At 41.5% G+C, this 101,885-nt stretch overlaps 11 protein-coding genes and 2 long non-coding RNA genes across 23 annotated transcripts; 4 read left to right on the forward strand and 9 right to left on the reverse strand.

Moving 5' to 3' along the window:
• Positions 1 to 1,591: 1,591 nt before the first annotated feature.
• On the reverse strand, positions 1,592 to 2,795 carry LOC130138873 (uncharacterized). Of its 2 annotated transcripts, none has more exons than XR_008817145.1 (2): positions 2,119 to 2,795; positions 1,592 to 2,005 (listed from the first exon to the last, which is right to left on the reverse strand). It is a non-coding gene; the product is annotated as an uncharacterized LOC130138873 (long non-coding RNA). The 2 variants fall into 2 exon arrangements; XR_008817146.1 differs by having other exon boundaries at positions 2,086 to 2,795.
• A 2,968-nt stretch (positions 2,796 to 5,763) lies between these two features.
• On the reverse strand, positions 5,764 to 21,427 carry LOC115663611 (uncharacterized). Of its 3 annotated transcripts, none has more exons than XM_056314301.1 (15): positions 21,170 to 21,427; positions 20,774 to 20,846; positions 20,621 to 20,642; positions 20,448 to 20,526; positions 20,288 to 20,320; positions 19,857 to 20,005; positions 19,544 to 19,700; positions 8,887 to 9,127; positions 8,499 to 8,740; positions 7,622 to 7,885; positions 7,312 to 7,422; positions 6,836 to 7,060; positions 6,535 to 6,738; positions 6,266 to 6,442; positions 5,764 to 6,183 (listed from the first exon to the last, which is right to left on the reverse strand). In XM_056314301.1, the coding sequence occupies exons 1-15, from the start codon at positions 21,416 to 21,418 to the stop codon at positions 5,974 to 5,976; spliced, it is 2,436 nt and encodes an 811-aa protein (XP_056170276.1). In that variant the 5' UTR covers positions 21,419 to 21,427; the 3' UTR covers positions 5,764 to 5,973. The 3 variants fall into 3 exon arrangements, with proteins under 3 accessions (XP_056170276.1, XP_056170275.1, XP_056170277.1); XM_056314300.1 differs by lacking the exons at positions 5,764 to 6,183; positions 6,266 to 6,442; positions 6,535 to 6,738; ... (3 more) ...; positions 8,499 to 8,740; positions 8,887 to 9,127 and adding exons at positions 15,817 to 16,236; positions 16,319 to 16,495; positions 16,588 to 16,791; ... (3 more) ...; positions 18,541 to 18,782; positions 18,929 to 19,169; XM_056314302.1 differs by lacking the exons at positions 5,764 to 6,183; positions 6,266 to 6,442; positions 6,535 to 6,738; ... (3 more) ...; positions 8,499 to 8,740; positions 8,887 to 9,127 and adding exons at positions 15,817 to 16,236; positions 16,319 to 16,495; positions 16,588 to 16,791; ... (3 more) ...; positions 18,541 to 18,782; positions 18,929 to 19,169 and having other exon boundaries at positions 20,621 to 20,632; positions 21,170 to 21,194.
• On the reverse strand, positions 9,351 to 13,108 carry LOC130138872 (cysteine-tryptophan domain-containing zinc finger protein 7-like). Of its 2 annotated transcripts, XM_056314304.1 has the most exons (6): positions 12,735 to 13,108; positions 11,943 to 12,015; positions 11,721 to 11,851; positions 11,242 to 11,625; positions 9,802 to 11,149; positions 9,351 to 9,606 (listed from the first exon to the last, which is right to left on the reverse strand). In XM_056314304.1, the coding sequence occupies exons 5-6, from the start codon at positions 11,007 to 11,009 to the stop codon at positions 9,366 to 9,368; spliced, it is 1,449 nt and encodes a 482-aa protein (XP_056170279.1). In that variant the 5' UTR covers positions 11,010 to 11,149; positions 11,242 to 11,625; positions 11,721 to 11,851; positions 11,943 to 12,015; positions 12,735 to 13,108; the 3' UTR covers positions 9,351 to 9,365. The 2 variants fall into 2 exon arrangements, with proteins under 2 accessions (XP_056170279.1, XP_056170280.1); XM_056314305.1 differs by lacking the exon at positions 9,351 to 9,606 and having other exon boundaries at positions 10,051 to 11,149; positions 12,735 to 13,107.
• A 7,589-nt stretch (positions 21,428 to 29,016) lies between the features above and the next one.
• LOC115673522 (BTB/POZ domain-containing protein At1g03010) lies at positions 29,017 to 33,035 on the forward strand. Of its 2 annotated transcripts, none has more exons than XM_030595717.2 (4): positions 29,017 to 29,751; positions 30,687 to 30,753; positions 31,104 to 32,294; positions 32,386 to 33,035. In XM_030595717.2, the coding sequence occupies exons 1-4, from the start codon at positions 29,660 to 29,662 to the stop codon at positions 32,923 to 32,925; spliced, it is 1,890 nt and encodes a 629-aa protein (XP_030451577.1). In that variant the 5' UTR covers positions 29,017 to 29,659; the 3' UTR covers positions 32,926 to 33,035. The 2 variants fall into 2 exon arrangements, with proteins under 2 accessions (XP_030451577.1, XP_030451578.1); XM_030595718.2 differs by lacking the exon at positions 29,017 to 29,751 and adding an exon at positions 30,357 to 30,615.
• LOC130138946 (uncharacterized) lies at positions 30,929 to 31,881 on the reverse strand. Its single transcript, XR_008817201.1, has 2 exons — positions 31,744 to 31,881; positions 30,929 to 31,643 (listed from the first exon to the last, which is right to left on the reverse strand). It is a non-coding gene; the product is annotated as an uncharacterized LOC130138946 (long non-coding RNA).
• A 781-nt stretch (positions 33,036 to 33,816) lies between the features above and the next one.
• On the reverse strand, positions 33,817 to 36,855 carry LOC115673668 (OVARIAN TUMOR DOMAIN-containing deubiquitinating enzyme 5). Of its 3 annotated transcripts, XM_056314597.1 has the most exons (4): positions 36,703 to 36,793; positions 36,419 to 36,543; positions 35,982 to 36,102; positions 33,817 to 34,873 (listed from the first exon to the last, which is right to left on the reverse strand). In XM_056314597.1, exons 3-4 carry the CDS (start codon positions 36,083 to 36,085, stop codon positions 34,006 to 34,008), a joined length of 972 nt encoding a protein of 323 aa, XP_056170572.1. In that variant the 5' UTR covers positions 36,086 to 36,102; positions 36,419 to 36,543; positions 36,703 to 36,793; the 3' UTR covers positions 33,817 to 34,005. The 3 variants fall into 3 exon arrangements, with proteins under 3 accessions (XP_056170572.1, XP_030451762.1, XP_056170571.1); XM_030595902.2 differs by lacking the exon at positions 36,419 to 36,543 and having other exon boundaries at positions 36,703 to 36,855; XM_056314596.1 differs by lacking the exon at positions 36,419 to 36,543 and having other exon boundaries at positions 36,600 to 36,740.
• Positions 36,856 to 37,324: 469 nt separating this feature from the next.
• On the forward strand, positions 37,325 to 38,191 carry LOC115673582 (F-box/kelch-repeat protein At3g18720-like). The gene has a single exon (XM_030595793.2). The coding sequence runs from the start codon at positions 37,325 to 37,327 to the stop codon at positions 38,189 to 38,191; it is 867 nt and encodes a 288-aa protein (XP_030451653.1).
• A 516-nt stretch (positions 38,192 to 38,707) lies between these two features.
• On the reverse strand, positions 38,708 to 47,231 carry LOC115673647 (uncharacterized). 4 transcript variants are annotated; one of them, XM_030595871.2, is made up of 5 exons: positions 46,423 to 47,231; positions 45,807 to 46,264; positions 39,048 to 39,241; positions 38,810 to 38,876; positions 38,708 to 38,743 (listed from the first exon to the last, which is right to left on the reverse strand). In XM_030595871.2, the coding sequence occupies exons 1-5, from the start codon at positions 47,159 to 47,161 to the stop codon at positions 38,723 to 38,725; spliced, it is 1,479 nt and encodes a 492-aa protein (XP_030451731.2). In that variant the 5' UTR covers positions 47,162 to 47,231; the 3' UTR covers positions 38,708 to 38,722. The 4 variants fall into 4 exon arrangements, with proteins under 4 accessions (XP_030451731.2, XP_030451730.2, XP_056170835.1 ...); XM_056314860.1 differs by lacking the exons at positions 38,708 to 38,743; positions 38,810 to 38,876; positions 39,048 to 39,241 and adding exons at positions 43,142 to 43,512; positions 43,579 to 43,645; positions 43,817 to 43,942; XM_030595867.2 differs by lacking the exons at positions 38,708 to 38,743; positions 38,810 to 38,876; positions 39,048 to 39,241 and adding exons at positions 43,142 to 43,512; positions 43,579 to 43,645; positions 43,817 to 44,010.
• A 2,964-nt stretch (positions 47,232 to 50,195) lies between these two features.
• LOC115673583 (cytochrome P450 716A1-like) lies at positions 50,196 to 62,098 on the reverse strand. The gene is made up of 6 exons (XM_056314516.1): positions 62,008 to 62,098; positions 58,629 to 58,850; positions 51,960 to 52,290; positions 51,117 to 51,685; positions 50,673 to 50,860; positions 50,196 to 50,504 (listed from the first exon to the last, which is right to left on the reverse strand). Exons 1-6 carry the CDS (start codon positions 62,096 to 62,098, stop codon positions 50,196 to 50,198), a joined length of 1,710 nt encoding a protein of 569 aa, XP_056170491.1.
• A 1,473-nt stretch (positions 62,099 to 63,571) lies between these two features.
• LOC115673584 (taxane 13-alpha-hydroxylase-like) lies at positions 63,572 to 65,686 on the reverse strand. Its single transcript, XM_030595796.2, has 4 exons — positions 65,316 to 65,686; positions 64,496 to 65,064; positions 64,041 to 64,228; positions 63,572 to 63,880 (listed from the first exon to the last, which is right to left on the reverse strand). The coding sequence occupies exons 1-4, from the start codon at positions 65,684 to 65,686 to the stop codon at positions 63,572 to 63,574; spliced, it is 1,437 nt and encodes a 478-aa protein (XP_030451656.2).
• A 13,564-nt stretch (positions 65,687 to 79,250) lies between these two features.
• Positions 79,251 to 79,971, forward strand: LOC115673616 (glutaredoxin-C11). The gene has a single exon (XM_030595825.2). The coding sequence runs from the start codon at positions 79,536 to 79,538 to the stop codon at positions 79,842 to 79,844; it is 309 nt and encodes a 102-aa protein (XP_030451685.1). The 5' UTR covers positions 79,251 to 79,535; the 3' UTR covers positions 79,845 to 79,971.
• Positions 79,972 to 86,570: 6,599 nt separating this feature from the next.
• On the forward strand, positions 86,571 to 87,397 carry LOC115673474 (monothiol glutaredoxin-S11-like). Its single transcript, XM_030595658.2, has one exon. It carries the CDS (start codon positions 86,697 to 86,699, stop codon positions 87,015 to 87,017), a length of 321 nt encoding a protein of 106 aa, XP_030451518.1. The 5' UTR covers positions 86,571 to 86,696; the 3' UTR covers positions 87,018 to 87,397.
• Positions 87,398 to 92,468: 5,071 nt separating this feature from the next.
• LOC115673473 (protein TRANSPORT INHIBITOR RESPONSE 1-like) lies at positions 92,469 to 96,390 on the reverse strand. Its single transcript, XM_030595657.2, has 3 exons — positions 95,687 to 96,390; positions 94,044 to 94,536; positions 92,469 to 93,702 (listed from the first exon to the last, which is right to left on the reverse strand). Exons 1-3 carry the CDS (start codon positions 96,139 to 96,141, stop codon positions 92,905 to 92,907), a joined length of 1,746 nt encoding a protein of 581 aa, XP_030451517.1. The 5' UTR covers positions 96,142 to 96,390; the 3' UTR covers positions 92,469 to 92,904.
• Positions 96,391 to 101,885: the final 5,495 nt, after the last annotated feature.

Below are 101,885 nucleotides of genomic sequence, written 5' to 3' on the forward strand. Positions count from 1 at the left end.
TCTGCGAACTCGGCGATTATCGAGAAAAGGGAAAAGTTAAAATAAAATAGAAACTATACTTACTTTGTAATTTACCCCGATACTCTTATTAATATTTGTTTCGACGCGCCTTATGTGAAAAAAAAGAAAAGAAATTCAAGAGCATATTGTTATTACACTAGAAAATATTCGCGTGCAAGCTTTTTACCTCTCGAAAGTAGGCTGTGGATCGTGACTCCAGTACAATCACAGAACATCCCAATGATTAATCCGATGGACGGACGATCCTTTCGTAATATGGGTCGACGACAATATGATGTCATTAATTAGCAAATTAATTTTCACAGTAATGACAAAAAATAATACAGTAAATTGACGGTGATTGACTTGACTCCTCTTGCTCCTTCAGAAATTGAAAGATCCAATTCACCGTAAAGAAAAAAAAAGCAGGCCATTTCGACGTCATCGCGTTCCTTTCAGGCCCGTCTGGCAGTCACCGAACTGAAAATGAACGTGTTCTTGCTTCGCTTGTGTTTCAAGCAAGTTTATAACATCATCAACATGTGTGCATATATGTACTAAACTATACATGGAATTTTTGTAAAAGAAAAATTCGGCGAAAGGTCTGTAAAATTGATTAAGATGGTCATAACGGGGAGTGTAAATATCCCGGGTGATGTATCGCGTGAGAATGGCACACGGACGTCGATAAAAACGAGAATTTATAGATTCAAAGTAAAGGAATCGCGAGATATATATCACATGAGCGATATGATTGGTCAGTTATGCCATATCGACTGTTTGTCGCTTCATGGGCTCCTGCTTAGAGGTAATTGACGCAAGAATAATGCAGATTCTGATAGGCTTATGGTCTAAAATCAAGAAAGCTCCTGACAAGGAAATAAGAAGCGAATATTCTTGGGAGTTATGCCACTCGGCCATATTCTAATTTCTGTATTCCTTGGAACCGTCCATTGACTGCCTTGGAAACCTGTTTTAGCTCCCCAGCTTTCAGGGACTTGGAAACGCTTCCTTGGAATTACAGCAGCGATGCTGTAAAAACCATAGCAGGAGAAGAAAGTAATGGAAAGAGAAGCGGGGCGGAAAAGGATTACGGGATCCCGGAGTTGTCGAAACCATAAAGATAAGAATCAGTTCTCTACCGGGCAATGTCGCGCCAAGCAACTTTTAATTGATTTTATGGCGCTTTGCACCTCGTAAAACAGTCGCATTTTCTACCGTGCAACGTCGCACCGTTAGAAAAAATCTCGAATTTATGAAATGTTTGGAACCTCACCAACATAAAACAACTTGCGGACTTTACCAGCCGGTCAACTGATAAAACTCTAGAGAGTAGAAAGAACAGTTGAAAAGGTCACCAAACCCGGGAGAAAAAAAGAGCTGTTAGTCAAAAAAGCTCAAGAACTGATCAAGAAGCTCCGGAGTAGCTGAACAAACAACTGACCCTACTGTAACAAGCAACATCGGGGTCTGCAAAGGAGACTCCTCTGTTGAATTCGGCTGCACAAGACAATCGAAAAGACGAAACAATCTCGCGGCCAAGAAGAAGACATTGAGAGTTGGAGCAAGTGAAACAATACGTAAAACCTCAGATCACAAGCTCGGCCTTTCAAAATGGCCTTTGCCATTACTGTGATACCACTTCCAGGGTACATGAACAGAGTCATCTCAATAGACCACCAGCTAACGTGACTCGAGTATGTTAGGTTTTTACTATGAATGCTAGCAACCCACATAGCCCCATGAACCTTCCACACCTCGTGTTTCTGCACTCCGCTCCATGAGGATGCGCAATTCGGAGGGATGATCTAGGGTGGCGTCTTCGCTTGAACAGAGCTTGCGCTGGTGATCGAGGTGCTGCAAGTGATGTCGTCTTCAGCAGCTTTTGGGACCGTCAAGTCAGAAGTAAGAGGAGCGCTTTTTTGAGCATCAGGATGATGAAGCATTTGGATATCGCTTTTGTAGTTTCCTCCTTGCTTACACTACATCAGTTCATGCCATATGCCTAAACAAGTAGATCGAGCAAATGAGTTGGAAGTCGACTCAAATTGGACAGATCATGGGAGCGACGTACACCTTCATTACCTCATTTATCGCGAATTAAGCAAATGTCATTACCTCGAATCAACATGTCAAGCACCTTCTTCTTCCATAACTACTGGTTTAAATCACAAGAGGAAAGATGCCACGTCCAGCATGCTACAGACCCACTTCTCAGGCAGGTTATCGGGATTTCTACCAGATGGTAGAAGCCTAAATCTGCTCCCTGGCGCAGACGCCATGTTGGTTCTCCTGCTACTCAAGAACCTAAAGCTCTCTCTCCACAGCACCAAGAACCACCCTCCGGAATTTCTCAGCTTCCATCAATATCGAACCTGATCAAGAAACGGCCCAAGAAAAAAAGGAAATCCAATTTGCTTCAATCACAAGAAACCTCCAACTGAAGTTCCACACTAATCGACCAACCGACCCGTTCGAAAAGATGCTCTTCAGCTCCACTGGGCAGCTCGCCATGGCGTGATCCACACAATTCTCCATGTAGGTAAGAACAGAATGAGCGCTGAGAGAGATTTGATGGTGACTGACTTGACTCCTGTAACTCCTGAAAAACGGACTTTGCTTTTGCTTTTGCTTTCGGGCTCGTCTAGCTGCTCACCAAACTGCAAAACAGACTTTGCTTTTGCTTACATTTCAAGCAAGCATTCGATATGTGTTTTATATATGTTAAGCTATACCAGAATCGTTAGATCTGAAAAGTCCCGCAACATTTAACGATCGAAAAACAATCCATCACATATATATACACACCACAATTACCATTTCTCTCGTATTTGCTCCCATCGCGTGCCATGATTGGTTACGATATAGTCAATCCTGAGGTAAAACCTACTTTTATAAGAAGAAAAATTGCCCGAAAGTTCATGTAAGGGATGGATACATTTATAAGAAGTGATATCATGGTATAAGATGCATTATATTATAGGGCGCGACAGCGATATGCGCATATCAATAAAGACTAGATTTCAAGATTAAAAAAAAACAGGTGATTGAGACATACCTCACGTGAACGACGTGATTAAACCAATCACATCGCATCGACCATACAAACAAATGCATCAAAACACTATATACTGTTCCGTGGCTCCCGCTTAGAATTAAACATGGGAAAAATTAGTAGATATTGATCCAAGAAAAAGGAAGGTTTTGATTAGTTGATACTTAGCAGACTGCTTTGGTCAAAATTCAAGAAAGCTCATTACAGGGAATTATGAAGCGAATATTCTTAGGAGTTGTGCCACTCGGTTATATTCCATTGTTTTTGTAATTCCATGGTTCAAAGCTTAATGGATGAATTGAATAACTATTAAAAAATGTTGTCATGAAACTCTCCACCCCCGGGCCAGAACTTCTTGTTTTCGAAGGCGAATCTATCAAAGATCAGGCTCTACCCGACTTTTTCTGGTTCACCTCAACATTTCCCACTTGTCCGGTTGAATACTTTCCATTTTGGATTATTCTCAAAGGAGAAATATGGCCATCCTTACCCCCTCACGTCAATCCCATGATTGAAAAGGGGAAATTTTCCAAAAAGTCCTAAACTTATTGTATTGTCAGCTATTAAATCATAATCTTGTCAATTGTACCAATTTAGTTCTTCCGATTAATTTTGGTAAAAAATTGCTGATGTGGAGATTAATTTTCCTACGTGACATGATTGACGCTAACGTGGACAATTTTTACAAATTTTAAAAGATGTTTCGAATTTTTTTATTAATTTTCTTTTTTTTTAACTGCCACTAGCCTTGTCATAAAGCCCTTGGCCAAGTGCTCATGGCTGTGGGCAAGGGTCACAACCCTCGTCGCCCACAACGAGGGTGCGCGAGGGTAGTGACGCCATTGCCGTGGCCCACGACACCCTTGTTGTGGCCCACAAGGGCTTGGGCTTGGGCGAGGTCTCCACAGCCCTTGGTGCAACCGCCACTCCAATGGAAAAAAAAGAAGAAAAAAATTAATAAAAAATTCAGAAATTTTTTAAAAATTTTACAAAAACTATTTACGTCGACGACTCCGGCTATCCTATATAGGACGGTCGGACATTTACATGAGCAATTTCCAATCAAAATAGGCCTGAATGACAAAATTACAAATCATCAAAAAGTTGACTAAATTTGTATAACTAAAAGGTTTAAAACTTAATTGACCATTGTACAATAAATATAGGACTCTTTGGATAATTATTTCACCCATCGCCCTGTAAAACCTCTTTAGCTCTTCAGCTTTCAGGGGACTCGGTAGTCGTGATAATATGATAAGATGTCTAACTTAAAAACTTAAATCTATAAAAAAGACCCCATATGTATTAATGTATGTAAATCCTGTAAAGAAACGATCAAGAATACTTTAGAGAAAAATTAATGGGAAGGGGAAGCTCAGTGGAGAAGATAAATATTCTACACGCCAATCACGGGCTGTGTCCCCATTTCTGTCCAATCACCTTTACGGGATCTTCGAGACGTCGAAACCGTAAAGGCAAGAATCAGTCCTCGACCGTGAAATGTCGTGCCATGCAACTTGTTCGATTTTCAAGCGCTTTGCGCTTCGCAAAACAATCACATTCTCTACCGTACATTGTTGTACCATTAGAAAAAAAATCTACGGACTATTTTGAACCTCGCCAACATAAAACAACTTGCGACTTTTTACCAGTCGGTCAAATGACAAACTCCAGAAGGAAAAGTTGTAAAGGTCACCAAACCCGGGAGATCATAAAGCCTCTGTTCAAAAACTCAAAAGAAACTGATCAAGAAGGTCCGTATTAGCTGACCAAACAATTGGAACTGTAAACAAGCAACCAGGCCCGGCAAAGAAACTAGGGGTGTAAACGGTTCAGTTCGGTTCGGTTTTCTTGAAAAACCGAACCGAACCGAACCGTTAAGGGTGCCTCCTTGAACCGAACCAAATAGGAACCGAACCGAATTGGAACCGAACCGATAAACCGATTTGGTTCGGTTTGGTTCGGTTTGGTTTCGGTTTGGTTTTCGGTTTCTTCTTCTTTTATCTTTTTTCACACTTCTTCCCTTCCCCCTCCTCGTCTTCTTCTTCCGCTCTCTCTCTTCCCTTCTCTGCGAGACTGCTTCTTACTTCCGGCGACTGAACCCGCTCTAACAACAAAAAAGCGAGGACCGGGACTCGGACGACCCGTTTGGTTAATGGCGGCCACCTGGCCCAACTTCAAGAAGCCAGAGAGAAAAATGTGTTTCGTCACTTTTTGGGAGATGATAATGATGTGAGGGAAGAGAGAGAATAAAGCAGGAAAGAGAGAGAGAGAGAGAGAGAGAGGAGAGCAGTGAGAGTGCGAAGACAGAGGAAGAGAGAGAATAAAGTAAAAAAGTGAGAGAGAGAAAAGTCAGTGAGAGGTGAGCAGTAATGAACAGTGAGATTGAGGAGAGAGAGCGCGCGCGAAGGGAAGAAAACCACATTAAAAAAACCGAAATCCGAACCGATTTGAACCGAACCGAACCAAACCATCATGTTAACCAAATTCATTTATTTATTATCCGAACCGAAACCGAACTGAACCGAAAATGCATGAATTTTCGGTTCGGTTCGGTTCGGTTCGTATCTCGGTTCGGTTTTTCGGTTCGGTTCTGACACCCCTAAAAGAAACTACTCATTCGAATTTGTCTATATAGAATTGGAAAAGGGGAAACAATCTTTCGGCCAAGAAGAGGACAATGAGAATTGGGGCACGCAAACAATTCATATCACAAAGCTAAGCCTTCAAAATGGCCTTTTTATTACTGTGACTACCACTACCAGGGTAGACGAACAAGTCTCATCTCTGTACACCACCAGCTAAAATTATTTACCGATCAGAGCTAAACATGGCTCGAGTATGTTATTTACTATAAGTACTCGCAAAGCGCGTAGCTGCATAACCTTTCGCACCTCGTGTTTCTGCACTCCGCTCCATTAGGATGCAGTTCGGACGGATGATTTAGGCGACAGCTTTGCTTGCAGAGAGCTTGCGCTGGTGATCGCGGGGCTGCAAGTGAAGTTCTGGCACACAAGCGCCACCACTCTGTCTTCAGCAGCATTGTTTTTGGCCATCAGCGCGATGTTACTGTTATTCTCTTCCCAGAACTGTACCTCCTCTGAGTTGGTGGGATCGATGTGAATCACCTGTCATCAATTGCATTTAGGAGCTATAAACACAAGATGACACTAAAAGAAAAGCCCTTTCCATTCTGATACAGTTACATACTGTTTTGTTCGGTTCATGTTCAGCATGAGCAGTGACAAGCATCTTCTCAAACTCTTGAGAATCTTTCCGACCAACCACAACAATTTGCTTCCGAGAAGGGACCGAGAATATATCAGCCGCACAACACATCAACGGCACGGCCATAGGCAATTCCTTTAATCTCGACTCGAAAACGGCCTACATCACCGTAGTGGCAGCATTGAAGCAACTTATTTTCTCTCAAGTGAGAAAGAAAAGCAAAGAGAGATTCTGACGAAGTGAATATTTACCAAAAGATGCTCCGCATTCTGCCTGTACCCGGCAGCCCTACTTCCTGAGACTAAAGATGCCAATCTGACGAGATTTATTGCTGACACTGAATTTCCTGATGGCTCGGCCCCATCGTGATCTTCCTTAACGCGGAGGAGGACGGAAGGATCTTCCCCTGGGGTGTTGAAATAGGCCCCTCCCTCTTTGTCAAGGAAGAGTTCATCCTGAAAAATCGCAACACAAGAAAGAATTCAAAACAGATAAATAACGCAATAAATTTAATTGCAGTTTGCAAAATAAACTCTGGCTGATGGCTCTTGCCTGTTTGTCCTGTAACTGAATTGCCCATTTTAGCCACTGCACAGAACTGCCAAACTCATACAAATCAAGGAGCCCTGCTATTAGAAAAGCATAATCGTCCAAAAATCCTGGAGCTTTGGATGGGCCTTTGCGGAAGCTATGTTGAAGTCTCCGTGTCTGCTCATCATAAAGTTGCCTCTTTATAAAAGAGGCTGCCTTCTCCGCTGCCTCCAAGTACTCGTTGGGCTGCAAATGGAAAATAATAAAGTGTGTTCATGACTACATGCTATAAGCTTTACCCATAAGCATGTTAGGTAGTCAACGAAAACACCATTAACAGTACCCATAATTATCAATAGATGAAGAAAATAGCAGTACATACAGAACAATATCTTACCCACTAGTCACAAGCAGAATGCATGCGATTAAGAACAATCACTAGGATAAATGCATAGCAGACAAAAGCATTAAGTAATTCAAAAGGCTGCATAGCTTACGTCAGAACCGACAACAGGAAAATGGAACTTGGTTCCTTCAGCTTCAGTTCTGAGAATTCTAGACGCTCTTGCAAAAGATGATATCACAAGCCCATTCCATGAAACAATGACCTGGCAAGCACCTCCAATTAAATTATACAAGACAGTAAAAGACACGGTGCATGTTTTGCTTCGGTTTGAAGAAAAGCAGAGGATGGTTCCGGGATAAATTTTCGTCACAGAGAAGAATTACATTAGTCTTTTTCTTCATTACATGGAGAGTTTTCGCAATTGAGCTCTTACAAGAATCAAACTACTGTCCTGAAATTACCTTATCATCCAAATGTGGTCGAGGACGCCTTACTCTTACATCAAAAAGCTTTTGTCTACATTCTCCCAAAATGTCAAGATATTTGCTTATAGGCATGCCATGCTTTGACGCCTGGGCTGAAGGATCACTTCTCTCGATAAGCACATTTTTCCCCTTAAATTCATTGTGTGGAGCACTTGCTATAGAGAGGTCGCAGTTGCCAGAGGGTTTTATGTAATAGTGGTCCTTGAAAAGTTCCGAGTGCTCTCCAAGTACATCGTCAACCTTCAGAGAAGAAAACCAACATTTTCAATTTAGACAAGCAAACTAGTTATTGAGCAATAGCTCAATTCTTCATTCCAGAGATTAGTCAGAGAAGCCAAATGAAGAAGCTACAAACAGAAAGGAAAGGAAAATGTTTAATCGCATTCTTTCCTCCTTATCAGGGTAATAACTTAACAAGCGGTACGCATAATAGCATCATAGCCAGTCAAGTTTATGGACGTATTTGTAGGTCAGGGAGAGTTACTTGAAGCAAGTGTGAAGATTCTATCTCTGTAAATTATACGTTTTGTTGGTCCCAAACAGTCATTGGAACAGTCAACAGAGCAAAACAGAAAAGTTGAAGCCAAACAAGGATAGCCCATATCTATAAGCTAATCAAAAGAATTTTCAGAGTAGGGATGATACGAATAAAAGAGAAGCCTAGCAAGTAGTCCATTTCATATCACATGTATATCCCGTAAATGACAAGAGAAGAGGCGCACAACCAAAAAGGACACTGAAAACAAATTCAAAACATATTGATAATTCGACTATCCAGATTACAGAGTAAATACAAAACGTGCATGTCTAAATAAATCGCTTGGAAATGAGGTCAGATGCCCTGTGAACTCACCTCTTTGCTAGTCCATACATAAAAAGCACCTTCCTTTTTCCTGGGGGCTCCTTCATATTCTGCGCTATCTGCATCCTCTGCTGAAAATATTTCACCTTCAGACCCAGTCATCTCTCTTCTCAAATAGTCCAGAATATCACGGGAAACACACGAATAAAACACATCTTTCGTGATTGTAAAGGAATCCAGATATACATTGGTAAGCTGTCCATGATCATACAACATCTTCTCAAAATGTGGAACTGCAAAGAGAACAGAACTTCAGTTATTTCTATCAGATTCACATCTCACAGAAAACCCTAACACGAAATATCCGTCCCCACGGAGGGAAAAAAAAACCCAAAAAAAGGAGGAAAAAGACAAATTCTTCCCCTTGGAAGGCACTCACCGTGCCAGCATTCATCCACACTGTATCTGTGAAAACCACCTCCAATGTGATCATGGATGCCTCCTCTCGCCATGCACTTCAAGCTAAAGAAAACCATACCCGAAGCCTTATCTGCCTGACTTGATTTTCCTGCCTCCTCCAGCTTTTTGGCATGATGAAGCATTAACTGCACTTCTACAGGTCTCGGAAACTTCGGGGCTGATCCAAATCCACCATATTTTGGATCGTAACTTGCCGAAAGCTATAACAAAGAAGTATATCCCATTAACAACGGAACTCACAACATACAAGTAACAAATTTTTTTATTTGAAGCCAAGCCTCTAACTGTTTGGTTAGTGAAAGGAAGGTCAAGGTGACAAGTAAATTGAACAACTATGCATCATTGTAGCAAAGTATTTGAAGGGCACTTCTTCGTGAAGCCACTGCTCAACCATGATGCAGCAAATATGTACATTTACCAGAATAATCACCAGATCATCTACATATTTATTGGATTAATTAAAACCTTTAGCTCAAAGAAACAATTGGCTACAAGATGAGCTTGAGGACTACGACTTCCCAAATTCTTATTCGAATCCTGGTAGGAAGCAAAGTTCATGCCCATCACGTCAGAAGTAAGAGGTGCGCTTTTTTGAGCATCAGGAACGGGAACATGGAACATTTCATATATTGCTCTTGTAGTTTCCTCCTCGCTTACACTACATCGGTTCATGCCAGACCTAAACAAGTAGAACGAGCAAGTTAGTTGTGGAAGTAGATCAAGATTGTATAGATAGTGGAAGCAATGTACACCTTAACTACCTCATTTGTTACAAATTAAGCAAAAGTCATTAGCTCACATATCAAGCACCTTCTTTCTCTATAACTACTGGTTTAAATCACAAGAAGAAAGATTCCACTTGAAAGGGACTTACAGCCAATCAAGCATGCTACAGACCCACTTCTCAGGCAGGTCATGGGGATTTTTTCCGAATGGTAGAAGCCGCCATTTTCGGCACTCATCGCAACCCACCCAGTTTTCTTCTATTAGGACAGGAGCTGCAGTAGAAGGAGCCGCATCAACAGTAAGGTTATTTCCGGAGCCAGACCCTAAATGTGAAGCTGTATTATAATCTGCTTCTGATGTGGACGCCATGTCAGTTCTCTTGCTACTTAATCTCTCCTTTTTCACGTCATATTCTGATATGCCTTTCTCAACCGCACTAGAGTCCTTCCGCCTTTCTTCAGGGACCATTTTCATCAGCTGATTTTGACTTTCTTCTTCTCCATCTATATCCCCAAAGAATTCTTTGTATCTCTCCCTTCCTTTTCCGGGTTTTTTGGCCAATTTAGCGTCCTCACGACCACTTCTAGACTTAGAATTGCCTGTACTATGGCTCTTGTTATTCTTGGTCACAGAAGTTGAACCACTCAAGCTCTCTTTGGATGCATCAGCAACTGCTGCACCTTCATTTTTAACTTTCACTTTTTCTTTCCCGTTAGAAGGTGGATTATCCTTTCCAGAAGGCAAAGTCAACCCATCTTTGTCCATATAAGAACCTTTTTTAGCAGTAATTTCGCAAAGACTATCCGTCTGAACCACTCGTTCAGCTGAACCATTCTTTCCCCTCAGAATACATAAGTCAGGTTTTGATTCCCGAAAATTTTCTTCTGCACTAATGCCTTCTTTCCTGGAGTGAACGGCAATATCATCAATGGCAGTTCCTCTTTTATCTCTAGCAAGTTTCCCAGCACCACGGGCCTTGGGCTTGTCAAGCGAACCCAGTTCTTGACTAAACGGTGGTTCTGTAGTTTCTTCTGCAGCTTGATCGGAAAGGATATTGTCCAATGCTACAGTGCTGGCTTCATGGGCACCATAAGATTCCCCCCATGTGCTTTTCACCATGTCACCCGGAGTGCCTATGTTAGATAAGATTGGAAGCTTCAAAGTCTTCGAAACTAGCTCCTCACATACCAGCATGTCAATGTCCAATTCCTTCTTCGGTGCAGTATCAGCACTGCTCCGAGAGTCCTTACCGCCTTTTGCCTCCTTCAAATCCTCAGTATTTCTTAATGACTCCAATTTCTTTTTGCCGATCACCTTTTTCCGATCCTTCAGACAATTAATTCCATTTGCCCGCATGCCAGAGCTTGCTGGATCAGCACTCAAAGCAGCCCCAGTCCTATGATCAGATAGATGCTTCTCTTTAATGGTTAAAAAACAAGATCGTCCGCAAGTGGCGACAGCAGCAAATTTCCATGCACCGGATACGAAGTCATCATCTGATCCACAGAATCAATAAAGATATTACAACTAACCTCAAAACGGCAATTGAAAAACTGATACATTCAAAAAATGGTCAAAAATTATTCACCCTTAAAATACTGGTGGGAGACTCAAATGACGTGTCATGGGGTCCATGACTCATTCCCTCACTTTCAGAGGGGCTGTCCTCCAATGATGAGGTCGGTGAGACATCAAGGCCAAGACCACTGTAAATCGCAGCCCTTTTCTGTGTCGACAAGTTATCCGCACCCTCTTTGATTCTAACCTTCAGCGTTTTCTGATCAGACAAATTGGCAGACTTACTGTCAGTATACTCTACAGCCTGGAGAGGTGGCATGCACCCATCTTGCTTAACTGAATTTTCCACATTCGTTTTCTTCCTTGAAGGGTGTGATATGGTAACAGCAGAAACAGATCGATCTCTATTCGTATGGGTGGTGGGCAAGGAAACTGAAGAATCATGGTGCAAATCCTGAGTAAAAGCAGAATTCTTTAAGTGCTAAATCCAGTAATAAAAGTAAAACCAAATTGAAATACAGGTATCCCTCTAAGGAAAACACTCTCTACCTCCACATTCGATGCACACGTCGACCGTGGTGTACCATAATTCTGACCTCTTGGTGGAGATTTTGAATGGGACCAAACAGGAGACCGCCGGTCAGCTGGTAAAAACGAACCGTAACCACCAAATTTTGCCCCTGTGGAATACATATTCCCAAAAACTTAAGGTTATACACATCCGTCATTCTTGGATCACAAATAAGCATCATCTTTAACTGTTTCAGTTACCCAAGTTCTCAGCTGATACCCCTCCTTCAAAATCTTTACGGAAGTGTCCAAGCACATGCTGAAGTTTCTCCCCCTTCAAAATTAAAACAGTAACATCAACCACTTCCCTATAATTACACGACAAAGGGGACAGGGATGTATAGGAATCCAATCCTGAAGACACTTTAGACAAATGACCAAAAGAATGAAGGAGACAAAGAGTATCGGTTTATACAGAGATATAGCCGCTACTGTACCAAAAAGTTACGTGACGAAGAAAAAGATTACTTCCTAATCCTATCCACCATTCTTCCTCTCTTCATACTAAGAATTTTTCTAAGATCGGAAACGTAGACAAAAGTAAAAGCCCCTTTCCAGCTAAATACCTTTCCCTGCATACATAAAACTGCTGGGAATGAAAAACGGAACGCCGACAACAGCTAGACAATATACCGTGCCAACATTTCTTTCTCCTTTTCAAATTAGATGATTGCATCAACCTGTTCTTCTTTACCTCCAGATTCTCGAGACTTAGCCTCGCATAGAACGCTTAGAACAGGTTTTGTGAACAAGAAACTCAGTCCAATAGCATCCAAACCCCGTAGCAAAAACAAATCTCTGTGCCGTACAGAGACATTTAAACATATCCACCTATATAGTGTCTACAGCCCACGAATGGGAGGTAAAGTGGACCAAATATGGCAAGTCAAATCCTTAAAATCCAGCACTTGTTAAGCGCAAGAAACACACGAGAACGAACGAACTAGTTCGGAGAACGTAACCAAAACAAACACAAATAAAAGAAGACCTTACAATGTAAGATAGAGAAACATCAGGGTCCGTGCCGTCATCAAAACCACGATCGTTGTCATGGTAAGAATAAGCCTCGCCCTCCTCGAGCTCTGTATCCTCCATCTTTCTGTCTCCTCCAAAAGATCCTAGAGCTAAACTTTTTCTTGCATCTCTGTTTCTCGCGGTAATAATCAGGGGGCCCAAAAAAAAAAAAGGCAAAAAAGAAAAAAAAAACTAAACAAAAAAGAAAATCAAAGAAGCTGCTCAAGAACCGAAAGCTCTCTCTCCTGAACAACAAGAACACTTCGACCCATTATCCAGCTCGGAGAAACAAGCGAAACCCAGCTGGGGATTTCTCGGCCTCGATCAATTACCCGAACCCGATCGAGAACGCCAACCCGCCCACCCCCTCCCTCCCCTCCCCCCAAAACAGAGAGAGAGAGAGAGAAGAAAGGAAAAAACTCCAATTGCTTCAATCAGAAGAACCCCCACAACCGAAACTCCGCACTAATTGACCAATTGACCGCTCGAGAAGATGCTCCCCAGCTCCACTGTGCAGATCGCTATGGCGTGATCTACAATCCTCAACGCGGGTAAGAATCGAATTAGCTCACAGAGAGAGAGAGAGAAAATAAGATGCTCTTCAGCTCCACTGGGCATCTCGCCATGGCGTGATCCACACAATTCTCCGTGTGGGTAAGAATAGAATGAGCGCTGAGAGAGACTTGATAGTGATTGACTTGACTCCTGTAACTCCTGAAAAACGGACTTTGCTTTTGCTTTTGCTTTCCGGCTCGTCTAGCTCCTCACCAAACTGCAAAACAGACTTTGCTTTTGCTTACATTTCAAGCAACCATTCGATATGTGTTTTATATACGGTAAGCTATACCAGAATCGTTAGATCTGAAAAGCCCCGCAACATTTAACGATCGAAAAACAATCCATAACATATATATATACACACACCACAATTACCGTTTCTCTCGTATTTGCTCCCATCGCGTGCTATGATTGGTTACGATGTAGTCAATCCAGAGGTAAAACCTAAAAAATTGCCCGCAAGTTCATGTAAGGGATGGATACATTTATAAGAAGTCATATCATGGTATAAGATGCATTATATTATAGGGCGCGACAGCGACATGCGCACATCAATAAAGACTAGATTTTAAGATTAAAAAAAAACAGGTGATTGAGACGTGCCTCACGTGAACGACGTGATTAACCAATGACACCACATCGACCATACAAACAAATGCATCAAAACACTATATACTGTTCCGTGGCTCCTGCTTAGAATTAAACATGGGAAAAATTAGTAGATATTGACCCAAGATAAAGGAAGGTTTTGATTAGTTGATACTTAGCAGACTGCTTTGGTCAAAATTCAAGAAAGCTCATTACAGGGAATTATGAAGCGAATATTCTTAGGAGTTGTGCCACTCGGTTATATTCCATTGTTTTTGTAATTCCAGGGTTCAAAGCTTAATGGATGAATTGAATAACTATTAAAAAATGTTGTCATGAAACTCTCCACCCCCAGGCCAGAACTTCTTGTTTCCGAAGGCGAATCTATCAAAGATCAGGCTCTATCCAACTTTTTCTGGTTCACCTCAACATTTCCTACTTGTCCGATTGAATACTTTCCATTTTGGATTATTCTCAAAGGAGAAATATGGCCATCCTTACCCCCTCACGTCAATCCCATGATTGCAAAGGGGAAATTTTCCAAAAACGTCCTAAACTTATTATATTGTCAGCTATTAAATCATAATCTTGTCAATTGTACCAATTTAGTTCTTCCGATTAATTTTGGTCAAAAATTGCTGATGTGGAGATTAATTTTCCTACGTGACATGATTGACGCTAACGTGGACAATTTTTACAAATTTTAAAAGATGTTTCGAATTTTTTTATTAATTTTCTTTTTTTTTTAACTGCCACTAGCCTTGTCATAAAGCCCTTGGCCAAGTGCTCATGGCTGTGGGCAAGGGTCACAACCCTCGTCGCCCACAACGAGGGTGCGCGAGGGTAGTGACGCCATTGCCGTGGCCCACGACACCCTTGTTGTGACTCACAAGGGCTTGGGCTTGGGCGAGGTCTCCACAGCCCTTGGTGCAACCGCCAGTCCAATGGAAAAACAAAGAAGAAAAAAATTAATAAAAAATTCAGAAAATTTTAAAAATTTTGCAAAAACTATTTACGTTGACGACTCCAACTATCCTATATAAAACAGTCGGACGTTTACATGAGCAATTTCCAATCAAAATAAGCCTGAATGACTAAATTACAAATCATCAAAAAGTTGACTAAATTTGTATAACTAAAAGGTTTAAAACTTAATTGATCATTGTACAATAAATCTAGGACTCTTTGGATAATTATTTCACCCATCGCCCTGTAAAACCTCTTTAGCTCTTCAGCTTTCAAGGGACTCGGTAGTCGTGATAATATGATAAGATGTCTAACTTAAAAACTTAAATCTATAAAAAAGACCCCATATGTATTAATGTATGTAATGTAAAGAAACGATCTAGAATACTTTAGAGAAAAATTAATGGGAAGGGGAAGCTCAGTGGAAAAGAAAAATATTCTACACGCCAATCACGGGCTGTGTCCCCATTTCTGTCCAATCACCTTTACGGGATCTTCGAGACGTCGAAACCGTAAAGGTAAGAATCAGCCCTCTGTCGTGAAGTGTCGTGCCATGCAACTTGTTCGATTTTCAAGCGCTTTGCGCTTCGCAAAACAATCACATTCTCTACCGTACATTGTTGTACCATTAGAAAAAAAATCGACCTTTTGAACCTCGCCAACATAAAACAACTTGCGACTTTTTACCAGTCGGTCAAATGACAAACTCCAGAAGGAAAAGTTGTAAAGGTCACCAAACCCAGGAGATCATAAAGCCTCTGTTCAAAAACTCAAAAGAAACTGATCAAGAAGGTCCGTATTAGCTGACCAAACAATTGGAACTGTAAACAAGCAACCAGGCCCGGCAAAGAAACTACTCATTCGAATTTGTCTATATAGAATTGGAAAAGGGGAAACAATCTTTCGGCCAAGAAGAGGACAATGAGAATTGGGGCACGCAAACAATTCATATCACAAAGCTAAGCCTTCAAAATGGCCTTTTTATTACTGTGACTACCACTACCAGGGTATACGAACAAGTCTCATCTCTGTACACCACCAGCTAAAATTATTTACCGATCAGAGCTAAACATGGCTCGAGTATGTTATTTACTATAAGTACTCGCAAAGCGCGTAGCTGCATAACCTTTCGCATCTCGTGTTTCTGCACTCCGCTCCATTAGGATGCAGTTCGGACGGATGATTTAGGCGACAGCTTTGCTTGCAGAGAGCTTGCGCTGGTGATCGCGGGGCTGCAAGTGAAGTTCTGGCACACAAGCGCCACCACTCTGTCTTCAGCAGCATTGTTTTTGGCCATCAGCGCGATGTTACTGTTATTCTCTTCCCAGAACTGTACCTCCTCTGAGTTGGTGGGATCGATGTGAATCACCTGTCATCAATTGCATTTAGGAGCTATAAACACAAGATGACACTAAAAGAAAAGCCCTTTCCATTCTGATACAGTTACATACTGTTTTGTTCGGTTCATATTCAGCATGAGCAGCGACAAGCATCTTCTCAAACTCTTGAGAATCTTTCCGACCAACCACAACAATTTGCTTCCGAGAAGGGACCGAGAATATATCAGCCGCACAACACATCAACGGCACAGCCATAGGCACTTCCTTTAATCTCGACTCGAAAACGGCCTACATCACCGTAGCGGCAGCATTGAAGCAACTTATTTTCTCTCAAGTGAGAAAGAAAAGCAAAGAGAGATTCTGACGAAGTGAATATTTACCAAAAGATGCTCCGCATTCTGCCTGTACCCGGCAGCCCTACTTCCTGAGACTAAAGATGCCAATCTGACGAGATTTATTGCTGACACTGAATTTCCTGATGGCTCGGCCCCATCGTGATCTTCCTTAACGCGGAGGAGGACGGAAGGATCTTCCCCTGGGGTGTTGAAATAGGCCCCTCCCTCTTTGTCAAGGAAGAGTTCATCCTGAAAAATCGCAACACAAGAAAGAATTCAAAACAGATAAATAACGCAATAAATTTAATTGCAGTTTGCAAAATAAACTCTGGCTGATGGCTCTTGCCTGTTTGTCCTGTAACTGAATTGCCCATTTTAGCCACTGCACAGAACTGCCAAACTCATACAAATCAAGGAGCCCTGCGATTAGAAAAGCATAATCGTCCAAAAATCCTGGAGCTTTGGATGGGCCTTTGCGGAAGCTATGTTGAAGTCTCTGTGTCTGCTCATCATAAAGTTGCCTCTTTATAAAAGAGGCTGCCTTCTCCGCTGCCTCCAAGTACTCGTTGGGCTGCAAATGAAAAATAATAAAGTGTGTTCATGACTACATGCTATAAGCTTTACCCATAAGCATGTTAGGTAGTCAACGAAAACACCATTAACAGTACCCATAATTATCAATAGATGAAGAAAATAGCAGTACATACAGAACAATATCTTACCCACTAGTCACAAGCAGAATGCATGCGATTAAGAACAATCACTAGGATAAATGCATAGCAGTCAAAAGCATTAAGTAATTCAAAAGGCAGCATAGCTTACCTCAGAGCCGACAACAGGAAAATGGAACTTGGTTCCTTCCGCTTCAGTTCTGAGAATTCTAGACGCTCTCGCAAAAGATGATATCACAAGCCCATTCCATGAAACAATGACCTGGCAAGCACCTCCAATTAAATTATACAAGACAGTAAAAGACACGGTGCATGTTTTGCTTCGGTTTGAAGAAAAGCAGAGGATGGTTCCGGGATAAATTTTCGTCACAGAGAAGAATTACATTAGTCTTTTTCTTCATTACATGGAGAGTTTTCGCAATTGAGCTCTTACAAGAATCAAACTACTGTCCTGAAATTACCTTATCATCCAAATGTGGTCGAGGACGCCTTACTCTAACATCAAAAAGCTTTTGTCTACATTCTCCCAAAATGTCAAGATATTTGCTTATAGGCATGCCATGCTTTGATGCCTGGGCTGAAGGATCACTTCTCTCGATAAGCACATTTTTCCCCTCAAATTCATTGTGTGGATCACTCGCTCTAGAGAGGTCGCAGTTGCCAGAGGGTTTTATGTAATAGTGGTCCTTGAAAAGTTCCGAGTGCTCTCCAAGTACATCGTCAACCTTCAGAGAAGCAAACCAACATTTTCAACAAGCAAACTAGTTATTGAGCAATAGCTCAATTCTTCATTCCAGAGATTAGTCAGAGAAGCCAAATGAAGAAGCTACAAACAGAAAGGAAAGGAAAATGTTTAATCGCATTCTTTCCTCCTTATCAGGGTAATAACTTAACAAGCGGTATGCATAATAGCATCATAGCCAGTCAAGTTTATGGACGTATTTGTAGGTCAGGGAGAGTTACTTGAAGCAAGTGTGAAGATTCTATCTCTGTAAATTATACGTTTTGTTGGTCCCAAACAGTCATTGGAACAGTCAACAGAGCAAAACAGAAAAGTTGAAGCCAAACAAGGATAGCCCATATCTATAATCAAAAGAATTTTCAGAGTAGGGATGATACAAATAAAAGAGAAGCCTAGCAAGTAGTCCATTTCATATCACATGTATATCCCGTAAATGACAAGAGAAGAGGAGCACGACCAAAAAGGACACTGAAAACAAATTCAAAACATATTGATAATTCGACTATCCAGATTACAGAGTAAATACAAAACGTACATGTCTAAATAAATCACTTGGAAATGAGGTCAGATGCCCTGTGAACTCACCTCTTTGCTAGTCCATACATAAAAGGCACCTTCCTTTTTCCTGGGGGCTCCTTCATATTCTGCGCTATCTGCATCCTCTGCTGAAAATATTTCACCTTCAGACCCGGTCATCTCTCTTCTCAAATAGTCCAGAATATCACGGGAAACACACGAATAAAACACATCTTTCGTGATTGTAAAGGAATCCAGATATACATTGGTAAGCTGTCCCTGATCATACAACATCTTCTCAAAATGTGGAACTGCAAAGAGAACAGAACTTCAGTTATTTCTATCAGATTCACATCTCACAGAAAACCCTAACACGAAATATCCGTCCCCACGGAGGGAAAAAAAAACCCAAAAAAAGGAGGAAAAAGACAAATTCTTCCCCTTGGAAGGCACTCACCGTGCCAGCATTCATCCACACTGTATCTGTGAAAACCACCTCCAATGTGATCATGGATGCCTCCTCTCGCCATGCACTTCAAGCTAAAGAAAACCATACCCGAAGCCTTATCTGCCTGACTTGATTTTCCTGCCTCCTCCAGCTTTTTGGCATAATGAAGCATTAACTGCACTTCTACAGGTCTCGGAAACTTCGGGGCTGATCCAAATCCACCATATTTTGGATCATAACTTGCCGAAAGCTATAACAACGAAGTATATCCCATTAACAACGGAACTAACAACATACAAGTAACAAATTTTTTTATTTGAAGCCAAGGCTCTAACTGTTTGGTTAGTGAAAGGAAGGTCAAGGTGACAAGTAAATTGAACAACTATGCATCATTGTAGCAAAGTATTTGAAGGGCACTTCTTCGTGAAGCCACTGCTCAACCATGATGCAGCAAATATGTACATTTACGAGAATAATCACCAGATCATCTACATATTTATTGGATTAATTAAAACCTTTAGCTCAAAGAAACAATTGGCTACAAGATGAGCTTTGTTTAGCTTGGAAATAGGAATTACAGCAAATATTATAACAATTTAAAAAGGTCAAACACAAAATCATCACCTGGTCTGCACATTTTTGCGCTGCAGTTTGGGGAAGTCCATCTGACAATTTATTCGATTCTGCACTCACTGATAATGCTTCTGAGAGCTGTTCAATGGCAAATGTTCCACCTTTAACAAGCATATCCCTCCTATTGTCCCATGCATCTTTCACCTTCCTATAACAATATGATTGCAGACAAAGATCAGATCATCAATTAAGCATACAACTACATAGCATTTGCATGGACAATCAACACTCCTCCTAGAATTGAAATGTTCAGGAAATACAAACCGCTAGCATTGCAAATACACGAATGGGTACATTTTCTCACCTGAGAACAGTCTTAAAGCCCGGTCTTCCTAATTTATCATCGGGAGGGAAGTAAGTCCCACCCATTAGAGGTTTCAGGTCAGGTGAAAGAAAGACACTCAGAGGCCAACCTCCGCCACCATACAATGCCTGCACGTATGTCATGTATACCTGGAAAATGGGGAAAAAACAAATCATTAGGGGTTCAAGCAATAATCTACATAAATTAATGGTACATTAGCTTCACCTAATTTCTATATGCGGCTCCATATTACCAAAGTATATCTGATATATTCTAATCATTGCCAATATACCGCCCAGACATCTTCCATTTTCATTTAAGTTGAAGACATAATCAAACACAACACTGACAAAAACATCGCTAGTAAATGAATGATGACAATTATAAAACCCAAATTATCAGGAACATCCCCTGATTAAGAAATAACATACCTTGTCAACATCTGGTCGTTCCTCTCGATCCACCTGTAGCACAAATGTTTTAAATTATTCAGAGCCAAATAACTAAAATAGCTACGAAACTAGCAAACAACACCGAGTAGCAACCAATGCGGTAAAGAAAAGAAGGCTATATCCACCGGTATGTCCTTACCTTGACACTGACAAACCAATCATTAAGTAACTTTGCCACTCCCTCATCTTCAAAGGATTCCACCTCCATGACATGACACCTACTCATGAGGAAAAGTTCACTGTACCATTAAAAACCATCCACCCAAGATCTTGCATAAAGCACAAGTGCGTTTAGATTAGAATAAGTCTCACCAGTGGCACGTGCTGTAGCCGACTTCGAATGAAAGAACAAAACGATGCCAACGAGAGATGCCCAAAAAATAGTATGTAAGCTCGCAATGCACGACGTTATCAAAGAATCAGACCCGCAAACCACAAAGAGAGCAAAAATGAATTTCATATTACTTGATAGGAAGATGGGCACATCCCTCTTTCTTGCTTCGGCGAAAGCCTCTTCACCCCACGGATACCAGTTGACCTTCAATCGCCAAAAATCGAAACTTTAATCAATCTCGACTATCTCACGAGACGCGACGAGAACGCAGAAATTCCTCCCCACCATATTCCCCTCGTTCAAGTCACTCCAAGATTACGGGGGATTCAACAGTGTCTATTCAAGAAATCAATTCAAACACTCGAGAAATCCAGACGCGCAAGCTAAGCAAGCGACGACCCGAGTTCTACGGAACGAAACCTCGAGATCAAACCGTCGAAAGTAGAAACATTTTTGCTCCTAAACAGTTCACACCCGGAGAACAAACTCATGCGGGAAAGAAGCAGAGAGAACCGTTTCGCACGCACGGGATTGTGGGCGTGCTGGAGGAGATAAGGGCTATGCTCGGAGGCGAGACGGTTGGCGCGCCCCCGGGGCAGCGACGTCGAGGCGTCCGCGTGCCGGGCCATGGCGAACCCACTGCGAGCGCGAAAGGGTCGAGGGGAAACCGCGGGGAGAGGCCGAGGGAGGGAAGGGAAGGGGAAGCGGGTCGCTCGGGAGGTACCTGCGGGGAGGGAACGCAGGGAGGAAGAGAGCAGAAGCAGCCTGGGAAGCATAGAAGGAAGTGGGGAGTGACTCGGGACCGATAAGATGGAGAGAGTCGTCGTTCGGTTTAGGGGGAGAGGGGAATAGAGAGGCTGCCATGTGTGCCGGAGTGTCGGACGATATGGCGAATCGCCATGGTGGAAGGGAAAGGGAAAGGGTGGATCGCTGGCGCACCCCCCACGGCTGTTGGAGCTTTCGCCTGCGTGTGGGACGATAGAGCTCGAACCTTATAAAACCATAATATGGTATTAAGGCTGCGCATGACAACTTGTCAAATCGTGTTTGATTTTATTCTTTCGTTTCCAGAATCAGTTTGGAAACAGAAATGCGTTTGTTTAATTTTTTGATTCTGGGCACAATTTTGTCAAAAATTGTTCCCATAATCAGTTTTCAAGAAAAAAAAAAAAAGTAGCTTTTTGATTCTGGGAACAATTTTGAGAATCAATTTTTTTTTCTTCTTCCTTTTCTTGGTTTTTAATGTAGCTTCTAATGTCCGGCCCGAGGACCGCCCTCGCCGGATCTGAAGAGAATAAAATTATTTTAATAAAAAATATTATTAAAATAAAAAATATTTTACCGGCCATGGCCAAAAAAAAGAAAAATATATATTTTAAATAAAAATATTTTAATAAAAAATATTATTAATAAAAAAAAATATTTTACCTGCCATGGCCGGTGACCAGGCCATGGCAAAAAAAAAATATTTTTAATAAAAATATTATTAATAAAAAAAAATATTTTACCGGCCATGGCCAGCGACCAGGCCATGGCAAAAAAAAAAAAAAAATGTATATTTTTAATAAAAATATTTGGGAAATTATCAAATAAGGACCCAAAGTGGGTGCCTTTTTTCAAAAGAGGACCTCAAGTGAACAAGGTATCAATTAAGGACCCAAAGTGCCAAACTAGTATCAAATAAGGACCTGAGCTCGCCGGCCGGCCAAATGTTCTCCGGCCGGCGACCGGCCGACATTTCCGGCACCGGAATAGGGGCAATTTTTGACCGGCGACCAAGCCATGGCAAAAAAAAATAAAAATATATATTTTTAATAAAAATATTATTAATAAAAAAAATATTTTACCTGCCATGACCGGCGACCAGGCCATGGCCCAAAAAAATAAAAATGTATATTTTTAATAAATATATTTTAATAAAAAATATTATTATTAAAAAAAATATTTTACCTGCCATGGCCGGCAACCAGGCCATGGCAAAAAAAAAATAAAAAAATATATATTTTTAATAAAAAATATTATTAATAAAAAAAATATTTTACTGGTCATGGCCAGCGACCAGGCCATGGCAAAAAAAAAGACAATATATTTTTAATAAAAATATTATTAATAAAAAAATATTTTACCGGTCATGGCAGGTGAACAGGCCATGGCCAAGAAGGAGGAAAAGAAAAAAAGAAAAGAAAAAAAGAAAGAAATATTAAAATATTTAAAAATATTATTAATAAAAAGAAATTTTGTGGCGTTACCAAACGCATTTTTGTTCTTTTTCTATTCCAGGGATGGAATTTTGGGCCGTTAACAAACGCCTTAAAATGCTGAGAATCAATTCCGGGCACAGAATAAAAAAGAATCATTTCTGAGCAGAATTTGTTCCCGGGCACAGAATCATTGTCATGCGCCTAAATAAGACCTTAAATTGCTTCGTCCGAGGTTTTGTGGAGATCCCGACATCTCTCGTACGTTAAACATATAGGCTGCATTTGGTCGACCGGATAAAAGCCAGGATATTATATGTTTTATCCTATTCTGTATTTGGTGGTGGTCCATGATAGGATAAGGTCGGATATAGACCGGATATAGCCCGGATAAAAAAATCCAAGGGGGGTTGGGATAGACCTGGATAGGATTTCTAATGCCTATTTTTCCAGAAACCCTACGCTCCACTCGCCGTCATCTTCATTCCCACACCTTGTGCGCTTTCACCAAAAAAATTTCTCAGCTTTTTTTCCTTCACCGACTCCTCCGGACCCGTGAATAGCAAAAAAAAAAAAAATTATCCTATCCGACTTTAAATCCGTAGTCCACCAAACAGTGGATAGGATATAAAGGAATCTCAGGATTTCTTATCCTATCCTATCCAGTCCTATCCTGTTTAGAAATCCGGACAACCAAACGCAGCCAATTAGGAAAATTAGGCATGCAAGCTCCAGCACGTTAAATAAGGAATACGATCATAACAGCCCACCATGTATATACATCTGAACAGGGGGCGGCCCCAGTCGAAAGGTTTCAGCTTCCCTTTGCTTAGGTGAGGTACATTTCAGTAACACCAAAAATCCAAGGCAGGCCCTCGATTTTCGACGCTAAGATTGTTCGTACGTGAAGTTTAATAACTGTGATTTAAAAGAATTGATAAATATATATACATAAGTATTAAAAATATTAATTGTATATTCTTTTTGTTTTTTTATTTTACATTATAAAGGGAAATTTGGAAAAATAATTAAAAATGAGACGAAATTTACTTTTTGGTTAGCTTGCGTATAAGATAGGAGAGAAAATATAACATTCGCATATGTTTGAACTTTTTGCCCCGACGAAACTCTTTATGTTATTTTCTACTCAATGTATAATGGCTTTTCCCATTTTTCTTTGTTGAACTTTTTAAATTTTTTTCTCCTCCTCCTTTGGTTTGCATTAGCACTTCTATCCAAAAATTTACCATAAAATTCATAAATCTATTGATGTTAATCAATCATAACCTTTTCAATTTGACCAATTTAATTATTAACTTTTTTGACAATTAGTCAATGTAGTCATTACAGCCAACTCTCTCTCTCTCTCTACTTGGTTATCAATGCCATGTATGTATGTATCTCGCTTTTGATCAGTCGTTTACACTGCCTGCTACTATCACCCACTGCATCCGTCACATAAAATTCCGTTTACACCTAAGTTTCTGCTGCTCTTAACTATGGTGCTGAATACAACTTTTGGGCTTTTTCAAGTGGGCTTATATGCTTCGCGCTCTTGTCATGTCATCTTGTCTGTCCATGGAAAAGTGGGCTTTACCTTGTGTCAGCGTAAGACCATTGACTTTTCTGGGTTTTGACTTAATGCACAACTTATGGCCCAACTCAAAGAAATTGCTGAACATTCTCTTTCGCTAATTGCAATTTAAGAGTTTCGATCAAAAAAAAAAATTGCAATTTAAGAGGATCAACCAATTCTTTGCTTCCCGTCATAACTAGGCTAATGGTCACTCAATTCTGAAAATGCTGAAGAAGCCTGTAGCCCAAACAAGGTTCTGTTCAATTAAAAAAAAAAGTTATGAATTTCCATTTAATGCGTGCAAAAAATCGAAAATAATTGCTTGTACGTACCGGTGTATCTTCTAAATTATTACGGAGACCGGATTGAATTGTGCCATGTTCTAATTAAATCGATAAAAAACGAATCGAGCCGAACATGATCGATCAAAAGTCACAGCGAGGGCAGGACCGATACTCGATTGAATCGGCCGGCCCATTACGATTTTTGAAAAAGCTAATGCGTGGCGAAGTTCTGTCCGCACGAAGTTTCGAATCTCTCCCAATCGATCGAAACTAATGTTTTCCTTTTTTTTCAAAATCCTCCATTGCATTCTTCTGCTAGGGACATGTCAAGACCAACAATTCGAGCAAGACTAATTCAAGGTAATCATGGTCTAGCTCATGATGATCCACGGGTTTTATATCCCTTAGCATATTAAAATAAAAAGCATCTCCAAATTCTTGTGTTGGATTTATCTTATGTTATCCTAAGCTAAAAATCATGATTCCTATGTCTTCATGCAATGCATTTCGTCGATGAGGTACAAAGGGGTAAAAGTGAAAACTGGAAAATTCACCACGCATCAATCATTTTTCTTTCTTTCGTTTTTTGCAAATGAAAAGAAATAAAGGGGGAGGGGACTCCATAAACCCCACTTTACATTACTTTAGGTGGTAAATGTGGGAAAAACAGTTCGATTTTGACCCGATCTGCAATACGATTGGGCATCATCAATCAAATTTCTTGACCTTAAGACGTAAAACTTCAGAGACATTCCAAGAGAATTGTACCCAAGAATGCTAACCCCAAAATCTTGTTGGCAGGTCGGGCCATGAGCTGTACCAAAAAAAAAAACTGGCATAGAATTCCAAATGGTGGGCTCAAAGTGTCTCCTGTACTCCACCATCATGACCACCGGCTTTGGTCACCTGCCGTAATCATTCAGTCCCAGTCTGCTTTTCACCTTCCTGGGAAAATTCCCCTTTTTTTCTGTCCTTTATATCTTCTTTTGGCTTTCGCAGGAGGAGAACAGGCTTTGGATATGATGTCACAGGATGTGGTCTCAACAGGAGGAGATTTGGAATAGGAAAAAAAAAGAGAAATTTCTTGGGAGAGATGTGTTTGACATGGCTGAGACAGAAGTTTACATGCACATTTAAGGCATGGATAACCAAATTCTGATTTCGCCATGTTAATTTGATTCGTACAGTGGGAATACTTAAAAGGTTCGCATGTAGATGATTTCTAAATGATGACGGTCCGTATTTTCTGCAATGACTGAGGTTTCAATAACCGTTCTACTATTATGTTGCTCAATCCAAAGAAGGATCATTAGAATTTCAAGTTTTATTTTCTATTACAAACGAATACAACGGAAAGAATCGAAAGCTGTTTTAGTGGTTTATCTTCTAGCTCTTTGCTTTTGATCTAATAGGGCGGTAAAATAACATTTGAAATTGGTGAGAAGAAGGAAGAATTACACCAGAAAACCCTCTTCGTTCCTTCCTTTATTTCTTGTTTGGGGGATGGTAAAATAACATTTGAAATTGGTGAGAAGAAGGAAGAATTACACCAGAAAGCCCTCTTCGTTCCTTCCTTTATTTCTTGTTTGGGGGATGGGTGCGAGGGGGGGGGGGGGGGGGATCTTGTGCTTCTGCAAAAAGCTAATGACACCTATAATAACATGATTGGGATTGCTTAATTGACGTGATTAAGAAGACAGATGATGACTGATAACTTGTTTAAGAACCCTTAAAGCACCAAAAGCATATGGTCCTAAGTACTTTCAAGTGAATATATGAGAAAGAATTTGCAGGTCAGGTTGAGAAATGTTTTTCTAGCGAAGAGCCACACAACTTATTTCTTTTTATGTCACCTTTGCTGAAGCAAGCCTCTCGTCATTGATTCTGCCGGTTGTGGCCTCATTATAACTTCTTGGAATTTTCTTATATTTACAAAAAGATAAAAAAAAGAAAAAGGAAAAAGAAAAAGGAAAAGGAACAAAATCCATTTTTATACTGTTTACTGCCCTCCATGGCCTGAACTATTTATGATAGTAGGCCAAAACTTTGGTAGGATGTTGTTAACGCTTAGCAGATGGCCTAGGATCCATCGATCTGTACCAGGACAAACTAAGTTTTAATGATTAGAACTCTTGATTAATCTGGAATGCTGTTCGTTAGTACCATGGTGAGAGCAAATCAAGGAGATTTAGAAGGCATAATCGTCATGAGAATAATGCAACGAACTGTAACTAGCCTTTTAAAGAAGTGCGCCCTCTTGTATACCCAGATAATATCATAACAATCTGTGTTGCAGTTTGTAAACTAATCTCGATTTACCTTTTGTCGCAATTCTATCAGAATGACTTGGGTATTATATAGAGATATGACTTGAGTATTATATCGTGCTAAGAGATGTTAGAGAGCTGACAATTGTGAGTGGATATTAACTTTTTTCCTTTCCTTGTGAATTCGTAAACTCTCTAAATTCGCTTGCCAATTATCTTAATGCTAGAGAGAATGAAAGGAAGATTGCCATAAAGTTAGATCAGATGGTTAAAGATCAAAATTATTGCTCACTGGCACTTTCGGTCGTGGAACGATAAATATAAACAGCAGCTGTCCACATAATGACTATATTCCTCAACTTTTCATAAAGTGATGGTAAGAGATCCTAGACAAAGTCGGCCTAATTAGCTCCTAATTTATAGGCTTAGCTAGTAGACCTTTTTCTTAAAAATATACGTATGAAAATTTTAAAATAAATGAAAAGGAAGGTTCTTCCAAAAGTTCCATGGACAGTTAATATAATAGGACAATATAATTGTACAGATGTGGCTCACATAAGCTATGGAGGGGTCATGTACACCACACACTTTGTCAAATGAATATTGGAAAGATTAAAAGAAGAGCATGCGGTTTCTTCACGAAGCTGCAATGTAGATGCAGAGAGCATAAACTATAGTTTAAAGAGAAAAGAGAGATTAGTTAAAGGTGGTGGTGATCAGGGGGAAAATATACTAAGGGGCTAGGGCCAATTTCAATGATCCTAGCCATTTGCTTGGCATAACTCTTTTTTGTTAGTACATGATATGATATGCTGTTGCAGGTGGAAAACCCTCCGGCCAAAAGCGAGACTCCATGATGTGATCATCATTGCCACAGGGTCGGTCGTGATCATATGTCATGATGGTTATAGCTATATGCACCTGAGAAATTATGGCGTGGAATTTGGACCGTTGAAAATGGCGGATCCCATTCGGTCACACTGGATCCGACGATTCAGATTCACTTCGGTACATGTATCGGGTTCAATGAATAATTACACACGTACTACACTATGGAGGAACATTTTATGCTATTACTCTCAAAAGGGTAAATTTACTTTACCCCAAAATTTGAAGAATCCCAATTTTTGAAAATAGGCTAAATCGCAATAAGAATTCTAACCCTTTCATCACTTCTTAAATTTCTCTCCATCTTTTTAGGTTATCAAATAAGTGGTTCCCTTTTGAAATCATATGAAATATATCCCCAATCTAGAGTCCCTCCAAAAACTAAAAGTTAATTACCCTTTTGCCTTGTTTAGCATAAGGTATTTGCAAAATATCCATTAAGGCCAAAATTTCTTTATACAAAAACCTAACTAATTATTTTTTTTACAAATATAACTAGAAAACTATAAAAATAAAGACAGGCCGGTATAAAGCCGTGTACATATTTTCCAACTTAAAAGATAAAAGCGAAGAAGGGGTGGAAGAAAATCGCACGAAAAACAAAAAAATAAAAGTAGGAGCATAATTAAAATTCAGAAAGCAATCTAAAGAAACATTCCCTCTCAGAAAATCGTGTTAAAGGACCCGGATAGATTGGAAATGGAATTGAGAAGTGAGAAGTTGACTATTGTCTTGACGGGATTAAAATGTGGCGGGACAAAATCGAAACCCCTTTAAAAAAAAGTTGAGATTTATTTTCTTATCTGGCCAAGTTTCAACTAAAAAAAAAAAAGAGACAATCCAAAGGGGAAAAGAAGAAAGAAAAAAAAGAATAATCAACTCTAGCAAAAAAACCAGAAAGTAAAGAGAAAAGGTGACCCTTTCTTTTTATCTGCCTCTGAAAGCGACGAGGGCGAACACTGCACTTGACACGCGTGTATCATCCAGCTCTAGCCAGACGTGTAGCAATCACAAGTCCAGCTCACGTTCTTGTTCTTGATGATATAGTCCGTCGCTTGTGCGAGTGATCGAGTTCGTGCGTACAAATGATTTGGTCTTATCACAGAAAAAACCGATCGTTTTTTTGTGTAGCTTAGCCCTTAGGCATCATCATCATTGGAGTTAAAGCACAGCCCACAGGGAGACAGACAGGCCTTCAGGATTCCTGCGATTTTGCTCCAGGAAAAGGACTCCCTTTTCGCAATCTTTCACCGAAAAGCGCTTGAAAAATGCATGCACACACGCACAATCCCCCCCTCCCTCCTGTTTTCCTTGACTTTTCTCTTTCTGGGGACCAAGATTGAGAAATGAAGCACATTCTCATTATAAAAAAAAAAGAGAGTAAAAAGATTCCCATTAAAGTCTGAACAGAGGGGACTCCAAAGTCATCACCACCTGCCTTTAATTCCTCCTGCATGGCTTCGTGTGACTCCTCTCCACACTCCTCCTCCACCTTTCTCTTCACTTCTCCACAAACACACTCACAGAGAGAGAGAGAGAGAGAGAGAGAGAGAGAGAGAGAGTTAAAGCTGAGTAGTCAATCAATGAAGGAAACATGAGCTTTGGTGGATCAAGGCCAAAAGGGTCCGCTTCTTGAAAGAACAGCATTAGATTCTTGTTTGTTGGTCGACCCAGAATTTGTGGAGGAGAATTTCATCTCGTCGGTGGAGTATTGTGAAGAAGAGTCGAGGTTATCGTTTTTGTTGCCATTATCGCTTCTCTTTCTGTTAGAACTTTCTTTGTAAAAAGTTGGGGAAGAGAAGAGATGGGCGTCGTGACAGTGGGTGAACTGAAGCCCAGCATTTCGGGGAAGAGGTCGTTTCGTCCAAGTTCCAGCGTGCGCCATGCTTCTGAATGGTATAACTCCTTTTGTTTTCCCTCCTTCCTCAACTATCGTGTCGTCTAGCAATTCCTGGGGCGTTTTAAGATTATCTTTTTGATGGAGTTGCCTCTGGAGTCTGCTTTTTATCTGCAGTACATAAATGCTTCGAGTGCATAAGATTGAGGAAAGATTTTGTGCACTTCCAAGTTGATTCACAAAACCGGGTTCTTGTAAGAATACAGAACAGTTAAGGCCGCAGAACAAGGCAGACCGAATTTCCAGCATCGTGGAAAATTATCAACTGTTCTTTTCTCTCTTCTTTTGTTTTTTTTTTTGCGCGCGACAGCATCACGAGATTCGGTTGATAAAACGTCCATGTCTTGTCCCTGTCTATTCCCATGTTGTGAACTGTGATTGTCAACATTTTGTAGACCAATTAACTTATTCGAGGACCGACTCTCCCCATGCCCTCGAGCTTAGTACGGACTCCGACTTCGTTGTACAAGTACTGTTTGCTTGAACATGACGAAGCTCCTGGATTCACACACTTGCACATCCGATTTATCGGAACGAAATCCACAAGGGACCCACGTCTGGATCATATCTAAATCTGTTTTAAGTTTGATTCCATTTTTACCATCACTATTTGCTTTCGTCTTGCCTCCCTTGTTGTCTCATGTCGATCAATTATAGGGTCGGTCATTCACTGACCTGACCGATTCAGGTCGAATCATCGGTTCATGGTGGACCCTGATTTTTAAAGATTCAATGAGTTAATTCTGTATAAGTTGAGTTCTTGTCGAAATAATACTAACATGAACGGCCGATAAAATGGCAATACAGGCTTATAACAGCAGAAGTTGCTGCATGGCTTTTGAATTATTGGCCCTCCCAGAAATGTATGCAAAAAATTGAGCCTGCAATAGATTCACACTTCTGGGCTTCTATCTCACCTAATGTTTACTTGCAGGCCGATATCCGATGTTTCTAGCGATCTCACTGTGGAAGTAGGAACATCGAACTTTGCTCTCCACAAGGTATGGAAAGCCTATTTCGGTGTAAAAGAATTTCCTTTATTGTATTTTTTGTCTTTTCACTTTCTCTCTTTCCATTTAGAGAGAAAAGGGCGCTTATTGTTTGAATTTGATCCTTTAAACGCCTAGCTGTTGCAGCTTGTCTGCAATCAAGTAAGTATCAATCCGTATCGGCTGGTTAACCAAGAAAATTCTGTATTACCATCACTCGTTAATCACACGATTATGCATAACAATTCCAGAGAAGAAAGATGTTAACTACTATGCCTGAGCACATTCAGTTCAAACTCCATGTGGCTTTAATTCCTTTTCTTGTTTAAATTTGCCTACTCACAGATTTGACTCTTTTGCAGTTTCCTCTCGTTTCTCGTAGTGGACGAATCCGGAAAATATTGTTGGAAGCGAAGGACCCCAAAATCTGCAGGATAAATCTCACCGCTGTCCCGGGAGGTGCAGAGGCGTTTGAGCTCGCTGCAAAGTTCTGTTACGGCATAAACGTCGACATTGCATTAGCAAACATTGCTTCGCTGCGATGCATTGCTCACTACCTGGAAATGACCGAGGAATTCGCCGATAAGAACCTAGAATCTCGAGCAGAAGCATATATCAAGGACACCGTGCTTCCCAACATATCCCACTCGATCTCGGTGCTCCATCAGTGTGGGACGCTCTTGCCAGTAGCAGAGGACATAAACCTCGTCTCACGCCTCATAAATGCAATCGCGAGTAATGCCTGCAAAGAGCAGCTCACCTCCGGCCTCTCCAAGCTCGACCACAACTTCCAGGGAAAAGTGATGGAGCCAGAAACGCCTACCGATTGGTGGGGCAAATCGCTCGTTGTGCTTAATCTGGATTTCTTCCAGCGTGTCCTATCCGCAGTCAAGTCAAAGGGGCTGAAACAGGACATGATCAGCAAAATTCTGATCAACTACGCACAAACTTCTCTTCAAGGCCTTTTGGCTAGAGATCCGAACGTGATGAAAGGAAGCCTACCGGATTTAGACTTGATAAAGAAGCAAAAAGTCATGGTGGAAGCAATTGTTAGTTTGCTTCCTACGCAGTCGAGGAAGAGTCCCGTTCCAATGGGGTTCTTGTCGAGCTTGCTAAAAGCTGCGATTGGATCATCGGCCTCTATTTCGTGCAGATCCGATCTGGAGAGGAGAATTGGCCTTCAACTCGACCAGGCAATTCTGGAAGACATCCTCATTCCCGCCACTTCACATGGGAACAGCCACAGCATCACTATGTACGACACTGACTTGGTCTTGAGGATTTTCGCAATCTTTCTGAACTTAGATGAGGACGAGGATGAGGACAATCATTTGAGAGATGAAAGCGAAATGGTTTACGACTTTGACAGCCCCGGATCTCCTAAACAGAGTTCGATTCTTAAGGTGTCCAAGCTGTTGGACAACTATCTCACTGAAGTAGCGGTGGACTCAAACTTGTCGCCGTCCAAGTTCATAGCTTTGACAGAGTTGCTACCGGACCACGCTCGTGTAGTGAGCGATGGACTTTACCGAGCTGTGGACATCTTTCTGAAGGTGACCCTCTGTTTGTCTGTGTGCATGTCGCGAGTGCAGATGATAAGTTACTCATTTCATTGAGGCCAAAATTCGACCCTTTGTCTAACAGGTACACCCAAACATCAAGGACTCGGAGCGCTACCGCCTGTGCAAAACCATCGATTGCCAAAAACTATCTCAAGAAGCCTGCAGCCACGCAGCGCAGAACGAGAGGTTGCCTGTGCAGATGGCGGTTCAAGTGCTGTACTTTGAGCAGATCCGTCTCAGGAATGCCATGAATGGAGGCCACAACCAATTCTTCTTTGGATCGCTCCAGGGCCAGTTTCCTCAGCGTTCCGGAAGCGGGGCCGGGAGCGGAGCCATATCTCCAAGAGACAACTATGCATCGGTGAGGCGAGAAAACCGAGAGCTGAAGCTCGAGGTTGCAAGAATGAGAATGAGGCTGACCGACTTGGAAAAAGACCACGTGTCAATGAAGCAGGAACTTATAAGGTCCCATCCCGGTAACAAGCTCTTCAAATCATTCACCAAGAAGTTGAGCAAGCTGCATTCTTTGTTTCGGTTAAGTGCGATCAAGCCATTAGGAGGGAAGGGCAACTCCGAGTCGCGGTTCTTGTTTCAGAAGCGGAGGCGGCACTCGGTTTCTTGAATTATGTAAAGGGTGTGTGAATAGTGAGTGAATGTATAGTATGATAGCTAGTGGGGTTTTTGTGTAGTGTCATGCTGATCATTTTGATAATTGGCTTTGCTTTGCTGTTATGTGATCATTCTTGTCGACAGTTCTCTGAGAGTAAGCACTTGAATCTTACACATGTGACCAAGAAAAGAAATGCTCTGGGTCGTGACATCGACATGAACTGATCTTCAATGTTCGAAACTACTCGATTCGACAAATGAAGGCTCACTTTTGATGTCTAATCCTCAATCCTCAAGAGTAAACTGTTATTCTTACAATGCCTTAAATCTCTTGATCCCTCCTTTTTTGACTTTTGACCTCATTTTCTATATCTACTGCTACGTTTCTGGATACAGATACCTGAGAGTTAAACAGAGAGACAAAAAGGCGCAATCATCGACATAAAGCAAGAAAAGACGCAGTGCATTGAAACAACTGGATATTAGGAAAGTGAAAGTACATGCTAATGGGAATGTTTAAGCGAGCACGCGTGATTATATTAGACAAATAAAGTGTTGATGACGTGATGTCTGTGTTCTCCACTAATTTCGGTCTGCTAAAGATCATGTTTGATTTTAATTCAAAAAAAATTGTCGGCCAAGCCACATTTTGTGAGTTAAAGCATCACAATTAGGCAAAGAGCCGAAACTTTAGTGGCTGGCATTTGTTCTTGTATTCATCACTTGGTCTGTGAAGGAGCACCTGTTTTCTAATATTTCTAGCAATCTGACGAGTCTTCAGATGTGCAAAACTCGCATGTTCAATGAATACGTTGAAATCAGTGTATTCTTTGAGTTGAAAATCACATACAGTAATTAACTATCGCCTAAACTGAATTTAGAGAAAAGTATTACTCAACTACACTGCAAAAAAGTGTAATTTCATAACTTCGAACACACATAAGGTTAAGTTCCAACCTCTGTTCACATCGGCTGTTTCGATACTCAGAATGGAACACAAAAACCTATTGCTGCTGAAAAAGTAACCACACATTGACCATCAACGCATTTCAACTATTTTTCTTCAATGAAGGTACTTCCCTTCACTATCTCATTAGGTCGAGACCACAGAATTATAGTGCTCTCCAAGCCCATATGCGTGCCTGTGGTAAGAGAGCATGATGCTCGAATTGGACGAGCCACTTCTGCCATCAGACTGATATTCCTTCCCCATCTCCACATCAGGGAATGATCCGGAAAAGATTTTTATGTGTTTTTTAAGACAGTGACTTAGCGCACCGAGCTCTAGCTGTCCGCCCCATACAGCTGTCGACTCCACTTCTTTGCAGTAATTCTCGAATTTCTCCGCTGCTGACTTATCAGTATCTCCCTCGACCGTATTTTCGGATAAGAAAAATGGGAGAAACTCCGAAGCGTGTTCCCTCATGTAGGCAGCGATCATTTCTCTAAGCTCTTGGTATGTGTAAGGAGAAGAACCTCCAGAGAGTAAGGCCAATTGATTTTCCACGGCCCGGTACAGGCAGTGCCCATCTGGCTTTATCTCATTAACAGTCAATCCAAGGGGTTCAAGCTTCTTCTCCAACTTCTCGTTTTCTAGCATCCGGTCGCTCACGATATTCTGCTGCTCTTCTTGAATCCTCTGCTCTCTAGCTGCTTCTTGCTGAGCTCTTTTCTCCCGTCTCTTCAAGCTCTTGCTCGGTTTTGAATGTTCAGACTGGCTGGCAACAGAAACCCCAGCTATGGCCTTCACCAAATTGTCGAGATTGCCTTTAACATTTCCATTAGCCCCATCGTAGCCTAATGAAGCAAGTTCTTCAGCTTGTCTTTCCTTGAGTTTAGTGGAGAGCCTAGAGATTTCTTCCTCCACTTGCTTCTTCTTAGCTTTTTGTTCAGCTTTGCTGCCCTTTGCAGCTGCCTTTTTCAGTTCAGTTTCCTTGTTTTGTAGCTGTGACACCTCTTTCCTGCAACATTGTTCCCAGTCTTTATTGAAGCAAAATTTCAGGACGCATACACGTGGTGTGAACAATCAAGAAGAATCAGATCCTATTGGTTATTACAGCTCTAGCAAGAGCTACTGCGTTTGACGTCAAAACGAAACCAATCGGCACTTAATACTGCAACACAACCGCTTTTTGAAGGACTCATTGTGGCTATAAATGGAGCAACAAGCAACAAGTGTCATACTAAGGCTGACAATAAAATTTCCAACCAGGTTACAGAAGGCAATTTTGCATCGAATTCATAACCTTGTCCACTTCAAGTGTCAAAAAGGATCTAGGAATTAGATTCCAAATCAAGTCAAATGTCACAAATCTTAGACATACAAAATCTGCAAAAGAATAAAAGCATTCACCTAATCCTAAAATTGTTTGAAACTTGACTCAAAAAACAGAGCGTGCACAAATAACCTCATTTGCGGTTTTCACGTATCCAAACATGCACTCATACATACACAAATGCCTGCGCACTCATACAAACAAAGATATCAAGTACTCTCTCTCTCTCTCTCACACACACACACACACACACACACACACACACACACACACACACACACACTCTTGCTCACTCATACACACAAAGATTACTAGGAAATATCACCCCTTTCTATAAATCAATAAATATCAGGGATACTTATTCTGTCCATGACAGGTACCCGAATGTTTCACTTTCTTCGAGGTTAATGCCATGACTGTCATTAGCCACACCTATAGACAACACAGCTCAAATAATCCTATCTTTATTACTTGAAGTTAGTTTAAAAATTATAAACCATGTCTTTCAACCCAATTACAGCCTTTGTGTTGTGCAACAGCAATTGGCTAATTAAACTGGGCCAGAAAGTATGCAGTTCAAATTCAGGAAAAAACAAAAAACAAATTAATCTAATTTGATTGCCATGTTCCGTAAGGAAATGGGAGGATAAGAGACAACTGTTCCTCCATAAAAAACGGAGAAAACTAGACCACACCATTGCCTCAGAGCAAGATATACCAGTAGCTCATGCACAACAAATTCTAATGCGCGTGTGTATCCGGCAAAAGAAGGCGAAACGAAAAAAACACACACCTGTGCCTAGATAGCATTTCATCACGAGTTTCCTGTTTGCTTTCAGATACACTCTCCAATATTCCATCGGGCAGCTTCTCGTCAACTACTTCAGTCTGCTCCATTCGCGTACCCGCTAGTCCTGTATCAGAAACACAGGCAGTGATGGCAGGACTTCCCGTGGCCAACCTCGGAGAATCAAAAACCAACCAAATGCATAGATTCGCATTCCTAGAAACAGCATTACCGCTAGTGACAAAAGACAGCAGATGCAAAGCAATCTACCGGTACCCAATTCAAGAATGCACTCATAAACATGCGCTAGCCCATTCTCGACACACAAGCAACCCAAAGGTTTCAGGAAGATAGGAATACGTGCGTGCCCATGAGTGCGTTGTAGTGCTCAAAGAAGATCTTGATTTTGGACGCGTAGTCGAACATACAATCTCGAAAGTAACCCGATTTACGAACACAGATTGCCCAAGCTCGACCCAACAACACAAACCCATATCGCAACCCGAAAAAAGAACCAAGCGTTCCAATTTAACCAGCAAACAGTCATCAAAATCAATCCCCAGGCCGCCTTGCACCCACAAAAAGAGAGGCCAAGATAAGATACAAAAACCATACAAAACTTACAAGAAACACCGGAACCAACAAAGGTAAAAAAGATCAAGCTTCCGGGGGTTCACTCAGGCGAAGCTTCGACGCAGTGTCAAATGAATATCACATCATGTAGTACCTGCTGCTGCAGTCGATGATGGCTGGCTGGTCGCTGTGAAGTCCAGAGAGAGAGAGAGAGAGAGTGGGAAACGGAGGAAGAAGAGGCAGAGGAATTGAAGAGGAGGTTTCGTGTTTCATTCCTTTTTATTTTTTCTTTAATTCGGGTTAAATTATTATTATTATTTTATTTATATTTTTATCTCTGCGTATTTTGATTTATCAGCCGGGTCGGTGGCCGAACCCTAGTCTGTTGGGCTTGACCCGGCCCAAGCCCGGATGAGTATTACTTCTAAGCCCGAATGAGAATGGCTACCGGTTTATCTAATTCTTCCACGGTTTTTTGAAATTTACTTTTGACCTTGGAAAGTTATTGAACACTCGGCAAAAGTTCCTAACCAGATAAGAACTTTGCTGGTTTATCCAATTCTCACCCAAATCACATATTCAAAAGCTATCAAAACCCGTATTGAATTAGGAGTGATTTGGGTGATAACTATCAAAATCAAATCACATTTTTTAAAACTATCAAAATCCGAGTTGAATTAGGAAACATTTGCAGAACGGGCTATATATATATATATATGTATATGTCTATGTATTTAATTCTAACCCGAATCACACATATTCCAAAACTTCATACCATGGCCTCACTCAAAAAAGCTCCCGTCTTGTTCTATCTAGGAACATTCTCCGGCGAAACCACCCACGGATTCCTCGACCCCGTCACGGGGCGCCTCGATGTGGTGCGAATCCCCGAGCTCCAGTGTCAACTTGACTGTCTCGCCTCCAAGCACGGATGGCTCCTCCTCTCGTCGAGAGAGATCTCGTCCATCTTCCTCTTCAACCCGATAACCCGAGATCGAATCGACCTCCCTCGGCGTAACCGGCTTATAAGCGCGGGGACATTCACCGCGGCTCCCACGTCCTCGGATTGCACCGTCTTCATCATGAGCATGCCGATACACCCTCTCGACAATCGTATCATAATCGACACATTCACCGTCGGGTTGGACAGAAACTGGACCCGGCATGGCTTTAGCCATGTGAGTCCAGATTTCGACTCAACCTGGCAGGTAGTCTATGCAGAAGGCATCTTGTATTGTATGGACTTGAAGGGAAGATTAGGTACATTCAATGTTAAAGACGGCTCATGGAATGTCATCCCTTGCAAGGATAAGTCCATCAAGATATGGAAACTCCATCTAGTGGAACTCAAGGGAGAGATTTTTGCAGCCAAGAGAGGACGCCGCGGGATAGTACAAGAATTCTTCAAGTTGAAGGTTAGAGATGATTTGTCCGAGTGGGAGAAAGAGGAGGTCGCCGTCGACGTTACTTACTGCTTGGGTGATTGTGGCTCGATGGCGATGCCGGAACAAAATCCAAGAGAGGGAGAGAAGATGAAGCTGATGGTCGCCAGTCACGAGCCGAAGTTGGACGGATCATGCTGCTCGAAATCGATTCGTGAGAATGATTTGTTTGGTAGTGCTTACCATCGAGTTTGGATTTGAGAAGAGGTCTTTAGATGCTTGTCCTAGGAGTCAGAATAGCTGTTTTTTACACGAGTTACAATTACAATGTCCTGATTTTCCTTATATCTGTTCTCCAATTTTCGCTAAATTTGATCTGCTTAGTTTCTCAGGATAGAACTGTGCCGACCGTGCAAATGCACCTGAATCGTCCATACGTCCATGTCTAAATGATTAGCTTGATCTACATTTACACTAACATAAAAAAGAACAACCTTTCCCTCATTAAATTTTCTCATTATTCCAAGTTCTTCAAGGCCCTCCCCTCTAGAGTAACCACACCTGCGTACATCCTAATCTACTGATGTACACTTGACGTACTTCATGCGCACAAACTAGCTTTGACGAAGGTGTTCGACAATCGAAATGGACATAGACACCACTATGAATCTTTAAAACGACTAAGTTAGACACAAACTTCTGCACCGGTATGTGATGAAAAGGCTGGCAAGCCTCTCCAGCACTGGGAGAAACACCAACTATTTGCACTTCATTAGCGGGGGTCATGTTCCTTCATATGTCCTTCAGGTCCACCTGAACAGAAAAGCTCCATTTCGTAATGCAGTCAATCTATGTGATATGATGAGATTCAAGCATTACCTCGGTTCTCTCCTCGAAGTTGTGGCGGTAGCAGTGTAGGATGAGCTTCCAATTTCCTTTGCCAAACCTAGATTGCAAAAACAATATAACAATGACATACTGCGATGTTTTGACCAACTCGGGACGCAAAGCACATGACACCACTTCAACACAAAAGCACCCAAAAGTCTATGCACAACAAATATCAACAATGAAACCCTCATGCTGTTAATAGACACTGCGCAAATCAACATTGTACCTCTGGACACCATTCCTCAAAGTTTCTTCTTCCTCCAAACTCCATCTCTTTACTTTTCTACGCCCAGAAACTTTCAAACTTCGAGTCAATGGCTTCCTCAATGGAGAAACAGCGCTTCTTCTTGGGCTGGGTAACAGAAGCCTACCTGAGTAATCCGAAGGTTCTTCAGGTGAGCCATCTATTGAATCGTCCGACTGCAGAAATGATCATTCTCAGACATAATATGAGCGACTACCATCATATTGTCAAAACAAACAAACTAAATTTCCCCAAAAGACCATCGTATATAAGACACAGCACACTACTGCATCTGCAAGAGTTAACCAACGCTAAGAGTGCTTACTTTCCATCTTTACGGCTGCACTTCATTGCTTCAAGAATCAAGTAAATGATTTACATGGCTCCGTGATGCCCTCATTTTTATGCCGGCCAACTTAACAAATATAGTTCTAAATTATCCACAGAGGATTAAACTTTCAGCAGATCAAAGCTACCACCACCTTTGTCTTAACCAATGTAAAATGAAGAAATCCTACAACAGATAAACAAAATCTCCAAACAGATCAGAAATCATACGGAGAGGGAAAGAACGGGAAATGACATACTGATGTCTGAAGCAGCAGTATTAAGGCTGCTTTGGTAAAGAAATGGCTTTCTTCAAAGACTGAATCAATTGAAGAACCACAAATACTTCTCATAAACCTGCTAACCAGCAAGCTTTTTCCTACGAGAGATGTGTAGCTTCTCAACCAAACGATCAACTAAGAGAATGAGATGATACACGGATCAGAAGGACCACTGACCACATATGTACCGTAATTTGCATGCCTCACGAATTCGACATTGCTTGCTAAAATGTCCCCTGTTAACCATAACTACATAGCTTTGCAGTAGAGATAGCTTGGCACCGATCGATTCGGAGTTATTATCATTCAAGTACCGGTCTGTTTGGGCTACAACAGAGAAATTAATACTTGAAATGGCAAAATAGGAATGAAGCTTGAGAAACAGTTCACAAGTTTGCCTCCAAAGATTAACTGGTCAATCTTCTCTTCGTAATTCATAGTTTATTGAGAGATCGGAGAGATTCCGATTGACTTCCATTGGGTGTTCATCAGTTTCTGAATGTATTAACTTTTTCAAGCATTCCTCTTTATTTTGCATCGTTTCCATGTACAGGGATTTTGTTATTTTTCCACTGAACTAATTACTGCTTACCAAACAAAGGCGTTCCACCTAAATTCTAAAATAACCCTGCAAACAGCATGTCTGCTCCATACATCATACTTCCTTTTGTCTCGAGGTGAGAATTTTCCAAGTTTAGTTTCTATACAGAGGTTCAGTTAGGAATTTCATAACAAAAAATGCTTCATAAATTTTACAAAAGTGGGTAGAAAGAAAGAAAGGAGCGGTTCAGCATCCCTGTGTTTGATAGCACATCATCTCCACTATCACAGAGGTGACCTGAAACGATATTATTACGTTTAAGGTTAATACCACGAAAAATTCCAACTAGTACATTTATGATAAAATTATCCAAAACTAATTTTTTGACCACCAAAACCCCAAACTGGTACGTCTGTGACAATTTTATCTCAAACTGATATATTTGTGACAAATTTACTCTCCGTTAGTTTCCGTTAAATTGGATTAATATCACGAAAAATCACAAATTGGTATATCTGTGACAAACGGAGGGTAAAACCCTAAACTTGTACATCCATCAACTTTCACGTATCATCTAACTCGACAATTTGACGGTAAAACTTAACGGAAATTAATTAAGGATAAATTTGTCATAGTGTACCGGTTTGGGGTTTTTGATTGCCATAAGTGTATCGGTTTAGGATTTTTCGTTGTATTAACCCTTATGTTCAAGATTCACTAATTTTTGATAGCTTTAAATTTACTTTTCACCTTGAACAGTAATTGAACTCTCAATAAAAGTTCCTAAAGCACAGGAAAGCTATCCTGGTTAATTATGAAAAGTTATTAACCAAAGTCAGAAAATTGTTTTCTATGAAATTAATAAATATTTTCGACTGGCTTTCTTAAATGGAAAGTTGCGGATCTTGTGTAAAAGTCAATAACTGTTGATATAGTTTTAAATTTACTTTAAGACTTGAAAAATTATCAAACACGTGGATAATCATAATCATAAGTATATTAATAACCAGTAAAAAAATAAATAAAAGTTGATATAACTGACAAGAATATCTTGACAAGTTATCATTACATATTAGATTAATGTTGATTTGTTGATAATATGACAACTGGCATGTTACTTACCTCGATATGCTTGCTTCAATTTTTGAAATATCTTCAAAACCCTTCACTAGTTTTGGTTCGAAAATCTGTTCAACTAAACAAAGAACGGAAACTAATTAAAACCCGTGTTGAGTTAGGAAATATTTGGAGAACGTAATATGTGATTTGGTCGATAATTATCAAAACCAAATCACAAATTTTAAAACTATCCAAATCCGAATTGAATTAGGAAACATTTGCGAAACCGCCTCTCTCTCTCTCTATAAATATATAATTCTCACCTAAATCACATATTCCAAAACTTCGTGCCATGGCCTCACTCAGAAAAACTCCCCTCTTGTTCTATCTAGGAACATTCTCCGGCGAAACCGCCCATGGATTCCTCGACCCGGTCACAGGGCACTTCAACGTGGTGCAAATCCCTGAGCTCGAGTGTCAAGTCGACTGTCTCGCCTCCAAGCACGGATGGCTCCTCCTCTCCTCGAGAGAGATCTCGTCCATCTTCCTCTTCAACCCGATAACCCGAGATCGAATCGACCTCCCTTGGCGTAACCGGCTTATAAGCGCCGGGACATTCACCGCGGCTCCTACGTCCTCGGATTGCACCGTCTTCATCATGAGCATGCCGATACACCCTCTCAACAATCGAATCATAATCGACACATTCACCGTCGGGTCGGACAAAAACTGGACCCGGCATGGTTTTAGCCATGTAAATCCAGATTTCGACTCAACCTGGCAGGCAGTCTATGCAGCAGGCAGCTTGTATTGCATGGACTTGAAGGGAAGAGTAGGTACATTCAATGTCAAAGATGGCACATGGAATGTCATCCCTTGCAAGGATAAGTCCATCAAGATTTGGAAACTCCATTTATTGGAATTCAATGGAGAGATCTTTGCGGCCAAGAGAGGATGCTTTGGAAGTGTGGAGGAATTGTTTAAGTTGAAGGTTAGAGATGATTTGTCCGAATGGGAGAAAGAGGACGTCAACAGGGACGACGACGATGTTACTTACTGCTTGGGAGATTATGGCTCAATGGCGACGCGGAACCTAAATCGGAGAGACAATAAGAAGCTGATCGTCGCCAGTCACGGGCCGAAGTTCGACGGATCATGTTGCTCGAAATCGATTTGTGAGAGTGATTTGTTTAGTTGTGCTTACGATCGAGTTTGGATTTGAGAAGAGGTCTTTAGATGCTTGTCCCAGTAGTCAGACTCAGAATACTTCTGCTGTTATTATTTTTGTTAAATATTTACATGAGTTACAATGTCCTGATTTTCCGAATATAAATTCTCCAAGTTTCGCTGAATTTTTCTCTGCTTAGTTTCTCGGGAGGGCCGAGCATTCCGATGGAACTGTGCCGACCATGCAAAGGAAATACAATCTAAATAGGTTTTCTAATTTGAATCTTTTTCCAAATTTGTGTAGATTTCATATTTTGAATACAATTCTTTCGTATATATAAGAAGTTGACCTTTTTCATGAATTGCATCAAAGAGGGTGCTGCTTCTTCGCAAGAAATTTATGAATTCCTTTATAAGATTAAGATATTATTCCTTAAGAGATTACGAAGATCCCACCCATTAAATCACATAAATCCCATGGTATCCGATTTATTTTATTGCTCTGTTTATTTTACTATTCGATCTCTTACTGTCCGCAACAATATATTACTTTATAATTCTGTCGAATTAGATTTCAATCAACCTGATTCTACCCCTAAAGCTGAGGATACAGAATTTCTTCGTGGGCTAAAAAAATCAAGTTGGCGTTTTTTTTTATAGAAAATAAAACTATTGATCCTATTTGTTGGAACCAAAGAAAAGAACAGGAATGCCAATTCCCTTCGATACGCCGGAGTGATGTAAATTTACACTAACATAAAAGAAAACCAACTTTCTCTCATTAAAGTTTCTCACTATTCCAATCTCTTCAAGGCCCTCGAGAGTAACTACACCTGCGTACGTTCTATTCTACTAATGCCCACTTGACGTGCTTCGCTGCGCACAAACTAGCTTAACAGGAAGGTTCTCAACAATCGAAATGGACATAGACACTACTATGAATGTGTTAAAACGACTAAGTTAGACACAAACTTCTGCACCGGCACGCAAGCCCTCTCCCACACTGGGAGAAACACCAATTATTTGCACTTCAGTAGCGGGTCATGTTCCTCCATTTGTCCTTCAGGTCCACCTGAACAGATAAAAGCTCCATTTCGTAATGCAGTCAATCCATCATATGATGAGATTCAAGCATTACCTCGGTTCTCTCCTCGAAGATGTGGCGGTAGCAGTGTAGGATGAGCTTCCAATTTCCTTTGCCAAACCTAGATTGCAAGAACAATATAACGATGAGATGCCGTGATGTTTTGACCAACTTGGGACTCAAAGCACATGACACCACTTCCACACAAAAGCACCCAAAAGTCAATGCACAATAAATATCAACAATGAAACCCTCATGCTGTTAATAGGTACTGCAAAAATTAACATTGTACCTCTGGACACCGTTCCTCAAAGTTTCTTCTTCCTCCAAACTCCATCTCTTTACTTTTCTCCGTCCAGAAACTTTCAAACTCCGAGTCAATGGCTTCTTCAATGGAGAAACAGCACTTCTTTTTGGGCTGGGTAACTGAAGCCTGTCTGAGTTACCGGAAGGTTCTTCGGGTGAGCCATCTATCGAATCGTGCCACTAGAAAATAATCATTTTCAAACATAATATGAGCTACTTCTATCATATCGTCACCGCAGAGCACTAAATTTCACCAAAAGACCATAAAAAAGGAGCATTGGGCATCAGTACACTTTTGCATCTGCAAGAGTTAATCAGCATTAAGAGTGCTTACATTCCATTTTTACGGCTATACTTCATTGCTTCTGGAATCAAATAAATGATTAGATATACTTTTAGATTGACATGGCTCCATGATGCCCTAATTTTTATGCCGGCCAACTTACAAATATAGTTCTAAATTAATCCACAGAGGATTAAAATTTCAGCAGATCAAAGCTATCACCACCTTTGTCTTCATCAATGTAAGATGAAGAAATTCTACAACAGCTAAGCAAAATCTCCAAAAAGATCAAGAGTAATATGAAGAAGGAAAGAACAGGACATGATATACTGATGTGCATAGCCGCAGTATTGAGGCTGCTTCGGTAAAGAAATGGCTTTCTTCAAAGATTGACTCAATTGAAGAGCCAGCAAGCATTGAGAGATGTATAGCTCCTTGATCAAACGCTCAACTGAGAGAATGTGATGATAGAAGGATCAGAAGCACCACTAACTACACACGTACCATAATTTGCATGCCTCACAAATTCGACATTACTTGCTAAAATGTCCCCTGTTAACCATTATTACATTATTTTGCAGTAGAGATAGCTCAGCACCAACCGATTCAGAGTTATTATCCTTAAAGTATCGGTGTGTTTGGGCTAAAACAGAGATATTAATAATTTAGTACAAATGCTTTGATTGGCAAAAAAGGAATGAAGCTTGAGAAGAAGTTCATAAGTTTGCCTCCTAAAATGAACTCGTCAATCTTCGATTCCTAATTCTCAGTTTATTGAGAAATTAGACTTCCATTTGGCGTGTCTCAATTGACGAATGCTTTAACTTTTTCTAGTGCTCCTCTTTCTTTTGCATCGTTTCCATGTACTGGGATTTATTATTTTCCACTAAACTAATTACTACTTACCAAACAAAGGCACTCCACTTAAATTCTAAAACAACCCTGTACACATCATGTCTGCACCATACATCATACTTCCTTTGTCCCAAGATGAAACTTTTCCAAGCTAAGTTTCTATATAGAGGTTCAATTGATGTATTGTAGGTAGGAATTTTATAACTAAAAATGCTTAATAAAAGTTACAAAAGTGGGTTGAAAGAGGAAAGGGGCAGTTCAGCATCCTATGTGTTTGATAGCACTTCATTTCCATCTATCACAGAGATGACGAGCAAGAATGATCCTAAATCTAATGCAGCATGTATGTTTGCATAGTCTAAAAACATTCTTATGACAGATAGATGTACTATTCTTGAATCTGTGGAGACTTTTGAGTCTCTATAACCAAAAAAAAGTTACAAAAGATTGAAAGACCTTTGTTCTTCATGCTTTACTAATTATCTTCACAACCCGGAAGTGAACATTTTCCTCTTCTCACACCTAGAAGCATACGCCCATTCTTTTAGCTAATAACAAAATGAAGCATTAATGTATATATGCAAGGCAAATGCTGGCAAAGTATCTTACACAAAGGAAGAGCTATTTATTTAGACAGACCAATGCCGACACCAACACTTAGTTTCGATAACAAATTAAGTTGCATAATTGTTATGCGATTCAAGCCATAACTCTCACGTGTGAAGGAGACAGAGACATGGAGAGAAAAGCACACGTTCGCACATACACATAAAAATGACACAAAAAAAAGAAGTAAAAAGAGGCGAAGCAAAATGCAACCATAACCAGATTTAAATACCTCATAGGTATGAGCAGAGCTATTCCTTTCAAACAAACTAGGTCTACACTGGTTATTCTGATGGCTGGTTGACTGGTTAACACGATTTACTTCGCCACCTGGAACAGGCCCAACATTCTGGTCGGCGGAGGCATCGGATGCATTAACATCTTCCCTAATCTGTGCTTCTGCACATTCAAAATTCGTAGATGATCCGGCAGCGTTATGCACAAGGGAGTCGGCCAATCGTATCGCATCAGGAAGTGGGTCCGTGACCACTGCTCGCAGCTCCAGAGAACTAGACTTTAGCGCTTCTTGAACTCTATTAAAATCAGGTGTAGGGAGCGTATCATATTCGCTCCGCGATGCATCTCTTCCGGTTTCCTCATTATTGGCAATGATCTTAACTCCCCCTTTGGATCGCCTATGGCGGGCAAGCTGCTTAGTTGTGATCAATCCCTCATCCAGCTTTGATGTTTCTAAGGAAACCAACTTCATACGTTACGAAAAACCCAATTCACCAACTTGTTTCTAATGCTCCAATAACAATCAGCTAGAAGAGAAAAGATATTATCACAAAAGCACAAGCCAAAAAACACTTGAATGTAGCAGGGCAACTAAATGCAAAAGAACAAACCAGGCATTTTCCCATCATCTTCTATCCTTGCAGGTGGACTTTCGCTAATCAGATCTGCACTCGCTCTGATGCCGGGCAAATCATTGCGTTCACCTGCACGAGCTTCCGCTTCAAACAGTTCTCTGCACGGATTAGCCTCGGCCATCCGCCCCGCCGCCACTTCAAGGAAAGAAGGTCCCGTCCTCTCCCACGCCTCGCCCAAATAAGCCCTAATCGACCTAAAAGCATCACCTCTCGTGTTCATCGCCAGCAGATCCTTGCGCTCGGCCCCATCTTGCATTGCCGCCTCGACGCGGAGCCTCCACCGGAGCAACTCCGGCGAGAGGAGCCCGCTCTTGGCCGCCGACTCATCCATCTTCCGAACCCTACCCCGCCAGATCCTCTCCACGGCGCGGAAATACTCGCCCCGCTCGTCCACCCGCCCGTGCAGGAACCTGACGGTGCAATCCACGGCGACGGAGCGGTACGCCTCCGGCATGGCCTCGGAGACGGGTTGGCCGGCGCCGTCCATCCTGTCGAGCTCCTCGATGACTTCGAGGGCGTCGAGGGTCTTCTCGGAGACGGAAGCGGCATCGATTTCGGACTGGATGGAGCGGAGGAGGACGGATTTCTTGAGACGGAGGTCGGAGTCCCGGAGGGGGAGGGCGGAGAGGGCGAGCTTGACGGAGCGGTCGTCGAGGAGGGGCTGGCGGAGGAGGAACTCGAGCATCCACCGAGAGATGTCGGGGTCGATCTCCATGACGGAAAATGGGAGGAAGAAGAAGCTGCGGTACCTGCAGCGACTGTCGAACTGGAGAAGGAGAAAGAAAAAAAAAAAACAGTGATATATTCACTAGAAGAAGGTAAATCCTAAAATTTGTCGTCAAAATGCGACTGAATTCTAAAATTTGTAAAAAGTACAATTAAATTTTAAATTTTTTTTTTTTTTTTTTTTTTTTTTCTTTTCTTTTTCTTTTTTTTTCTTCTTTCCCTCCGGCCATCAGGCCATTGCCGGCCGGAGGGCCGGCCTCAGGCGGAGGCGGCCGGGTGCGAGGGCGACCCTTGCCCGACCACGGGTCGCCCTCACCGCGCCGGCGAGGGCCGCCCTTGCTGCTGTTGGGCGGGCAAGGCGACCGCCGCGATCCGGCGAGATCACCGTGGTCGGGCGAGGTCGCCCTAGCCTCGCCAGGGCCGCCTCCGCCCGAGGCCGGCGACCTCCGCCGGCCCCGACAATGGCCGCGGAGGGAAAGGAGAGAAAAAAAAAAAAGAGGAAAAGGTAAAGAAAAAACAAAAAAAAGAAAAATATATAAAAATACTGTTCGTTCACGATTAACCAGCGGATCGCTTACGCAAGGTATTTTGCCGCCCGGCACTGCACTTTATTTGATACTTTTTGGGGACTTTTACCAATTTGGCACTAAGTCACTGGGACCCCATTTTGAAAAATGGCCACTTTGGACCCCAAATTGGAATTTTCCCCTATAAGAAGTCCTAAAATTTATCATCAAAGTCGATTGAATCCTCAAAAGGCAATCAAGTTTTAAAATTTATCGAATTGATTTAAATGAGTCCTAAAATTAACACCGTCAAATTAACTAACGAAAAATACTGACATGATTTATTTTAATATTTTCTCTCTCTTACGTGGCGATGATGTGACTAAAACAATATCGTTTTAGCCCAAATTTGATTTTTAATATTACTTTTATTTAAATAAGCTAAAATTATAAAATATAAAAAAGGAGGAGGACAGGAGGAGGAGGAGGAGGGCTTCCGCCATGGCCCTACCATTGTTGGGAGGGCCTGCGGTGAGGGTGGGGGGACGGTAGGCGAGGCATCGCCGAGCCCCGGCTAGGGGCTGGCGACCCTTGCCTAGACTTAGCCGAGGGTCACCAATGGCGGCCGACCCCGCCGGTGGCGTTCCTCACCCGATTTGGGCGAGGGCCATCGGAGGGTCGGCCGCCACCACATCTAGGCAACCCTCGCTCAATCTAGGGGAGGGCCTGTAGGCCCTTGCCTGTCATCAGCAAAGGTCGCCGGCCCCTAGCAAGGGCTCGGCGGCGGGGAGGGCAAGCCCTCCCTCCTTGCCTATCCTCCTCCTCCTTTTTTTTTTTAAAGCTTATTTTTTAAATTTAATTTAAATAATATTAATGTTAAAATAATGATTAAAAAAAGCCGCGTCATCGCCACGTGGGATAAAAAAAATAATGAAAAAGTCATGTTATTATTTTCCGTTAATCAAATTGGACGGTATTAACTTTAGGACTCGATTGAACCAATTTGACATGTTTTAGGACTCGATTGCACCTTTTGTAAGTTTTATGACTTAAATGCACTTTGGTGATAAGTTTTAGGACTTCTAGTGAACATATAAAAAAAAAAGGCTAGAGAAAGCAGACTTGTGATCGTTTTCTAAGGAAAATACGAAAGGAAAAAGTCAAATTGGGCCGGGCTTCATTGAAGAGAGGTCATTCTCGGCCCGTACACAAACCAGTTTCGTCTCCACCGTTACTTTCAGTGAAAATTACCAAAACAGTCATAAACCTATTGTAATTGTGTTAATTCAGTCCTGAACATTTTTTTTGTGCCAATTCAATCTTAAACCTTTTGTATTTGTGCCAATTTAGTTCGTCTGGCCAAATTTGGCTGGCCGGCACTGACGAAGACGCTGATCGGTGCCGGCCGACGTTAACGTGACAATTTTTAAATATTTTTTAACAATATTTTTTGATTTTTTTCTCTCTTTTTTTTTTTTCCTTATCTTTTTCCCCAGTCTGTCCGGCTAGAGGCTGAGGCCGGCGAGGCTCGCCCTCGCTGACCTCGTTGGTCCATAGCGAGGCCTCCCAAATCTGGCGAGACCTCTCGAGCCTTGCCATGGCTAGGCGAGGTCGAGCTCGCCTAGCGACGGCAAGGGCGAGCATCCCCGGCCTCAGCCTTTGGCCTATCCGACTGGGGTAGAAGATAGGAAAAAAAAGAGAAAGAGAGAAAAAATAAAAACAAAAACAAAATATACTTAAAAATTGCACACGTGGCCAAATAGTCGACACCTACGGCCACGTCCATGGCTGGTCAAAATTGACCAAATATGAATCGACACAAATATAAAAGGTTTATGACCTGAATTGGCATAAAAAAAAAAAAGATTCAGGATAAAATTGACATAATTACAATAGATTTATGACTATTTTGGTAATTTTCCCTTACTTTTCGTATGTTGCGAACTATGAGAGCACCTTAGCTTCGGCGTATTGCGCGCTTGATTCGTGTCCTACTCGTGACTGAGGATCGTACGAGCTGCATACTCCTTTGAACTGGGCCAACATCTGGGACTCAAATCGTGACCCTGCGTAAGCGGAGAAGTATCCTGGTTGAGGGGCACATTGATGTGGATTGGTTTGTCTTGTTGCATATCAAGAAAGCCAAGGGATTGCGGAAACTCTTGATTTAGTACCGTCGGAATGTTTTTGCTTGTATCGTCTGTAGTTGACAGTCGATTTGAAGCTCTAAAGAGCCTCAGCCTTAGAACCACCACAGCTAAAATGCAGAGGCAGCCGTATGTTGATTGGCATATATGCCGCGCTTTCTCGAAATTGAAATGAAGCGCATGATATATGCCCATAATCGATAAAATAACAAAACGATCTTTAAGAATTCAAGTAGGGTGAAAGAAGACTGCCACTTAATTACACAGGAAATCTTCCATTAGATCAGCAACAGTAGATTACATATGTAGAGACACAAAGAGATTTGGTAGATTAATTCTACATGCATTTTTATGCTCAGCAGCACTTCATTTAGGAGCTCTTTCTGGGCCTGATCTTGATCGGCAGGCCCATGGAGGGATAAGGACTGGGTTGGCGAGTGATGGTCTCCTCCGGGTGCAATTGCGACCACTCGTACCCCGTCACCAGGTTGTGCACCACCGTGAGCGCCTCCACTCTCGCAAACTCGTTGCCGATGCACATCCGGTTTCCACCCCCAAACGGCAAGTAGGTGAAGGGCGGGATCGGCCTCGACGGGCTCTCGAAGCGAGACGGTTCGAACTCGCTCGGTCTCTCGAATATGTCGCTATTCATATGCGTCCCGCATGCTACCCAATATACCTATTTGTCAATATATATATATATATATGAAAAGGTACATTTCTAAATTCAGATCATTACGAACGAACGATTATTGAAATTTGACAATAATTGAAAGCCATTGATTCAGTAGGTAAAAATGCTAAGTTTTCTACTTCTTTTTATTGTGATTAGCCAGAGAAATATTACCTGCCAGCCTTTGGGAATGTCGTAGCCACCGAAGCTAATGTCTTTGAGTGCTTTTCTAAAGCCTCCAAACGCAATAGGGATGAGCCTCATCAACTCTTGAGCAACCCTCCATGTGTATCTCATCTTTTGTATGTCGCCCCAGCTAAGTCCTGCTCTTTTCTCTCTTCCCTTCAAAAGTTCTTCGTGTTCTGCATAACATTGAGGATTATTACATCCCAACTGATCACCGGTGAACCGTTAATATCAATATTGCACATTCTTAATCAAATTCGTCACAAACCCTTCGATTAGTCATTCAGTTCATGCTTTTGAATTGACGGTATACTTTAATTACCATCGAAAGTTTGGCGCGATATGGAAACAACATGAGTAACAGAGAACCTATCTGAACTATTATAGAATAGTGGTAATATAGCATTGGAATTTAGGGTGCTTGTTAATTACCTTCCAGGACTTTTCTGTGGACCTCGGGATCTCTCGCAAGCTTCCATATCATGAAGCACAAAAGGGTCGCCGAAGTATCGTGACTCGCTATCATCAACATGATGATATTGTCCATGATCGTCTCTTCATCGATGTGTTCTTGATTCTCATCCCTCAACGCTAGCAAGCAGCTTATCACGTCGCTCTTAGGATCCAACGTTCCTGCCGAAATCTCCTCCTTCCTCTTCCTCAATATTGGCAACAAGCGGTCCACGATCCTCGACCTAGCTTGAAGCCCCTTCCGAAAGACGGTGCCAGGGAAATTCAGTGGGAGAGACCAGATGGCCTTGAAGGCAAGACCGAAATCCTCGAAGAGTTCCTCCTTGGTGAGCTCATCCTCGATGCCGAAGAGAATGTCGCACGTTACGTTGAAAGTGAGCTTCTTCATGAAGATGACGGCCTTGATGGTGTCTCTCTGTCTGGTTTCTTCGAGAATTAGGTTTCTGACTATGTCGTCCATTCTCTTAACATAGCTTTGAAGGCTTTCTGGTTTCAAGAAGCTAACCATCGCCCCCCTTACTAATTCGTACCTGCATGATGTTACGTGAATATAGGCACAATTCATCGTCCATGAATGTACCGATTCGAGAATTTATCGTGGCTAATGTTTCCTTGCAAGGCTGTACAATTTGCATGTTGAAAATCGGCACGACACTTAAAATTTCGACAGCGAACCCTCCTAAATTTCCATCAAAGTCTATAATTCTCTACCAAAAATTACCAAGTAGATTTAGAACAAAAGTATGAAAGCAAGGGCATTATCTTCGAATTACAAAAACGTAATCATGATGATAACTTAACTACCTGAATCCAGTGAGTTCGAAAAGATTGTTTTTGCCGCCGATTTTTTGGATTGTGCGGGGCTGTTTAGATGCGAGGACTTCATTATCCATAGTGAGTATGAACTTGTTTCCGGCCTGGCCGACAATGATGACCATCGGCGAACCCATTAGAGAGGTCTTGAACACGGAACCGTACTTGGAAATCCTCTTCTCTACCCATTTTGCGCCTTGCTCCCTCCTCTGCGCTTTCAAAAAACTGAGGGTTTCTCCGATCACCGGGAACCCAAGAGACCCTTTTGGAAGCTTTTTGTATTTTCGGTCCTTTGAGAAAATGATCAGCAAGATGATCGAAGCTAAAAGGAAGGTGACAAAAATTAAATCAGAGGGAGACATAGCTTGAGGGATCAAATCTTGTTGCAACTTTCTGAACAAAAAAAAAAAACAAAATCTTGTTGCAACCAATCGATGGAGTTCAACTCACCACCTCAGAGAACGTGTAAATATACTGTGGGAGATACACTTGCCTAATCATCTCCTGACTGTTTCCGCAATTAGGAATGGATTTCTTACCATATAAAGTGGCGGGGAAAGTGCCAAAAAAAGTCCTAAACCTTTTGCATTAGTGCCAATTTAGTCCTAAACATTTTTTTGATGTCAATTCAGTCCTAAACCTTATGCATTGATGCCAATTTAGTCCTAAATCTTTTTATAGTGCCAATTCAATCCTAAACCTTTTGCATTGGTGTCAATTCAGTCTTAAACCTTTTATTTTTATGCCAATTCAGTCCTTCCGGTCAATTTTTGCTGATGTGGACGCCGAACGGTCAACGGCCGATCACCGGCGTTGACATGGACAATTTTAATAATATTTTTTTCTTTTTTTCTTTTCTTTTTTTTCCCCCTCCCCTCCCTCCTTCCTCCAGCCGGTCGTCGGACCGGCGACTGGCTAGAGGCCAGAGGCCGGCGCCGGCGAGGCTCGCCCACGCCAGCCGGCCGGCATCCACGTCAGCAAAATCCGGCCAAAATTAGTCAGAAGAACTGAATTGGCACAAAAACAAAAGGTTTAGGACTGAATTGGCACCAATGCAAAAGGTTTAGAACTGAATTGACACTAATACAAAAGGTTTAGGACGAATTGATACCAAAAAAAGTTTAGGACTAAATTGGCACAAATGCAAAAAGTTTAGGACTAAGTTGGCACCAATACAAAAGGTTTATGACTTTTTTGGCACTTTTCCCATAAAGTGGCTATTAATAATAGTCAGAATCAAGCTAATTTGGTAATTAGATTATTTAGGAAAGTATATTTTTCTTTTTATTGTCCATACATAGATGCAATTTCCCAATTTTCTAGCTTTCCATTCTTTCTATTTCGTGTTATGGTATCAGAGCTTAAGTTCTCTGGCCTTGCTTCCGCTTCCGCAACTGATTGCCTCCCCTTTTTTTTATTTTTTATCTTCTCCGACTTTTTCAGTCTCACGGGCATTTAGACCAAAAAAAGAAAAATCTCACAAGCATCCATCATAAAATATCTTTTTGGTCATATTCATAAAGTAAATATTCTTTATCGAGTCCTACACAATAACTGAAATCAAACACATCCGCATCACATGATTGAAACAGAACCCCGAGCTCGAAAAAACGTCAATAAAGCATTACTTTATAAAATAAAACAAAATAAATTTAAGCATTAGAAGTGCATGTGTCCACTCGTCCGAATCTGCGCTGTTTTTTTTATTGACGAGAATATATTACTCTAAAATAATTAGAGTAGAGTCGATATTTTAGTTTCTTCTGCTGCTTTGCAATATGTTTTGTCACGCTTTTGTAGTGTGGGTGAAGGATGGATGGACTATTATTTAGCTTGGCTTTCTGATAGTTGCATTGGCGTCGGTATAAACATTTACGGAGATTTATCCCCATGTATTGTATGGAGAATAAAATGAAGCGCATAATTTACGCATAAAATAAAAAATAACAAAAGTATCCTTAATTTTTTAAGTCGAGCAAAGGAAACTTGTCACTTAAACTAGGCATGAATCTTCCACTTCCATTAGATGACACAAGGTAGAGAAACAAGAGACTTGGTAGATTAATTCTACTTGCATTTTTATGCTTAGCAACGCTTCGCTTAGGAGCTCTATCTGGGCGTGATCTTGATCGGTAGGCCCATGGAGGGATAAGGCATGGGTTGGCGAGTGATGGCCTCCTCCGGGTCCGGTTGAAACCACTCGTACCCTATCACCAAGTTGTACACCACCGTGAGCGTCTCCACTCTCGCTAACTCGTTCCCGATACACGTCCTGAGTCCGCCTCCCGAACGGGACATAGGTGAAGGGCGGGGATCGGCCTTGACGGGCTCTCGAAGAGAGACGGTTTGAATTCGCCCGATCTCTCGAATACACCGTCGTTCATGTGTGTTCCGTACACTACCCACAATACCTAGTTGTTAGTAGTGTTTTCATGATGATGTTTTCATTTACAAAGGAAAGACACATGAATGACACCACAAATGAATGATTAAGGAAATTTGATAATTATTGAAAATCATGTCCATATTTATTTTTGTTGAGGAAATTTTCTAAAAAATTTTGAAGCTGACAAAACTATCCATGTTAATCTTGTAAGTCTGACATGTACTCTAAAATATTTTGATCCAGGTAAATATATTCTGGAAGTGACAACTTTAATACTTTAAGAGAACTAAATTTTCTGGACGCTCAGACTCTACGAAGTTCAGAAGGAAGACTTCAGATTTTACGGAATTCAGATCGAGAAGTTCAGACTCTACCATAAAAGTCACTCAGATTTTTTTAAGACAAAGAACTTCATATTCTACTTCTGAAAGGTTCAGACTTTATTGAAGACCTACGCTGACTTAAGTTCTGAATATTAAGCGAGAACTATAAATTCTTCAGACTCATAATTTATTCGGAACGAAACATAACGGCTAGTGATGTGGCGTGGATTTCACAGAAGAAAAGTTTTGATTGACTCAATCTAGATTATAATTGGTTGACAATCAAACTTTAAGGCAAGTATATATCACAATGGATAAAGCTTTACTTATGGAAATCAAGAATCTGGATGTATGGGCAACCGGATTCAGCGGGATTCAGATTTTGTCTACCAACGGCTACTCAATCAATTTTATATAAATCTGTCCAAGGTGAAGATTGGAAGATGATCCTATGAAGATTGTCCAACGGCTAGTTTGGAAGTGGAGGAGTATAAAAGGAGATTAATAAGGAGCATAAGGGAGAAAACGAAATCAAGAATCAACAGTTCAAAGTCTAAGCATACTCCGATCCTACTACTTGTCTTTCCTAAGTTAAACACTGAGATCTTGAGAGACATTTTGTAAGAGTGATTGTGTGAGATACAGAGTCCTATCATTCACAGAGTGATATCACTCAGAACTTGTAATCCCTTTTTGATCATATAGTGGAATCCAACCGGTAGGCTGTCAGCGTGGGAGAGTGGTCGTAGGTTTGATCTAAGCCGAACCACTATAATCGTTTGTGTGCAGTTTTTTCTATCTCTAATTTCTCATTATATTGTTTATGATGTACATTAGCACATTCAGAATCTGAACATTGTTCAGACTTTACCAATTATAAATCGTTTCAGCTTTAAATTCTTCAAAATCACTTAAATCACCTATTCACCCCCCTCTAGGTGATACTCGCTAGCTACATCAATTTTCACATTGATTCGGTAGATAAAAATGTAATTTTCCTAATTTCTTTTTTAATCAGCCAGAGATATGTTACCTGCCAGCCTTTGGGAATGTCGTAGCCACCGAAGCTAATGTCTTTGAGTGCTTTTCTAAAGCTACCAAACACAAGAGGGATGAGCCTCATCAATTCTTGAGCAACCCTCCATGTGTATCTCATCTTTTGTATATCTGTAAGAATAATGTGGCCCACATGATGTTATGAATTAATGGTTTAATAAATATTTAAGTGCTAAAACGGCTATGAAAAATAGATGAAAATGTATAATTCTATTGAGAAGTTAAAGTTCCTCTGAAGAGGTGCAACTCTTATGAAGTGGGATAAGCTTTGATGGAAGGTACCACTTGAAGGGGTATATGTAAAAGAATCTGGTCCTCTCTCCACCCACGACAACGCACGAAAAAGAACGTTGTATTTTTATCCTCCATCGATAAGATACGTTAAGAGAAAAGTGGGTAAGGGAGAGAAATTAGATTTCTTCGTTTCTTCTGTTTTCTGCAACAATTATCTTCAAGGGAACGCTATGGATAAAGGTATGTCTTCATCCCTCTTATTGTGAAAATCATGAAGATCTAAAATCCTAGATGTCATAAATTTTCCGCATAAAAGGATTACGTTATAACTTACAATATCCCCCAGCTAAGTCCTTCTCCTTTCTCTCTTCCCTTCAAAATTTCCTCTTGTTCTGCGTAACATTGATAATCACATCAGACTGATCATCGGCTAAATATCGCATCTGAAGTTTGACATAGTATTTGAGCATCCATTCAAATTCGTAGCAAACCCTTCGATTAGTTTATTCAGTTCAAGTTTTTGGATTGTGACGATCCAATTTAATTTAGCACTAAAAGTTTAGTGTGATATGATAATAACAAGAGTAATGATAAACCTATCTAAATTATTATAGGATTGCGGAGATATATTTGGACTGCTTCTTGATTACCTTCCAAGACTTTCTTGTAAACCTCAGGATCTCTCGCTAGCTTCCAAATCATCAGGCTCAAAAGAATTGCCGTCGTATTGTGACTTGCAATCACCAACGTGACAATGTGTCGATGATCGTCCCTTCATTGATCGGTTCTTCATTCTCATCACTCAACGCTAGCAAGCAGCTCATCACGTCGCTCTTTGGGTCCATCCTTCCTGCCGAAATCTCCTCCTTCCTCTTCCTCAATATTGGCAAAATGCGGTCCATGATCCTCGACCTAGCTTGAAGTCCATTCCGAAAGACGGTGCCCGGGAAATTCAATGGGAGAGACCAGATGGCCTTGAAGGCAAGAGTGAAATCGTCAAACAGTGTCTCCTAGGTGAACTCATCCTTGATGCCAAAGAGAATGTCGCACGCTACGTCGAAAGTGAGCTTCTTCATGAAGACGACGGCCTTGATGGTGTCTCTCTCTCTGGTTTCTTCGAGAATTAGGTTTCTGACAATGTCATCCATTCTCTTGACATAGTTTTGTAGGCTTTCTGGTTTGAAGAAGCTAATTGTCGCCCCCTTTATAAGTTTCTACTTGCAGGATGTTATGTGAATATTTGCACAATTCATCATCCATAAAAGTACAGTTTCGAGAATTTATCATAGCTAATGTTTTCCTCGTATTGCTTTAGCATTTGCATGGATAGTGCATGGTCATGATATCAAAAGGTTTAAAATTTGCAAGACAGTTCAAATTTCGGGAAAATTACCAAAAAAGTCCTAAACCTATTGCAATTGTGCTAATTCAGTCCTAAACCTTTTGCAATTGTGCCAGTTCAGTCCATCCGGCCACTTTTGGCCGACTAGCGCTGACGTGAAAGTCGGCCGGCTGACGTGACATTATTTTAATATTTTTTTTTCGAATTTTTTTTCCTTTCTCTTTTTTTTTCTTTCCTTCTTCTCCCTGGCCGGACCGGCCAGGGGGAGGCTCGCCCTCGCCGGCACTAGTGAGGGCGAGCCTCGATGTCACTGGGCAAGCCTCGCCTAGCTCCGGTGAGAGCAGAGCTCGCCATGGCTGGGCGAGCTCGACCTTGTTCAGATCTGGTGAGGTTGAGCTCGCCCAACCATGGTGAGCCGCCCTCGCCGCCGCTAGGCGAGCTCGACCTCGTCAGATCTGGGCGAGGTCGAGCTCGCCCAGCCATAACGAGCCGCCCTCGCCGCCGTTGGGCAAGCTCGACCTCGCCGCCGCTAGGCGAGCTCGACCTCGCCCAGATCTGGCGAGGTCAAGCCTCGCCGGCATTGGTGAGGGCCGGCGATGGCGGAGCTCGAATTTGTTTTTATTTTTTTCCTTTCTCCATTTTTTTTTTGCCTTTCCTTCTTCCCTTGGTGGCCGGACCGGCCAGGGGCTAGGTCCGGCTCACCGGCCACTGGGGAGGCTCGCCGTCGCTGGGTGAGGTGAGGGCGGAGCTCGCCATGGCTAGGCGAGCTCGACCTCGCCCACAGCCATGGCGAGCTCTGCCCTCGCCGGCCCTCGCTGGAGCTGGGCGAGGCTCGCCCTCACCAGTGCTGGCAAGGGCGAGCCTCCCTAGTGGCCGAACCAACCAGGGGGAGGAAGGAAAGAAAAAAAAAATTCAAAAAAAAAATATTAAAATAATGCCACGTCAGCCGGCCGGCGTCCACGTCAGCGCCGGCCGGCCAAAAGTGGCCGGATGGACTGAATTGACACAATTGCAAAAGGTTTAGGATTGAAATGGCAAAAAAAAAAAAGGTTTAGGACTGAATTGTCACAATTGCAATAGGTTTATGACTTTTTTGGTAATTTTCCCTTCAAATTTCGAGAGCGAATACTCCTTAATTTTCACAAAAGTATGCATTGAAGTTCATAATCACTAAATTAAAAAAATTAGTTACAACGATAACTTAAACTACCTAGATCCGGTGAGTTCGAAAAGATTGTTTTTGCCACCGACGGCTTGAATTGTGAGGGGTTGTTTGGCGGCAAGGACATCATCATCTGTAGTGAGTATGAACTTGTTACCGGCCTGACCGATGATGACGACCGTCGGCGAGCCCATTAAAGAGGTTTTGAATACGGAACCGTACTCGGAAATTCTCTCATCTACCCATTTTGCGCCTTGCTCCTTTCTTTGAGCTTTTAGAAAACTTAGGGTTTCTCCGATTATAGGGAACCCAAGAGACCCTTTTGGAAGATTTTTGGTTTTTGGGTCCTTGAAGAAAATAATCAGCAAGACAATTGAAGCTAAAAGGAAGGTGGCAAAAATTAAATAAGAGAAAGACATGGCTTGAGGGTTCAAATCTTGTTGCAACCAGTCGATGGAGTTCAACTCATCATTCTAAAGAATGTGTGAATATATTGTAGCAATCTCAAAGAATAAGGTCACCAAAGATCTGACGATATTAACCTTAGTTTAGTCCTCTCGATGATAAGATCACACGGATTTGGTGATGCCGGTGTATTAAGTCTATCAATATCGACGACGACATACAAATTAGGATCGATATCAACCACGACATACAAAGTATGGGATGGAAACATAATAACAGGACAAATTCATATATATTTTGCTTCCCCAATAACGTTCTTATAGTGATCGTCCGTTTCCATACGACGAGCAACAACCAAACAATGATGTAAAACAAGTGGAAGAGGTTCAAGTTTGCATAGATTCTTTCTCCGTCTTCTCTCTTGATTCCTCGCTATGAACTCCAAAACGACATGGAAGCTCAAGGCTAGCTCTTGCATTATGTGCAGCCAATGTTTCTTTGGAATGACCGACCCTTTAAGATCATAAGATAATTCAAGAAAGAAGCCTAAGTCCAACTTAAGAATGCATTCTCCAAAGCGCCAAGACGCAATCGTTCAAGGATCAGTAGAGTTTTCCGACTTTGGTGCCACAGTTAAGTACGTATGGACATATGCATTACTCTCACGTTTTCGACACTTTAAAAACAATTGAAGCCCCATCTTAGTTTGTTCGAAGAAAGTATTAGGGAAAACCAATCACTCATCTTATTCTTGCCGCCAACATAAGATAGACATAGCTAATCGCAATATAGGAGACGTGGGCTATCGATGTTCTCAGATGTGGATTTCAACCCACGAGATCTTCTAATTTCTTTGGACTATTAAAAGAAGTTCAGGATAACTATTTTCCAGCTTTGGGGTCATGGTAAATGAATCGATCTGATTCTCAATCTAACCAAGCTCTAGTTACCACCAAGAGATGATCCATGTTGGAAAAAATCCATGCCCAAGCTCGTTAGTTAATTATCATATTCAATGACACTTAGCTTTAATAGGTGAAATGAGTCATGTATCCGTTGATAGAGTGACACTTCACTTCACACCCATCTACCCTAACATATTACTTGATATGTAAATTATTATTTTAGTTCGACATTTCATTTTGATGAATAACTCTTTTTTTCTTTCACATAAGATTAATAGTTGGTAAATTCATATAAGAAACAAATAAAATCTTAAATTTGGTAATCGATAACGAAAGTTGATAAATAAAAAAATAAATAAATTTTGGTAGATTATGAAATGTGAGTTGATAACGCAAAGAGAGGTCGAGGGGGGAGCAAGGAGAGGAAGCGGATTAGTTTAAGGTTTTGCTTATATGAGTAAATAGTTGGTGAATGTATATTGATGAGGTGAACCTACAGATGAGAGGGTATTTGGCAAAGTCCCACATTCTAAAAATTTATCGTGTGAAGCAATTAATATACTCTAATTATTTTGAACATATTAAGAAGTCTCAACTTCGAGATATCCCAAATTAAGGTATCAGACTTTTGTCGTGTATTCCGACAGATAGCATTATAGACAATGATTGGTAGACTCTTGATGCGCATCTGGTCTTGATGAACATATCCCGCGCTTGATGGCAGGATTTCTGGAGTGCACTTGGAGTGTCGGGCTTCTGCCAAGCATCCAAACTTATAATTATCCAGAAATAAATGAAGCCCAACGACCAACTATTTTCCCATAAATGCATGGGTGATTATAAGGTATTAACATATGGTTAGATATAAATATATAGCAAACATAGGTCATTAATCCCAAAATGAACCAAACATGATTGAGCATTGAAATGCTCCAAATAAAATTAATAACTAAGCCAATCTTTTTATACTTCCCAACTACCTCACTCAAATTTCAATATTGTTTGTTATCTTCTTCACCAAAGGGACTCGGCAAAGGGGTTTCGGCGCGTGGTCCTTTTTTTGGTTGTCGGGGTATTTTGCCTTTTTTAAAAAAAAAAATAATAACAAATAAATATGAGGATGGACATAAGCAGACATGCATGGCCACGGCCATATAATATGTGGCTAGACATGAAATTTGACAGGGCATAGTACTGTCGTAAGGATACTTAAGGAATGAATAGGCATATATATAAAGCGACCAATCAAGGAAATGCTACGTATGCATTGAGAACACAGCATATTCTTGATATAACTCGCCCTCTGTATAGCAGGGGATTCTCTCAGCTTTCTCGAGACGAAGATGATAATGGCCAACAAAGATCAGATATGAAGGCATCTATTCCAAGCTAGAACTAGAAAATTTCAATGGAATTCAAAAAAAAAGAAAAGAAGAGATATCATAGCATACTCTAGCGGAGTAAAAGAAATTTTACGCAAGGGGCTTTACATACAGTTTGATTCGAAAGAGTGGGTAGTTATAATAGGTTTATAATTTTTTGGATAATTTTCTCTAGAAGCTAAAATGCTTGAGTCGGCCGGTGTACTACTCATGATCGAGGATAGTCCATGTCATACAATCCTTTGAATTGGGCCAACTTCTGAGACTGCAACACTTGGCAAGCGAAGTTGAGTCTTTGTCTTGTCTAGAGAAGTACTGGTGGAGGGCAAAGAGGAAAAGTGTCAGAAAAGTCATAAATCTATTGCATTTGTGTCAATTTAGTCCTAAATCTTTTTTTGTACCAATTCAGTCATAAACATTTTATCTTTGTACCAATTTAGTTCTTTCGGCTAATTTTGATTGGATTTTATTGACGTGGACGCCGGCCGACTTATGTAGCACCGTCGGCGATGATGTGGACAACTTTTAATAATATTTTTTGAATTTTTTTGTTTTTTTTTCTTTTCCTTTCTTCTTCCTCCAGCCGGTTGCTGGCCGGAGGCTAGGGCCGGCGAGGGACCTCGCCAGTGGCCACGAGGTCACGGCCTTTGCCAGGGGCTGGGCAAGGCACGACCTCGCCGGATCTGGCAAGGTCGGGCCTCGCCCATGGTCGGCAGGGCCCGACCCTCGCCACGAGGCCGCCCTCGCGGCCATTCAGCTAGGTCGAATGGTTGCAAGGGAGCCTCGCGCTGGGCTGGCGAGGGTCGAGCCCCACTGGCCATGGTCCTACAAGGTTGTGCCTCACCCAGCCGTTGGCGAGGGCTCGAGCCTTCGCTAGTGGCAGCGAGGTCGCAAGCGAACCTCGCCAGCAGCTGGGTGAGGCTTGCCGTCGCCATCGCTGGCAAGGGACCTCACCAGCCCTAGCCTCCAGCCGGTCGCCGGGCTAGAGGAAGAAGAAAGGAAAAGACAAAAAAAGAAAAGAAAAAAATATTAAAATATTAAAAAAATTCAAAAAATATTAAAATATTATTAAAAGTTGTCCACGTTATCGCCGGCGGTGCCACATAAGCCGGCTGGTGTCCACGTCAACAAAATCCGATCAAAATTAGCCGGAAGGACTGAATTGGCACAAGATAAAATGTTTAAGACTGAATTGGCACAAAAAAAAATTAGGACTAGGGCCCGTTTGGTTCGACTTTGGGGAATGCCTTTGGGGGAATGCAAATACCTTTGGACTAAAGGAGTTTTCCGAAATGAAAGTAGTGTTTTTTAAAATCACATTTGAAAGCAACTTTGGCCTAAATACCGTTTGGTAAAAACTATGTTTTGTAAAGGATTTTTGCTAACATTTAAAAAAAAAAAGTTTCCGATGGAGCTCAACCACCGGCAACCGCCGCCGGCCAGATCTGGTCACCGGCCACCGCCGCCACAGGTGAGGCCGCCTGACCTCAGGTGAGGCCGCCTGAGGTCGCGCGACCTCAAGTGTCGCCTAGGTCGTGCAACCCAGGTGATGCTTGAGGTCCGGCGACCACCACCTAGGGTCCCGCGACCATAGGTGACAATCGTCAGGGCTGCGCAACCCCGGCGACCGCCGCTTAGGGTCGCACGACCCCCAAGCGGTGGTCGCCGAGGTTGGGCTAGCCCTCAGGCGGCGGTCACCGACCGCCGAACCTACTGTCTAGGGAAGATGAATAGTGCGTAATAAACAGTGCAAGTTGCATTCCGAAAATGCAACTTTCCAAGGCACCTCCAACCTTGCATTGGCCAAAAGTCCCTTGGAGAGCATTGGAAATGCAATTGCATCTTCTCAAAGTGAGTAAAAAAAGTTGCCAAACACCATTTGTATTTGCCCAAAGAACTTTAGAGCCCAAATGAGCATTTCAAATGCTGAACCAAATGGGGCCTAAATTAGCATCAATGCAATAGATTTATGACTTTTTCAAGACTTTTCCCGAGGGTAAAGTGATTTGGATTGGCTGTTGCAGATCAACAAAGGCAAGACTTTGCAATGTTTGCTTGTATCATTTGTTTCTTTTTTGGCTTTGCAATATATTTTGTCGCGCTTTTGTAGCGAGGGTGAAAGGTCAGATGGACTAGTATTTAGCTTAGCTTTGTGATAGTTGTATTGGCATCGGTATAGATATTTACGGAGATTTATCCCGACATATTGTCAGGAGAATAAAATGAAGCGCCATAATTAACACGTAAAAAGAATAAAATAACAAAATAATCCTTCAAATTTAAGTCACGCTAGGGAAAATTGTCACTTAATTTAGGCATGAATCTTCCATTAGATGACACAGGTGGAGAAACAAAGGACTTGGTAGATTAATTCTACATGCATTTTTATATGCTTAGCAGCACTTCATTTAGGAGCTCTTTCTGGGCCTGATCTTGATCGGCAGGCCCATCGAGAAATAAGGCATGAATTGGCGAGTGATGGCCTCCTCCGGCTCCAATTGCGACCACTTGTACCCTGTCACCAAGTTGTGCACCACCGTGAGCGTCTCCACTCTCGCAAACTCGTTCCCAATACACGTCCGGAGTCCGCCCCCGAACGGGACATAGGTGAAGGGCGGGATCGGCCTCGACAGGCTCTCAAAGCGAGACGGTTCGAACTCATCCGGTCTATCGAATACATCACTTTTCATGTGCGTTCCACATGCTACCCATAACACCTGAAACACATTTGCAAATTCAAATCATTCCACACCACAAATGAATGATTAAGGAAATTTGACAATGATTGAAAATCACGTACATACTTATTTTCACATTGATTCGGTAGATACATATGCAATTTTCCTAAATTTTTTTTATCAGCCAGAGAAATATTACCTGCCAGCCTTGGGGAATAACGTAGCCACCGAAGCTAATGTCTCTGAGTGCTTTTCTAAAGCTGCCAAACACTGGAGGGATGAGCCTCATCAACTCTTGAGCAACCCTCCATGTGTATCTCATCTTTTGTATATCGCCCCAGCTAAGTCCTCCTCCATTCTCTCTTCCCTTCAAAATTTCCTCATGTTCTGCGTAACATAGATAATCACATCAAACTGATCACCGACAAATCGTTAATATAAATACCGCATCCGAAGTTTAACATAGTATTTGCGCATCCATTCAAATTTGTCGCAAACCCTTGAATGAGTCATTATGTTCAAGCATTCGGATTGACAATACAATTCAATTTAGCACAAAAAGTTTAGTGTGATATGATAATAACATGAGTAATGATAAACCTATCTAAACTAATATAGGATTGCAGGGATATATTTGGACTGCTTCTTGATTACCTTCCAGGACTCTCTTGTAGACCTCAGGATCTCTTGCTAGCTTCCATATCATCAGGCTCAAAAGAATCGCCGTCGTATCGTGACTCGCGATCACCAACATGACAATATTGTCGATGATCGTCCCTTCATCGATCAATTCTTCATTCTCATCCCTCAACGCTAGCAAGCAGCTTATCACGTCGCTCTTAGGGTCTGTCACTCCTGCCGAAATCTCCTCCTTCCTCTTCCTCAATATTGGCAAAATGCGGTCCACAATCCTCGACCTAGCTTGAAGCCCCTTCCGAAAGACGGTGCTTGGGAAATTCAATGGGAGAGACCAGATGGCCTTGAAGGCAAGAGTGAAATCCTCGAAGAGTTTCTCCTTGGTGAACTCATCCTGGATGCCAAAGAGAATGTCGCAGGCTGCGTTGAAAGTGAGCTTCTTCATGAAGACGAAGGCCTTGATGGTGTCTGTCTCTCTGGTTTCTTCGAGAGTTAGGTTTCTGACAATGTCATCCATTCTCTTGACATACTTTTGTAGGCTTTCTGGTTTCAAAAAGCTAATCATCGCGCCCTTTATAAGTTTGTACCTGTAGGATATTATGTGAATAAATGCGCAATTCATCATCCATAAAAGTGAGTTTCTAGAATTTATCATAGCTAATGTTTCCTCGTAAGTCTTTAGCATTTGCATGGATGGTGGTCAAGATATCAAAGGGTTTAAAATCTGCAGGACACTTCAAATTTGGGGAGCGAACGCTCCTTAATTTTCACAAAAGTATGAATTGAAGCACATAATCACTGAATGACAAAAACTAGTCACAATGATAACTTAAATAACCTGGATCCAGTGAGTTCGAAAAGATTGTTTTTGCCACCAACGGCTTGGATTGCGGGGGGCTGTTTGGCGGCGAGGACATCATCATTTGTAGTGAGTATGAACTTGTTACCGGCCTGGCCGACGATGATGACAGTCCGCGAGCCCATTAAAGAGGTTTTGAATATGGAACCGTACTTGGAAACCCTCTCCTCTACCCATTTTGCACCTTGCTCCTTTCTCTGAGCTTTAAGAAAACTTAGGGTTTCTCCGATTATCGGGAACCCAAGAGACCCTTTTGGAAGATTTTTGTTTTTTGGGTCCTTGGAGAGAATAATCAGCAAGACAATTGAAGCTAAAAGGAAGGTGGCAAAAATTAAATACAAGAAAGACATGGCTTGAGGGTTCAAATCTTGTTGCAACCAGTCGATGGAGTTTGACTCTTCATTCTAGAGAATGTGTCAATATATTGAGCAATCTCAAAGAATAAGGTCACCAAAGAACTGACGATCTTAATCTTAGTTTAGTCCTCCCGATGATTAGATCACACGGATTTGGCGATGCCGGTGAATCTAGTCTATCAATATGGACGACAACATACAAATTAAGTATGGTATGGAAACATAATAACAGGACAAATTCATATATATTTTCTACCCTCACGACGTTCTGGTAGTGATCATCCGTTTCCACACGACGAGCAACAACCAAACAATGATGTAAAACAAGAGGAAGGGGTTCAAGTTTGCATAAATTCTTTCTCCGTCTTCTCTCTTGATTCCTCGCTATGAACTCCAAAACGACATGGAAGCTCAAGGCTAGCTATTGCATTATGTGCAGCCAATGTTTCTTTGGAATGACCGACCATTTAAGATCATAAGTTAATTCAAGAAATAAAGCCTAAGTCCATACTTAAGAATGCATTTTCCAAAGCGCCAAGACGCAATCGTTCAAGGAATTATAGAGTTTCCGACTACGGTGCCATAGTTAAGTACGTATGGACGTATACGTTACTCTCACATTTTCAACACTTCAAAAACAATTGAAGCCCCATCTTAGTTTGTTCGAAGAAAGATTGTTCGAGCTAGCTTTACTGGCGGCAGCGAGTCTGTTGTTGGTATTTGTTTTTAATACATGCAGCGGAAGATGTCCAAATCAGCATTCAACAGCAGCGAGCTCGGCGGGTATGAGACTTGGCGCACGTGGCGGCGCGTGGGGAGGATTCCTATCTGGCTTTTCTGAAGGCGACGAGTCCGATGGTGATGTCTATACTCCGAAATTACCAGTGGAAGAGTCTCAAACGGCAACTGAAGCTGCAAATTGGAGGGTGAAATCGGAGCGACGTGACCAATGCAGTTGGCGTCATGATGACTAAGAACCGTTCAATGCGGCTGGCATTACTAATACTAAGTTAAGATTTGTGAACGAAGAGAAACATAATATTCTATTCATTAGCAAGTGAAGAGAATATAAGCCTATTTATAGTGTTTGACGGAAAATTTTAAAAAGAGATGACTCATTTTGCGACTGAAAAATTCCGCCGCTACTAGGTGTCGCCGCAAAATAAATTTAACGAACATAAATTCTGCCGCAAAATTAGCCATGAATACAATCCGTCGCGAAAATTCGTCGCAAATATTTCGTCGCAAATTTGCGACGAACTCTATCCGTCGCAAAATCCGTCTCAAATTTCGTCTGAAATTCGTCGCAAAGTCGTCGCAAATTTCGTCGCAAAATTAGCGACGAATACAATTCGTCGCAAAGTTCGTCACAAAAATTCGTTGAAAAATGTATTCGTCGCAAATTAGCGACGAACTGTAATGATCACAAAATTCGGCTTAAAATATTCGCCGCTATGTTTACATCATTTCGGCCATAAATTCTTGTACATATCAAACAAAGGAGACAATGACATATAATTGAAACAGAAAAACGAACAAACCATAAATTCTGACAAACAAGCCACAATGACATATAATTGAAACAAATAACTGAAGGAAAGTTACAGAGTCTGACATGATGAGATATTCAATCTTACAATACATTCAAAACATGAACTAAGAGACGAGACAACCATAGAAGACGCAGAAAAACCATACACAAGAAGACGCTGACTTTGATACGATGGCAGGACACCAAAAGTAGTCACTTTTGTCGAGACCGAGGAAATGTCGATACATAAATCAGTCCGAATATAAAAGAAGCGTTTATGCATGGATGTGGAACTAGGTGTAAAATAACAAGAGAGTTAACAAAAATACGTTTCAGGACGAACATAAATGTTCTTACTTATGAATATGAGTGAAATTATGAAAAACCAAGATTATGAAGCAAGCTTACCCCCGATTTTGAGAATTTCAACTAGAAAGACCGAAGAAAATCATCATCATCATCATCATCAGCATTCTCGGCATCAATGTGTTGGTCATCATTGTGCCCATCACCTACTAGATTGGCTGGAGGTACAGGAGGATCGTCATAGCGATTGAGGTTAAGGTGTTGCATAACGAGTCTCATTTGTTGTTCTAAGTTATTTATTTGTTCGTCCTTTTGAACAAGTAAATTATTCAGACGATACACTTCTTGGGTCAATTGCTCGTCTTGTCGTGGCTTTCTTCGACCAGTCGTAGTGGATGATGAACTTCCAGGATTATTCGGCATGTACATCCTTGACAACGATCCCATCCCAAATATTTTTCCTTTTTTCACCCCACCCGTTGCCTCCATCCATAATGCCATATTATCAACTAGTGGCCTAGACTCAGGACAATCATCACTACCACTAGCACTGCTCATTAAAAGTTCATCATATTTTTCCTACATTAACAATGTAGATGAAAATAAAATCACTATATATATACATATATCTACCATAAATATTGAAAGTATTCACAGTTTTCATTATAGTTTACATATAAGCCAAAGTATAACCTTACATACCTTAACAGCTTTTGCTCGATCGCCAGTCCATGTCTTATCTTTCTTTTGAAATGTGCGTTCAAATGTAGCTGCAAATGTGGGTTCCGTCCCCAATTCTTGTGCCTACAAAATGTAAACATGAGTCATTAAATTAAATTAACTTATAACTCATTTAACAGACTTACCAGTCATTTGCGATGCTCCGCAATGTTGATAGAACCCCCGACATATGTGGTGACCCATCACTAGAGCTAGAAGATCGATTCTTCTTATTCCGCTCACGAGTTGCCGACTGTTCGGATGCCCAAAATCTGTTAATTGCCGCCCAATTGTCAGCTGTAAAGAAAGACGGCTTCACTTGCTTGATCTTCGCTCTATTCATGACATTTCGCATAAAATCACCGTTTTTCTTATCGAAAATTCTTCTCACTTCATTGTCTTCCGCTTCCTCCCACTTGAACTTCCGCTGCAATGAATAAAAACACAAATTGAAAGTTATTATGATGATTACATATCCATAACCATGCACCAGACAAATATAGACAGATTTTGTAAAGTTCATGTCGGGGAAAATATCTGGTCCTTTAGGTATCGAAAACTACAGAGTTGTTCTGGTCCCTTTACATCATTCTTGACCATCAATATACTACACCAAACTTAATTGGTGAGAAAATAAAATATGTAAAACTTACCTTGAACTCATTCCACCACATTTCTTTCACTTCTTGTGGAACACTTCTGTAATTAATATACTCTCCCATCCAAAAGTTTCTTACTATTTTGTTCAATTCCCTCACAACAGACGGAGCATCCGTGAATCTGCAATCATACGGATATTGTGCAATATCGACAATTCAGTTGACATCAATATCTAAAGCCCTAAATATTACATATACTAAAATAAAAATGAAGTACTTACGAATCTCCAAATGGGCATATGAAGAATCGGGGGCTGCGGGCGGCCGCCGATCGCCGACGGCAGGCGAGGGGGCTGCGGGGACGGGCGACGGGCGGGAGCGCGGGGGCGGGTGCGAGGCCGGGTGGCGACGGCGGACGAGGCTGCGACGGCGGCAAGGCGAGGGAGCAGCGCAGATCGGGCTTGGGCGGCGTCGGGGAAGGGGGTAATAATATCATAATTTCCGACGGAAATTGAAGTTCCGTCGCAAATTTGCGACGGACTTTCTATGTCCCGTCGCAAATTTGCGACGGAACTCCTCCTTCCGTCGCAAATTTGCGACGGACTTTGAATGTCCGTCGTAAATTTTCCACCGACAAAAAATTCCCGACGGAAAAAAAAATCCGTCGCAAGCAACGTAAAAAAAAATCCGTTCGCAAATTTCGAACCGCAAAAATTCCCTCGCAAAATTTGGGACGGATCAGTATAGTCCGTCGCAAATTTGCGACGGATCAGTATAGTCCGTCACAAAATTTGCGACGGATAGGTTGAGTTCTGTCGCAAAATTTGCGACGGACATAATTTAATCCATCGCAAATTTGCGACGGACTATACTGATCCATCGCAAATTTGCGACGGAACTCCACTTTCCGTTGCAAATTTGCGACAGATTAAATTATGTCCGTCGCAAATTTTCGACCGACAAAAAATTGACGACGTAAAAAAAAATCCGTGGCAACTTTGCGATGGAAATAAAAATCCGTCGCAAATTTGCGATGGATTAAATTATCCGTCGCAAATTTCGAACGGTAAATTTTCCCTCCCAAAATTTGCGAAAATTTGCGACGGACCAGTATATTCCGTCGCAAATTTGCGACGGACTCAAGCTGTCCGTCGCAAATTTGCGACGGAATATACTGGTCCGTCGCAAATATGGACATACTACATATCGTTGTAAATTTGTGACGTCTTTTTTTCGGTCAAAAATTTAGCATATCATTTATTTGGGTCCTAAATTTGCCACGTCGTTTTGTCAATCCAAAATTTTGGCATCTCAAATTTTGCAATGGAAATTAGAATATCGGAAATGTTAGGGCACGTTAATAATATTTGACTTGTCGACATTTAGGGACAAAATTTCGGATGATCAATTAAAATAAAAAGGATAATCGACAATAACAATAATAAAAAAGCACAATAACAATAATAACAAGAACAATAATGATAACAACCAAAATAGCACTTGTAGCGTTAATAATTACACATCTATAGTGTTTTGTGACAAAAATTTTAATCTTCATCTTCGTCTTCGTCTTCGTCTTCGTCCTCGTCTTCGTCATCTGTCTGAAAATCAGATTCTGAATATTCTTGTACATTTAATTCGCAAATTTCAGTTGGATCCACATCTATCATTGCTCCACACGGATCTCGTAAAGTTGGTATGTTATATTCCTCAATTTCAACTGTGTTACACACTTCCTCTTGTTGGTAGGCTCTATCCTTCCAGTATTCCTCGATTTTCCTCCGTGCTTTGATTTTACATACAGCCCACCAATCAGCTTTGTCACGTTTCAAATTAGGATATGATGCATAACATACTTGAATTGCTTGTTGTGCCAAGACAAATGGTTCATACTTCATATACATTTTCTTGTGATTTATTTCAACCAAATTGAACTTCGTATGAACCTTCATTCCTTTGACCGGGTCGAACCACGTGCACTTAAATAACACAACCCGCATCATTAATGGTCCAGGGTACTCTATCTCTATGATTTCATCCAACAAGCCATAAAAATCATCTTCTGAACTGCTACCATCGGATGATCGAACAGTACACACCACTATTCATTGTGGATTTTTCCATTCCATATTCTTGAGTATGAAAATTATATCCATTTATGAAATATCTGGCCAACTTCGAACTCTTAACTGTGGACCCCATGACAGATGATATAGCAATCATTGCCCTCCAATTTCATCATAATTACTGTGAACCTAAGGTTACACATGCAAAGTCAATAATATATATTATACTAAATGATGTATATAATTTTAATAACTTGGTTTTGGTCCATAGGCAACTTACATATGTCTTGAACCATGCTGCAAATTGTTCATCGCACAAACGGTCAAACTCATTTGGTTGTAGTCCAAACATTTCAGATTGGAAAATCCTAATATTAAAAACCATATAAATATTAGCAAATATTTGACACACAAAACATATATTTGCAAATTTACACTTACTTGAAGTATGGCTCGACTTCGGACGGTTCGAAGAAAATATAAGTACGGGCGCATGAAATTCTTCGCCTGATAAGTAACGAAACTGACATGCACCGCTTGGTCGACCCAGATAATTGAAAATAGAGAACGCTGTGCAATTGGGATCAATAGGGCCCTCATCATTTCTGCCTGCTCTCCGCCTCTTGCACTAAACGTGCGGCTCAAAATAGTATGATGCAAATGTCGTCACTTCTTCCACAATATATGCATTACAAATTGAAGCTTCAACACGTGCCTTATTCTTCACTTTTTTCTTCAAATGATATAAGAATCTAGTTGAAATAGAAAGAAGCTTATCGGAACATATTATATGATAAACTAATTTGAACTGTATTTTAAAAAAAACATTACCTCTCAAATGGATACATCCATCGAAATTGGACGGGACCTGCAACTTTGGCCTCATAAGGCAAGTGAACTAAGAGATGCTCCATCGAATTAAAAAACGCTAGAGGAAATATCCTTTCTAAGTTGCAAAGAATAATTGGAATATCTCTCTCTAGTTTTTCCATGTGCGATGCTTTTAACACTGTCGAGCAAATATCATGGAGGAAATTGCTTAACTCTGTAATGGCGCCCCATACAAAGTTCGGTAGAACTTCCTTCAAAGCTATTGGAATTAGTCTTTCCATCAGGATGTGACAATCATGACTCTTCAAACCTGTGAACTTGCATTCATTCAAATCAACACATCTCCCGAGGTTCGAAGCATATCCATCAGGAAACCGCACAGATTTCAACCATTGACAAACAACTCGCCTCCGCTGCTTATCCAATGTATAAACCGCTTTCGATTTTGGTTCCCCGTTGCTTGCATCCACAACTAGTATTGGCCGATCGCAAATATCTCTCATATCTTTTCTTGCGTTCAAGTTGTCTTTTGTTTTTCCGGCGACATCCATCACAGTATTTATGACATTGTCGAAAACATTCTTTTCTATGTGCATGACGTCAAGATTATGATGAATAAGATGAGCCTTCCAATATGGTAGATCCCAAAATATACTGCGTTTTGTCCACTTATGTGTACTTCCGTACGCAAAAGTCGTGCCGTGCGGGTTCTCAACAACAGTTGGAAAGTCCTGCACAAGCTTCCAAATTTGATCGCAGGTCAACCTCATTGGTGGACGCGTTCTTTCAGTTCTATTCTTGATGAACTCTTTCTTATTCCTTCTGAAAGGATGACTTGGCGGTAAAAATTGTCTGTGACAGTCAAAATAGCTGGGCTTCTTTCCATGTTTTAATCTAAATGACTTTGACCTCTCCAAACATATCGGACATCCTAAGATCCCAGCTGTACTCCATCCAGATAACATTCCGTAAGCTGGAAAGTCATTTATCGTCCAAAGAAGGGCAGCCTTCATTACAAATGTTTGATCGGTAGAAACGTCATACGTAGGGACACCTTCAACCCATAGCCGTTGTAACTCCTCAATCAATGGTTGCATATAAACATCTATCAACTTTTCGGATTTTGCGGCCTGTCACGATCAATGTCAAAAACATATAAGGTGTCTTCATGCACATACCGGTGGAAGATTGTACGGCGTTAAGATAAGCGGCCAACATGAATAACTTTTTCCTGTTTTCCCAAATGGAGCAAATCCATCGGACAGCAGACCTAACCTGATGTTCCGAGGCTCCATCGCAAACTCGTGGTATGTTCTATCAAAATGTTGCCATGCCTCCGCATCCGAAGGATGACACATTAGACCCTCTTCTGTTTCATGATTTGTATGCCAAGTCATGTGTTCAGCAGTGGCTTTAGACGCATAAAGCCTTTGCAATCTGGGGATTAAGGGCAGATAAAACATTTGCTTGCATGGTCTACGCTTCTGATTACGACCCGGCCACCTGTTAATCTTGTACCTAGGTTGGCTACAGAATTTGCAAGATTCTGCATTTTCATTATCTCTCCAATATATCATACAACCCCTACTACGTACATCAATCCTTACAACCGGAAGACCTAAGTTGTCCACTAACTTTTTCATATCATAAAAATCACTTGGCATGATGTTATCACGAGGCAATGATTCCCGCATTACTTCAACAAAAGAGTTGAAGCAATCCGCAGACACATTATGCTCTGCCTTAATATTTAATAGTCGGGCTGTCACCAATAACTTAGTGTGGTCCTCACAACCTGGCCATAAAGGTTCATCTGCTGCTTTTAACACATCCCGGAACTGATTAGATTGAAAAGTTTCATTATAGACATTCTCATCAAAATCCGTTACTCCTATATCTTCCAATTGTGAAGTATGACTAGTACCCACTTGTTCACGTATAGGAGTAAAACTAGGACTTGCATGATTTGATTATGTGACAAAATTATAACTAGCTGCATCAATCACCATCCTCTCGTATGGGTTCAATTGCTCATAATAGCCACATTCTTCCCTAACTGAAAATTGGTCACTTCTTCCATATCTTTCATCAGATATAAATGGTTCACCATGGGAAGTCCAATTATAATAGTTCGGACTAAACCCAAATCTAGTAAGGTGTTCTCTAACTTGATCACACACAAGAAATTTACCATTACCGCACTTTTTACACGGACACCTTAACTTATTTCCATCCATGAACTCATATTTACTACTAGCAAAGTCTAAAAATAGTTCCAACCCAAGATCTGAAACTCATCTCGTCAATCCTTGACGTCCAGGTAAGTTCTTATTATACATCCAAGCCCTTTCTCTTTGCATTGTGTCTGTATTAAAATAAAAAATTATGGTAAAATATTTAAAATATCATATCTATTGTTCTTAATTAAAACCATAAAATTTTTGAAATTATAATTTTTGTTATTCACGCAACAATTAATATGAAATTGCAAAAATAGAAAAAATTACCATGTAAAGAAGACTTACCCAAATATTTGATTGAAATATTGGTAGGAGAAAGTGGTCAATTTGATGAGAATTGCAACGTCCACTTGGATTGCGAGACCTTCAATTAGACACATACCCAAAAAGAATAATCACTGAAGAATCATTTTTTAATAATTTTTAATGTGCGATGGAAATGTAATTCATCCGTCGCAAATTTGCGACAGATTCCTTTATTCCGTCGCAAATTTGCGACGGAATTTTCACTTATTCGTCACAAATTTGCGACGGAAATGGCCGTTCTGCCTCATCCAAAGGCCAGCGAGGTGTCCACGGTCGTTCAACCGGTGATGCAGATACGAAAAAAAAACAAACATAAACATATATAAAATAAAAGAAATTACAATTCAACGATGAATAGTCACGAAGCTAGCTAATGATACTTACCGGTACAAAAGCTTCACCGAGATTAATATATGCGTGCGCGAATTTTGCTGATTTCAGACATATGAAAGAGGGAGAAAAGCGAGAGAGAGCGAGAGAGAGAGATAGGGCTGGAATATCACGGGCTAATAAACTACAAATTTGCGACGGACGTGCGTTTTCATCGCAAATTTGCGACGGATTTGGCGACGGTTTTTTTTTCCGTCGGAAATTTGCAACGAAAATTTTGCGACGGATTTATTTTCCGTTGCAAATTTGCGACAAACTTATTTCCGTCGTAAATTTGCGATGGATTTTGCGACTGTTTTTTTTTTTCGTCGCAAATTTGCGACGGAATTAGCGACGGTTTTTTATTTCCGTCGCAAATTTGCGACGGAAAATATAATCCGTCGCAAATTTCGTCGTAAAATTTGCGACGAAAAATTTCCGTCGCAAATTACATGTTTTTTTGTAGTGTAGGCTTTACACTACAACTATCTAAACCAACAAATCAGGACCAATTAAGGAAAATATACATAATTACAAAATATCCTAAATATATCTCTAACAATAAGATAGACATAGCCAATCACAATATAGGATATGTGAGCTATCGATGTTCTTAGATGTGGATTTCAACCCACAAGATCTGGTAATTGCTTTAGTCTATTAAAAGATATTTGGGATAACTATTTTCGGTGAATGAATCGATATGATTCTCAATCAAACCAAGTTCTAGTTTCCACCAAGTGATAATCCAAGTTGGGTCCAAGCTCGTTTGTTGATTATCATATTCAATGAAACTTAACTTTAATAGGTCAAATGAGTGATATATCCATTGATAGATTGACACTTCACTCCACACATATCTACCCTAACATATCACTAGATGCGTGTACTATTTTATTTGACTCGGCATATACTTTTATTGAATAATACTTTTTTTTTCTTTCATATGAGATTAATTCATTAAGTTGGTAAATTCATCTAAGAATTGATAAATTTAAGACGTTTCTAAAAGGAACGAATAAAATTTGGTAATCAATAACGAGAGTTGATTAATAAATAAAAATAAATAAATTTGGTATATAATCAAATGAGAGTTGATAATGCAAAGAGAGGTCGAGGATGGAGCAAAGAGAGGAAGCGGATTAGTTTAATGTTTTTCTGACATGAGTAAATACTTAGCGATTACGTATTGATGGGGTGAACCTACATATGAGAGGGCATTAGGCAAAGTCCCGTGTCCTACAAACTTTATGGTGTTGAGAAATTAATGTATTCTAGTTATCTTTAACATATCAAGGGGCCTAAACTAGGGCTTTTCTCTTAGAGATATCCAAAAGTAAGGTACTAGACTTACGGTGCATATTTCAGCATATGGTATTACAGACAATGATTGGTACAGACTCCTAACGTGCATCTCACACTTGATGGCGGTGCGATTGTGGGAGTGCACTTAGAGTGTCGGGCTTCTGCTATGCGTCCTAACATAGAATTAAATGCACTTAGAGTGTCGGGCTTCTGCTATGCGTCCTAACATAGAATTAAATGAAACTCAACAACCCAACTATTTCCTCATAAATGCATGGGTAAATCATAAGGTATTAACATAAGGTAAGATATAGATATATAGCAAACATAAGTGATTAAATATGAGGACGGCCGTGCGGGGGTTCCCTGGGTTACCAAAAAATATATATATATGAGGGCGGCCATGAGCGGACATGCATCGCCATGGCCATATAATACGTTTGTTTTTTTTGGGTCAGATCCATAATATGTTTGACAGGGCATAATATCGTGCCAAAAAATGAATTGGCATATATATATAAAGCCACCAATCAAGGAAATGTTACGTATGCATTGAAACATGGCATATTCTTGATATAACAGGGGGATTCTCTCAGCTTTCTAGAGAGGAAGATGATAATGGCCAACAAGGATGAGATATGAAGGCATCTATTCCAAGCTAGAACTAGAAAAATTTCAGTGGAAATAAAAGAGAGAGAGAGAGAGAGATATATCATAGCATACTCTAGCGGAGTAAAAAGAATAATACAAAAGTGGCTTTACGAACCGTTTGATTAGAGAGATAGGGTGGTTATAATCCTTAAGAATAGATAAAGCGGCAAGCCGACAATGTATGCTATATTCAAAGAAAGGATAGAGAATACTCATTTTCTATCCCTCTTGTGCTTCGCCTCCTTTACGAAGAGGTCGATCTGAGAGGTTTGATCTGGCCTTTAACCTTCCTCAGAAGGCAATACTGAAATAGTGATAACCTCTCTCTCCCTGTTATACGGTCAACTGGACGTCGAGAAGATTTGGTTCTTCGCCATCAACAGAGGAGAGATGCAGAAGTCAAGCTTCATTCCACGCCATCCAAATGATGATGGAGACTTTTTAAGGAGATCAATGTAGTGTGGCGAACTTTTCAGAAAATCAACAATTTAATAACCGCAATTAGAATTTAGAATACCTAAAGTGAGAATCAAAATCATATATGCGGTTTGGCCGGTCACCGTCTTTGAACCGATCAGACGAACCCTTATGAAACCGAAGCCAGGTCTTCCTCTCTCGGACCGCCTCAAAATGGATAAATCGTAAGCGTATAAAATTAATGAGTAATTGACAAGGCAGCGTAACTTGTTTATCATGTGCATTCTAACAACTTCGTACATCCTAAATAACTGTCAAAATACTAGCTCGCACAAACCATTCAATCACATTTTATTGTCGAACCGAGATATGTTAAATTAAATATTTATTGATTGCATAATCTTATTTGGGCTATTCAATAAAGTCTCGTGTATATGTAAATTCCCTTGAATTGCCCCTTTTTCACAAACTCAAATATTATGCAAGTAATGTTAACCCGCTTTTAAAAGAATTTCTAACACTCCCAAACAGAGTAGGGTCTTAGCTTTAACAACATGCAATTATATGTCCAATTATAGGATCAAATATACATACTTTTAATGTATTTTTTGGCACACTACTTATTAATTGATAAATAATCTCTCTGATGTTAATTCAAAGAAACCTTCTGTTCCAAGTGCTTTTACTAAAAGATATACATCTCTACTATACAATAAATACTAATCAAATTGCTGGGAGCGCGCTATAAAGAGTCGAAACCTTTAATACATCCAATTAGAGCAGTTTTTCCTTAAAAGTTTAAGCCAATGAGTTATGAGCTAATTATGATATATTAACTACTACACACTGCACCAACTTTTCGATATTGAATTTTTATAACACAACCCACATGTATATCTCAATAATCTTCCCATTGCATATGAGCTCAATGTTAGATCCGTTCTCCCTTAATTCAAGTATTCTTCTGCATCAACATGTCTCAATTTGAATCTCCATTTTGTTGCTTTTGAGGATCGTAAGCCTTTATCCCCAGTCTCTTTTCTCTCCTTTTCTCCACCCCGAACCACAGGTTTCTTTTGCCAAATCGAACAATGAAAGCCTGCCCGATAATCGCATTGATCACGAAATTCCTTCTTTTTTCTCCAAACTGAACAACATGTCTCTTTCGCTAGATTAAACTATGAAGGCCGCTCGAAAATCGCTTTGGTCACGAAATTCATTCCTTAAGAAATTCACCAAACACCGATACATATAATGTGAGTGGATCGCTAATCAATCATCGACTCTGATGCCATTTATTTGGAGCGCGCAATATAAACCCGATACCTTCATTTGGAGAGATCATTAAGAGAGAACCAAAGTCAAAGTCCGTCGACATATTGAGTTAAACCGATCTCATTCAAAAACTTAAACTCGTGAATTATAGGCCACTAGGATTCATTAATTATCCCACGCTATACCAATTCTTCGATGTATGATATTTTTAACATAACTCACACGTGTATTTTAATATGAATACAGCTAAAGATTATATAATGGATAAAGCGGTTACTCAATCGAGGAATAATCTGCTCTCTCTCTCTCTTTTCCAATTTTTATGTCATACTGTACTTTTTTCCCCATTCCATGTTCTTTCACTTTAAAAGAATATAACCACCTGGAAGCTCCTGCAGGACCAAAAAGGAGAAAAGTTGGACATCTATATGGATAAACCCTTATCTTTCTCCACATCACCGAGACGATGCAACCACGGAAAACATGACGCAACCTCGACATAGATTCATTCAACTTTGATAAAAGAAAAGGATAGCTCATGCGGACTTTGTGCAATATGGGCGTGCGTGTCAATAAAAGTGGAATAAAATAAGAATGTCAAACGATATATGTGTAACATTGAAGCCAAAAAGAGCATAATATCGGGGCTAAATAAGAACTATCCCAATAGATAAAATTAGGGTTATGTGGACCGTGATATTCCTCTTGAATCTAGCCCTTTCTTCCTGGAACAAAGGAACCTATTGAGCATATATTAATACATTTCAGAGTAACTGTACTCGTATACTTTGTTGCCAACCAGAGCCGAAAGTGTTTGCCCCATAATTGTTTATTGAATTGTTCTTATTCCAATTCCCAGTTGATTGTACGGACTCTTCGAGAGATTGGAAGATCGTCATGTTGAGATGATGAATCAAAGCAACTTGTTTGCGTGGCACATGGTGTGTCCGAATCACCCAGTGAAATCATCGACAAGTGTTTCTCTTATCCAAAGCAAATATCTAAAAGAACTTTCTCTTTTATCCATTGTGGCATTAAAAATTCAACCCCCAACTCGCCAGTCCTTATAAATATGGAGCGATGAAGCCACCAAGTCCACCAAGGCAAGGCCTACACACACATTCAACACTCTTCTGAAGTTTCTTCATCTTCCTTAGAGAGTTCTTCAGCATTCTCTAGGTTTTCCTTGGCAGTCTACCAAGTGGTCATCTCTTAGCATTCGCTATAATGGACCGGGTAAAGGATTTGGCATCGAAGAAGGCGGCGGTGATCTTCACTAAGAGCTCGTGCTGCATGTGCCACAGCATCAAGAGCCTCTTCTACGAGCTCGGCGCGAGCCCCGCGATCCACGAGCTTGATCGCGAAGCGAGTGGGAGGGAAATGGAGTGGGCGCTACGAGGTCTCGGGTGTAACCCATCCGTCCCTGCCGTGTTCATAGGCGGCCGATTCATCGGCTCGGCTAAGGACGTCATATCTTACCATGTTGACGGGTCTTTGAAGCAAATGCTGATAGATGCAAAGGCCATATGGTTCTAGCGAAACAGACAGTGTAAATTAAAATAAGCTCCATATATGGAATCCATTTGTCATGTACCATATATGAGAAGCTTCATCCCAAACAGAAATGAAATGTTGTATCAAGAGCTAGCTCTTTCTCCCTTGAGTTTTCGTTTTAATGCATGGATGCGTTGCTCCAAACCAGAGCAAGATTATGGGAAAAGTGTTAACACAATGATATTTCGAGGAAGAAAACCACGTTCCTCACTTTTCTGTATTTCTTCTTATCAATTTTACAATGACCTAGAAGCGTATATATATACAAAGAAAAGAAAGAATCTTAAAAAATATATCCTCTAAACTAGCTAACTATAATCCTTGATTCTAGCTAATTACAATCATAAATATATTTTACAGCTCATTCTCACAAAAAGATCTTACGGTATGGAAATTACTAGAAGCATTAGGGTTTCATAGAGACGAGGAAATTAAGGTTTCATGGAAAAAGGGGAAACGCTCGCCATCCCTTTATCATAGGATTCTCTTCCCCCCCACAAACTTGGCGGAAAAAGATCTACTTTTTGTCGACGCATGCAATGTACGTATGTTAAGACTATCACTAAGTTGGTAATATACTTCAAGTATACTGATAAATAAAAGTTCGCAATAATGCATCGCTTCCGGCATCGTCACCCATCAAGAGAAGGAAATTATAAATGACGGAAAATGTTTATCAGAATAACCCAATATCACTAGGCCCAGCTGAATAAGATTGCTATCGTATAGTTAATGAAGTCTCTCCGAAAATGTGTGTTCCTTGGAGATCCGATGGGTCAGATGCTGTAGTTCCATGTTGCACGCTACACTGCATGGTATCAGGAGTGCGCGAAAAAAGTGATAAGTCGAAACTTTCTTTGTGGGTATCTCTCGCCCCTAGTCTCTAATAATTCCTCCCTATCCAGAAAAGAGAATATGGTAGCGAAACGCATATGCATCAATCACCTTTTTCCTCAAAGATGATGTGTACGTTTTATTCCGCCAACATCTATGGTATCAAAGCAAGTTGGATATGCGTGCATGCACATGAATGGGTGAACGAATTTATTGCATCATGGAATCCTGTATCAACTCATCAACTTCCGCAGATGGACTCGGTTCCCAAGGGGCGAACACAGGGTTTCAAATCGAGGAGGCGAGCTGAGAAATTTGCGCAGAACTGCAGCCAAGTGAGGGCGAATTGGAACTCATCACAAGGACACAAAAAAGTCAAGGTCTCTGCCGTATGGTCAACGGACTCTACGTGAGGGTACGTCATGGCTAGTTTCGATTCGAATTAAATACTTGGATATTTGCAACGCGCAATGATTCAAGAGCAACCGATGCATATAAACCCTCGATACTATATGGGATCCACCTGATTTAAGGATTTACTTTCGATCGATCATCCACACATGATATATCTTATAATCGCTTCGAATTGACATATGCCGTTGCTATGGTATACATATGCACTTGGCCGAATGTTTTCGCATTGCTGAGAGCAGCAATGATGTGTGAGATGCTGCGTGGGGTGTGCGAGATGCTGTTGAGATGGGACGTGCTCGTACGTGGGATGCTGCTGAGATCTATATATGCAATTGATCTTGCCTGACGCTGGATGCAAAATTATGAATAGGTGTTTCATGCACGGATTATTGGGCCGCCTAGAGGGCCTCAAGAGTTCATGCGACGAGTTCTTTGCCGACTGAATCTGCTGAACCGAACGCTCAAAGGCCTATATAGATCGATGTCCTCTACACCCGAGGAGTTGAAGACGCGGAAACCCACGTCTTTGTAGAACCCACCAGCAAAACCCTTCGTTTCTCCACAACCTGCCGTCGAAGTCCCTGCTTCTACAGAAACGGCAGATCTGGGCGAGGCCGTGGCCAGCGACCCTCACCCAGTGGCCAGCAAGAGCCCGACGACCCTCGCTAAAGAAAGAAAGAAATAAAAGAGAAGAAAAGTAAAAGAAAAAAAGGAAAAAAAAATATTTTAAAAATCGAGAAAAAATATTAAAATATTATTAAAAATTGTCCATGTTAGCGGCGACCGGCCACGTAAGATGACCAGGGTCCATAGCAGCGATTTCTGTCCAAAATCGGCCAAATAGGCTTAATTGGCAAAATCGAAAGGTTTAGGACTAAATTGCAAAAGTGCAAAAAGTTTAGCACTTTTTGGACAATTTTCCCAAGTGAGAAAGGACGGCACTTTTCTAGTAGTTCAAATGAGTCTGTCGCTCTAATAATCAAGTCTTGTAAGTTTTGTCTATCTATCTTTGTCTTGTATTTATATGTCTGAACCAACTCTCGTCCTCGTGCTGTCACCCCCGGGCGTCGCCCACCGACCAACCCATGATTTGTATCCTCGTCTGAGTCGTCTCTCTCCTCAAGGCTCACGACCACTGTAGATGGCATCGCTGGTCGTGGTCGACACAAATCTAAGGTTGCTAATGGCCGGCAAGGCCGAATTTGGGCTTGTGGACATCAAATCCAACATCCTAAGCCCAGATCCGACACGTAATGCACAAGCACGGAGGGTAAAGCTCGATGGCTTGGGGATCAATGCTCGGTGCCGAGCTTGCGACAACAGGGAGCAGCACAAGGCGGGCAAGCTGTTATAGTGGTGGCCGGAGGTGGTGGCGCAGCTGATCGTCGTCCCTTGCATTGGTCGACTCTGCAGTTTTTTCCTCAGATGAAGTTGATTTAGTCGGAAGTGTCATGTGGTCTTGTCATTTGTCCACGTTGGACTTCAATTTAAAAAAAAAAAAATGACACATCGGACTCAAAAATTTCATAAAAAGGCCATGTAGGACTCTTTGTCGGAATATGACGCCAAAGGCACTTAAATAATCGTTTTTTACCGATGTGGCATTCAAGGGGTTGTAAAAAAAAGTTATGGCACTGAAGTGAGCGCCGTACGAATATTATGACACTTTTAGTGCTATTTTCCCAATTTAATCTATTTATTATACTAAAATCACCTTTTGCATGTTAATTGCATTCAAATTTGGGAAAAACCACCAAAAAACCCCAAACTTTGTCATCTATCCACACATTTGGCTCCCCGAACTTTTTTTTGTGACACCAAAACCCCTAACTTTGCTTTTGTGACACATTTACCCCAATGTATTTAGTCACATGGGCATTTTCGTCTTTTCGCTTTTTCTTTTTTTTTTTTTTTCTTTTTTTTTTTTTCCTTCCTACGAGGGGGGGCTCACGGCCACTTTCAAGGTGCCGGATCCGGCGAGGGGACTCACGGCTGGGCCGAAGCGAGGGGGCCTCGCAGATCCGGCGGGAGGGCGGCCTCCCGGCTGCCGGCGGGCGTGGTTCGCCTCGCCTGGGGATCCGGCGAGGGCGGCCTCGCGGCGCCGGGCGTAGGCCCGCCTCGCCGCTCCGGGCGAGCCGAGAGCGCTCTCGCCGACCTCTCAGCGAGGGTCGACCTCGCCCGACGCCGGCGAAGGTCGACCTCGCCTGAAGTCGGCGAGGGCCGCCCTCGCTCGCCCAAAGGAGGCGCACTCGCGGCTGCTTCGGCGAGGTTCGCTCGCCCGCGGCGAGCGAGGCCGCCCGAGTCGGGCGAGGGCCGCGAGTGGCCTACGCGAATTGCATTCAAATTTAATGAAACGAGTCTTTTCTTTTGCCCCAAAGTCGGTTTTGTGTCAAAAAAAGTTCGGGATAAATGTGGAAGTTTGTTTTTTTTAATGAAACATGTCTTTTCTTTTCCAAATAAAAATCTAAGATTAACCCCAAGAAAAAGTAAAAGTTTGGAGGAAAAATTCTCGTGCAAGTAGTAAACTTGACTTTACGAGGATGAGAAAATAATTGAGGGAACTTTTTATAAGATATTAACATAGTTGTAAATGTTGTATCTTTTTAGTAATATCTAAAGTAATGAGTACTGAATTTAACTTACGCGAATAAGCAATAATTTCTCTATAAGTTCATGCAAAATTAACTCTATCATACCCGGCATGGCCTCGGACCCGGTTTGGCATTTAAGTGAAAGTTGGTGATTTTTATGAGAAAAAAAAGTTCAAAACATGTACAATAACTGCTATAGTGATGAACAGTATCTGCTACAGTACCCTGCTACAGTATATTGCAAGGTAAAGTTGGTGTTTTTTTTTTTTTGAATTAGGCCTAAGCTCAATTAGTATTACTCTTCCTTTTTAATTTTGCTATGCAATGACTGTATTGTGCATCCTGATTAAGGTATTAGATTTTTACTAAAATATCTTTACTTAATGATCCGTCATCGTGTCGCGCTCTAATAATCATCGGCTTCATCCTTACATCTAAAAAGTTCTACGAGACGAGCTCCGCCCGTATAAGCTGCCTCCTACGTACTTACGCTACACTCGTGATGAGAATTTCCGAGAGGCTTCTCCGTACTCGTACTTGTAAAGGACAACTTTTATACGTATCGAAAGGCGTAAAGCGAACTCATTCACATACGGTATCCACGTGCGCGATCCACGTATGACGAATAATCGGGACAAACCAGGTCCATGTGAACCCGAGTCGGGTATCTTTCCCCGAAAGGTGCGCGCGCCAAGTAGGTGGGGGGCAACAGCAAGAATCTCCTCGCCCACCGAAAGCCCATCTCATATTCTGTCCAAACTTTCTTTTGCCAGGACATTGGATTCTAAGAAGTTGATTGTCGGAATAGAATCTCTCCGCGTGAATTGACACTGCCTTTCTTTATTTTCTTCTTTTGCTAACTTTTGGTACGCCTTTTTTGTTTTTCCTTTCGCTCCTTTGCGAGCTTGTATCTCCCCAGAAGGACCAAAACGAACGGTTCACAGGCTGTGCACGTCCTTGAGAATCTTGAATTCATTTACATGCGGTGAGTTCGTAGATTTATGAATCATCCTAGATAGTGAAATGGAACCGTCGAAAACCGGTCGGGCCGGGCTTTATAGCTTAAAAGGACTTGTCCAAACCTGTTCAAAAGTGCTCTTCAAGCCAATCTTGCTTGGGGAGCCCCGTGGGCCGCCGACCCGTCCGTCTCCTTCCCTGACCTCCGCCATAACTATGATAATTCTCATTGACGCTAAACCTTTTTTTGTATCAATTTAGTCATAAACCTTTTCGCATTCGTGCCAATTCAGTCCATCCGGCTAATTTTGGCAGGCCAGCGCTGATGTGGATGCTAGCTGACGCTAATGTGGTAATTTTTTAATATTTTTTATTTTTATTTTCTTCCTTCTTTTCTTTTTCCCCCGCGGTGGCTGGCGAGGCTCGCTGCCTCGCCCGCAACCCCACCCTCGCCGGCCACCGTGGCGAAAAAATGAAAAAGAAAAATAAAAAATAAAAAATCTCGAAAAAAAATATTGCACAAATGCAAAAAGTTTATGATTGAATTGGGCCAAAACAAAAGGTTTAAAACTGAATTGGCATAATTGCAAAATATTTTAGGACTTTTTTGTCAATTTTCCTCGCGCACAATTATTCAAAGGTCCTTGACCTCAGGCGCCCTTTTGTTTGAGGTCATTATTGTTCGAGAGTTTGCAATGTATATGTGTGGAAAAGAGTCCCACGTAGGAAGAACAGAAGGAAATTAATTGGTTATAATAGAAGAGCACTAGATTAAATATTGTTCTAAAAGACACGAGCTCTCAAGTGGACATTGAGATATATTCCTTGGTGCTTACATAAAACCGTATTCCGTCCTTGAATGCTCCATTTTTATCCTCGTGCTTACGGTGAGAGAGTTTGAGAGGCTAAATTGTAGCCTGAGGTGATTTGCTTACACTCTGTAGTACTAAGAAAGTGACTTCACACACCTCTTAGCCCAAAACATTTTTGTTTTCCAGTTACCTCCGCTACATTGTAACCACCTTATAGCTCTCTTTTGTTCACCAAGAGAGATCGAGAGAGAATGAAGGAAAGAAAAGAGGTGGTCGGCTATTGCTGAGTATCGATGGCGACAGGGTGCAATGAATGACCAATGGATGAAGAAAGAGCTAGCTGTGAGGCACGACGGTAAGGAGATTGGTGATGGAGGGGAAACAAAGCAGTAGGAGTTACGATTCTAGGAATTAGCGTAAATTATTATATATAAAAAATGAGGGTATTTTAGATAATTTGGGCTAACTAGACCGGACCGATTTCCCCTAATCGTAGAGGATTCCCGTCTTCAAACTTATGGTTGAGTGATTGCACCCTAAATTTTGAAATTCAATCCGGCGGGTGTCGTTTGGAAATTACAATGACCTAACCTAATCAAGTGGTCCAAATTTATTTTAGGGCTGTAAGCAGTAATTGGTCCGAACCATTGCATACAAGAAGTAGATTACATATACCCAACTCACACCAGTGATTCTAGCTTTATAGTCCATGCTCCCTTTGAATGATATCTAAAGATATCGTTTCTTTCTCGTTAATAAGCTTCTGTTCTCTGGATTCTGGCAAAAAAAAGAAGCTTCTGTTCTCTGAAAGTAAAATCAATTGCACCCACTTTTTCTTTACAAGAAGTGACACCCCGCAAACCTTTTCCGGGTTCCTGGGCCCAGCAATTGATCTGTACTTTTATACATGAAATCCGTCCGTCCATGATGCTGAGTACGTACTGTGGTCTTCAGCTCGGAAAAGCAACTTCATCAGAAGTTGTTTTTGGGGGGCATCTACATGAGAAGAATTTCCCCAAGAGACTGATATGAAAGTCCACCATAGCCGTCCCTATAAATACTAGACCTCCTCAGTCCTCACTCTCAAACTGTAGATCTTTAGTAGCTTCAAATTACTCTAATCTCTCTCTCTCTCTCTCTCTCTCTGTGCAACCCCACTTCCCCCAGTCAGTCAATCAAAGAGTCTAGGAATAGAAAAAGCACAATCTTCTGTCCCTCGTTTTGCGATGGAGAAGGTGATGAGACTGGCCTCGGAGAAAGGGGTGGTGATATTCAGCAGGAGCACGTGCTGCCTGTGCTACACCGTGAGCATCCTGTTCCGGGAGCTCGGCGTGACGCCCGAGGTCCACGAGATCGACCTCGACCCGGAAGGGCCGGAGATGGAGCGGTACCTGGCCCGGCTCGGGTGCAGCGGCCCCGTGCCGGCCGTCTTCATCGGCGGGAACCTCGTGGGGTCCACCAACGAGGTCATGTCCCTCCACCTAGGCGGGGCGCTCCTCCCCCTCCTCGCGCCTTATCAGGACCACGCGGATCATGCTCTATCCTGAAACCGTGTAATTTAGGGTTCGAATATGGGGCTAATCAAGGTGTGCTGTGATCTAAGGTGGGATTAGTGGCTAGGGTTAAGGGAGATTGAGGTCTCTAGTGAGTCCTGAGGAGTCTATGTAGCATGCTTGAAGTGGTGAAAATGTGCTTTTTATGTAGCTTATAGTCTAGCCTTTAGCTAAAAATACATGGAGTTTGGGAGTTTCTTATTCCTTCTTGCAACTTAGCCTTGTAATTTTGAGTTGCCTATCCGGTGTGGAGATCTTCACATCTCGTAGTCATCTCCTAATCCTGTGCCCTCTTAAGTAGGATGGTTACACACCTCACTTTCTATTTAGAAATTAAGGAGAAAAATTTGCAAAAAGGATGATCTTTGCTATTATCTATGTCCAATTTCGGGCCACGGTATTTTATTCCGTGACGAAGCTGGTCCATAAGCTAATCTCCAATCACGATCTCTTGATGGGTTTCGTATTTCGATGCGAAGGAAAAATGCAGACTGAATGGCGGAAATCACGCATGGCACTGCCATGTGGCGTAAACAAATAAAGTGATTACACAAGAGCGAAGCCAACTAGACGAATTTTCATAAATAAATTAGATAGAATTTGCTCGAGCTTCCATAAAAACCTAAAAAAAAAGAAAAAAGGGAACAACAACCGTGGAAATTCATCTTCGGCGAATTTTCAAACAAATAAATGGAATTTCTTTTTACCTTTTTTTTGAGGTCAAACGTCAACGTTTCAGCTACAACAATGGCCGACAGACGAATACTCTCGTATTTACTCTATTGCTCTCTAACAAGAGGCTAAATAATATTGGAGCATAAACACTTTAAAAAAAGATGAATTCCTACTTAATCTATATTTATATGAATATCCTATCTCGGAGAAAATTATCCAGAAAGTGATAAACATATTGCTTTTGTGCCAATTCAGTTATAAACCTATGACAAGACTTAACTTCTCCGGTGAGGTGGAGCCTCACTAGAGGTAGACCTCGCCGGCCCTCGCCTCTGACCGGTCGTCGGCCATTGCCAACGTCAGGCGATCGACTAAAGGAGGAAGAAGGGAAGGGAAAAAAAGGAAAAAAGGAAAAAGAAAATGCTAAATAAAAAAATAAATTAAAAAAAATATTGAAAATTGTTCACGTCAGCGACGGCCGTCCTACATGACACGACCGGCGTCCATGTCAGCAATTTAGGACTCAATTGGTACAATTGAAAGGTTTAGGACTGAATTGGCATAAATGCAAAATGTTTAGAACATTTTTGGTAATTTTTCCCTTTTTAGCATGGTATCAGAATCAAGTTCTGCCCTAATTTATCTTGTATGTGAGCCATGATTATCAAATTCCATGTGTCGTTCTTACTCCAGTTTGCACGTAAAGGATTTTCACCCTACATTGCTATTTATATTCTCTTTGCAAAACTGTGGTCTCCCTCCATTTATTAGCTTTTGAATTGGACTTTGTAACGAATATCCATGATGAATTCTGATCTCTCTCTGTTTTTCTGTTTTAACAAGATGAAGGCAAGTGACTATGTTTTATGTGAAGTCAGAGACAAAGAAGCTGAGAAGAAGGCCAACCCATTCATTGTTATTGATGGGCAAAGGGGATTGATCAAGAGAGAAGATGATCATCAAAACCGGAGCAACGATGAGAACTCTGCGACGATGGGCGATTATTCCAACATGGCTATGCAATCTCAATCCGTTCCTGCTAAGTTGGTTGGTGTACCGAGTCCGAATAATGGAGACACTTATTGTTGGATGGGAAGAAAGCGCTACTTATGGCGCATCGCCCTACGGGGCGATGGCGATTCAATCCGACCGGGGCGTCAACATCGGCCATCCATGGAATGTCGCCTCAGTGGGTTGTTCTGATTACGTTCTGTAGTCTCAATCTGCTCCTTACTAATACAGGTGATGCCCTGGGTAATAACAATGGAGAGGCAATCAACAGGAGTGACGGCGCATCGCAGGCAATGAAGATTCAACTCGATCGAGGCTTTCCTTTCAACAACCTTGTCAACTGCACGACAGCTTCTGGAGAAGGTGATCACGGCAATAACCAATGGAGTCGTGCAAAAACAGGTGGTTCTAATTTTGTTCCACCATCCGAATCTGCTCATGCTACTACAGGTTATGTCCCGGGCTATAACAACGGAGGTGCAGTCACCGGTCAGATAGATGATGCGGATCACGGCGCGTCATACTCACTGGCAATGGAGATCCAACTCGATCAGCGCACCCCTTCCAACAATATCCGACAGCTTCTGCGCAAGATGACGAGAACGATCCATGGATCGCAATGCTGTATATGCACATGGGTAAATTGAGAAAGAGGGCTTGAGGGTAATATGTTGCCCTGCGCGACATGCCCCTCTTGAGACGGTGGTGCTGAACAAGGAATTACATTACAATTACGGACGCCATCATATATTTTGGATGTGAACGATGTAGGATTTAGATACATGATTTAGCCCGGAATTCATTCATCTTTCTTTCCTTCATGGTTTTCCTAATATTCATGATTCGTGAAGCTAACGAACATCATCTCTTGAATGCATAATCAGGGAAACAGGGCAACATACGTTCGTTAGGTTTTGATTCCTTCACATATGTGTATCATCGTTGCTCTCTTTAGATGTATTTATGTCCGACATGTGATTGAGTTTCTTTCTGACAGTAACACAAATATGATCGGTTTGATATTCATCTTCGAACGAGATCATAGCGATTTGTATGAAATGATCGAACTTTGCCCGGATGAGCCCCGGAAACTTAAACATAGAGAAACAGCTACTTGCAATACAAGTATGCATATTAACTCATATGGAGAAGGAACATGGAGTGAGAACTCGAAATTAGAACCATGAGTCCGAAACCAATCCGAGAGCAGACGGTCGAGCATTGAGCACAAGCAAAACACAGCAAACTAGAGAGAATCATCAGAAGAGATCCTCACATCTCTAAATGATAGAAATAGCAAAAAGTCTCCGCGTAAACGAACCCGAAAAGGCACCTGGAGTTCTCCAACTCGGGAAACTCTCAGTAGAAGTAACGGACGGCAACTACAGGCCGCCGGCGCGGAGTCATGTAGCATGAGAGCATGAGAGCAATAGCAATGACGAGCGCTATTAACAACCCCGGAAACTCGGAGCTTTCTTCACAAGGAAAACACATGGCCTTTCCCATCACGGTAAGCTAACAATTCTTGTCTTTCCAAGCTCGCGGCTCCGGAGGATGAGAGGGAGGAATTGCAGAAACCCTTTTGAATTGAGAGAATCCGGTTGCGAAAACGCAAGTGTTGTTGAGGATTTATGTGGTGGTAGACACGGACATATGAAGACTCGATGTCTCGTGCTCTGAAGGTTCCTCGCAAGTTTCTTGAGAACCAATCGACTCCGATGAAAGGAGACGGTCGTTCGAATTTGTCAGTTTTCGGATGTTAGGCCCCGATGAATGGTAGGATTTTGTCGTGTGGACTGCGTCTTCCATCCGGAAGTCAATAGTCGTCCGAAAAATAGGATGTAAACGCGAAGATCGCCTCATCGTTCGATCACATAATCAAACTACACAAGGGAAGAAAAAACTTGGACTTTAAACCATTGACTTTGAAGTCAATTTATATTAAACTCCTAACAACAAACGTCGCCTTGTCCTCTTACACTTTTCTCCTTTTGGCTCCACGAGTCGTGGGTTTACTAGTTGTTGTTCGGTGGAGCGCGCACTCTAGAACCCGCATTTGATGATCTTTGGGAGGAAAACTCTGCAACGAAGGAACATCAACATCTTGGAATTTCGCCCGCATATTTCAAAATTTTTCGATTCGGTATCGTATTAATATCTTCTAGAAGGAATTTAGAAGAGAGAGAGAGAGAGAGAGAGAGAGAGAGAGAGTAAAGGTGATCTAAAATCATTCTAGACAATGAACTTAAATTGGTACGGAAAACGAAAGGTTAAATTTATCACTCGAATCTACGAGGAATTTCTAATGTAAGATGGGCATTTATTAATTCGTTTTACATTAATCATCTTGACCATCGGTTGATAACATATTATGATTTTAGGAGCAACGGCAACTGTACGTGCCGCCATCGTCCGGTGGCGGGGACGCCGCAGATTCTTCCTTCGTTTCTCTATCCGACACGAATTTACATTTATATGTTGAAATATTTTATAGTCCTTTTCAGATGCGACTTTGCTTATCTTTATCATATGTTTTGCTTCATACCCAGTCGAAGCACAGTATTTTAGGGCGACTTCTTAGTATAGTCCCCTAAATTGTACCGCTTTTGCAATCTGAGTCTTCGCATTCTCAAATTGCGCAACCGTTTCATTTTTTTTTTCCGACATCGAGCAATCGGGGATGTGCGGCCTAGCCATCCAGCGACGTGAGGTCCCCTAACCTCAATTGGTCGCAACTCGCAATCCGTGCTCCGCCTCTAGGTTGGTGGCACCTAGAGACTCACCGAGCTGTCCTCGCTCGACTCTCTCATTTTTCTTGTATTTCTTAGCTTTTTCGCCGTTCTCTTAATCAAAACCAATCTTAAAACATCTCTTTTCTTAATGACGTGTCAGCATAATTAAGCAGTAATGACAACATGATTTGCTGATTACACAAATCATGAATGTCAAAGGACTCAATCCCACCAACTGAAAATCTAAGGACCCACAAGTGCACAATTAACAATTAAGTGGAGGACCAAAAGTATGGAATGTTACTGTCCAGACCGACGAGACGTTGACTCAAGAGGGGTAATATCCAAGAAGAGAGAAATAGACGCAAGCAGCGCGGCAACTAAAGAAAAATCAAATCTTTGCATGCAAATTCACAAATAGGGACAAATCAGACAGAGTGCTCACATTTCACTTGCACACCAGTTTACATCAGCTGTTGCAATGCAGATAAACTGCCCATTCAACAGAGGTCAAGGTGAGATATTCAGAAGTGATCAGGAGCAGTTTTTGTAATGGAAGTATCAATTTTTTTCATTTCGACTCTAGCAACAAAAGTCCGCATGCATGATGCGTTACAGATTTGGAGGTCTAATTATCATTTTGGAAGACTCAAGAGGAACTTTCGCCATAGATGCAAGGGGACAACAAACTAAGGACAACCATCAAGAAGGCACGGCACACTATCATGACGGCAAGGGCTACGACAACTAAAGAGGAACAACCGCACAATATGATCTAGAGATAAGGCAAACCAAGAATCCGTCATCAATCAAACAGAAGCCTCTATTAGATACCAACAGATCACCAAAGATTTCATTAGCCACAATCGAAGGAAGACACGCCGCCATCATCACTGAAGTGGTCGTGAAATTGCACGCTTGACGAGCGGTAAAACAAGTTGGGGCAAAAGCTGTGACATGGGAGAAAAGAAAAGGGGTGGGAGAGAGGGGTGCATTACGGAAATACAGAAAAGAGAACTCAAACCAATGCCGAATCTAATATCTCATTTCCTGGGAAGGTTTCTCTCGCAATAACAAGACAAGTCCAATGTCAATCGCCTTAAATGATTATGAAGTCTGGAAGGAGTATACAACAATGCTAGCCCAAATTTAATTAACATGTCTTGATACACATACAACAGCAGCAGCAGCACAGCAGCAACAAAAAGGTTCCTCTTTTATTTAACAATGCATTGGTATCCATAGCTCAGCCAAGTGCAAAATCTTCGGCTAGAGAGCTCTTGAGCCTCCGTATACCCTTCCCACAGCTAATGTCACACCAATAACAGCTGCTAATACTAAGCTAAAAAGAAATTAGACCTGCATGAAAGAGGGCAGTGAAGAGCATGTACCTGCTTTGACCATCGCAATCACCACACCACAGTGGCACGAGGGAAAAAAGGCAAATGGTTGAACGAAACCTGTCAAGAAGGCCTCAGAGTAGAATCCTCATCCATTGTCCAAACAAAACCAGGCATATCGAACCTCGGCCCTGCAACCGTTCGATAGATGTAAAGCTTCTCAACCGGGCAGCTTTCAGGCCTCTTATCCGGGTGGCCTCTCTCGTCCATGACTTCGACATTAAGCCTGGGCATCTTCTGACCAAGCAGCTTACATGCTCCGAAGCTCACTGAGCAAGAAGACATCCAAAGGGATCGCATTGTCTCCAGCTTTGCAGCGTTGGCCAAAAGCGCCTTGTCACCAAACGGGCAGTCCCGGATCTCTAATTTTCTAAGACTGTCGCACCCCGATAGCACATGGTGCAGTCCCAAGTCACTGTCTCCAGCGAATGCCACAGAAAGCATCTCAAGCTTCTTCGCATGAGTCCCTATGTACTCAAACATGCGGTCAGTTAGAAGACCTGATAGAGAGAGACGCCGGAGATCTTTGCAGTGTTGGACAATGGCTCCAAAGCCTGTATCGAGTGGCTCAAGAGTTAAATAATCAGGACAATGTGGTTCAATGATACAAAGTCTGAATCGAGTCATGTTAGGACGGTTCCGAGCTATGGTAACTAAGGCCGCATTAGACATCTGGCGGCAGAAGTACAAAACTGACTGAAGCTTGGGGCAACCCTCAGACACTGACACAAGGCCCTGCTCCGTTAAAGATACATTTGGTTCACGGTTGAAGGGCTCAGAAGGAAACACCCTCAATTCCCGTAAATCTTTGCAAGACGCAGCCAGGGCTTCCAAACCGCTGTCTTCAATATAATCAAGTACCTGAAATATCATATCAATTCGTTTATTCTGTGAACAAACATTTAATTCAGTACCAAAAGAAAATTAAAGAGGGGAAACAGAGTCTTATCCAATATTCGAGAGACATGCCAAACAGTCCCATGAATTTTCAATTACAAATTAATTTATCAGCCATCTTTGATTAAAAAAAAAGGTAAAAGATGATGAAGTAGGGAAGAATCATAGATGTCGTCCCATAGAAATACTCGGGAAGCATTAATTACTTCATAAAAGCAAAATTCTTTCACTGAAAGTCGAAATTTAGACAAAACACTACCGATGCAAAGAAAATGTCTTCACAAGTATGCGTTAAACAATCATACCAATAAGCGCTGCAGACTGTGACATTGACTGATAAGTTTTGTAAGTTCAGAGCTTTGGATGGTGGCGTAGCTCAAGTTCAACGATGTAAGCCCTGGGCATAGGGGATATAAAGCTGGAAGATATGCAGGTACTACATCCCAAAATCCAGACAGACTTCTCAGCTCTCGGCAGCCAGCTAGAGCGCCAACTAGATTCGAGAAATCATCTGACCTTAGTTCAGCAGAATAAACACCCGTGCCTAATTCAGCCAACTGCGGGGCCCGTCGAAGTAAATTGGCAAGGCGATCAAGGGGCACGGTGCGGTTGAGTCGCAGAGACCTCAGGTTGGGGCAGCGACCTACTAGGCGCTCCAAGGCAGAGAAGCTGACCTCAGAGCTTAAGCAGGAAATGTTGAGGGATACGAGTGATGTATATGAATCGGGGAAATGACTGAGCCAATGTCCACTCGTATCTTCCACTTCACTCTCCCGTAAGTCAAGCTCCCTCAAGTTCCTGCACATGCAATTAGTACGTCAAACAACGGCGTTCGCAAGGATCTTTGCAAAACAAAAAGGCATAGCCTCGAGTTTTTGAAAATTGTGGTAAAATGTGGAGTTAGTGGGAAATTCGCTCTAAAATGAAAACTAGATTGTCAACCAACTTTGTTGACAAAGTCACAACTATAGTTGTTCAGGTAAACACAATTGGAAGCCTTTTTAAATAATCGGCATCAGAAAAAGAGATTAAACAAATCGTCCGACCATTTCACAGTAGGAAATTTTTTTCCCCAGTACAGATGTAGAGCCAAGCATTCAAGAAGTAAAAGAATCTGAAAATGACAAAATCAAATAAATCCAAGATTCTTCTGAGTTATCACTATAAGGAGATAAAAGGACTGACGCATGAACAAACAAAAGCCATCTCTTTCCAACTCACTAATTCACAAGAAAATGTCCATGAGAAGAATCTATAAACCAAATAGCCCACGCTGTACAAGATGCAGCCACTTGATACAAAGCTGTAACATAAAAGCAGCAAGAGGCAAGAAAATGAAAGCAATGGTGGCTAGATTCTCCATGATATCATCCCCCATTAACATATGCCCTCCAGATCTAGGAGAAAAAGAAAACGGGAAATAATCAATTTAACATATGGAATAGTAACTTTGGTCAATCCAGGGACCAAGAACGGACCAAAATTTCCGGAAAGTTAAGACATTTGGCGTCGGCAAACAATAAACAGGCAGCCGAATGCAAATGGCGAACAGCGAAAAATGAGGAAAAAGAAATCATAGGAAGCGGGAATGCGAACAGAACAGAACATCAGATAGAGAGGGAGGAAAACAAATCCTTAAGCATCATCATTTACCCTCAAGACCCACCAAAAGCAATCAAATTTGACGACAATCCCAACTGAACAACAAACAACACCCCCAAGAGTCAACAAGCATTTCAACTCGCTGACTGCACATCAAAGAACACAGAAGGAAAAGTCCCCTGAAAACAAACTCGCGAATCGCATTTCTCGGAAAGAAACGAACTTTCACTTTGTTTAGGCATCTTGAAACACATATCGAGAAAAACTCTCGCAGTAGACGGACCCTCATTCCCAAAAATCAAAACCCACGAACCCTAAAAGAAACCCAGAAGAAAAGGAGACGAACCTGCAATTAGCGGCGACGGCGGCGAGCCCGTCGGTCGAGAACCCCTCGCAAGTGGACAAGACCAAGACCTTGAAGTTCTTGAACGACCTGGAGATGAGCTCCAAGCTCTCGTCGGTGACCACCATCCTCTTGAGCCGAATCTCCTCGAGCCAAGGGTAAGCGCGGGCCATGGCGGCGATCCAGGGGGAGACGTAGCCGCCCCAGCCCTCGGGGACGAGGTTGAAGTCGGCGAAGTGGGGCTTCCCCTTGAGCTCCACGGATCTCGCCTCCGGGAAGCGCCGGACGACCGCCGCGGGGGCGACGGCGTAGCAGTTGCCGACGAAGACGCGCCGCCGGCACCACCGCTCGATCTCGTACCACGACTTGCACACCAGGGAGACGGCATTGCGGTCCCTGTCGGAGCCGATGAAGGAGAACACGTGCTCCAGCACCTCCTCCGGGAACGAGTACGCCATGACACTCGTGAACGAGAGGGGTTGGACCTCACCTTCTTCTTGATTGGCTCGGAGAGAGAGAGAAAGAAAGAGAGAAAGAGAGAGAGAGAAGTGGTGCGTTAGATCTGGATTGGCAATATAGAGGAGGAGCTCAGCGTGAGCCTTCCTTGGTCGTTTTTGAGCTTTGCATAAAATGGCCAAAAAATTCGACCAAAAAAACCATGGAAAGAGGAAGTATGTAAGAGAATGTGAGCGTAGTAGTAGTCTGTAACTGTGAGAGAGAGAGAGAGAGAGAGAGAGAGAGAGAGGATAAGGAGCTTTTTCTTCTTTGTTTTTTTTTTTTTTGGTAAGCTGTGTCTTTTTTTTTAGCAGTATGGTTCATCCACTAACAAATTTTTCACTAGGCCGGATAATCAATAGGGCGTCCATTAGAAAGTTCAGAACACACAAATACAGTAATTCGATACTCGTTATGCTAAAAGCGTGGAAGACGAACACGTTTACCATCCGGGCGGTAATTTTGTTTTGTTCTTTTTGCGAGCAGCAATTTTGCTTACTTTATGGAATGTGTCCGATGCGAATTGTGTCGGTGGTCGAGGGTTCGAGAAGACGGTCGCGGGAGAGGAGAGAGAGCAATGCATGTCTCGGCGAAAATGTGGGGGAGAGAAAGAAAGGGGTCAATAACTTTTTTGTCTGTTCGGGAGTACCGAAGTTCTTAAATTTGAATTGAACGCGAAATATAACGAAAGATCCCGCAAAATCCAACGTCACAGAGATCAGCCCGTTTCTAGAACAAGCAAGGTCTAAAAAGATAAATAAAAAAAAACCGTAATCGCTTCGATTCCTGGCAATCGTTTTTAGAAATGTCGCGTGCGCTCAAACCCGATTTGACTTGTGGGGGAGGAGAACTTCCTATCCGAGCTCAAACTAATGAAACTATACATTTCAAGAATAATCAAGGATTGTCTTAAAAAACGAAGGGTTTATTTATCTCAAAATTAAATGACCCCCCCGCTCCCGTGTTTGGAAAAACCTCCGCCGAGAAATAAAACGAAATAGTTACTAATCGTTTTCACCCGAGAAAAATCGATTTTTTTTACCGCGCGAGAAGACGGGAGATATCGCGACACGGCGAAATAGCCGGAGCGGGGAGTGGGAGGGGGCGATCGAGTGTAGCAATCTGCACCGTAGCGTAGGAATCTCATGATTGGGGGTGGGAGGGGCGCATTGCACGGCTGGATTTGAGTGGTGGTGGTGGGGGTGGTGGGGACCACGACAGCCAAATCGGACAGCGGGAGAGATTAAATGATTGCTTTTCTTCATAATAATAACGGAAATCGTGGGGAATGATCTGATGTGAAGGTTTTTAAGGGGGGAGTGGGGAGGGGGGTGGGCTATCATGACATCATGACCGTCCAATCATGGGTCACTGATTTCGTATGGGACGCTGCTCGCTGCTGACCCATCCCCACTGCGTGCTGACTCCCCTGCAGTGTTTCTCCACGTTTCTCCTCGAGAAAATTTACGTAAACGATTTCTGAATTTTGACTTAATACGTAATTTGATCTCTCAATTTTTAATTTATTCAATATAATATCTAAATTTTAATTTAATATTTAATATGGTCCTTAAATTTTTAATTTATTCAGTATAATTCCTGAATTTTTGGTACACGTTCAATATAGTCATCGAACTTTATAAAAATATTCAATATAGTCATTCCATTAATTCAAGTTTAGAGGCTATATTATATATTTTCATATAGTTCAGTGACTAAATTGAATATGTACTAAAAATTCATGGAGTACATTAAACAAATTAAACGTTCTATGACCACATTGAGCATTAGACAAAAGTTCAAGGACTATATTGAACGAATTAAAAATTTAGGGACCAAATTACACATTGAGGCAAAATTCATGGACTATTTGTGTCATTATCTGTCTCCTTTACATAAATCCTACCATTTTGTCCCCGAAAACAAATAACGAAAATAAAAAGAAAAAAAACATTTTCCAGATCGTGACGGGAGAGATCAACGGCCACGATCCTTTTGGCGAATTTATCGCGCTCCTTGATAACATTTCTTGTGATATATGTACTGATATTTCGAAGCTCGGATATAATTTCTATTGGGAGTACTTGGCGAGTGTCTGGTGGACACCCTTCATGGGAAACTTCCTCGTCCTCGATGACGAAGATGACGACGTGTTAAATTATCGGATGAAATAATCGGGATTTTGCTAATGATGAATAAATAGCAAAAGGATGGAACAATTCGGTTTTGTGTGGTGTGACTCGGAGAAGTGCAAAAAACAGAAGTGGGTCTGGCGGTGAAGTTGACCAATGTGTGGTGCGAGCTCGCTCTCCCAAAGGGCGGGGAGAGCCAAATAAAGGGTAGAAACAAAAGCGTTCATGCTTCAAAAAATGGGTTACTGGAGAGTAAAAAAATTTTAGAAATTTTTTTTAAAAAAAGGCCAGGAGCGGGTAATATTACGAAGGAGGTGAAATGTTAAGGCTGCGAATCAAAAATCAATTTCTGGTCAAAAATAGATTTTTCTATTTCTATTCATGAACGAGTTTCTAAGCAAAAAAACATATTTGATAACGACACAAAATTTATGTTTCCAAAACAAAAATTTGTTTGATAACGACATTAAATTTCTCCCTCTCGGTTGACCGGCAAGTGGATGGTGGACGGATGGCGACGGTGGCCGGATGGCGGCGGACGGTGACAACGAATGGTGGGCGGCGGACGACGGGGGGAGGCGGCGGCGAACCGCAACGCGGCCAATGTGGAGGACGGCTGCTGGAGGCGGCCGACGTTGGGCAGCGGCGGGAGGCAGGCGATGGCCGGCAGCGAGAGGGGGGCAGTGGCGGGAGGAGGGCAGACGACGGCGGGAGACGATGACCGATGGATGGCGGGCGGCAACCCACAGTGGGTGGCGATAGGAGACGAGCGGCAACAAGAGGAGGGCGGCCGACAGCAAGAGACGACGGCCGGCGGAAGGTGCCGGTCAACAAGTGGGTGGAGACGGGCGGTGGGTGGGCGACCAGTTAGTAGCGAGGGCGAGCGATGAGAAGAATTTCTCATTTTTGTTTCAGAAACAGAAAAGTATAAAATTTTTACTTTTCTCGTTTCTGTTCCAAACCTAATTTTGAAATCAAAATTTGTTCCAGAAATTGAAAAATGAAATTACGTTACCAAACGGATTTCTGTTCCAAACATGTTTCTGGAACCGAAAAATAGAAACATAACAGTTATCATTCGCAGCTTAAGGGTGCCTTGATTATTGGTTTTTTTAAATTTTTTATTTTTGCAATTTTAAGAAAAGAATGAATAAATGTGGCCAAATGATAAAACAAAATTAATTAATTAAAAGGGTGCAGACGGGCGCACGTTGCATCTCAGTCAAAGACCGTCAGATCACTGACTCCCTCCCCGCCTTCCCCCTTTCGCAGCGTACGGACAAAGAGAGGGGGATGGTTCAAAACGTAAATACTGGAAACCCCAAAAAAAATAAAGAAAAAATAAAAAAATAAAGATGGTTGATTGTTTCTTCTTTTTTTTTTTTTTTTAACTTTTCACACGGAGCCCCAAAAAATAAAAACAATTTGAGGGTCAGTCTCTCCCCGCGGCAGTGATAATTTTTCACCCTTGAAAAAAAAAAAATTAAAATTTAAAAAAAAATAAAAAAAAAAATAAAAGAAAAAAGAGAGCGAGCTAGCGAGCTTGCGAAATATAGAAAAAGGTCATGCGGGGCCCCGTCGTTACATCAGGTCCACGTACGTTGGCCAACACCGAAAATAATTGATTCTCCCGGCGAGGAAATGACGAGACCACCCCTTATCTACTGGCACAGTGGCGCCCTCGCTCCACATGCGGGAGGGGCAGTCTCGACCGTCCGGTGAAAAGGACACGGTATTATGGGCTGGCAGAGTCGTGGGGCGTGGATTCCATCGACCTGTCCTTTCTGGGTCGAAAAGCTGGGGGGTTTTTGAAGATCGGACGGCCCGCGCCCCGCTCCCCTAAAAATGGCGATCTCCGCCGTCGGTTCGGTCCTCTCGGGGGCCTTTGGCGTCCTTATCGATGCCAACCGTAGAGCTCGTCTCTACCCAAAAAAAAAAAAACTTTTCTTTTGGAGGAGAAAAAAAAGACGATTACTATTTTTCTCTGGCGCGATTCCAAAAAAAAACAAAAGACAACAAATTTTACCTTGATAATTTTGACCCGAATTTTACTAATTTTTACTCGAATCCCAAATCTGATCCGAATAATAAGGCAATTTCATATCATGGGAGCCAAATTTGATACTCGAGTAGAAATTTATGCTTTTTATTGAGATAAAAAAAAAATTTCGGGTCAGAATTGTCACTCAAGATAAAATTAGTGTTTTTTTTTTAATTAGCCCATTTTTCTTTAGGAAATTGCGAAAGTTAATTTTCCATTTAAAGGAAATTTCGAGTTTCTGCCCAGAAATTTAGGTGTGAGTCGGTCTATGAGAGAAAATACTATATTAATGGGGGGATAAAATAATTCGTGGGCTGAGTTGTTTTGCACGTAAAGGGGGGTTTTTCTATTCGGTAATCAACCTTAATTAATGCGGAATCAAGATATTAAAATAATCCCGTCAGCTGAGATTTGATTAATAAAGTGGCCCGCACGGTTCTCCGGGAATCTCTCTTTCCCCCCTCGGGTGGTATTGGCTTGGACTTTGCTGTTTATTTTGTTGCCACACCCCCCCGCTAATTAAGCTCCGAAAAAATTAAAATTAAAAGAAAAAAAGAGAACAAGTTTATACGTTAAACAATTTCTCGGAGCCATAACGAGCTAATACCGTGAAAAATCCCAAACCGGTACACATGTGATAAATTTACCCCGAACTAATTTTTTTAATCACAAAAAATCCAAAATCCGGTACATTTCTGACAATTTTACCCTCTGTTAAATTGGATGAATACCTCGAAAAAATCACAAACCGGTATATCTGTAACCCCAAACCGGTACATCCGTACCACGAGTCATCCAACTTATGAATTCAATGCTAAAATTTAACGGAAACTAATAGAGGGTGAAATTGTCATGGGTGTACCGGTTTCTGGTTTTTAGCGGTCAAAAAATCAGTTTGGGACAAATTTATCGCGGGTGTACCGGTTTGGGATTTTTCGTGGTATTAACCCTTTAAAATAATGTTGATTCGATGCCCTCGCCTTGGTCAGATTAGAATTAGTTGATTAATGCTAATGATGCTTAGGTAGGAATTAATTAATTTAAATTTTAAATTTTAAATTAACGCGACTAATCCCTTGCACGTGGAGAGGGGGTATATTCAAAGACTAAGGGAGGGATCAGAAAAAACATATCGGGGCCAACGCTGGAGAGTGATGGGGGGGAGGCGAGCGAAATGCGTGCGGGAGGGCATCACATGATAGCCATCTCCGATGTGGCATTTATGTTTGCTTAGGACTTAGGATAGTAGGAAATGTATAAGAATTTAATTGAATTCTTTGAGCTTAAATATTTTCTTAATCGATGATGAATCGGTGTTATTAAGGGCCCGTCAGCATGTGAAGATCTCGCGAATTTTCCCCACTGTCGCTTTCGCGATATAGAGTGTCGAGTTAGGGATTAAATTTGAGTATAACGTTTGGTGATGGAACCGATTGATGGTTAGGATGCGAGTTGATGAAAAATGAATAGTTTTCGGCGGTGCCTCGTCTTGGACAATGATGTCATATTTCGCGTGATCTCGATTTTGTCTGTT

This window comes from Syzygium oleosum, unplaced genomic scaffold (assembly GCF_021117445.2).
Source record: "Syzygium oleosum isolate NSW1041296 unplaced genomic scaffold, Sole_v2.1 Sole_v2.09, whole genome shotgun sequence".
Classification (NCBI taxonomy): Eukaryota; Viridiplantae; Streptophyta; class Magnoliopsida; order Myrtales; family Myrtaceae; genus Syzygium; species Syzygium oleosum.

Bases quoted from the DNA above. Each gene is read 5' to 3' on its own strand.
- LOC115673474 (XM_030595658.2), top strand. From the start codon at position 86,697: ATGGAGAAGGTGATGAGACTGGCCTCGGAGAAAGGGGTGGTGATATTC.
- LOC115673584 (XM_030595796.2), bottom strand. From the start codon at position 65,686: ATGTCTTTCTTGTATTTAATTTTTGCCACCTTCCTTTTAGCTTCAATT. The intron at 64,229-64,495 runs GTAATCAAGAAG...TATGTTACGCAG, and splicing joins CTACAAGAGAGTCCTGGAAG to AACATGAGGAAATTTTGAAG. The intron at 63,881-64,040 runs GTAATATTTCTC...AATGTGTTTCAG, and splicing joins TTATTCCCCAAGGCTGGCAG to GTGTTATGGGTAGCATGTGG.
- LOC115673473 (XM_030595657.2), bottom strand. From the start codon at position 96,141: ATGGCGTACTCGTTCCCGGAGGAGGTGCTGGAGCACGTGTTCTCCTTC. The intron at 94,537-95,686 runs GTTCGTCTCCTT...TTGCATGTGCAG, and splicing joins GCCGTCGCCGCTAATTGCAG to GAACTTGAGGGAGCTTGACT. The intron at 93,703-94,043 runs GTATGATTGTTT...ATGATATTTCAG, and splicing joins ACAGTCTGCAGCGCTTATTG to GTACTTGATTATATTGAAGA.
- LOC115673647 (XM_030595867.2), bottom strand. From the start codon at position 47,161: ATGGAGATCGACCCCGACATCTCTCGGTGGATGCTCGAGTTCCTCCTC. The intron at 44,011-45,806 runs GTATTTAAATCT...ATTATTTTCTAG, and splicing joins GCTCTGCTCATACCTATGAG to TGGCACGATTCGATAGATGG. The intron at 43,513-43,578 runs GTAATGCTTGAA...TTATCTGTTCAG, and splicing joins TCTTCGAGGAGAGAACCGAG to GTGGACCTGAAGGACAAATG.
- LOC115663611 (XM_056314301.1), bottom strand. From the start codon at position 21,418: ATGCTTCCCAGGCTGCTTCTGCTCTCTTCCTCCCTGCGTTCCCTCCCC. The intron at 20,847-21,169 runs GTGCGTGCGAAA...TGGCGATTGAAG, and splicing joins TCCAGCACGCCCACAATCCC to GTCAACTGGTATCCGTGGGG. The intron at 19,701-19,856 runs GTGAGAAAATGT...ATATTGTTATAG, and splicing joins GGCTTTAAGACTGTTCTCAG to GAAGGTGAAAGATGCATGGG.
- LOC115673616 (XM_030595825.2), top strand. From the start codon at position 79,536: ATGGACCGGGTAAAGGATTTGGCATCGAAGAAGGCGGCGGTGATCTTC.
- LOC130138872 (XM_056314304.1), bottom strand. From the start codon at position 11,009: ATGCGGGCAAATGGAATTAATTGTCTGAAGGATCGGAAAAAGGTGATC. The intron at 9,607-9,801 runs GTAAGTCCCTTT...CTACTTGTTTAG, and splicing joins TGTAGCATGCTTGATTGGCT to GTCTGGCATGAACCGATGTA.
- LOC115673583 (XM_056314516.1), bottom strand. From the start codon at position 62,098: ATGGCGACGGCAAGCCTCACCCAGCTGCTGGCGAGGTTCGCTTGCGAC. The intron at 52,291-58,628 runs GTAACAAGTTCA...CCTTCCTTTTAG, and splicing joins CGTCATCATCGGTCAGGCCG to CTTCGATCATCTTGCTGATC. The intron at 50,505-50,672 runs GTAATATTTCTC...ATTGACAAATAG, and splicing joins ACATTCCCAAAGGCTGGCAG to GTATATTGGGTAGCATGCGG.
- LOC115673668 (XM_030595902.2), bottom strand. From the start codon at position 36,085: ATGGAGCAGACTGAAGTAGTTGACGAGAAGCTGCCCGATGGAATATTG. The intron at 34,874-35,981 runs GTGTGTGTTTTT...ACAATGTTGCAG, and splicing joins GAAATGCTATCTAGGCACAG to GAAAGAGGTGTCACAGCTAC.
- LOC115673582 (XM_030595793.2), top strand. From the start codon at position 37,325: ATGGCCTCACTCAAAAAAGCTCCCGTCTTGTTCTATCTAGGAACATTC.
- LOC115673522 (XM_030595717.2), top strand. From the start codon at position 29,660: ATGGGCGTCGTGACAGTGGGTGAACTGAAGCCCAGCATTTCGGGGAAG. The intron at 30,754-31,103 runs GTATGGAAAGCC...ACTCTTTTGCAG, and splicing joins CGAACTTTGCTCTCCACAAG to TTTCCTCTCGTTTCTCGTAG. The intron at 32,295-32,385 runs GTGACCCTCTGT...TTTGTCTAACAG, and splicing joins CTGTGGACATCTTTCTGAAG to GTACACCCAAACATCAAGGA.